General features: G+C 50.3%; 1 protein-coding gene and 1 pseudogene across 10 annotated transcripts; both read right to left on the reverse strand.

The window, feature by feature from the left end:
* Positions 1 to 17,748: 17,748 nt before the first annotated feature.
* Positions 17,749 to 119,000, reverse strand: BCL11B (BCL11 transcription factor B). Of its 10 annotated transcripts, none has more exons than XM_054240342.2 (5): positions 117,942 to 119,000; positions 106,479 to 106,610; positions 104,384 to 104,749; positions 78,954 to 79,166; positions 17,749 to 24,675 (listed from the first exon to the last, which is right to left on the reverse strand). In XM_054240342.2, the coding sequence occupies exons 3-5, from the start codon at positions 104,670 to 104,672 to the stop codon at positions 22,631 to 22,633; spliced, it is 2,547 nt and encodes an 848-aa protein (XP_054096317.1). In that variant the 5' UTR covers positions 104,673 to 104,749; positions 106,479 to 106,610; positions 117,942 to 119,000; the 3' UTR covers positions 17,749 to 22,630. The 10 variants fall into 10 exon arrangements, with proteins under 10 accessions (XP_054096317.1, XP_054096316.1, XP_035117313.1 ...); XM_054240341.2 differs by having other exon boundaries at positions 104,384 to 104,752; XM_035261422.3 differs by lacking the exon at positions 106,479 to 106,610.
* Positions 54,475 to 54,593, reverse strand: LOC118145280 (5S ribosomal RNA; annotated as a pseudogene).
* Positions 119,001 to 143,603: the final 24,603 nt, after the last annotated feature.

A 143,603-nucleotide genomic window follows, 5' to 3' on the forward strand; every position in this document is an offset into this window, starting at 1 on the left:
ATTGAAATGAGTAAATAGGCCGAAAGCATTCATCCTTATCCTCAGACACAGCTTCGTAAAAAGTATTTATGAATTAATAATGTTGTGGTATAGAAACTTGTTGGTATCCTATAGTGGAGTCACATGCCTGGCTACGGAAAGTGTTTCTGATCCCTATCATGGGAACAAAGAGAATCTGTAGTTCCCTGTGAGCCACAAGGAACCCCATGGCATCCAGTTAGGGGTCCTTCTCCAAAAATAGACTTGAGATCCCCTGGAGGGGGAGAAGACCAAGGCCCACTTGGCCCAGGTGTGTCAGGATTCTGTGCGTAAGGCGATGGATCTAGAGATGATCTCATTTCCAAGGCTGTGTCCAGTAAAATGGTTGTGGCTGCAGGAACCAACGGAGAAGGATTTCCAGGTAACACCTGGCTTCTGAGGAAAGGGCAGGGCTGATTCGAGAGTCTGCCGTGGCTCTGGTTCAAAGTCCTCACACTCAGCACTTAAAACGTTCATGATAGTAATTCTTTAAGATCATTAAAATTGCCTGGAAACTGGCTGAGTGGCAGACTTCTCCCAGTTCCGCTTCTTTCCTGCTCTCCTGGGAACATCTGAAATTCAGGGTAGGCATTAATTCTCTTTTTTCAACCAGCTTCAGCGGATTTAGTCTATAGACCACAAAGTTCACCAATTGTAAGTGTACAATTTGGTAAGTTTTGGCAGATGTATGTGGTCCTGTAACCACCACTATATTCATCACATAGAACATTCCCATCACCCACAAGGGTTCCCTTAGGTCCTTTTGAGGCAGTTCCTTCCAGCCACCCTCCCATCCACTAGTCTGCCCTCTATCACTGCGGTTTTGCCTTTCCCAGGATTTTACATAAGTGAAATAATAAATATAGAGTCTTGAGTTCTTTCATTTAACAAAATGCATTTTGGATGCACCCATGTTCTTGCATGTGTGAATAGTTCCTTACTTTTTATTGCTGGCTAGTCATCCGTTTTGTTCGTCTATTCAACCACTGACTAACTTTTGTGGTGTTCCAGGTTTTTGGCTACTATGAGTAAAGTCAGGGAAAAGCCCTGCGTGGGCCTGTGTTTTTATTTTTCTTGGGCAAATGTCTAGGATTACAATTGCTAGGTCATATGGTAAGGGTATGTTTAACTTCATAAGAAACTGCCAAAGTGTTTTCCGAATCTGCGCACTATTTTGCCTTCTCACGGTGATATATGAGCGTTCCGGTTGCTTCGTATCCTTTTCAGCACTTGTTATTGTCAGGTTTTTTTGTTTGTCTTTTTGTTTTTGAGTTGGTCTCACTCTGTTCCCCAGGCTGGAGTGCAGGGGTATAAGCACGGCTCACTGCAACCTTGACTTCCCTGGGCTCAGGTAATTCTTTCACCTCAGCCACCTGAGTAGCTGAGACTACAGTGCACATGTCACCATGCCCAGCCAATTTTTGTATAGAAATGGAGTTTCACCATATTGCCTAGGCTGGTCTGGTACTCTGGGGCTCAAGTGATCAGCCCACCTTGGCCTCCAAAATGCTGGGATTACAGGCGCGAGACACTGCACCCCGCCATCAGTCTTTATTTTAATGTTAGAAATTATACTTGGTGTATAGTGGCTTCCCTTTCTGTTTTTAATGTACATTTTTCTAACGACTATGCTATCGAGCATCTTCCCATGTGTTTGACATTCACGTATTTTATTTGGCATTATTGTTCAGATCTTATGTGTTTTAAATGTTAGCGTTTGTCTTTTATTCAGTTTGAAGAGTTGATTCTTTAGTATTCTGGACGCCAGCTCTTCATTAGACACATGCTTTGCAAATACTCCCTCCTAACCTGTGCTCTCCTCCTCATTTTCTCAGTGGGGTTGTTTGAAAAGCAGGTATTTTACATTTGAAATCCACTGATCTATTCTATTTTCTAGTTCACGTATTTTGTGTTTTATTGTATAAATCTTTGCCTAACACTAGGTCATGACATTTTTTTACACTTTCTTTAGGAGGTTTATCATCTGAGCTCTCACATTTAAGCCTGCAATTCATTCTGAGTTAACCTTCTGACCGGTTAATTTTCCAGGGTTAGGGTTAGGGTTAGGGTTAGGGTCAGGGTCAGGGTTAGGGTCAGGGTCAGGGTCAGGGTTAGGGTCAGGGTTAGGGTCAGGGTCAGGGTCAGGGTTAGGGTTAGGGTCAGGGTCAGCGTTAGGGTTAGGGTTAGGGTTAGGGTCAGGGTCAGGGTTAGGGTCAGGGTCAGGATCAGGGTTAGGGTCAGGGTCAGGGTCAGGGTTAGGGTTAGGGTTAGGGTCAGCATCAGGGTCAGGGTCAGGATCAGGGTTAGGGTCAGGGTCAGGGTCAGGGTTAGGGTTAGGGTCAGGGTCAGCGTTAGGGTTAGGGTTAGGGTTAGGGTCAGCATCAGGGTCAGGGTCAGGGTCAGGGTTAGGGTCAGGGTCAGCGTTAGGGTTAGGGTTAGGGTTAGGGTCAGCATCAGGGTCAGGGTCAGGGTCAGGGTTAGGGTCAGGGTCGGGGTCAGGGTCAGGATCAGGGTTAGGGTCAGGGTCAGCGTTAGGGTTAGGGTTAGGGTTAGGGTCAGCATCAGGGTCAGGGTCAGGGTCAGCGTTAGGGTTAGGGTTAGGGTCAGCATCAGGGTCAGGGTCAGGGTCAGGGTCAGCATCAGGGTCAGGGTCAGGGTTAGGGTCAGGGTCAGGGTTAGGGTCAGGGTTAACGTGTTTTTTTTTTTTTATTTCTTGCATACAGATACTCACTTATTTGTTAAATTGACTTGGGACCTTAGTCAAAAATCAAGTGGACATATATGTGTGTCTCTATTTCTGAGTCTAGATCATACTCCACTGATCTATAAATCTACCTGTATGCCAATACCAACAGTCTTGATTATTATAAGTTTACAGTAAGTTTGAAATCAAGTCATATGAGTATTCCAATTAGGCTATTCTAGGTCCTTAGTATTTCTATGTAGATTTTAGAATCAACTTTTCAATTTCTATTTTTTAAAATCCTGCTGAGACTTCAGTGATAATTGCTTTGAATATATAGTTAAATGCAAGGAGACTAGATACTGAGTCTTGTAACCCATGAACATAGTGTGTATTTTTATTTATTTGGATCTGCTTTGTCTCACTAGCAGTTTGTAGTGTTCGCTGCACAAACATGCATTTTTGATAAATTCATTTCTTTAAATGTATCTTTTATATGATTGTAAATGATATTGTTTTTAAATTTTTCAAATGACAATTATTCATTGATATTTTGTAGAAATTCGGTTGACTTTTCTATATTGACCTGGTATCCTGTACCCTTACTAAACTCACTTATCAGTTCTAGTTGCTCGTTTGTATATTCTTTGGTATTCGGCAAAAGATAATGCTATCTGTGAAGCATTATCTTCACAGATAGCAAAACTTTATTTCTTTTTTTCTAATTAGTGTGCCTTTTATTACCCCTTTTATTTTCCTTACGGCATTATCTAGGATCTCACATATAACAATGATACAAATGCAGATATCATTGTCTTGTTCCTAATCTCGGGAAAAGTATTCATTCTCTCACCATTAACTATGATGTTCTCTGTAAGTTTGCGTAGATTTAGCAATTCTTTGTGTAACTAGCTTGCTAAGAGTTTTCAACCATTGCTCAGTATTGATTTTTGTCAAATATGTTTTCTGCACACACTGAGATGACCATATACCTACCTTTTTTAGTCTGCTAAGGTGATGAATTACATTAATTGATTCCTTTTAATTCCTGAGATAAAACCCAACTGGTCCTGATGCATTCTCATTCTATATATTACTAGGTTTAACTGGCTAAAATTTTGTGAAGGACTTATGCCCAAGAGAGGTATTCTCTGCAGTCTTGTTTTCTTGTAACACCTCTGAATGATTTGAGTTAGATTATTTCTTTCTCTTCTATTTTCGGGAAGAGTTGGTATACAATCAATATTCTTTCTTTCTTAAATGGCTGATAGAATTCACCAGTGAAGACAGCTGAGCCTTGAGGGTTTTTCGTTTGTTTGATAGTTTGTGAATACGTTTTTAACTACAAATTTAATTGCCTTAATATATATAGACATTCTGGCTGTCTGTTTCTTCCTGGGTGAGCTTTGATAATTTGTGTGTTTCAAGAAACTTGTTCATTCATCTAAATTGTGGAGTTCATAGGCTGAAAGGTATTCATAGTATTCTTTTCTTATTTCAAAAATCTATAGGATACGTAGTGGTGTCTTTTTTTTTTTTTTCATTCTTGATATTGGCAATCTGTGCCCTTTTTTCCTGATCAGTCCAGCTAGAGACTTATCAAATGTATATAATATTATAATAAACCAGATTTGGGTTTTAATTTTCTCCATTAATTTTCTGTTTTCTATTTCAATGTCTTTTTCTCCTATATTTATTATTTCTTCTTTCTGGTTATTTTTTTGTTTAGTTTGCTCTATTTTTTTCTGGCTTTTTGAAATAGAATGTTGGATCACTGAGTGGAGACCTTCTTTTCTAATACAAGCATTTGATCCTATAAATTTCTCCTTAAGTACTAATTCAGTTGTATCTCACAAATTTTTATGTCTTGTTTACATTTTCATTCAGTTCAAAATATTTTTTAATTTACTTGTGATTTATTCTGTCCCATTAGTTATTGAGATATATGATACTTCTAAATATTTTGAGAATTTTTCAGATATCTTTTTGTTACCGACTTGTAGTTTAATTCTATTATAGTCAGAAAACTTATTTGTATGACTTTTAGACCCTTAATTTTATTAAGATTTGTTTTGTAGCCCAGAATGTATCTGCCTTGGTGAACGTTTCTTGCATTCTTTAAAAGAATGTGCCTTTTGCTTTTGTTGATTGAAGTGTTATGTAAATGTCAAGTAGGTCAACGAGTTGATAGTGTCAGTAGCAAATGATGTCTTCTACACTTTCATTCATTTTCTATTTGTTTCATTGTGCGTCAAGAGAGGAATATTGAAATCTCCAACTGCAATTGTAGATTTCGTTTTCTTTTGAATTTTCTCAGTTTTGCTGCATGTAGTTTAAAATAAAGCTCTGTTTCCAGGTGCACACACAGGTAGGATAACTATATTCTCTTCCTGAACTACATGGCTGTAGGTATGCTGTTGAGGCTTACTGGGGTTCCTTTTATCGATAATTCTCAGCTCCTTTGTCTGATGTCTGCTTGGGTGGAGCAAATTATCTCGCAGTTCATTACCCTACCCATGTCCATTTTCCAAAGCAATTATCAAGAAAAAAAGATGAACAAAATTAAAACCTAAAAGCTATTCTACTGCTATGTCTGTGAATATAATACTAGAAACTATTAAAAACCACATGAATTCAAGACCACATCAATAGTTCAGTTAAAAACAAAGTCCTCAAAATTAAAGAAATTTGAGCTCTTTGCCTATGCCCTTGGCTAAGAGTTTTTTTGGCCAAGAATGTTGCCAGGGATTTTGCAGTATTACCAGGAAGTCAGACTTCCTGACAGAACGCCAAAGGAGAGTTCTTAGTGAACTCTAGTAATGCGCTAACTAACTTATGAGAACTGTGTTTGGGTAACCTTCAGTAACTCAGTGAATCACTACTAAGTAGACGGGGGTCATGCGTAACAACAAAAATGAATAAGATTTTGCATCATTCATTGTTACTAAGAACTGGACTCTGAATGTGCATTTTAATCAGTTCGTGACTGTCCAGAAGCCTCTCATCTACCAGTGGGCCGTGAACCACGCATTGAGAAACAGTTCCATGTGAGGACCCGTAGGAGAAACTGCTTCCGGATTAAAGTGCCAGGAAACACTTTGCTCCCCTGAAGAACTACCGTGGTTCTTTCCACACTGATGACGACACTCATTATTTCTCTTTTCCCATTGACAGCTGGGATGCTCTGAGCCAAACTTGCAAATCAAACTTTAGAACCCCATGCCTTCGGAGTTTTCTTTTTACTTCTTCTCTTCAAATTGCCATTTGCCCTAGTCTAATTATTCATATTGTTCTAATTTATTGAACACATTTCCTATTAACCATCTCTCTTTTTCTCCTTCTGTGTGTGTGTGTGTGTGTGTGTGTGTGTGTGTGTGTGTGTAACAAGAAGCTGGCATGAATAAATAAATAAATGGAGATCTCTGTCTAAGGGTCACTTTAGCTATTTCTACAATTCACGTATGCTAAATTCCGACCACGGCTGTGCAATTGTTAGTCCACTCCAACCTTTTCCAAGCGGCTACAAATACCGCTGCATATTTGCAAGCCTAACCCTTTTAACTTAGAGGAGAAACAAAGGCAGCTTCCTGAAGCCTTACCAGCAGAATAACACCAGGGGATTACAGATGCAGCCAGGGCCTAGTGAGCACGAGGTGACTGAGGAATGAGAAGCCATCCTGACTGCGCCGCATCTCCGGGAACCCGGCTGCCAGGGATGTTTTGTGCATTCTACTAGAGCAGTTACCAGGGTCTGAAGTCCCGGTGAACATGACATTGTAATCTCGGTTATGTTTTATTTATGGAGAGTGGTGCCGCAGCTAGGGTGTGTTAACAAACAAAGATGATTGCTTCTGAGCCACTCTCCCGTCCTAAGGTAATTAACACAAAGTAATGTGCCAGTTGGGGGATTCAAAGAGTCGACAACCTTTTCCATAGGAAAGTGATCTGCAACACCCAGGCCAAAAGAAGAATGGAGAGAAGCAAAGACGTGTTTTATCTTTGGTTAAAGGTGCATCATTAAAGGCACTGGCATAATTATTCTTCCTGTTGTTGTTTTTTTTTTAATCCATATAACACTAAGAAAAGTACAAAGTATAAAATGTCAGGGGCAGACATGTGTGGATTTGCGGCTGTTAGCAAAGTGGGCCAGGGGCTCCCTGTGTATCTTGAAAGGCATAAATTAGAAATATTGACTGCAACCAGAATAGCATTCGCAATCAGCTGAATGTTGCAATGTGTTATACAGACCATTTGCTTTTTAAAAAATTAAAATATGAATCAAACTTGGATGACAAAGAAGTTCAGCTTCTCGAGAAAAATCAAATACATCATCAAAAGGTCACAATTCGTAGACAAAATGCTGTTAAAATTTATTACTTGTTTGCAAAATGTACTGTTGATCATTGGTAACTGCTAAATGCTTGGGCGCCTCTGACAAATACATAAACAAATAAAGCACTCTGCATTCGGAAAGAAATGCGAAAAAGCACCTGGAATGCTAAAACCCAGCCCGGGGAGGACAGGGGACCAGGGAAGCCAGACTGGGTGAGGAGAAGAGGCAGCACCCAGGGTGGAGCTCAGAATGAAAAAGGAGAGAGAAACAAGCAGGGGCCCAGCAGACTCATGCTTACTCCTTTCGGAAAATCTGAGATGACCAATAGTCTCAAAAGCACAAAAGTCAGAGCATCTAAATACAAACTGTCAGGGTTCATGAGGCCCACGGGATGGTGCCTGGAGATCCCCAGCCATTCAGCTCACAGTCCCCAGCACCCACAGCCTGCCTCCGACCCTCACATGTACCCGGTGCTGGTACCTGCTCGTTTACAGGTGGAATTTGCTACAGGGCTCTGAACTCCCTGGCAGCAGAGACCATCCCAAGGACAGACTTGCACCTCCAGGGCCCAGCAGAGCACCAGGCACAGGCCGGGTACTGTTGGGTCCCAGTGGCTGGCTCCCCGGCATCTCCTACAGCCTTCTCCCATGGGTGGCAGCAGAGCCAACTGGCCCAGGGTATTCTTCTGGCTGCGGAATTGTTCAGGAACGGCCCTGGGGCTCACTTCAGGCCAATGAGATGTGAGGGGAAGTTGGCTGAACATTCTAGAAAGGAGTCTTCTGAGGGGTTTCACAGTACACCGATGGCCAGCACTCTCTTTCCTTCACCCGCATGGGGGGGTGAGGCTGTAAAGATGGACCGGCGTTGGGAAATGGACAGAAGAAGGTGAAACTGAACAGATGCGTTGGATCCGGTTGTGAAGGGTTTGAGTGCCATGCTGGAGCCCTCTGATTCCACTGGGGTCGGGGTAATTCAGTGCTTTCTGGCCAAGTAGACAGGGCAGGAGCGATACCACTCCCCGGCCTGGCCCATGAGAGGCCCTGCATGAGACTCACATGCCTTCCACTGTGAATGGACGGAGCAGAGACCCCCAGGGAGACTCTCAATAGCACTCACCCATGGAGCTTCATGCAAGGATGGAAGATTCTGCCTGCGTGTCCAGTCTGATAGCCACAAGCCACACGTGGCTACTGCGCACTGAAAACATGGAGACTGCAGCTGAGGAATTGACTTTTTAATTATACTAATTTTTAATTACTTTAAATTTAAATAGTTGTTGGCAGCTACCATACTGGACAGCACAGCTCTAGAAGATGGCAGCAAAACAAGACAGAAGGAGCTGGAGTCCCTGACACCAATGATAGCCCATGGAGAGCTGTCCACCACTGTATGGGACTGTAATACTAGTAAGAAACCTTTGTGATGTCAGGTCATTGGAGCTTGGAGACATAGCCAGGTGCCTCCTGGGTCCACTGTTCTCGGCACTTGGCATGCCGTATTTTATTTAATCATCTCAACAACGGCAGGAAGGAGGTTCTGTTATCCACAGTTTACAGTTGAGAAAACTGAGGCACAGAATGGAAACTGAGGCACAGACAGGAAAAGGCTGAAAGGCATTCTGGACCAGGTCAGTCTGGCTTCAGAGCCTCTCTGAGGCTAAAAACCAAGGGATTCTTGAGGGAAGCTCTTGTAGGAGCCCAGAATGGAGGCAGTGGGCAGACTGGGGAGGGACCCAAAGGTTTCTGCAATCCTTTGTGGCAATCCAAAGAGGCCTGGCAAGGAAGGTCACATGGCAAAAGCAAGCCCAGCCTCCCTTACAGCTCACAGAGCAAATCCCTGGCTGGCTCTTGTTTCCTGGCATTATACCCCTTTTGCCATGCTGCTCTAATCGTGCCTGTGAGGAAGAGAATGGGGGATTCTCTAGGGTTCTGGACACCCCGCAGGTGAGTATGCCCCCACCTAGCACAGCAGGACACCACCTCCTTCTCCCCCACTAAGCTCTCCAGACCTGTCATGCCTAAAGCCACAGGGCCCGGGGCCAGGGCAGATGTGCCCAAAGGTTAGAAAGCAGCTTGCAGTCTGGGATGTGTGAGTCCAGGAGACGGGCAGAGGGGACCTGGGACCACATGTACCACTGGGCCTGGGTGGGAAGGGGAGAGTGCAAAAAAAGGCGAAGTCTAGAGAGAAGCTGCCAGTGCTCCGGGGACAGTGGGCTCAGCTGAGGGGCGCTTTGTGGCAGATGAAGTGGCTGGGAATGGCCATCGTTGGGTTTTTTTTTTTTTTTTTTAGTTGTTTTTGTAACACATTCGTCATTTTCGGATACATGTCTAGAAACGTAAGCTCTTCAGAGCCCTTCCTTGCTCATTATCTCATCGCTCCTCTCAAAGAGGCTGTGGAAATCACTCGTCTGCCTCAACTTGCAGAGAAAGAGACAGGAAGTTATGAGACCTGTCATCTGGGGGACTGCGGGCAGAGCTGGGATTCGACACAGGGCTGAAGATCCCCAGTCCAACTCTCACGCACCACACCACCACCACCTGTGGCCTGAGCCCTAAGTCTGCAGGGTCTTCCTGCCCTTCAGTCTGTCCCCTGTCAGCCTCGCTGGGATTGAAGCCTCAGGAAGAGCTGTAGACAGGGAGCCAGGAGGCCGCAGCTGCCCGTACACAAGCAGAGAAGGAGCCCTGGAGATGAATGTCCATTGGACCCCCACAGAGCTCCCCACATGTGGTCCAAAAAAACCCTGAATCAGAGCTCTCAGGAGTTGTGTTGAAAATACACATTCTAGCCAAGTGCATTGGCTCATACTTGTAATTACAGCACTTAGGGAGGCCAAGGTGGGCGGATTGCTTGAGGTCAGGAGTTTGAGACCAGCCTGGCCAACATGGTGAAACCCCATCTCTATTAAAAATATATAAAATTAGCTGGGTGTGCTGGCATGCGCCTGTAGTCCTAGCTACTCAGGAGGCTGAGGCAGAAGAATCAAAAAAAAAAAAAGAGAGAGAGAGAAAAAAATAAAGAAAATGCACATTCCAGGCCCCACCCTCAACCTATGGACCCAGAGTCTCCGAGTAGTGCAAACCAGGAATGTGCATTTTAACTAGCACTTCTAATAAGGATTCTTCTAGTGAAAGTGTGAGAAAGACCAGACTAATAAGGTTTTCTGGCTCCACGTCTTCCGGGAACCTGTGGGGCCTTCTCCAAGAGGCAGCCAGGCCTCTGGACAGGGTCTCCACCTTTCCAAGAGCCTTGGGAATGAGCCAGGGTGGGGCGCTGGGCAGGGAGGAGCAGGGTCTCCACCCAGAGAAGTGCCCATGGGGTGTGCACAGGAGGCAGGAGACAGAGGCAGGAAAGGTGAGGACAGGCGAGAGCATAAGGAGAGACTAGAAAAGTGACCACGCTTCAGAGACCACGCTGAAGATGGAGGGAGACTCTGGGAGAGGCAGTCAGGCTGGGTGAGAACTCAGGACAGAGAGGTGAGCGAGCGTGAGAGAGAAGCAGGAAAATGTCGCTCCCAGTGGCCAGGTCTTCCAGCCCCCTTCTGGAGAGTGAAGGGGAGGCGGGGGGGGAGGGCAGTAGACCACCTCTGGAGCTGGCCCCCTCCTCACATGCCAGCCACCCCCTGCCCAGCTGCCAGGCTCTCAGGGCTGTGCCAAGTGGATGTCACCATGACAACACCAGGCAAATCTCCCCTGAGGCACACACATGGGGGAGAGGACACGGAGTGAGCCTTCACCAACAGCTCTCAGTTCACTACAAAGTGTGGGGCTGGGGACGGGGTGGGAGGCAGGGAGCAAAGAGGCTGGAGGGGCATGGGGTGAGGGCAGGGACTTTCTAGGAACCTGGGAATCACCAGGCGGGAAGGAAAGGGAAGGCAGTGGAATTTTGCACCTGCCATGTACCAGGTGCTTGTTCGCATTTCTTGCTTGATACCCTCACAAGAGCTCTGTAGCATAAAAACCCTTGTCGCTGTTTTACAGATAAGGAAACTGAGGCTGAGAGATTACAGACTCCCGGTAAGAGGCAGAGCTGAGATTCCCACTCAGCCTCAGGTGTGTCCAAAGGAGTATTCCAGGTTCCTTCCCCTGCACTAAACTTTCAACGCTCATGAGAAAACAAACAATACACAAGATGCTTTGGAGCAGTGCAACCTCACAGAGCAGAGCAGCCATGAGGCGTCTGTGACTGACCATAGCCCGGGAGGTTCCGACATAGCATGAGCAGTATACGGGCGTGGCTTCGTGGGGTGGAGGGAGTTATCTCTTTATTTATTAATAATTCTCTACCTTAGCATCTTCTAAGACAGACTCGGAAGGTTACAATAAGATTACATATACAATATGGCTGTCACAATGGTAAATCAGGAATAACATAGATGGGAGAAATTCCTTTAAAAAAAAGTCTCAAACGAATACAGTGGCTATGATTGACCATTAAGTTGAACACTGAGCTCCCTAGCAGTCTCAGCAAAAAAGGAAAATGCAACAAGTTACGTGGCTCAAATACAAAAAGAAATGTACTGACTTACCAAGGCAGATATTTCTTTTCCATTGCTAAGTCCTAGAAATCAGTGACAAGACTTCTAGAAGAAAAAAGTATCAGAAACACTTGCTATCTCACTTTATAGCTACACACATGCACACACATAAAACAATATATATGTGTGTGTATATTAATAAATATGTGTACATATATTTAAGCACGAAAGAAAGAGAATCTCCGAAAGCTGGAGAAGTCAAAGCCAGGGTAAGAACTGGCTTCAGAGTTCATGGGTTTCAGACCCACAAATGAAACTGGAGATGAGATCCCCAGTGTCCATATGGGCACAGGTCCATGTGTGGCTGGGCACCTAGAATGGAGCCCCCTGCGTAGGCCTGGATTTTAAAGTAAAAACAGGATGAGAAAAGCTACATTCATCAGGAAGTGGTGAATCAAGAGGGCTGCCCACCTGAGCCATGGGATGGGGAAAAGGTACTGGGGCCAGAATGTGTGCGATCCAGATATCCACTCCCTTTCCAGAACAACTGGAGGCCCTCAGCTCCAATAGAAGCAGCCATGAAGGTGTGCTGAAGGATATTTTCTTAAACCAGGACACATCAGACACACCCAAGGGAAACCCACAAAGATGAGCTCACAATCTGAAATCACAAACCACTAAGGAATCAGATCCATGAGAGTCCTTAGTGGAGAAAACACAAGCAAACTTGGACTAATGGAATGGGCTAAGCAAGACTATGAAACGACTGTGTTCAGTGTATGTCAGCAACACAATGGAGGCCAGGCGTGGCAGCTCACATCTGTAATCCCAGCACTTTGGGAGGCCATTGAGGTCAGGAGTTTGAGACCAGCCTGGCCAACACAGTGAAACCCTATTGCTACCAAAAATACAAAAATTGGCCAGGTATGGCAGCGTGCACCTTTACAGGTGCTCCCAGCTACTCAGGAGGCTGAGGCAGGAGAATTGCTTGAACCCGGGAGGAGGAGGTTGTAGTGAACTGAGATCACACCACTGCATTCCAGCCTGGGTGACAGGGAAAGATCCTAACACACACACACACACACACACACACACACACAGGAAAGCATCTTTAACAACTTTACTGTTTATTTTCATCAACCACAGTAGAGCAAATTGTTAGGTAACAGTAATTTTTCTTGTAGCCAGTTTCAGAAAGAGCCATCAATGGCAGATGAAAATATAACAGACGTTATGGCCAACCTTGTTCTGAATGTGAATGTGAGAGGAGCAAGGCTAACACACCCCTCCAGTGCAGCCTTGTGATACCCTACCTAGAAATAAGGGTTAGAACTTGAAATTCAGAAAGAACCGCATAGTCCCACAGGCTGTCTTTACTGATAAACATGGGCAAACCCTGGTGAGAACCTGAGCCCTGGTTCTTCGTAAGAAAGGGGAAAGGTACAGGTGTCCAGAATTTCCAGGTGTTTGGTTCACGGCATACTCAGGCACATCTACAAATAGTAATTAACTGAATCCTCATCATATCCCTATAAGGAAGGTGTAATTATTGCCCCATTTTTTACTGATGAGGAAACTGAGGCAAGACCAGGTTACATGATTGGACCAAGATCCCTCAGCTTGTAAGTGGCAGAGCCAAGTAAAAACCCCAGGCAGTCTACACCCAGCATGCCTATTAGTGACTACACTGCGCTGTTGCTTTGCAGTCCCGTATGTATGTATGTATGTATGTATGTATGTATGTACGTATGTATGTATGTATGTATTTTGAGACAAAGCCTTGCTCTGCCTCCGAGGCTGGAGTGCAGTGGGGTGATCTCGGCTCACTGCAACCTCTGCTTCCCAGGTTCAAGCGATTCTCCTGCCTCAGCCTCCCAAGTAGCTGAGTTTACAGGTGCCCACCACCACATCCTGCTAAATTTTACTGTATTTTTAGTAAAGATGGGGTTTAACCATGTTGGCCAGGCTGGTCTTGAACTCCTAACCTTAAGAATTCCACTTTCTTCAGCCTCCCAAAGTGCTGGGATTACCAGATGGAGCCACCGTGCCTGGCCTGGTCTTAATTTCTGAATTGTCTCAATGACCTGGTGAGACAGGCATTGTTCGCATTTAGCTAGTTGTCTCTAGACTCCTGTGCCAGCGAGAACTCTTGCTTCCCTTTCCCCTTTCCCACCTGCTCACACATCTCTAGTCTTCCACCAGGTTGGTAAACTGCCATTCATCCTCTTGCTCAGCCGAAAAACTTATGATCACCCCTGATGCCTCTCTGCCCTTCATATCCGTACTTAATCCATCAGCAAATCCTGTCAGCTCTTCTTTGCACCCACAATAGATACTGGATCAGAGATATTCTTACCACCTCCTACTTACCTTTTTCGATTTAAGTCCAAGCCACCATCTTCTTTCTGTGGACAACCCCTACTTTCCCTCCCAGCATGACAGTCCCTCTTCATGCAGCCTGAGGGGTCCTACTACGATGTAATCCACAAACAGCCACCATCATCCCTCCCCTGCATTTCCTGCCCACACTTCTGTTTGATTCATTGCATCTTCGTCAGATCACCGGGAGATAACTAACCCCCTAATGTGTCCATCATGAACACCTCTCCAATGCCGTGTATGTTATTCTGACAGCAGTATTTTTGATAACTGCCTAATGCTCCATTGCATTGACATCCTATCCCTTGCTTATCTAATCCCAAGTTACTGGGCATTTTCTTTATTTCCAGTTTTTGCTATCGTAAATATAGACACAGTGAACATCTTTGGAGCTAAATCTTTGGCTGTATCATAGCTTCCTTAGGATGATTTTCTAGAAAAGGAATTATTTTAGAGATTAATTAAAAAAAAAAAAAGATGGCTTGTGTTGTGCTTAGTGTTGGTCGTGCAGAGAGCAAAGCTTTTCCACATCATCCAGGGGTGATGCGTGCAGACCTTTATGGTCCTCAGAAAGTCATCATTAGCCAAGCAAATGGCTCCCAGAGACGGAAGATCCTGGTGAGACATCTGTGGGAGTGTGTCCAGCACACATTCATTTGAATATTTTCAGTTGCAAAGGCTACAGGACTAACTTCCTGAAAATTTGGACAAGGTAGGAGAAATACCTTCCCAAAGAGCCTTTCCTCCCAAGCATCTGCATCTGATGCACATCATGTCCACACATACCTTTAGCTAGATCACTTAGACTCATAGCAGATGAACATTTGCTCTTGTTTTAAAAGTTAACATTATCTCATACATAGTTCTGTTGCTTCAACACAGAAGCATTGTCGACCCCCGCATTGTCTTCGACCCCCGCATTGTCGGTGTGTGGAATACTCCGTAACGAAGGAGCTCTTCTTCACCCATTCACTCCTTTACTGTTGAACAGGAGGCAGCTTCCAAAATTTTGCTATCATGCGTGTCACTCCCTGACATACTTGGTCTGCATGAATCATAAGCAGTGTGTCTACATTTCTTTTTTTCCCTTTGGCTAAAAAGAAGTTTAAACTCAAGTTTATGATTTAAGTATAGCAGCGTATGGCCTTCTTCTCTAGGCAGTATTTTTACATAGGTGTAGACCTCTTACTAGAGCTTTTCATCTCTCTGGTTCTGATGTTTTGCTGCTTATCTATGCTTTGTCACATTTCCTATCGGCCTGCTCACAATCTTGAGGAATGAGGAAGGTTGCAAGCTATTCACAGAGTATTTAACGAGATGCTGAAATGGCCATCTATAGGCGCAGAGCTTTTCCTCTCTCTAGGAATCACTAATTAGTATTCTTAGTATGTTTCCAAGAACGACATCACCAGATCAAATAGTCAGAAGATCGTTTGGGTTCTTGATACACACCACCCCAGAGCTTTGCAAAGGGAAGAGGGAAATGTGGTTGAAACATGATACAGGTAACAAAACCAAACCCTCAATTATGTCTCCAAATGCAGGCAAGAGGGCTGGGTCTTGCCAAGTGCCAAAGGTAGTCAGGGGTCTCAGGTGTTACCTGCGATCTGCCCCTTCATTTTTCTCTTTCGTTTACCAACCCCTCGGCGCTGCACAGTTGCTTCCCCACTGCACCATAGGACAAGGAGCAGGTGCTTAGTAAGATCTTGCTGATGGAAAGGAGTCGGACTAGGAAAAGAGACAGAGGCACTCTCCCTATCCTCGGTAGCTCCTTGTTTTGCTGGGAGGCCGGCCTAGCCCTTACAAACTGCAGCCTACGGTGCATTTTCAGCCAAAAAAAAATAAAGTCCTTATGGGACCTGGCCCGTGAGCGAATGCCTCAGCATCGCTTTCTTGTTTTGAGACTTGGACAGGTGGGGAACCACCCACGTCCCCTAGACAGTACCCCTGGACTCACAGCCTGGGATGCATCCTAAACTGGGCATTACATATTGTAAAAATTTTTAATTATAAAAAAATCACAGAAACACAATTCCATTTTCATTATGATTGATGAGCAATAAACCACAGTAAAGGGTGACAGTGTGGGCTGTGGCCAGGCACAATGGGACGAGTGCTGGTTTTCCTCTGTAATGAAGGGCATGAACATTTCCTCCAGCCTCCTGGTAGACCCTATGCTCCTGCCCAACAGACTGAGCATTGATTGTCTGTTCACTGCCTCCCCAGCTAACCAGGAGTTCTTCCAGGGCAGGTACTGCAGCCCCTGGCCTAGGAGGGTGGGGCACGCTGTAGGAACTCCAGGAGAGTTAAGAGAATGAATGGCTGAGCAGGTAGATGGATGTCCCATTCTGCCCACTGAAGAGCAAACTCTGGGAAGGCAGCAGGGAGTTGTACTGAAACCCGTTTTCCCAGTCGGGTCTGTGACGCTGCAGAAATGTTTACTTGAACAAGTACCACTGTACTCCAGCCTGGGCAACAGAGCAAGACCCTGTCTCAAAAAACAAAAAAAAGAAAGAAAAGCCTCAAATATCTGTTTTAAAGCCCACTGGGGAAGACTTGGGGCCCAGGACCCATGGAAAAGGGAATTTTCTCTCTGGGAATTCTTATTCCTCAAGCCCCAAGAAAGCAAGGTGAGTGTCCTGAATGACCAGCAGCTCTGTTTCTGGTGCTGGAGTTCAAACCCCACTGCTTGTGCAGTGGCCTCGGGAGAAAACAATGTCCTGTGTGGCGTGAAGACAGGACATAGAGGGACATGCTGCCCTTGTTTTTGTTGTCATTTCTGTGAACAGAGCCCACAAATCACCTTGGCTAGCATAGCTTGGTGTTCTCATTCTTGTAAAGTCTCTCTGTGAAGATTCTTGGGCAGTCTGAATTCTTGGTACCTGGTTCACGTCAGTGGCCAGTGACAGTCTGCAGAAGTGGTGTGAGCAGATTGTCCTTTGACCCTTTAAGAACAGAAGGCAGAGAAAACGAATGGTCAAAAACCCACTGGGCCCTGGTTCCCTCATGCTCAGGGGTGAGCTCTGCCTCTCTCTTGCTCAGATGGAGAAAACCAGAAATGGCTTCGTGCCTCAGTGTGACTGGGACACAGCGCTGCCTCCTTCTACCCCATCTTGTTGGCTGCTCCAGGCCCAGCACTGGGAAATGCTGAGTAAGCTCCTTCAATCCTCAAGGTCTGACTGATCATCCCCAGTGAAACTTTCCTCAAATCTGTTAACAGCCAGCACATGGGGAAGAAGGAAGTGTTCTGGTGTGATTTTGTCAATCCTCATGGATGAGTTTTCACAAAGTTCATCAACCTCATTTCACAAATGGGAAAATCAAGGGGACCTGCCCAAGGGCACAGAGTCGTTTAGCGCCTTGGGGCAGGGTCTCCTTCTCCCAGGATTTTCATCCCTCCGGGGCTCACAGCAACTCTCTCTAGGTATTGAGGAAATGGGAACTGAATTAGGCTCCATTTGAATCTAATCATTCCTAGCCAAGTGCTTTTTCTTTCCAACTACTTGTTCACAAGCTCAGTTGGATTGGAGAATCACGTGGATCATTTTCCACGATCCATGGAAAATTTTCAAAAATGCTGATACTGGGACCCGCCTCCAGAGATTCTAAAAGAATTGGTCTGGGATGTCTCCTGGACCCTGAGATTTTCAAAAGCTCCCAACTGAGCCAAGAACCACTGCTCCTGATCATACTGCTGCGCAGGGGTTAAGAGAACTGTAGATCTCTCGTGCCGTGATTTCCCGTCATCCTGTCTATGGGCTTAAAGATTTGGGTCAGGAAGAAAATGGAGAAAGACCTTCAATTCGCCCTTGGAATAAGCTGTCCGTCCCCCACCTTTCACAGACACAGAAAAGGACAAAGTTTGGAGATCAACTTAAATGTCCAATTTATTTTTATAACTTGAAACCAGAACAAACTTGGTTTTGAACAAGCGTACAAATGAAATGGCAGACACATGCTGAACTCAACATTGTGACATTAAGGAAAAAAAGAGGCCCAAAATCTTGTACAGAGAATAAAGGAACAATAAATATTTTACTAAGCCATATTGAAATGACCTCCTGTCATCTCAACATTTTATCCATAATAAAAAAAAGTGCCTGTCTCTTAAACAGAGCACAAATACCAAGCAATAATAAATAGTTCCAAACTTGTAGTAAAAGACAAAACCTCCAAGTAAACAACAAAAGCTCATACAATAAGTAATAGAAAAGGTAATAAAAATATTTCGCCTTGCCAGTACAAATGCAAACAACTTAAATCAATGGGACTTTGCTTTGCAGGGCTGAGTTACAAGGAGCACCAAAATCACGAGTTTGCCTGTGTTCCACAAGACCTTCGGCTGACGGTTACTTAGGACCGGGATGAAAGGCTGATTTCCTTACTTCTCACATTTTCCTTAGAGTAATTCAGTCTCCTCCTCTCCCCATGAAAGACCCTCTAATGGCAAGTGGCGGGTTCCGATTGGGGGCAACTTTGAACAAAGTTGTGGCAGTGTGGAAACCGGCCTGAGGTCGGCTGGGTCACCCACGCTAGAGGCCTCTCTCTCTGGATCACCTGCTTCCGTGTTGGTTTTTTAAACATGAAACAGAAGCAAGATTCTCTCTTCTCTGCAGTCAACAGAGACACACAATGCTTGTGCTTTGGGATGGCTTAGTCCTGGCATTCTGGTAAGCTGGTGAGCACTGGCTGTTTGACTACAGGAGGACCGCCCTGGAGGCGCTCCAGGACCTCAACGGGGCATCCAAAGGCAACAGCAGCCCCCAAACTGCAGGTAGGAAACTGCAGTAGGAAGCTGAAATCTCAGCTTTCTCTCCCATTCCCTCCCCTTTTCTTTAACTTTGCAAAGGTAAATGGCAAGGAGGAAAGAGTGCATCAAACAGAAAAGCTTCTGTATTTGGTAAGGAATTGCCCTAAAGGATGCTTGGTTATACTTTGATAACCTGAAATAATGGTTTCTTACATTTCCTGAAATAAAAAATGGCTTCCTGATATAGGTATTTTATTTAAAAATGCATTATTCCCTCATCCAAAAGACCACCACTTTATCTTAAAGCTACTTGGCTTTACAAAAAAAAAAAAAAAAAAATTCAAAGGGAGGGTTAGGAGAGGGACAGATAGGAAGAAAGAAAAATAAATAAATAAAAATGTTTCTAAAGTGAGTAAAAGACCAATGGAGGATGAAGGATGGAGAGGAAACGCAGGGGAAGGAGAGAGAACAAGATATGGAAAGGCACCGAATTCATCCCAGGCCCTGGCATTCGGAAACTGACGGAATGTAGGTTTCAGAGAGCAAAGCAGCAAAGCAGGGAAGAAAGACAAGAGGCCAGCACTCTCCATGGCACGGAAGGTCCTGGCTGCGATGGGGTCTCCTTCCTGAAATCCAATTTGTGCCGGTCTCTACAGCAGGTCACTTCACCTGGACCCAGCTGAATCACCAGCTCCTTCTATGACATTTGCGTTTGTTTCACAATTTCTCAAGTACTGAAGAAGCACAGTGGGCGTTGCTTTCTGCCGGTAAGGGCGGGAGACGTGGTGGCGGTGACCGCCACGGAAGTGATGGCAGAGGAAGATGTTCTCTCGCTCTCTCTCCTCCACATCTTTCCTCTTACAGGTGGCCTCTTAGAGAAAGGGAGGACGATGTGGAATGTTACTGACATCTTTACAAAAACTGATTTTTTTCCACTCAACACAAATAAAGAATTTCCCATCCGGTCTGCTGTGGCCACACCAAGGAGCCTTGATGCAAGGTTCGGGGCATTCAGAGAGAAGCCCAACACGAACGGTTCTCTGTGTAGGCCACCTCCGACAAAAAATATATACAACTAATGATCTGTGAACCAAAGCATTTAACTACTTCCTTCTGTTTCTTTTTCTCAAAGGTTGTCAAACAACCCTTTTCCTCCTGTACAATAGGACTTAACATACAAATGTGTTTTTTGCAATATTTTATCCTGCCAAACTAAAAATATATTATGGCAGCCTGTTTGTTTTTGTTCTTTTTTCTTTTTATTTCCAAATTCACTAACAAAAAGGTACATTAAATCCCTTTAAAAGGACAAGCTTACAGTTAAAAAATTACGAGCTCCAGTAAAAATACAGCAAGTGCCTACATCATATGAACCAACCAATATATCCATTCCAGAGAGAGGCGGGAAGAGAAAAATAAGTACAGGTCAGAAATGTGATTTTTTTTTTCCGCAAAGCAATAACAATATTAAGCACTTTTTTTCTACATACTTTTTCTACATGGTGTAGCAATCCCCTTTGAATCCCCAAATACAAGTTTCTATACATTTTTTTAAATAAAAATTCAACACCCAAGGCAGAAAAAAATTTACTAAAACTCCGACTTTACAGTTACTGTGACAAGAACAAATTTATAGACCCACCATTTAAATTTTACTGCAACATTTTCAAGGAAAGGAAAAGGTACTTTTTTTTCTTGTTTTGTAAAATGCCCAGGCATTCTCGATTATTACAAATACTGGTCCACTTGTACAGTAATCAAGAAATTTTAATATATATAATATATACTAAAACCCCGTCACCAAAAGAAAACAATATACACGCGGCCACTGCGGCATTTTTGTATAACCTATTAAGCAAACTTTGAAAGAAAAATGATCGCTCCAACACACATACACACAATTTTTTTTACCCTTGTATGTACCCAATACTGTAAACGTATTTTTAAGACAGAGTGCACTAAATTTAACTTTAGAAAAAATTAGCCGTTGTTCCTGAATTGTTTTTGTTTTGCTTTTCTTTCAACGATATCAACTTGTAACATGTGTCACTTGAGTTTTAATCCAGCAGTAAATCACCTCCACTCCATATCTAAGCAGCGTTGTCCCAAAAACAAAAGGGGCTGAGGAGAATTCAGCTCATGGATGTCCAAGGTTGTGCTGGGTTTATTTCTTCATTTGATTGGGTCTTATGGCATTTCATATCCTCTATCTTCAACCAGAATTTTTTTTTTTTTTTTACTTAAAGTAAATGTGGCTTTGTTAGTTTCTAAAGAACCTACTTTTCTTGTTTTACTTTTTTAAAAAGTCTTTTCATTTCAAAAAAAAAGTTTTGCATTTGTCTCAAGAGACTCAAATAGGAAGATCAGTTTTCAAGGCACTCACATCAAATTGAATGGCAGCAGAAAAACTGTCCTAGGAATTCTTATTTTATTTTGTTCTTTATAGTGCCAGCATTGTGAATGCCACGCTTAGCAATACTGACACTCAATCTCAGCTGTCCCTTACAGTTTAACCCACCTCTGGGCCAAAGAGAAGAATATGCTGCAATTTCTTGTTTAGAAGCCATTTAATTTAAATGCAAACAAAAGCTTTAAAGTGCGGGTCAACGGAATTCAAATGTCTAATCTGAACAGTTCAATGTTTAGTACCTTCCAACCTAATGAGATAGACAACAAAACGAAACAAAACAACCTGGGCAGTAGCGCTGGGCACCTTCTCATGGAACTCCTCCCCGGCTTTTTCAGTAAAAGGGAATAGAAATTTGCAAGATCCCCACCCCACCCATCCCTACAGTATCATCAGTGTGCATTAAATGAGAGAACACTAACTTCAATTCATTAGGGCATTCGTCTGCTTGGGAAATGATCAACGACCACTTGCTGCCATACAGGATTTGAGATTTATGTGGTGGGGTGATTTTAAAAAGAGAGACAGAGAAGCCATCAAGCCAGAAAAAAGCCTAAAAGAACACCACTGGTTTCTTCCTTTCTGTGTCACTGCAGGCCACCCCATCTCCCCAAAAAGGTACCCTCAGCCCGTTTTATTTAGCCTAATCTACAGCGAATAGCAGCCATGGCACCCCAGGGCACACCAGCACTCCAAGAAAGGGTCATGCACAAACTCAGAATGCTGTCAGGCCATTTCCCAGAGGAGCCCTCCAAAACCCTATTTCTGGTGGTGCTGAGTCTGTGGGGTGCCTCCCCCAGCACCACCACGGAAGGTTTCCCTTATGTACTATGAAAGCTGAAATCAACGCAGAAAAGGCCGCTTTACTTGGGACATCATGAGTGCTACATCTCCATTCCAATTCTGAAACAAAGTGCTACGACTTTAAAGATTGTTATCCGCTGTACATCCACACCCCCCCACCCCAAAAACAAAAAATCAACAAAAAAAATTAAACAAAACAAAACAAAACTGCATGCCACTTTTTATTTCAGGACAAAAAAAAGAGGAAGGAATAAAAAGGTAAACAACTTTAAAAGTCATTTGAATGTTGGCTTCTTCACAAGAAATTACACATGCTTAGCTTAAATTTCAAAAAAGCAGCACCACCCCTCCCCCCAAATTATAATTTAAAAGATATGCTTCCCCTCTAACGTTGCTTGTGAGTCATTGCTCAGGCTACTACCGGGTTTAAAAAAGAAGAAGAAGAAGAAGAAGGGATGGACACCCAAAAAAATCTCTCAAAGGAAGTCAAACAGAAAGAATAATAATAAAAAGTACCTGCACATGCCAAAAAAATTACAAAACCCAATAAATACAGAAATTATTGCACAGTTAAAAGGCTCCACAATTTGTACTGCCTTAATCAACCCTCGGGTTTCCATAGGACTTCGCAGACACAGGTTAGGTTGGAGTGCCGCCTCCCCCGGGCCCCGGGGACACGCGGGGTGCGGGGTGGCGGTGACAAGGAGGCAAGTCAGGTCAGCATTCTCTCGGTTGGCAACGGTTCCACTGTACAGGTGCGCGGCGGCCGGGGCCCCGCGCGCTTAGCTCCTCTCGGCCTGCTCGATTTTGACGTCGTTAGTCAGCAAGTGCTCGCCGTGCCACTTTTTCATGTGTTTCTCCAGGGTGCTGTAGACGCTGAAGGGCATCTGGCAGATGTCGCAGCGGTACACCTCCTTGCCGATCTGCCCGTGCGTCTTCATGTGGCGCGTGAGCTTGCTGCTCTGCGCACACGCGTAGTTGCACAGCTCGCACTTGTAAGGCCGCTCGCCGGTGTGGCTCCGCCGGTGCACCGTCAGGTTGCTGCAGTTCTTGAACACCTTGCCGCAGTACTCGCAGGTGTCGCTGCGGCGGCCCTCCTTGGAGCTGGGCCGCCCGGGCCCGGGCCCGCCCAGGTGCGGAGTGCTGCCTCCGCTGGCCGTGCCGCTGCGGCCCGAGAGGCCGCCGTCCAGCAGGTCCCCGGGCGGCGTGGAGAAGCGCAGGCTGCCGTTCTCGGACGAGTGCTCGGACGACGTGGCGAAGGGCGACTGGCGCGCGTCCGTGAAGCCCAGGAAGGGGTCCTTCATGAAGTGCCGCGACGCGGCGTAGCCCACCAGCCACTGCGAGTACACGTTCTCGGACGGGATGAGCGCGGCGGGCGGCAGCTCCAGGTCCTTCTCCACCTTGATGCGCTTGGCGGCGCTGTTGAGCCCGGGGCTGGGCAGAGGCGCGGGCTTGCGCGGGAAGAGCCCGGGGAAGGGCTCGGCGCCCGGCGCGAAGCCGCCCCCGCGCCCGTTGACCGCGCCGCCCGCGCCCGCGTCCCCGCAGCCGCCCGCGTCGTCGTCGTCGCCCGCGTCCCCGCCGCCCGCCGCGCGCTTCAGGAAGGCGCCGCGCTTCTGCTTGTCCGCCAGGAGCTCGCCGTACTGCGGCAGCGCGCCCAGGCCCACGTTCTCCATGACCTTGCCCAGCACCAGCGCCTTCTCATCCGCCAGCGCCTTGGCCGCGCCGCCCCCCGCGCCCGGCACCCCGGCCACCCCGCCGCCGCCGTTCTCGCGGTTGCGGCTCAGCTCCGAGTCCATGCTGAAGCTCGACTCGGGCCGGCTCTCGTTCTCCAGCAGCAGCTCCTCCTCCTCCTCTTCCTCCTCCTCGTCCTCCTCCTCCGGCTCGTGGCCCAGCGACGGGTCGCTCTCGTGGTGGCGGAAGTCGCCGTCGGCGGCCTTGAGGCCCTCGCCCGCCAGCTCGCTGGTGCCGGGCTCGGGGGAGCTGGCGGCCGAGAGCCCGTCGTCGGAGCGGCCGGCCAGCGAACCGGCCTTGTGCATGTGCGTCTTCATGTGGCGCTTGAGCTTGCTGGCCTGCGAGCACGCGTGGTCGCACAGCTGGCACTTGTAGGGCTTCTCGCCCGTGTGGCTGCGCCGGTGCACGATGAGATTGCTCTGGAACTTGAAGGTCTTCCCGCAGAACTCGCACGACTTGCTCTTGGCCGGCGGCTGCGGGGGCGGCGTGCCGCCGGGGGGCATGGGCGGCAGCGGCGGCGTGCTCAGGAACGGGGACTTGGGGCTGGGCTGGAAGGGGTTCAGGAGCCGGTGCATAGGGTTGCCGCGGCCCGGGGACACGGGCGGCGGCGTGGAGCTGTTGCCCGCCAGCTCGCGGAGCCGCCGCGAGAAGTCCATGGCAGGCGAGTCGATGGCCATGGGGTTCAGGCGCATGACTCGGTCGAAGGCACTGGGGTGCTGGGCGACGAGCCCCATCTCCTCGGCACTGAGGCGGTGCGGGTCCAGGTGGTGGCGCGGCGGGGGGCTGAAGAGCGGCGGCGTTCCCGGCAGGCGGCCCTCGCCGAAGCCCGGGTGGTCCCGCAGGATCGGGCCCGTCATGCGCAGCAGGTTGAAGGGGTTGCTGTCGCCCAGGAAATTCATGAGCGGGGACTGCGCCACGGCCTCTGGCCCGAGCGGCGGCGGGATGGTGAGCCGCGGCGTGAGCGAGCTGCTGGCCGGCCCGGGCTCCAGGTAGATGCGGAAGCCGTGCGTGTTCTGCGCGTGCTGCAGCAGGAACCACGCGCTGTTGAAGGGCTGCTTGCATGTTGTGCAAATGTAGCTGGAAGGCTCATCTTTACCTGGGGAGACACATGGACAGAAAGGCAGAGACAGCGTGAGAAGCGGTAGCGCGGCGTGGGCACCGCGGGGCCACCGGCCAGGAGTATGCGGATGGGCCAGATCCTGGATCCCCGTGCCCTGCCTGACAGGGGCCGCAGGGCCGCTTGCAAGCAGACCCGGCCTTGTCTCCACCCGGCTGGGGTGCCGAAGAGGCAGGGTCTGTGGGCAGGCGGCCCTCGCACCTGGACGTCCGCCAGTTATTTCAATTCTGTAAGGCCCGCCTTGCTCCCCCAAAGGAAAGGGGTTCTTATCTCCATTACCTCCGAGGCCTCGGAGATCGTGTTTGTGAGAATATGATCCAGTAGCAGGAATTCTGTCAAGGTTGGACTGTGTAAAGGTCCCGGTAAATCCCAACCCTCCAGCCCGCCCCGCACCCGAAACCACCTAGACCAGGGTTTCTCAGTCAAGGCACCACTGACATTTACATCCTAGTTCTTTGAGCGGTGGGGACTGTGGTGCGCATTGCAAGATGTTTAGCAGTGTCCTCTGCCTGCACCCACCTCCCGCAGTCGTGAGGACCAAATGCCTGCAGATCTTGCCAAATCTTCCCAGGGAGGGGGGCAAGATCACCGCCCCACCCCCTTTGAGAACCGATTCTGATAATATTTGATTCCAGAAAGTTGTACAAAAACACAAATCAAACTGTACTATCCTGAAAACTTTTTTTTTTTTTTTAATCAGAGTCTCCCTCTGTCCCCCAGGCTGGAGTTCAGTGGTGCAATCTCAGCTCACTGCAGCCTCTGCCTCAGCCTCCTAAGTAGCTGGGACTACAGGCAGGCAGCACCATGACTGGCTAATTTTTGTATTTTTAGTAGAGACGGGGTTTCACCATGTTAGCCAGTATGTTTTCCATCTTCTGACCTTGTGATCTGCCCTCCTTGGCCAACTTTTTTTTTTTTTTTTTTTTTAAGAGAAATAGTTGCAATATCTCAGCAACATTTGGGATTTTTAGCTATAGGAGATTCTCGTGTTTCCCACACCACCGTCTGTGCAGAAAGCACTGTACAACTGAACATGGATTCATAGGAACAGAAGAAGTTTAACCTGCTGTGAAGACCCGCTACTACTGTGACAGCTGCCCCCACCTCATGTTCTCCCACACACACCCAAACACCACTTGGAATTCCACCTCCAGACCCCCAGGGAGGGCAGGGCACACTGGCCTAAATGAGTATTTCAGAGTCCTCTGCCGGAATACCAAGTAATGAAAGAACATTGTCACATCTGACAGGGCAGTCGGGATGAAGAGTGGCAAATGCCGACGTGTCGGCAACTGGCTCTGGTGACACGGGCAGCAAATTGTAGCGGACACTAGTGGCACAGAGTCAAAACCTCACGGTCTTTGTCTGTCACTGAGACAGTCACAAAATGGAGACTGCACATTTCCTCCAGAACCCGTCCTGCGGGCGTCCTCCCGCACCTGTGGGTGAAGCTTGCTGCACTTCCAGCAGGTACCTCTCCTAATGCTCTGCATAAAAGAGATGGTGCAGACATGGCTGGCTTCTCTCGCGCACTCACTAGCTGGGGAAGCAAGCGGAACAGGAATCCCAGCTCAAACCCAGCAGAAGACATGGCATACGAGATCTTGAAAGACCCCTTTTGCTTTTTCAAATTTTCTTCCACCTGGAAGATTTGAACGCAGATGCTGAAGCACAGGAGCCACAGTCTCTGGTGAAGCCAAACGTGCATGAATGACCATACCCAATATTGGTAAGGTGCGGTGGGAAGTGGAGAAAACACTCCCCATCTAAGCCTCTCCACCAATCCATGACAGGACTTCGGAAATCCTAGGCAGACAGCGTTTTTGTCTTCCACCCACTAATTATGTTTCTGGAAGGCTGCACACTTAGCAGTGTTTATAGGCACATAAACCTTCATTTGGAAACCATCTTTTAAAAACCAAGTGACTTGAGGACCAAGTACCCTGAATTCCTTCCAGGGGCTTCAGTCTTGAATGTGGCCCTTGCCTCTGTCTGAAACTGGGGGGGCCAGAGTCTGTGAGGCCAGGACCTCCCTGAGACACCCCAGGCCTGCAACGTCACAGAAGGCTTTGTGCCTTCTGTGTCTTCTGTCTGAGGGGCAGGGTGGAGATTCCCCCACGACCTCAGAACCAGTTGGCCCAGGACACTTAACACTAGAAACCGAGCCATGCTTTACAATTTTGGCATTACATAGGGATTCTTTCACTCTCCTCTCCTATTCTGTCTGTGTGGCTGGTGATGAGAAGACAGTGATAGGGAGGACAGAAATGAACAAGGAATTCTGAAGTTTGGCTTCATCTCTCTTTTAAAAACTGCTCAAGGAGAACCTCTGAGGTTCTCTTCCTTCTCCGGCATGTCTCTTGTATTTTTAGTAGAGACAGGGTTTCACCATGTTGGCCGGGATTGTCTTGATCTCCTGACCTTGACCTTGTGATCTGCCCATCTTGGCCAACTCTTTTTTTTTTTTTTTTTTTAATGTCTGGATGTCTGGGTCATTTCCCTCTCTCAGTCTTCCAGGTAATTCAGTTCCCCCAAGAAGGAGCCCCTGAGGGGAAACCTCCCAGCTTGGATAGGGCAGGGACGCCTTCCCGAGGCCCTGGGTGGCCGTGATTCTCCCTGTGAGGCCACGCCAACACCAGAGCCCTCCCCTTCTGCGCACCCTCAGCTAACAGAGGAAGCGCCTGGCTTCTCTGGGCAGCACTTCTGTCCTCAGTTTATTAGTGAATGTAGCTGGGGAACATCACGCCTTAGCTCAGACAGCCTCGCAGGAGAGCTGGCCAGAAGCCATATTTAGACGACTCCTCACACCCTTTTTGGGAATTAGACAGAATAAATAAGTAATAAAAAAGAAGAGAGATAAACGTCCCTTTCTGACACAGGAGCTAATAACGCAAATGAAGTGTCCCTTCCTCCAAGATCATAGATCTTTAAATTAAAGAGCAGTCCTGCACCCTGCACCGCCCTTCAGCCACTCTGATTAATCGATACACTGCTCTCCGTGGCTCTGGTTCTTCATGTTTTGAAGTGGGGCCCCTCCCTTCCCCCAATCTGCTTTTCATCATCTCTGTTTCCCTGGGAAGTACTCCAAAACACTTCCTGTTTCTTGATTTAGGTGGCCACAGATTTTCTGAAAAGTTCTGTGGCTGGTGAGGGAGGAATGTGGCTATCAGAGGAAAATGCAGAGCTCCTAGGCAGGCCAGAAATGAAGGTGGCTCTACAACTGAAATGGCCACGTCACAAGGTTTTCGACTCAAAATGGCAGCTACTGGAAGTCAGGTAGCTACAGGTGCTAAACAGCTCAAGTGTTTCCACTTCTTGTTTAAATACAAAATGCTTCTGGCTGGGCACCGTGGCTCACGCCTGAAATCCCGGTACTTTGAGAGACTGAGGTGGGCAGATCACTGGAGGTCAGGAGTTCAAGGCCAACATGGTGAAACCCCGTCTCTACTAAAAATACAAAAATTAACCAGGTGTGGTGGCCGATGCCTGTAATCCCAGCTACTCGGGAGGCTGAGGCCAGAGAATCACTTGAACCCAGGAGGCAGAGGTTGCAGTGAACTAAGATGGCACCACTGTACTCCAGCCTGAGCGACAGAGCAAGATCTCAAAAAAACAAACAAAAAAAATAAGAAAAACCTTCTAAAACGAACTTGGAGCAGCACAGGGAGGAAGTTCCTGTCCCTAATTCACCATCAGGTGAAGAGTGATGTGATCATCAGGCTGGATTTCAGGGCCACCTGTCCTGCCCGGGAAGCTCGTACTGGACCCGTGTCTGTGAACCACTTTGGTTCCAAGACTTCCCTCTACACAATGGCAAGATTTCACTGCCGGCGACGGCCTCCCCAGAATCTGACGCCTTCCAATATCCTAAACCTCGCCCAGCCCTCAAAGGCCCACCCTAGACAACTCTCTTTCCAATCCCTCCCCCTTCATTTTTTAATAAAATGTTCGTTTCCTTATTATTGCTCCAGGGTTATCTCTTGCCCAGAAGAGCATGGGCCTTGCTAACTTTTAGGAAGTGAACATTGTCAGAAAGTCTTTGAAGAGCCACACAGAACATTTTTCTATTTGAAAACCCACTAAATATTTTAAAGAAGTGGCACGCAGTCTTGAATGGCTTTCTAAGTGCAGCAGAAGACTACTGGTGAGCAGGCTGCTTCTGACCGGGGGCTGGCCCACTCACCTTCCTGGGACCAGATGTTTCCTGGCTGTCACCCGCCTCCTGGAACTGAGGACCACCTGCCCACAGGTGAACTGGAGGCTGCACTGTGGAGAGGGGTGACGACTTCATACAAGCAGCCCAGACAGGCTGCTGAGAGTCCCACTGATAGGTCAAGGTCTAGATTGTTTAGAAGCGATGTAACCGGCAACATCAAACCCGGCCTACAGACCTAGAAACGTCAGCTGCATTTTGCTCACTAAGTCACGCTTGGCGACTCAGACCCAGCGCCTCGTCCTCCCTTGCTTCCTTCTGTCCTTCCTTTCTCAGACGTTTTTTGTATCCATTGACAGAAACCCACACTGGATTTTCTTTGCTCTGCTGGCTCTAGACAGGGACCCTGGACATCTTTCTCAAATGTAAAACCCTCCCCGAGATCTCTGGGTCACGAGAGCCCTGGACAGCAGCAATGCGTCCATACCCCTCACCTTGGTGTTCCCAGAAGGGGGAATTCAGTCGAGTCATTTAACCTCTCTGAGGCTTGATTTCCTCATCAATAGAACGGGAACAATATACCTGGCTCCAGAGAGGGCAGGGGAGGCCGAATGAGCTTCTGTGTGGGCACAGCCTATAAATCGCACACAGCTGTGCAGACGTCACGAGGGGTTTTGCACGTTTTGTTTTTTATGATCCATCCTTGTACCTGGCCGAGGAGTTTCAGGGATGACTTTCAGTCTAAATCCAGCAATAATGAAACCCTGGAGGACATTTAATGCAGCCTGCCTCATGCATTAGAGGTTCTAGGGAAGCAGAAAACTTGCAAACATTGAGGAAACATCGTTTTTTATTATGATGCTTGGGAACCGATGTGTAACTGGACTCCCTTAATGAAATGTGACTCTCCCTCCGCCATTAGGCTTTTTTTATGAGCATTTGAATAATTGTTCCTCCTTATTAAGCTGGCTGCTCTGATAATACCAATAAAGGTATCAGAGATGTTCAATTAAAAAACACACCTTTAATTGAAATTATTGTTCAGTGAAAAGGCCGTAATTGATAGTGGTCCTCCTAAGGCCAAGTGATACCGAAGGGAAGGGCATTCCTGCCTGGGTGAGATTTAGGGGCCCACTGCTATTCGAGAAGCCATAAGGAGACACCCCCTCAACTCAAGCAGGGACCAGGGTGATCTCCTGAAGCTGGGGAGCTAGAGTAAGAACTGGGTCCTGGCTTCACAGGCCCCTTTACAGTTGGCAAAACATTTTACCCCAGACATGGCATTTCCCATGCGTTCACTCACACCATCCTCGCTCGCTGAGGCCTTGAGGGTGCGCCAGGCGAAAACTGTGTCCCAACTGGCAGGGGAGCAAACTGACGCTCAGAGAAGCAAAGTGGCACAGCCAGAAAGGGGCAGACAATGCCCCTCCGCAGGCCTCCCAACCCTGAGCAGGGCTGCAGCCCCACCTCGGCACACAGCATCACCCAGAGGATTTATTGTCCTCTATACTTGTCAGGGCCTGTTCCACAACGGAAATGGCCAGGAAGGAGAACCCACCACACTATGAGTGCCCTCCAAGTGGGACGCACTGATGGTGTCCAGATGGAACCCCGCCAGGTCCACCACAAGCCCTGACCCTAGAAAGGAGAAGTGGACACGTTTCACAGAGTGAGCAAGAGAGCCTGCTGCGTGTGACACGTCACTGGGGACCCGGTGAGGCAGACGCCAGACACCGAGGTGGCCAAATCCAGGGACGGGGAGCCAGATCCCAGGGCCCCCTGTGGCAAGTCCCTTCCCTGCTCTGGACTTCAGGGTGCCCAGTACCCAAGGAGAAGGCTGGTTTCACCGGTCAGCCACTCAGTCCGCCTCCAGAATCTGTCTGCTAAAGATGCCATCTCCACAGCTCCAAAATGGTCGTAATTATCAGTGTTATCCCTCAGATGTGTGGATTCCTTATTCATTTAGAAGGATTCCTTATCCTCTTTGGTGATGTTAGAAAGGAGATGTCAACTGGGCACCTCAGGGGTCTATATAAGTTTGGTGTCTATATCATTCCTGAGCACTGCCATCTGTAGAATTGATAACCATCCCTGCCTGTTCCAAATGCACTCCGTGAAACCTCAGCTCTCTCCAAGACAAAGGCGTAACTGGGGAAAGAATATGGTGGTAACAAGAAGGCTTTGTGAAACCCTCACCACCTGCCAGGCCCTGAGCTAAGCACACCAAGGACCTCACATGCTGCTTTAGCCATCCCTTCAGTACCTACCATCATCACCACCATTTTACAGATGAAGAAACTGAGGACAGGAAGAGAGAAGGGGATCTGCGGCCCGTAGTTACACCTCTGCTCTTGTTACCTGTTCTGTTAAACGCTGGGTCAGAAGAGCAGCAGACACACTCTGGCCGGGGGGGGGGCTAGCTACCTGGGCTTCCGTATTTTACCTTTCATTCCAGCCCACGTACTAACAAAAATCTCAAGATGTGTTGCCTTTGGCTGGCATTGCAGTAACTCCGTGAAATCATGCTGATTATCTCATGGGAAAATAATAGATGCCGTTCAGAAGAGAAAAGCCTTTCAAAGCAGGCGGCCCACAGACGGGTGTAAATGGTGATGGTGGCAGCGGTGGAACTATGACCATGGTCTCCTCTCAAGGTAAAGTGCTGAGCCAGCCTCTAGCTAAGAAAGCCACTGCCCCGACACCCAAGGCCTGTGGCAGACATGACCAATCCATCCCCGCACTCTCCCTCCAGGCCTTGGAATCCTCTTTAACCCCAGGCTCCAGGCAGTCATTGCCAAACAAAGCGTGCCTGTGCCTATTTGCTGTCCCTGGATCCTGGTACATGAGAACCCAGTAAATGCAGAATCTGAATCGATGGGGCTGAATAAACTTGGTAGCACTGTGTGTCCTGCTGAGCTCTATGTCTACATCTGACTTTCATTCATTCACTGAACAAACAAGATCTGGGCGCCCTTCCTCTGTGAGGTACTATGCTGGTAGCTAAGGGTGCAGCTCACACGCCAGGGGTAGACAGGGAGCCCCCATAACTCACTCCATTAGTTAATGCAAATTATGAGTGGTGCCAGGAGGAGTTGAGGGTGCTAGGAAAGAGAAGAATTCAAGCGCTTGACTCAACTTGGGGGTTCAGAACCCACATGAGGCCAGACCTCATACCTACATCACCTCATTTAGACCTCACATAACTGTACACACAGTAACCATTGACAGAAGAAACGAAGCGCAAGCATGGTGGCCCATGCCTGTAATCCCAGCTACTGGGGAGGCTGAGGCAGGCCAGTCGCTTAAACCCAGGCAGTAGAGGTGGCTGTGAGCGGAGATCACGCCACCTCACTCCAGCCTGGTGACAGAGCAAGACTCTTCAAAAAAAAAAAAAAAAAGCCCAGAGAACTGGGGTAAGTTGCTCAAGGAGAAATTATTGGCCTTAGATTTTTTATTTACAATTAATCTTCTGGACGCCAAGCTCCCTGAGGACAGTGGCTACGTTGTCCTGTGGGCTGCTTGGACACCGGCCTGCAACATGGTGACTAACGCAGTTGCATTTCAGAACTGCCAGTGGCCGATTCATCCCACAGACCAGGAGTCTTCTCAGCCTTCTGCCAGCATAAGCCATGTTCCTTCCAGACCCACTTCAGAGCCCAAAGACTTCAGCCAAGTTGCTGGACATCCCGGGGCTTCAGGGTCCTCATCCCTACAGTGAAAACAATACCTGCCTTCCTGTGTCATTCGTGGTAGGAAGAGGGCTCATCGTAGTAAATACCCAAAATGGGGACTCACGTGCAGCAGGGAACAGACCGAGACTTCCCCTGTGTTTTCTCACCATCCGCCTTCCTGAAGTTACTTCCACCAAGACCAGGACTAGACTGGGGAGAACGCTCCAGCTCCACAGTCCGCACGCCGCCCTCCACACTGGGCCCCTCCAGAGAGCAGGGCTCCGCTCAGCAGCCTCCAAAAAGGGTCTTGCTTCCCGGACAGAGGACACACCCAGCACTGCCCCCACCCGAAGCCGGCTGCATCCCAACCACCAAAGCCAGCCAGAATCCCAGGCGACTCCACGCAGAACCAAGACAGTATGCCACTGCCCGCCCCAGAATGAGGGATGGATCTTCCCAAATCAGAGCTGTCAGGGCCTCCCCAATACCCAGGACGAGGTACCAGGCACCCCAGCTTTCGGGTTCTGGCCCAACTGGCTGCCCTGCACACCCGCCCTCTCGGTGTCTCCCTTTGGACTATGCGTTTTTGCCCCTCCATGCCCTTGCCGGTGCTGTTCCTGTGTCCTGGAATGCCTGCCTTTCATTCTCTCACCATAAAGCATCTTGTCCAGTCCAGCCCGGGTCTAACCCTCAGCATTCCACAGCATCGCATTCAGCTCTGCATTATACCGATCACCACACTGGACTGTCACCTTTTGTCCTTGACCTTGGTGTCTTCAATATGGCTACAGCTCATACCTGCCAACGTTGGCCTTTTGCCCCCAGGTGGATGCTCACAGCCACTTTGGAAAGTGGGTTTTAATCCAGATTCTCTAGAAAAAAGAAACTAAGTCTCATCACAGTCGAGTGAGGGGCCCCAGGTCACAGGGCTGGTAAGTGGCAGGGCCAGGATGCACACCTGGGTCTGTCTGACCCCAGAGCCCGTGCTGGGTCCAGACTCACAGCTGGCTCCCTTCACACAGGGATGGCAAACCCTGCTGTCACCGGCCCTGAGAAGGAGCCCGGACCAGCCCCTTCCAGTCATTCCACCTGCACCTGTCATCACCAGCAAGCTGGCCTGGGAGGCCAAGCTGCAGGTCTTCGAGGGCAGGAAATGGCCCAGAAGAAAGAGGCCACACACAGACAGAAAACCTCGCTCATCCCACAGTGTTGGGTGACCATCCACTTACCCTCATGGGACCCCTGCCGCAGAGGTGAGCATGCGGCTTCATCTGCCTGGACTTAATTCAGGCTTGGAGAAAAATCCTAGGAAGCTGGGCCTACAGCCTTCAAACAAAGGGCTGCGGCACTGCCCTTGACAGCCAGGTTTACACGAAAATGCCAGCGAGTGTTGCTTCCCTCCCCTCAAGAGGTCATAGATGGGGGTCGGGGAGTGGGAGTGGGTTAAGCTGTAGACATAGAGAATTGTCAGGCAGAGCAGAAACCTCGAGTGACTTCTGAGCACCTGGGGAGGAGGCGGGCGGACAAACTACATGATGAGGCCGGGCGCGGTGTCTCACGCCTGTAATCCCAGCACTTTGGGAGGCCGAGGCGGACGGATCATGTGAGGTCAGGTTTTGGAGACCAGCCTGGCCAACATGGTGAAACCCTGTCTCTACTAAAAATACAAAAATTGGTCAGGCGTGGTGGCACATGCCTGTCATCCAGCTACTTGGGAGGCTGAGGAAGGAGAATTGCTTGAACCTGGGAGGCGGAGGTTGCAGTGAGCTAAGATGGCACCACTGCACTCCAGTCTGGGAGACAGAGACGCCATCTCAAAAAAAAACTATATGACAAGTGATGTTCAAACCCACATCCAGGCCAAGGAGGGAAAGGTCTGAGGGTAGGGAGCTGCGTGAGCATCCTCAGGTGCGCGGCGCCAGCCATGCCACAGAGAAAGCAGCTCTGTTTGCTGTGGAGTGAGGCACGTGGGGGGAAATGGTAAATCCAACTGGAGAAGCAAATATTTACCCAGGAGCATTCCACAAAGGGGGTCTCCATCCAGTGAGGCCTGGCTCATTCTACAGGGCTGTTCTCACTCTGGCACACTCACCCTCCTGACCCAGGGTAGGCACTAGATGTGCAGAAGACACCTTGCTCCCAAGGTGCTTTCCAAGGGATGCCCCAGAAGAGTATCAGGATGACCCAAACCTCACCGCATCTGGGAACGCAGAAGTGGTAGAGCTACAGCCAGAAGTGAGAGCGTGGCTTCACCATCAACTTCTCAACAGCATTTATTCACTTGCTCCTTCCTCGCTTCCTTCCTTTACAGATGCATGATATGTCCACTCTGTGCCAGGCCCGACGGCAAGAGGAGGGACACAGAAATGAAGGCCTATCCTCATGGAGCCCAAAGTCTAGAGCAAGAGCCAGTGACTCCAGGAACATCTATGCAGGGTTCAAGCCACTTAGTGACTAGTGAGGACTGTGCCAAGCAGTGGAGAACCTAGAGGAGGGAGAGGCTGACATCGTGGGGGGACCAGGAAAGATTCCCTGAGGAGGAGTCCCTGGTGTTAGTTCAGAAGGGAGATAAAAGTGTGTCATTCACAGTGGCTCATGCCTGTAACCCCAGCACTTTGGGAAGCTGAAGCAGGTGGATCAACTGAGGTCAGGAGTTCTAGACCAGCCTGGCCAACGTGGTGGAACCCCATCTCTATTAAAAATACAAAAATTAGCTGAGTGTGTTGGCAGGCGCCTGTAATCCCAGCTACCGGGGAGGCTGAGGCAGGAGAATTGCTTGAACCTGGGAGGCGCCACTGCACTCTAGCCTGGGCAACAGAGCAAGACTCTGTCTCAAAAAAAAGAATTTGTCATGCAGAGAAGGGAGGGCAAAGGCATGCCTGGCAGAGGGAACTGCATGCCCAAAGGCATGGGGGGGGGAACTCAGCTTCAAAGAAAGGAGGAACTGAAGGAGGAATTGAAACTGGAGAGGCTCTGAAAACACACAAGAAACGTTGCTGGATGTGGAGCAAATTCCCAGAGAATGGGAAAGAGAAGCACAGAGCAAACTTTCCTATTTTGTCAATGAGAAATCTGAAGCCCACTTTCAAGGCCTACTCAAGTCAAGAACTGTTCAGTGGAAGAGAAAGTCTCAATATAACAAAAAGGTGCAGGTGACTCTTCAGAGAACCACCGTTTCCAAACTGTGAAACCGTATAGTATAAAGGAATGAAACTTAAGATCCGGTCTATGAAGATCACTGGCAAGGAAGATGGCTTCCATGTTACCCTATCCAGCGGGGGTTCAATCCTTCCGGCAAGCCTCACAGCTGAACACCCAGGCCTGTGAGTCCACCGTCAGGAACAAGAAAATCCAGGCTGTCGGTGGAACAGGGAAGTATTAAAACTGAACTAGGGCGGCAGGCACCACGCGCCCACGATTCCCAAAACAGTCTCTATTTCAACCGCTCAATTCTTTGGTCAGACCAGGTGTGTGGTTTCAGGCTCGGGAAACAGCCACCCAACCCCAAAATAAAGCACAATTGCCAGCCGCAGGGGCATCCCAGCACAGGGTGAAAACAGTGGTGTTTGTCAGCAAGATGGAAGAGCTGGGGCAGAACGCACAGAGCAATTTTCCATGTGGCAGCTCAGCTGTGGCATTTGTGAAAAACTACAGCACATTCCTTGAGGCTGTCTATAGAGGTCCCGCCTTCGGATAAGGCACTCAGATCCACTGGAAATCGTACAGAATGTGTTCTCAGAGTCCCTTGAACTCTGCTTTCTGTGAACTTCCCTGAAAAGGGCCTGCGCTGCTCTGGTGGGTTTCAGTGGACTGAGAGCTGAAGTCACTTTGATGGTGACATTCCCCCATGCCACCCAACGGGGGAGTTTTCTGAAAGGATTCAAGAACTCGGGGGACAGGAATTTTGCAGAGAATGGGAAAGAGAAGCACAGAGCAAACCATCCTTATCATTTTAATGGACAAATAAAAAGGGAATTAGGAGATAAACGGGCAAAAAAAAAGCCAGGAGTGGCTGCAGGTGTGTGAGTGGGGGTGAGTATACAGCCGTTTCTCATTCACACTCAGGACGCAGTCTCCCCAGAAGCACCCCATGCTGCCCTTCCTCCTCCTCCTCCTCCTCCTCCTCAAGACAGGAAGTCTCCCCTCTCCATAATTCACAACAGGCAAGCCTCCATCCTTCCTTTCCTTAAATCCACACACAAAAAAAAATCCCTAGATTCCACCCCAAGAAGTATGGCAGAGCAGTAAATCTCATTTTAATGGAGTGTACGTTTAGCTCCAAGGAGATAATTGACGTTATGGAGAGCCTCGACACCGAGTTATATAGGTTAGCTAATGCAGAGGGGACTCATTACCGACACACTACAAACAAGTAGTAATATATGTATATTGTTCTGAGTGGCGTTAGAGCAAAAGTGTTCCGGTCCGCGGGGATTGATAAAGCACAGGAAAACAGCAGATATGCACTTGTAAATTTGTCTCATTTGTCTCTGAAGTTAAAGGTTATTCCCTTGTTCTGAATTTGTAATAAAAACATGCTAGCCCAGGGTTTGTGGAGAATGTTTGAATATTTAAATTGTGTATAATGATGGCAATTACAGGGTAAAAAACTGGACCTTATGAATGGGGGGAAACACCGTTTGGATCACCAAGTGTTTTCTTTTATCTTTAATGCATTTTGCAAGTAATTTTCCCCCCAGTGGGGTTCAGAGACCATTACCCAGTCCCACAGCCACTAACCAGTAACTAACCAAGCTTGGGTTTATCCAAGGATGGGTTCTTTTTCTTCTTTTTTCTTTTCCTTTCTTTTGTTAGTTTTGCTTCCTTCGATATGCAGAGTACATCTCTCCAACCAAGGGCTGACCTGGGGCTGGGGCTGAAACCTTGGCTCCTCTGTCCCCAGCAGGTCAGTTCGTCCTTCTCCAGACGAGGCTGGCCATAGGGAGAAGCCTGCAGGGTAGGGTGTGAATTTCCTCTGCCCCCCAGTGGGTTCCCTTCTCTCCAACCCTCTCCTGGGAGGAGGGCTGGGGGCTGGCGTGGAGCCCCAGCTGTGCCACCAGCTTGGGGCGGGGGTGGGGGGGCGGGTGGCGCTGTGGCTCCTGTGGCTGGAGCCCAGGTGCCCACCTGGCTGAGTCCGCTGTCAGCCAGGTTAACCAACTGCAGTGCTAGAGTAACTCCAGCCAGCTTGTCACCGAGCACAAAAGTCATCAGCCAGTGAATGTTCTTTTCTGCACCACAATTAAGACGAATCAATACTACGTGCCACAAATGGTATTTTACTCTCAATAAGAACTCGAGCTGAGTTTATTCAGAATATTTTAGCGCTTCCCCGGGGGATTTTGGGCCGACGCAGATGGCAAATAAAGTACTCAGCCTAAGGCTACAGCACATTATGGTAATTCTAATGTCAGATGTACTTTAATATACAGCTCTATTTAATCACCCCATTATTTCACATTTCCATATGAAAAACCTGCGGCACTTCTGCGGCGCTTTGCCTCTGCCCTGGTGCCAAGCTTTCTCCAGCCGCTGCTGGCTGCCGGGACAGGGTCATCTCGCCAGGCACAGCCTGACAGTGCCGAAGTTTCCGGGTGCCCGGGTGCGCAGCGGAGCTGCCTGGTGCCGCTAGAACATCAGAGGGCTCCAAGATGCACCAAACGCCACCGTGGGAGGTTGTGGAAGAGAAAAGCTGAGCGCACACTACACACAGACACACATACACAGGGTCACAAGAACATGCAGGGGGCGTGTGTGTCCACAAGGGCACCCACAAACACATCACACAGCGCGCAGGAGAGGAACTAATGTCAACAAGGAGTTACACCTACGCTCCTAGCAGGGTCCTCTCCAGACACCAGCATCCCAGCATGGTGGCTCTGGCTGAGCAGCTAGGTCCAATTGCACCGCTCATTCCAGCCTGTGGCCTCCAGCAGCTGTGCCTGTTGCTTCTCCCAGCACTGCCCCCCACCCCATGAGGGCAGGAAAAGGCATCATCCACACCAAGAGGCTGGTGACAAAGCCGGGAGGGAGTGCTTGAGGTAGAGAGGGGGATGAGAAGGGCCGGGGAAATGCAGCCCACACTGTGTGACCTGAAGCAAGGAGGCCTCCACTATGGCCCTTCTTGGGGACTATGGGCACTAGGGAACCTGAAGCCTAAAGGCCCAGGCCCAGGGGAGGTGAAGTTCTGTGAATTCCAGTGTCAGGAGCACCTCGAGGCTGGCTGGGCTGGCCGGCAGAAGCAGGGGTGTGGGCCCAGCCCAGGAACTCACTCTCAAGGCACTCGAAGGAAGCCCAGCACAGCATCTGCTGACAATCCAATTCTATATTTCCCAAAGACAGGTTTTGCTGATGGATGCAGTGAAACCTGGCACCTGACCCTACTGGATGCCCCAGTAATGAGCCTACATTTAAAGCCATATAACATGATTCATGGAAACGGTTACAGCATATGTCTTTTAAACAAGGCATTGCCTGTGATCCAGCTAGGTCCCATTCCTAACAATGGGGGGAAAAATCTCTAAGGGATAGAGGGAAGAGGAAGGAAGGAAAGGAGGGAGGAAGATAAGTGAAACAGGAAGCTCCAACACCCACTGCTAAAACCACAGGCACCTTTCTCCAAAGTATCCATTCGCCTAGAAGGCCATCCATAAACTCATTTTAGAAAGAAGAATTGTCCTAAAGCACGGTCTGGGAAGTATTTCCAAGAAAAACCGCTTGAGTGTTTGAAGGTACAGACGTCTGACCTACCTGGCCATTCTAACCCCTCAGGTGCGACTGTGACAGACAGCTCACCACCCCACTCCCACTGTCCGCTTAGGCCACACAGGGGTCACCCTCATATCAGGGTCATCTGTTGCTTCTTTTTAAAATATGCTTTGGGGGTTAAATCTAACAATGGGAATTCAGTCTCAATTTTCAAGACCTTTGATTCCACCCTTTTGTTATTGGTTCTTCTAAATATATGTTGATATTTCCCAGGCCTTTTTCGGGTTGTTGTCAGTTCCAAAAAAATAGGCGAGAACAGTGGTTCTCAACCTGAGGGCTGTTTCGCCCCTCTAGGGGACCTGTGGCAATGTTTGGAGACATTTGTGATTGTCAAGATTGAGGGGGCTTGAGTTGGGGTGCTACTGGCATCTAGTGGGGAGAGGCCAGGGATGCCGCTGCACGTCTGCTATGCACGGGACATCTCCCCAAAGAAGGGTGCGCCAGCCCAGGTACAACTGTCCCAAGAGTGGGCAGGCCTGGGCCACACCCGTCAACGTAGACATTGGCTTTCTTGTGGGTACTGCCCCTAAATGTTTAAAAAAAAAAAAAAAGACTAAAAGAGAAAGCAGGGACTGGGGAGTCAGGAAGAGTGGGAAAGGGGGGACAAAGAGGTGGAGAGAATCGAAAAGACAGAGAGAAGAGGAGGGGCCCACACCATCTACTTCTGGCAATAAAGGAACTGTGGAATCCCAGTCAGTTTCATCATTGTAGAAATGCTTTGAATTCCAGAGTTGCCTGGAGCTGAAAATCCGGAGCTCCTAGGGAGCTCCGAGCCTTGTGAAGGGGAAAGGCAGCCTGAAATGGCAGAGGGGGCAGGGGGACTGCATTTATCAGCAACCTCCTGCCCACAGCCCTCCACCAAAAAAAAAAAAAAAAAAAAAAATGCTCCGAGTGACTTCCCTCCAGAGCTGGGCTGGGCCACTGAGGCAGGGATGTCAGGGGCTGCCCTAGATTTGGTGGCTCAGCCCTGCAACAGCGGCTGCAGGAGATGAAAAACAAATATACTTCCTGAAGTCAAAGAGATAAAAATACCATTTCTGCTGCGTATGCCACTCTTTCACGCGGCAGCAATACTTACGTGGGGTGAGTCGGGGGGGAGGAGGATGACCACGCAAGCTTCAGTGATTTTTTTTTTTAAACACGATCCAGAGAGATTACATAAAAAGTACAATTAAGGGACGCTCAGAATCCCGAGGCCTTCAAGAACGTGCTGCCTCCGGAATATTTTTAGAACAATCACTGGAGTGATTCTTCTTAGTTGTAGAAACACTCCAAATCAGAAAGTCAATTTTTCCTCTATCTGCAGAAGTGAGCTGGCTCCACTGGACGGAATGCGCGTGTTTCCCTTGGCGGCTGTTCATAACACTGTCTTGGCAGCGCTTCCTTGGAGCGCACGCGGTGAACCTGGCTCTCACATACAGTAGCACTTTCATTTTAAGCGCCCCAGCCACGCTTCCCTAATAACAGCCTGGGAACTGCAAACCCCTGTAAGCCCAGCCCTTTAAATGGGGAACAGAGCAGGGCTTTCGGGGCCCCGCTCGCCACAATAGGGACTGTAAACTGGGGCTGGTGCTTTCAATCAAGAAACGTGGCTCTTGTTAGAAGGCGGAAAATAAAACAATGCCGGCACGCTCTGGGGACCACAGCAAGCTACCTCTCACCTCGTCCTCGCCACACACACACAGGCCCGGCCGCAGCTGGCTCCTCTACCCTCCTGCTGGCCTGCCAGGTACCAGGTGTGTCCAGACCCGCTGAAGTTTGGATGGGAACCCACAGTGGGGCTGGGGCTGTGGGCCAGAAAGATCTGATTCTCCTGCTTCCCAGCCTTGGCTGAACATGAGTGAGTGAGCTCAACTCTGAGCTCCAGGCTCCTTATCCATAAATGCAAACGACACCCATATTGAGGATGGTGGGAAGATTCCAGAGCATGCATGGAAAGAGTCCTGCCCCGTTGGTGCTCAATGGAGAATGTTATTTAGTGATCAAAATGTAAATGAGTGAGAGTGAATGAACGAATGAGTGAATGAGTGACTAGATAAAAGAGTGAAGGAATGAGTGAGTGAATGAATGAGTGAATAAATGAGTGTAAGATGGCAGGATGGGGCTAAAAGGGGCTAAGAGGAGGATGGCAGGGCCAGGAAGAGAGCTGCAGGCACTGACCAGCCACCGTTGTGAGCCATTGCCATCAAGGAGTTGTCACTCAAAAGGGGCTTTCCAGGTACAATTTCAGCCCCTCCCTGCATCAAGAAATGTAGTTATTTCGGCCTCTTAGAACCGGCTCATCACCACCGTCTCTGTTCACACACTCCTCTTTCTTTCTCTCTGTGTTGTTTACAAAGGTTTCATTATGTTTTCAACTAATCAGAAAGGCCCCGCTAATACACAATTAACATGTGATTATAAAAAAAATTAAAATAGCTTCCAGAAGAAGGAAATGTAATTACGTAGAGAATGCTTTTCAATAAGTGCTTGCTTTAACCCATTGTCAGAACACAGTCTACGTTCGTCTACAATGCCTGGAACAGATGCCAAGGGCAGAATGTTAAAAGGAAGTTTAAAAAAAAGGGACACTCTTTTCTGGGGGAATAATAGCCATCAACTTGGCACAACATGCTGGAGAACTCAGATTCCGGCTGCAGAGGGAGCACCTCCCCCCAATCCTCTTACCTCTCTTTTCTGAAAAAAAAATAAAATAAAATTTCCCTTCTAAAACAATAAAATAATTGATTAAAGCCAAAAAGATAACAAGAAAACATGTAACTAAACAGAGAAACCATCAGCCAACAAACTAACACGTAACGAACTCCACTGTTAACAGAAGTTCTGGTCCAGCCCAGGAAGAGGGTTTAATCAAGTCTGTGATAATTTTGTTTCAAATGATTTCTGGCCAAATTTCAGAAGGGATCTCTCTTTTAAACACCCCAAATCTAACATGCATTGGTAGACTCCCATTTAAGAAGCAGGCTGACAAGTTTCAAGGATTTCGTGATTTTTCCCCCTTCTCTGCAGCCATCCAGAAGTGGGGCTCCAGCCAATGAGATCCAGCCATTCTGTTGGCCCCAGTGCCTGTCAGTGTGAAGAGGGGCACTGGGGTTTCGATGGTTTCTGCCAGCCAGTATGGCCCCAAAGCAAACGGCAAATTCGATTATTTTCTAAAGAATGGGAATGTTGAGAGAAATGTGAATTATCTCAAACATGATGGAGAAGACAAAATATCTGGAAGCTCGGGGCAGGTGACAGGGCGATCACCTGGACACCTGTCCTCCCTCCTCACAGTCCCAGCACAGAGCAAGTGCTGCTGGCCCCAGCCTGTCCCCCAACAGCGGAAGTCACAGTCAGTGAACCGCCAAAGGCCTCCCTGGACTGCACTGGCTTACAGAACACACCCAGATCTGGTAAGATGGGCCTGCCAAGGAGCCGGGGCTCCTGGACAACATCACCAGGGTGGCAGGGCCAGGAAGAGACCTGTAGGCATGGTCAGAGCTCTGTCAGAGGGCTTCTGCCCTCTGAGCCACACAGAACCCCATCCCGTGTTGCCCATGCACCTTGAGCAAAAGACTGAACACTGTGGGCTTCTAGTCCAAACCAGCCGTGACTCGGCAGTTATTAGCTGGGCAACCCTGAGAAAGGTGCTTAACTTCTCTGAATCTGTCTTTTGGTGTGAAATGCCTTGTCTGCAAAATGGTCCCCAGAGGAAGCTAGTATTTTCCCTGGCACTCGGGGAGAAAGGTGAGATTCAACAGGGTTGCGTGGCTGATCCTACAGGAAGTGAAGGAGCCGGGACCCAAGCCTGGACGACATGGAGCAGACAGCCTTCGATGATAACAACTCCCAAGGATGTGGACAGGCCCCCGCCACTGGCACCCGACCAGGAGGACCTTGGTCAGTCCTTACCGAAATTCCATCTTCCCTCAGCTTCTAAGTGCAGAAGCCGAGGCTCAAGAGTAAAGGGTGCGTACCCGAGGCCATCCAGGCAGCAAGGCGGGTCCGGCCATTCAGCCTGTCCTTGCTCCTTCCACCAGTAAGTCACCTTAGCCCAGAGCCATCTCCAGCGGGTGCACAGATGGGAAAACGACGGCTGCCCAGCATGCAGAAAGGGCTTTCCGGGGTCCCACAGCCAAGGACAAGGCTGGCACACGAACTTAAGCCTTCGGACCCCTCTTCTGCCCAGATGATCAGAGGACTGAAAAGTACCTAAATTGAGGCGAGATGCCTTCTCGGGAAATGTGAGAGAACCACCTGGCTTCCTGACCTGTGTTTTTGAATCCCACTGCCAAATCCACCACTGACACCAACACTGGTCCGCTCTGACCCAGGGCTCCTCTGGAAGAAAAGGAAGGGAAGCTTCCCAGGGCTCTCCAGTGTTCCCTACACCTCCTGTGTGGGGCTCCCCCAGCATCTCCATTTCACAGGTGAGGCCAGAATGCTGAAGGCAAATGGTACACGAAGCACCCTGTCCTTGCCCACCCCACTGCACCCCACAGGCCCCCCAGCCAGGATACTGCACTGGGCTTTGCACCCCCAAAACAGTGGCTGCCCCTTGTTAAGTACTTAATGAGTTCCTCGGTGTATCTTCATGAACCCCCACAAGGTTCATATGCCTTGGATTCCGGATGGAGGATCCAAGCTGACAGAGGTAAAGCAACCCACCCGAGGACACACCGCTCACATCCATCCCAGGGCCTGGGGCATGGGAAGTGCTCAAAATAAAACGTAAGTTTGTTTCCTTGAGTTAGCACCCCACCCCCCAGGACGGCAGGCCTTGAGTTAGCACCCCACCCCCCGGGATGGCAGGCCTTGAGCCAGCATCCCACCCCCTGGAATGGCAGGCCCCTATAGAGCTGGAGCCTCCTTCCAGTCATTCCTGTCGCCCTTCACCACCCAACACCATCTGACACATAGTAGGTGCTCAGCCAACACCTGCTAGACTAAGCTGACACAGTCCTCCCGCCTGCTGCCCAGAAGAGCCCTTAAAATTCTGCAGTCAGCACCCACCCCTTGCGTCCGTGCGGCACAGCGAGAACTGACAATTCTTCCTAGATAAATATCTGGAAAGAAGTCGGGGAACAATTAAAACTAGAAGCTAATAAATGATGAAGAAGCCCATGAGCCAAGTCCTGGCCCACTTCCCAGTCTTCATTCATGCATCAAAAAAACCCCAGCGGTCCGAGGCTTCGAGAGGGCAGCTGGGCGGTGAGGCGGTCCAGCCCAATATAAATGGGAACTAGATAGGATCGAAGGTGCTCGCTGCATTTCCAACAGCAAACAGCATCTCTCAGTGCTGCCCCCGATAGGATCGAAGGGGCTCGCTGCATTTCCAACAGCAAACAGCATCTCTCAGTGCTGCCCCCAGGCCCACATCTCCCCAGCCAAGCCCCCTTCTCGGGGAACACATGACAGATGATCTTGTAACCAGGCAACCAGGGGAGGAAGGCTTCCAAAGTTCCTCCACACGAGCGAGGCCAGCGGCGTTCTGATAATGGGCGACAGGGGCACAGCACCGTGATACCTTCTGTGGACCTGAGAAAAACAGGGCTGGCTGTGCACTGGCCGCCCCTCCAATGTGAAGACAATGTCCCAGTGTTCTCCCCTCCCCTTCCCGACCCAGGCCGGCCAGTCCATCTTTCAGGGAGATAGCTCCATGTCCCCAACAATCCTGGTCAAAGCTGTTCCCAGCGGGTTTGAAACCTAAGGTCCTAAGCCACAGCCCTTCCACAGCGGGGACTCAGGTGCCCTGACCATCCCCTCTCCGCAGCTATCTTGACAGATGCCCCCAAGATTCCAGGGAGCAGAAGCCTCAGAAGTTCCACCGGCCTGCTGCACACTGGGTGAATGTTTGCCCACCATCAGAGGGGATACCTGTGTCCATCAGAGAGGGGACCTTGTAAAAAACACACCTACTCAAAAAATCACATGCTTGCCAACGCCAAGTGATACACCTCGCATGCCCAGCTCATTCACTCGAGCACCTCCTAAGCCAGCTGTTTTCTCAATCAAGGCTGTGGATCCCTAACTGGGATCCTCACCAGTTAGGTGGGTCTTAGGATTATCACATGGTGATGTTGAGGCTCAGGGCTAGAAAGAGGGAAGGGAACATTGACCAAGAACCTTCCATGTTCCCATTCCTTCCATGTTGGGAACCTAGCCCAAAGGTTTCACACACATAAGCTCAGGGAGTTTATTCTGAAAGCATACCCATTTTGTTACAGGTGAAGGAACTGAGGCCCAGCACCAGACCAGAAGCCAAATGCATGCCTTTCCCCCGCCCCAGCCTGCACCCTTCTCAGGCTACACAACAGAGCCCTCTGCTAACATCATCTCACTTTAGGGCACTGTCTAGGGATACCGTTGGTGGCAGTGGGTCAGAATCAATGAGCAGAGGAGTGAGAAGAGGACCCCAGGGCAGAAGGGCACACCTACGGGGACCCAGTGTGGGCCAGGTACCTCCCTAGGGCCCGAAGACACCCCCAGCCCCTCTCTTGCCAGTCAGCTGAAGTCAGTATGCAAAGCAGGGTCCCCCCCACTCTGGATTCAGGGCAGAGCTGTCATTTTCTTTCTTTCTGATATTCATAGCACCCTTAATAAAGAAAATGAGCAAAGTTGGAAAATTGAAGATTGGAAAGAGAATCTTTTTTTCACGAGGCGAGCCTCTCGTTCATTCCTTTGGGTTCAGAGGGTGGTGAGGGGCACTCCAGGGAGGAAATGAAGGCTTGCTGTGGGGAGGAGGATTTGCCTCACATCTAATAAGGTTCTTCTGACAACGCCACGATCCACACCCCACACGCACTCTTCCTTGCTACATGAATAGAATATGATTATTTCTAATGTCTCTATCTGAAAGGAAATGACCACGGCCAGAAATGAGGCAGACGGATGGCTGGAGCGGAGACTCAGACACGGAGGCCATCAACTGGACAGCCAGGTGCGAGGGAGACATCCTCACCAAGTGTCCCCCTTTCTAGGTCATGCACCCCCAGCCCCAAAAGAGGACAGCAGACGCTGCCATACAGGCCCCTGACTTCCAATATAAAGCCACAAGCAAGGTATGGAAATCAGAGCAATAGAGAGCCGACGCCTCCCAAATGCACAGGACGCTGGCTGCATCGGGAAGCCATCCATCACAGCCGGCTGACACCCGTGGGCTTAGCGTGCATCCCCCGATTCATCGAAGGGCTGGATGGTTTTCCGGGAAGTGGGAGGAGGAGCTATTGAAACCACAAGCTTGGCAGAGGCTGCCGACGCAGGGTGCCCAGCTGAAAACTTTTCTTTCCACTGAGCAAAAGTCACTACAACTTTTGAGATCCATGTCACTGTACTGTCTGATTTTCAAGGAACATTTTATTCCTGTAAAAACCTTTACAGGTAGAGACAAGGATATGGAAGAAACTATAACCCACCACACTAACTTCTCTTACAATGTCGATGTTTCCTCTCGGTCCCTTTTCTATGGATTCAGATAGACAGGAACGCACAGACATCAAACAGCTGAGCTCTTGCTAGATACAGTTGTGATTTGTGCTTGACATTTTCCCACATCACTAGAAACACCTTGACATCCTTATTTTCAATTGCTGTGTAATGTTCCACCCTATGGCTGGGACATGTTTATTTCACCATTCTCCTCCTCGTGGAATCTACTTGCTTCCAATTTTCCACGATTACAGGGACGCTGCAGGTGTGTGCGTATGAGCCTATGCGTGTCCCTGGTTAGTCTTCAGGCTGTGGTCCTGGAATTCCCCGATCAAATGGTGTGAAAGGTCTTGAGACATGTTCTCTCAAGCCATACCCCCAGCCTTCCAGACAGACTGCACCTTGCAAAGTGCACTGCTCCACACTCAACCCCAACAGCCCCGTCTGTGCTAATCCCAACTCAGAACAGAGAATACCTGTTCCACCCCACCCCGGTAAGCACAGCAAAAATCTTCCCACTTAATCAATCGTTTTAGGAAACCGTTCGGTGGTTGGGGCTGGCAGGCTTCTGACTCTTTGCGTTCTGCATTCCTCCCAGGCTGACTAGTTCAGCCGTCCCCAAGTGCACCCCAACCCAGTAACACACCAGGGCCTCTTGCGCAGGCTCCCCTGACACCACTCACTCACTGCGGAAGGACGCTTTGAGTGGGGCCATTGTCCACAAACAATCATTTTTTAAAAAAACAAACAGAAGGAAGCATCGCTGATACTTCTGCGATACTTGTTCGCTTCCTGAAAATGTGAGATAATGAATAAAAATGTTCATTACTGAATTATTCGCTTTTCCTCCCTGATCCACGTCCTGGTAATTACCGTGACCAGCCTAATAAAAACTGCTACAAACCGAAGGTCAACTGGCAGTTAGAAGTGTTCATTTTCATTTCAATGTATTCATCTCTGGCTCCTAATGGCCTCATTTTCTCCCATGCTCCTTAATAAATACCACTGAATTACAGGTTAAATAGCTAAATTAAATTATTGCAATTACAGCGTGCAGAGCCCTGAATCTGGGTTTACCTTTCCCAGTTCAATTAGAGGCGAAGTTTCAACAGCCGAGGAATTCTGATTGCTGTCAATATTCTCAATGGCTGAGAATCTGCACAGACGCCCAGATATTTGGTGAGAGGGTTCTTTCCCCCCTTCTTGTTTCTGAGGGGCTGATTGGAGCGCTCTCGACTGAAACAAAATCACACAATCAAAAGTGGTTTTTGGAAAGCGACCACAAGGCATAATTGATTCTTTTTGACTGAAAAGGGAGAAGACTTAGCAGGGTTCTGGCTAAATGCTCCGTGTGTGTATGTGCGTGTTTGTGAGTGCCTGTGTGTGTACACAAAAGAAAAATCCCTGTCCTCTAAAGGGGAAAAGTACATTTCAATAAATACAGACCCTCTGTTTTTCATGCCACCGGCCCACAATTGTTTGATGGGTCCACATTAAAGAACTTCCTCATTATTTAAATATATTCGAACGCTTGTTGCTATTGCCTCGCCGCAGGATTAATTATCCGGCATCCCTTATAAGACAGAGTGTCTTAATAATACAGCGTGCCTGAGAAAAAAAATCCTTGCCAGTTCTGTTTCCCCAAATCCCAAGATATGAGAGTCTATTTCTTGTGAAAGAGCTCCCCCTGACTTCTCCATCCCTCGGCTTCGAAAGGCACCACATTCCGCCACAGACGGGGACTCCTGTCTTTTTTTTAAACAGTCTTATTAACACACATCACGGGTGCACAGTGAAACCCCACGAGGCCCACTATGAGCGTTTGGGAATCCAGGACGCTGCAGGGGTCTGCAGCTAGAAGAGCCTGCTGTCCTGGCGCGGGAGCACAGGTGCTGGTCAGCCTCGAGGGAGCTCAGATTCTACCCAGCATGGGCAGAGGAGGGGAATTGGGCTGACGCTCCATTCAGAGCTCTGTCATTCGAATTCAGAAAGCCCAGGGCCACGCCAGGCCAAATGCTAAGAAGCCAGTACTGATGGCTGAAGCCAAGAGACATGGGCAGTGCAAGGCGTCTGCGGACATCTGGAAGCCCTCCAACTGCGACAGGCCTCCTCTGGGGACCTGGGCCTCTGCCCCTCAGAGAGATGAGAAAGTCTCTGCCTGGGCCCAGGATGCCACTCTGCCCTTGAGAGAGGGAGGCAGAGCATCTCTCTTCATGCCACATGGCCTACCCATCTGGACCCCCTGCCAATGCCAGCTCCAGGGCTGGGTCACAGTCCCCCATAGCCACATGTCCCTGGCATGGGGCAAGAGGCTGGCATGGCCACTGCTGGAGCTAACCCAGGATGGAATGAGAACCGGCAAGCTCTGGACAAGAAGCTTCCAGAGGGTAGAGCCTGCATGTGGCTCCCCTCCTGGCCAAGGGCCCTCCCCTGAGGGCTGGCACGGAGCGGCCCCTGGTCAGTATCGAACTGCATGGAAAGTGGCCCCCCAGAGGTCCACAGACTGGCCAGCCTCCCTATCTTTTATCCTCCCAGACCAGATGTTGCTGGCTTCAGGAAGTGATACAGCCAGACCCGGCATGGGGAGAGAAGCCAGGGCACCGAAGCAGTCAGACAGTGGACACACAGCACCCCCACCAGGCCCCCAGCATTTTCCTAAGGGCGGGATCGAAGCCGCAGAGCACCCACTTCTCCGAGGGAAGTGGCCTGCTGCCTGTGCAAATCCTTTCTACCAAGGAAAACACAACCCTCGCCAGGGATTTCTCAACCTGGAAGCAAAACCAAAGCTCATTGTAAAGAACGCCTGAAAAGCAAATTGACCCTCACCGGCTGAAGAGCAGCCAGTAGTTAAAAAGTTGTCACACACAATTAACAGTCCAAATACTGTTTTAAGAGAGGGTGGGACACAAATGGTGACCGGCTAATGCTCTCCCTCTCATCTAGAGGCTGATGAAAGCCTGTGACAACCTGAATCACTGCCATCATCATCATCATCCCACAGGAGGCTTCCTCCCTGCTTAGAGATGAGAAAGCAGAGGCTCAGAGAGGTGGAGTGACTTGTCCAATGTCACACAGCCAGAGGCCCCCACCTCCCATGACAAGGCTGCTCCCTAGGGCAACAGACCTGACCCCAGTCCCTGCCCTGGCCCTGAGTTCTCTCTGCTCTGCTGCCAGGAGCCACTCGGCTGTCTCTGCACCCTGTCCCAGGTCCTGGTGCGGTCCTGGCACATCCCAGAAGTGTCTCCTCGCCCATATCCAGCACGGGCATCTCCTCTGGGTTGCACAGCCACCCCTCCACCATGCCCACCTGGGAACGTCTTTGCCTCCTTCACGTCTGGGCTCAGACTCCCTTGCAGAGCTCCTGGCCTCCCTTTCACCATCCCTCGGTGGCCTCACACTGCTCCCGGGCTCTATGCTGGGTGCTCCCAAGGGACTGCACCCTTCCTCTCTATTTCTGGTGCCTAGAGCAATGCCAGGTTCCAAGGAGGTCCTTGAGCACACACCAGGCAGGAAGAAATTGGGGCATCAGCCAGAAACACTAGCTTCCTTTTTCTGGCTCACTCTATTGCCCAGGCTGGAAAGCAGTGACTCGATTACCACTCACTGCAGCCTCAACCTCCTGGGCTCAAGCAATCCTCCCCACCTCCGCCTTCCAAGTAGCTAAGATTATAGGCACACACCACCACACTCAGCTGATAATTTACTTGCTTGTTTGTTTTGTGTACAGACAGGTCTCACTATATTGCCCAGGCTGGTCTCAAACTCCTGGACTCAAGCCATCCTCCCACCTCAGCCTCCCAAAGTGCTGAGGTTACAGGCACGAGCCACCGCACACCCAGCCATTGGCCTCTTAAAAGCACCAGAGTTACTTGTTTCTGGTGAAATCTTTACACATGGTAGGAGCCTCTACGGGTTCTTTTTTCCTGCTTTTTCTTTTAATAGTTCCATTCTTGGAGGAGGACACTTGCCCCTCCCAGCTTGCCAGCTCACCGCACTTCCTTCGGAGAAGGTGCTGGGTAGCAATTTTGTGATCAGCTGAAAATGTACCTTGAAATGGAAGAGGACAGCCCAGCCCTGGGCCACAAATGACAAAGAAGACAGCTCCCTCCTGAAGCCATGCCGCATTGCAAGGAGTGCCGCTGAGGACTCCTGGGGATGGGAGGGAGAGAGAAGCAGGGCACACAGAGCCCTGGGGAGAAGGAGAGGCCACCAAAGGCCGCTGGAGCCCAAGGCTAACAGTCCTCGTGGCTGCAGGGCGGTCTGACCTCTGTGGCCCCAGCCTCATTCAGCCTCGCCCATGGCAGGGAAGAGGGAGGCCACCTGCAGCCAGCAGAACAAGGCTGGGGTCTCCTGCAGCGCTGCCCTTGCTGAGTGACCCAGAAGTGTCCCTTCTCCTCTCCGGGTTTGGGTCTCTGGTCAGGAAGGGAGTCAAGCCAGGAAAATCCAATTCAAACCTCCACCCAGAATCCAGGGGCTCATAGCCCAAGTGCCCTGGGGTCGGACGGCAGGTGAAAAGCTGTTTTCACTAAGAAATATGCAGAGTCCCCTCAACCCTGCTCTCAGCTGCTCACTGTCCACATCACACTGTGGCAAGAAGCTGGGCCTTTCCACACCCTACCTCAACTCCCACCTCCCTGAAGACAAACTGAGGTGGTGGCTTTCCTCAGCCACCGAACTGGAAGGCAAGAGCCACTCCACTGCCCCATGTTGCCCCGTTCTCGTCCCCCATGGCTCCAGTGAGCAGAACAGGCCTAGGCTGCCACATGACCTGGCACCAAACGGAAGGGGCCACCAGGCTCAGATCTGCTCCTGCAAATCCCATCATCAAGGAGGGAAACGGCATGCGCAGCCCCAGGACAGAGAGAGACGTCCCAGATCCAGATGAAAAGCTCTCACCTGACATGCTGGCATGCATGTCTGGGACCAGCAGGACACCGACACTGAATCCAGAACTTTATGGCAGGTTCAAAGAGGCTAATGAAAGAAAAGGTGCGCCGAGATCCGTCTGAAGATGAAGGAGAAGAGGCTTTGGAATGTTCACTGGCCGAACCGCATTCCTTAAGCATCTACTATGTGCTAGGCAGTGACAGGGTCCTGGGAAGGTCCCTACCCAAAAGGAGTTCATTCATTCACTCATTCATTCAGGGAGTCATTCTTTACTTTGTCATTGTACAAATAGGCCTGGAAGGTGTGTCCCCCTGGGCCAAGCTCCGTGCTGGACAAGAGAAGACATGGCTATGATGCCGGACACTGGAGGCAGCATTACAGCCCAGCACAGTGGGGCCTTAACTCAGATTGGGAGGGAGGGCTGGCAGGGCACAGAAGGCAGCAGCCATCTCCCTCTCAGGGCCTAGTTAATTTCATTGCAGCACCCTACACGGCCCCCCTCCGAGCCCCCACTTCTGAGCCAAGGAATGTCATAAGAAGGTCAGCAGTGCCCGGGACGCCATCAGCCCAGAGGTCCCCCAGGTCCCCCAGGCCTTTGAAACAGAAAGTCTTCCTCCCCGTGGTCTCCCAGCCACCACCCCCCACTCCCAGCCTTCCAGGCTCTACTCAGTGCCCAAAGCATGGACATTCTCCCTGCTCTGTTGGAGCCTGGCCTCAGAGTGGAAAAGCCTGCCTTGGGGATGGTGACCAGCCAACCTAAAGGGCTCACTAAGGAGCCAACCTGTGACCCATCACTGGGCAGGTTGCTGTAGACGGGATCCAGGCACCAGCTGCCTGGTGAGCCTCTGGTGAAGTCTGTGGACTCGTCTTTCCAGGGGGTCTGGAATGAAGGCCTCTCTCTCCCTGGGGTTAGTGCAGAGAGGCTAAGACACCACGTAACAACCGCCCAAAACCCCACACCCACTGGCCTGCGCCTGAGCACCAAGCTCCGTCTGCAGTGACCAAAGGCATTTTCACTGCCCAGCAGCCTTGGGGTAGAGAATAGGGAGGCAGGCAGGGGGACTCAGAACCTTGCTCTCCCAGCCCCATCCGTCACCCCAACGGTCCACAGGGAGGCAGGAGGGGGGACTCACCAACACCCCCTCCACCCCACACTGACCCTTACTTAATGGAAACAGCTCTTTCACATTAGTAGGAAGAGGGGATTTAAATAAAACAGGCCCTTGAAGGAACTGTAGGGCCCTCCTGGGCTGGCAAGAGAGAATTCTACAGCTGGTCATGATGATGGTTCCATCCTACCAGGCCATTTCTTCATGGAGGTGTGGCCACAGGCTCTCAGATCCTGAAAATAAGCATCCAGAGACAGTCCCTAACTGAGATGGCCCAGACGGGCGGGGCCTGTGAAGGATGCGCATTCACCCTAGGTGCTCCACAGGTTTGATAATTTGGGAAAATTCGAGGACTGTCCCAAAGCCTGTATCTCCCACTTCTACAATGATGAGTTAAACGCGTCCAAGGACCGGGCACTGGCTATGCCAGTGTGCCGGTGTGAGGACCTCCCGTGTGCCACCCTGTCCTGGGCGCTCTATGAACTGTGTGATGCCTGAGATGAGCTCCCTTTTACAGAGGAGGAAAAAGAAGCCCAAATCTGACAGGATCTTTGAAGCATCCCCCCAAACTCCCAGCTTTGTGGAATGAGGTCAGGAATATGCAAATAAACAAAGTACCTGGTAAGGAGCAGAATTCCCGGAAAGTTCTATTCCCACATTTTACCTCCAAAATTAAAAGAAAATACCAGCACACATACCAGTTCCTGGGACCTGTATGATTCTTAACCATGGTGGACCAAATCCAGACAGTCGTAAGTCACTTCCACCAAGGTCTTTCTGCAAAGATCTCTCCTTGCAGAATCAAGTTGTTGAAGGAAGGTTAGCTCCAAAGAGGCAGCCCTTTGTAGCCATGGGGTGGGAGGGAAGTCTTGTGGGAAGGGAGCCTGAAGGACCCCGGATACCCTCAACAGAGGACCAGTGCTTTGTGGAGGGAACACCCGAGCCAGTGAGGTTCATCCAGTAGAGGCCAGGACCAGAGGCTTCTGGACCAGACTCTCTCTCTCTCCATGAGCAGAGGCAGAGGTCAGTCCAGGGATGCAGAACAAGATCTCAGCTTCCGCCAGAGTCAACATGGGATGGTGTCACAGTCATCCCTCAAGGTAATACTCACTCTCTCTTATGTCTGGGGCCCACAACTACGGTCCTTGGATGTATGCTTGTTTCTATAAATAAAGTTTTATTGAAACAACAGCCACAACCTGTTCATTAATTGTCCACGGGTACTCTTGCACTACAATGGCGAACTTGAATACAGTAGTTCCCTGTTACCCGTAGTTTCACTTTCTGGGGTTTCAGTTACGTGAGGTCAACCAGGGTCCAAAAATAAATAAATGGAAAAGTCCAGAAATAAATGGTTCATCAGTTTTAAACTTCCAGCCACTCTGAGTAGTATGATGAGATCTCGCACCATCCCACTCTGTCTCCCACCAGGACCTGAATCTTCCCCTTGTCCAGTATATCCCAGCTGTAGACGCTGCCTGCCCCTTGGTCACTAGCAGCCATCTCGTGCATCAAATCAACCACAGCAATGTCACAGTGCTTGTATTCAAGTCACTCTTATTTAACCTAGTAATGGCCCCAGAGCACAAGGGCAATGATGCTGGCATGTTGTTACAATTATTCTATTTCATTATTAATTATTGTTGTTAATCTTTCGCTCTTTATGAAAGAACGATTACTGTTTCTTTCATAAGTGAATCAGAAATCACAATGTTTCCATTTTGCCAAGGCCCAAGAAGCTCAGAGGTCAACTCCAGGGTTTTTTTTGTTTTTGTTTTTTTAAAGCCTACAGCATCCGGTATTCCCAGGCAGTCTCCCATCCACTTACTAACCAGGCCCAACCCTGCTTAGCTTCTGAGATCACATGGGATCAGGCGCGTTCAGGGTGGTGTGGCCGTAGACCAACTCTAGGTTTTTATGTAATGCGGGTTACTAGGACTACCTTTTCTGTCCCTGGATTGTATGATTCTCATTATTTCATCACCATTTTAATGCTTCTATTACTGGTTTACTTCAAGCAAGAGTCTTCAGATTCCTTTTATTATGACAAAAATGATAAAGAAAGAAAAAATACATGAGGACCCAACAGCCGCTCCAGTTCAGGGGGGCTCTGTACCTTGATGAGCCTTTGCAGGCCTCAAACTCAGAACTCACCTGGCCAAGGACGCCTTATCCCTTCCTTTCCAATCTAAACTCCCTCTAGCTGAGCCCTTGGGAATAGAAAATCCCCACGAGGCTGGGGAGCTTTAGGCACTCACCTCAGTCACTTCTAGTGTGCTTCCTGCTTCTGGGGGGCAAGAGGGCTCCAAAAACACCCCCTATTCACTCAGACCCTGACTGACCTACTGGGCACCCTGGGTGCTGGGACCAGAACTAGAGGCATCAGGCACAATCCATGCCCTGGAAGTCCTCACATTCCACACACAGGATGCGACGTGATCTGATTAGGCGCAGGTGCAGGTGCTGCCTGGGGAGGCCAAGGCTTGCTGGGCAGAGTCCAGCCAGGCCAAAGGGCAGAGGCACCGAGGGCCCAGCAAGGACCCCAATGGAGCAGAGCTCAGCTGCCAACAATGGCAGCCCTAAAGGGGCTCTGGCAGATCCTGTCCCCAGATCCCCTTGGAACTGAGCTCCCACCAGCTCGGTGGCCCTGGGCAAGTAAGAGGCCCCTGAGTCTGCATCTCCACACACCAGCAGAGCAGCGTTACTGGAAGGACTGGAGCGAGCAGGTGCACCACGCCCAGCATGGAGTGGGTGCTTTGTAAATAGGCCAGGCTGGGTGGCAGATGCAGGGCCCTGGGAGATGAGTCCACTAAGTCCCAGGGCCATGCATGTCACAATGAGGAGTCTACTTTCCCATGGGGATGCCTGAGAGCCCGGATGTGTTTTTTTGTTGTTATTGTTTTGTTTAGATGGAGTCCTGCTCTGTTGCCCAGGCTGGTGTGCAGTGGTACGATCCAGCTCATTGCAACCTCCACCTCCTGAGTTCAAGTGATTCTCCTGCCTCAGCCTCCCAAGCAGCTGGGACTACAGGTACACGCCACCACACCCAGCTAATTTTTGTATTTTTAGTAGACATGGGGTTTCGCCATATTGCCCAGGCTGGTGTTGAACTCCTGGCCTGGTGATCCACCCACTTCGGCCTCCCAAAGTGCTGGGATTACAGGTGTGAGCCACTGCGCTCGGCTGAGCCCAGATGTTTTAAAGCAAGAGGCGAGGGATCCCGTCCCTCATCCTTTTGAGAGGCACAGTTTGCACAAAGACGGGCCCGCTCAGGCGTGGCATCCCTTCCTAGAAAAGCCTGGTGTGGTCACCTGGGCCACAGCCACAGGGCCCTCGGACCTCCCTGAGCCCGAATCCCAGGCATGGACAAGGACCCTTCCTCCCTCCAGAGAGCACAGCATTCAGGGCTGCAATCCCTGCTAATCACCACGTTATTTACTCGGAGTTTATTAGGCAGTTGCCGCCACTGGCTGTTGGCAGGCTCTGATATTTACACCTAGCTTTCCTGAGGTCTCCTGAAGCGCTGAAGTCATAAAAGGGCCATTCCTTCTAGCTGCAGACAGGGAAACTAACCCAAGCAAGACCGAGCGTGGGGCTGCGTTTAACAAGAGGAAAGGGGGCTTCATGTTCCCTTTGGCTTCAGACTTGATTCTAGCTAACAACGCTGCCTTCCTCCCATCGAGGCAGGCTCAGGGCAGGGCCCCTTCCCCGAATCCGCTGGATCCCTTGTTTGAGGCATTCCTGACCCAAGACAGCAGGCAGGTCTGCGCAAAGGAGTGCTCGCTGCAAGAACTGCTTTGGTTATGCTTTCACCCACCCAGCAGTCGTCAGTCTCCCCAGGGTTGGACGCAACGCTGATACCAGGACACAGAAGTCATGAGGCTCGTCCCTGCCCTCAGCTCCAACAGCCACATACCCTGCAGCCGGGACAAGACCAACGTGGACATGGGAACTTCGAGCCCCCAAGAAGTGGGATAGAGGGGCTCTGGGCAAGAGCCAGGATACCTCCAGGGAAGCAGAGTGCGGTGAGAGCAGAGGAGGCTGAGATGGGCTACGCAGCGGGGAGGAGCTTTACCTAACTGTGTCTAGGATAGAGAGGGGCTACGGTCTGAGACCTGGTCACAACGCCCTCTCCACCACTCCAGAGCCATGAGGTCCCACAAGAGGCCCTGGACTCCTAGGAGATTCAGTTTCCTCATTTGCAAGACAGGAGCTGCCATGCTGCCACAGAGTCACGACGAGGACTCCTGAGACAAAGGGTGAAAGACAGGCCATGGGCTAGGGAGGGGGTTCCATCCCTCTCTCAGCTCAGATTCCTACTGGACCCCAGAACTCCGCTTCTTGTTTATGAAAACACACAGCCTCACTGACATCCGTGGGGGACTCCTGGGCAAGCAGAGAGCAGGGCACAGCCCTGGGGTGGAATCCACAGAGACCACGGAGGCCACGTGATGGAACAAGCCTGGTTGCAGGCTGGAATGAGGTCAGTGCCAGGGCCAGCCCAGAGCTGAGAGCAACAACAGCTGCCAGGGACACTGGGACAACTGGGGGAGAGAATCAACCACCAGCAAACATCAGCAAGGTGCCACAGGGATGCAGACCTCGGCCCCTGGGGAGCTGGCCCCAGGCAGGGGAGAACCTCAGTCTCAGCCTGGGCCAGGGCCACGGCTGCAGGAAGCCAAGAGAGCCTGGAGGCTGAGGGTAGGGGGAGAAACCTGAGGAGCACAGCGTGGGTGAGAGGCGAGTACCCTAGAGTGGAACAGCCAGGCCAGCTGTCCTCTCTGCCTTTAAATCTGTGACCTCGGATCAAAGCCTTGCCCCCTGTGCACCTTGACTATAAAACCACTGCAAAAATGCAGTGCTCAGGACGGCCTGGCACCCACTAGCCCTCAGCAGGGCAGCCACCATCTCCAGAGCTGCAATGCTTAAGCCAAGACCTCTAGCCAAGTCCCCTAAATGGTCCAATGACCAGGAAGACCTCTGAGCCGCCCCCAAGACTTTCATCAAGGGCTGAAGAAATGGCGTGAGGTGGTGCACACTCTCACCATTTCCTCGGAGAAAAGTCATGCCAGGACAGGAATTAAGTTTCAATTCCTGGACCAGCACAATCGATTAGCAGAGGCTGTTGTGCCTCTCGGCTTGAAGCATCCAGGTCAGGACCCAGGGAAAGGAGACGCTGTGATCGACAGATCGACAAGTGATGTCTGCCACAGTAGAGGAGGGAGCAACGGAGGCACATGTGCTACGGACAAGCCCAGTGCCAATGCACCTCTGGACAACCGCATCCTATTCCTTGCAGAAGAAACCAATGAAACGGAACAAGCACTGGAGAAAACGGAAAGGTTGGGAGAGCAGGTTCCAAAGAATGGCCAAAACCAGAGACAGGGAGGAAGAAGAGTTGCCGGCAACTGCCCTGCATCCCTGAGCTTTCTCAGCCCACAGCAAACAGGAGGCGCAGGTTTTCCACCCCATCTTGCCTGCAGTAGTGTTTACTGCAAAGGTTTTCTCTGGGGAGAAATCACCAAGAAGTGCTCTCTCTCCTCAGCCAGACACCTCCCTGTTCTAGTCCTGTGTTCTGGGTCTGGAACAGGCTCGCATAGGAGCTCAAGCAGCTCGTGCCCCAGGACCAAGACACCAACTTCCCAGCTTTGGGTCCATGGCAAGGCTCTTCTTGCTCAGGTGTGGAAGAGAGAGACTGACGGCAGGGCTTCCCACTGGGGGATAAGGATGTCCCCCAAAGCCAGATCCAGGCAAGCACTGCGGCCCAGAGTTGGTCTAGCAGGGATGACTTTGACACTGATATGCAGAGGAGCTCAGGCTTCACCATCACATCCTCCTGACTTAGCTGCACTTGGGGCCACAGACCCCCATATCATCATGGAGAAGACACCTTCCCCTCTACCAACAATGACAATGATCATCAGATCATAACAGCTCCCCTCACAGAGGCCTGCAGATGCGGGCCCTGTCCTGAGCCGCCCACACATGTGTACCGAGCTAACACTGTGATCTCCTTTTAGCAAGTGAGAAAACAGAGGCTGGAAGATGGAAGTGGAGGCTGAGGTCATCCAGTGAAGACAGCAGAGCCAGGTCAGAGCCAGGCCTGTCTGGCTCCCTGTCAGGCTTTCTGCCTCAGAAAGCGCCGTGGGAGCAGCAGAGGTTCCAGTCTCCAGCCCAAGCCCACGTGTAGCCAGGGGAGTAAAGGGGTTCCCATGAGAGCCTGCAGCTGGACAGCCTCTGGACCCAGAGCAGAGTCATGTACTCGGGTATTGTCAGGGCCCCTCACTCCCTCCTGGCCTGTGTCTTTTGCTGCTCTGTCCTCCTCCTCACGGCAGCTGGACACAGAGCCTGGTCTCAGGGTACAGTGTAGCGATCCCCACTCATGCACACATGGACACACACATGCACATTCACACGCGTGCACTCGTGTGCACAGACATAAATGCATGCATGCATATATATGTGCACATTCATTCACATGTACACAACGCACTCATGCAAAAACACACGTGCACACACACATGCACGCACACCCCTCTCCACCCGGTCCCTGGAGTCCATCGCCCTTGTGTCTGCACCTGACCTCTTTCACACGAATGCATGACTCTGACCTGCTGCTGCATTTCCCACCCAGAGGTTCACGCCAAACTCCGCCCTGCCCTCTGGAGTACCCCCCACAGCTGGCTCCTTAGTGCTAAACTGTTGTTCATTTTATGGAAAATTTAATGAGTAAACAAACTCTGCTTTTCCAGCCTGTGTTTCCCATCATCTACATGGGCTTTTGCTTCTTACTTATAAAAAGAGGAAACGTCAACTAAATACAAGTAAATGAACTTGAACCCCCACCCATCCCCACTCCCTGACACACATCCCAGCAGAGGAGCTGGTTCCAAACTCAGAAACCACATGTTGGATCTTATTCCAAGCCCAAAGCTTCTCCCATCCTAGCCACCGACTTCCACTCATTCTCATCCTCCCTACACTTCATCTTTCTTTCCAAGAGCTGCCATCAACCCAAGAAACTGCTCCTTCCACCCAGGGATCCACCTGAGCACTGGGGCTGGAGCCTCTTGCTGAATAAAGATGCAAAAGCAAAATGGATGCCCCCCAAAATTTCCAAAAATCAATTGGTGCACCCAAAGCCAGACAGGCAGCCTCCAGATCGGTCTGACAGCTGTAGCGCGTGCAGCTCGAGCCCCATGGTGTCCAAGTATGCAAACCTGCAGGCTCCCCTGGGCCTGAGTGGGCAGCCGACACTGCAGGAAACTGAGGCTCTGAATGCACCTGCCTGGGTCTCTGGCCACGTGGGGACTCTGCTCAGTCAGCTTCATTTCACTTGATTTCACTTCATTCACAAGCGCTCACAGACAGCCTCATGGGGGCCAGGTGGGGACAAACAGGGCCCAGGCTAGCCCACATCCTGGTGTCCCAAGATGGCCAGGGAGACAGGAAAGGAGACCCGCCCCATGATAAGTGTCTCCATGGGGAAGTACAGGGGCCCATCGGGGTTGGGGGGGCACAGGTGATACCAACCTAGGCCCCAAGCTCAGCAGAGAGTTCCCAGAGAACAACCCCTCCACGCCCCACCCCGGGAGCTTTATCTGGAAGCAAGTGTCCACTTGCCTGTGACCCAGGCCCTGACGGAGCCCAGGGCAAGACATATGAAAGACTGCACTGCAGAGGGCTGGTCCAAGAGCCACGATGCTCTCCAGTCTCCTCTGCCTACTTGGCTCCCTTTCCCCAACACGGGATGTGCTGTCTCTAGTCTAGAGAAGTCTCTGGGTCTGTCCCCAAACCCAGTGACACCTCCTGCTTTGGTTCCAGTCTTAGTCATTGGTGGCTTTTGGGAGGATAAAATAACATCACTGAGAGGACAAAACCAAGCCAGTCTCCACCTTCACCTAAGCAGGACGCCCTCCAGGGAGAGCAGGACACCTCTAGACCCGGTGCCATCTGCCTAACACGCACATGAAGCACGGTACAGTGGCTTACGCCTGTAATCCCAGCACTTTGGGAGGCCGAGGCGGGCAGATCACGAGATCAGGAGATCGAGACCATCCTGGCTCACACAGTGAAACCCTGTCTCTACTAAAAATACAAAAATTAGCCAAATGTGGTGGTGCACACCTGTAATCCCAGCTACTCGGGAGGCTGAGGCAGGAGAATAGCTTGAACCTGGGAGGTGGAGGTTGCACTGCACTCCAGCCTGGGCAACAGAGCTGAGAGGACTCCATCTCAAAAAAAAAAAAAAAAAAAAAACCAAAAACCTCAAATGAGCAGACAGACAGGGAACCTTTTCATCTCGGCAGGAATCATTTGCAAGAATCAGATGCTGAGACCATGTCAAGGCTCCCAATGAGCCCCTGGGATGAAAAAGGGAGCCCTGGAGACTCGGCCAACCTGGGTGTGCGAGCTGCTCCCTCTCAAGTGCGGCAGACACAGCCTCAACTAATCAGACAGCAGAGGGTGCCACCCAGAATGCCCAGCGCGTTATTCAGCAATGAGGTGTAATTGAACGGATTCAGAGGAATGCAACATTTCCCCTCCAAAAATCCGAGGAACGCCGAAATGACTCTCATCTGGGCTGATGTGACTCACCTTTTTAATAGAAGAACTTAATTTTCACTTCTGAGAAATCTGGGCTCAGGGAAATATTGTCTAAGAAACACTCTTTTTACTCCACAGGCAACGCAAAGTCCCACCAGCCCGAAAGTACACGTGAAGAACCCTAGCCTGTGCCTGTCTCCCACGCTCCCACAGGCTGCAGAGTCTGTGAGCTTGCACAGAGCACAAGGATCTAGGGGAAGGTAGAGTCCAACGTCAGCCACATGTGTCCTAGCTCAGCACAGTTTCCTGGGGCACGTCCCATCCCCTCTCTGGGGTACTGCTTGGAGAGCACCTGGCAACAGGCACAGGGGCCCCTGGGAAGGGCCCCCGAGGAGCTGCCCAGCACGCCCAGGCAGAAGGGTACTGCTGGGGCCAGCATCTTGCTCCTGACGCTGGAAGGCTCAAGGTGACACATCCCAACCCTGCAGTGCTCCTCCTCCCAGGAGGGCCAGCTGGAGAGAAAGCAGGTCCCGAGAGGCTGGGCCCAGGGCACTAACTCCTCCTTCTCCCCAGACCTGGTCCTTGGACCACACAAAGGGCAGGCAGAACCTGGGCTCAAGTGTTGGAACAACCTGTTGCCACTTATCAGCTGCCTGATTAGTGGAGAGGACATTACTGACCCCCTTGGTGACACAGCAGAGAAGCTCCCTTCCCTCCTGACACAGTCAGCGTCCCCCCTCCACCACCGCCCCGTCCACAGCCCCGCCTATTCCTAGCTTCAGTTCCTGTGGAGCCCCTGCCTCCCAGGGCCGGCCCAGCCTACTGTCCTCCACTCCAGATTCCAATGAGTGGCAACTTCTACATAAAATCTGAACCCAGGTGTGGCCAGGTATGGTGGCTCATATCTGTAATCCCAATGTTTTAGGAGGCTGAGAGAAAGGATCACTTGAGGCCAAGAGTTTGAGACCAGTCTGGGAAACATAGCAAGACCCTGTCTCTGTAAAAAATTTTTGAAAAAGGTTTTCATGGTGGTACCCACCCATAATCCCAGCTTACGTGGGAGGCTCAGACGGGAGGATCACTTGAGCCCAGAAGCTTGAGACTGCTGTGAGCTATGATCCTGCCACTGTACTTCAGCCTGGGTGACACGGTGAGACCCTACCTTAAAGGAAAAAAAAGTGCAGCAAACCACCATGGCACACGTTTACCTATGTAACCAACCCGCACATGAATCCCAAAACTTAACATAAAATAAAATTAAATATTAGGAAAAAAATTAGGATGAGCAACAGGGATGCAGCCTTCTTGGGAGCATGAGGACCTGATGGGACAGTGCTGTTCTGCCTCTTTGCCTTCCCAGCAGCATCTTATTCCCATGGCCCCAGCAGGTCAGTGTGCTTCTAGCTGAAGGAGGGGAGGGATCACAGGGGCCAGAAAGTAGGTGGTGGCTTGAGGCTGCGGCACCCAGGTACAGCGGTCTCTCAGCTGAAGAACACTACAGGTGAGTTGATCAAGCACACGGGGGTAGGGAAAGGCTCCCACACCACCATTCCTCCTGACGGCACTGTCACCTGGACAGCCACAGCGGAATGTCCCTTCTGAGTGCTGCTGACCTCTCACCAAGAGTTCCATTAGCTGCCTCCCTGCCCAGAACGACTCCCACCTCCCCCAGCCCCCACCCTGCAATTAAGAACAGATATCCACATTCTCCCTCCCCAGCTCTGCCCCACCTCTGCTCCGGCCAAGGAAGAGGCACTAATTTATAAGTTGCAGATAATGTCACCCACCATTCATCCAAATGTGTCACTAACATCCCATTAGACTGTAATTATTTTTTAATTAAAACTAAGAAAACTGGCATGCCTGAGCCGACTTTATGCATCTGTTATGGGTTAAAATAGCTTTTAAAAAATGTTTCAGAGACCGCAGTCTATTGTGGCCGCGGCCCCTGCCAAAGAAAACGCAAGCTTGCTTATTTTCTCCATGGGGCGCAACAGTGCCTATGTGTGCCGGCACAGAATCGGCTGGCCGTGAAAAGAATTCTAAATAAAACACAAACATGGAATTTGGCAACACCACAGAAGCAAGCTTAAGACTAATTCCAGCATGCGGACGGCTCTCACATAGTAAGTCTGGCTCCAGCATAAATGAAACCAGGCACTGTAAAATACCAAGGCACGTTGGAGTTTCAACTTAAAGGGACAGAACACTGATTCCAGGTATAAAAGCTTATTAAGCCGGCTCGCGCTGCCTCCATAAATCCACAGGTTATTAGCTGTTTGCTTTCAGCGGATCCCTTCTTAAAGAGATGTATATTATGAGAGAGAGAAAGAGAGAGAACAAATGAAAACCATCACTTTGCACTTGACTTTTAGTGCAGAGATTCTGGAACCACTGTTCATTATCTCAATTAGAGGAGAAAGAGACTCAAATTCACACAAACACAAAATGGAGGAGAGAAGCCGGGGAGTCGGGGCTGAGAGGCGAGAGGAGGAATGTGGCCCCCAGAAACAGAGGACAGTGCCGGGAACAGAGGAGAACCCCAGGGACCCCGGAATGCCTCCACCCAGGGAAGCGGCAGTGATAGTGATGGCGATAATAATAACCACAGTTACAACAACAACAAAAATATAACATTAATACCTGCTAGTACGCAGCACCTTTCCCAGGCCAACTGCTGCTTAAGACAGCACAATGTAACAAGGAACGGCTCTAAGGAAGAATAAAGCAGTAAAGCGTTCTGAAATCGGACTGCCTCCATTTCCTCATCTGTAAAATGGGGATGTGAAAAGTACCTTCCTCACAGAATTGGGGTGAGGGATGTTGAAGACGAAGCCTGAGATGAACGCTTAGCACAGCGCCCCATTTTCACTGCTAGCCGCCCACTCTCCGTGGTAGGATGGTGCTATTCTCATTCCACAGGTAGGGAACCGGTTGTGCCCAAAGGCTGGGCGGCCCCCGCAAGGCCACAGCTCAGAGACATTTGAATCAGGATTTGAACCCAGCTATCCACCTCCACAGCCCTTGTTCTTCCTGCACTCGCTCCTGGTGGGTCACACACTGGACTGGCCACATTTCCCAGCACTGTGGACTGGGGGCTCCCTCCAAGGTTGCAGATGGGGGTCAGTCTCCCCTAGAAGGTACTGAGAAGGTGAATTCAGCTCCAAAGAGCTGCACGCCCTCAAAGGCCTCTGCAGGCCTTAGGATGGACACACACCACAATCCAGGAAGAATCAGAACGTTCAGGGAAGAAAAATAATCACAAGTGCCCTCACCATAAACACAGAGCATGGGGGGCTGGGAGGGGCTGGTTCTGTGCCGATAGTTCTCCCTGGAACCCCCACACACACACACTCAACACACACAAATGCACATACATACATGCTCACAAGCAAATATATATACACACACACATACATACACACATATGCACATATACATTCAGACATATACACGTGTACTCACATGTGCACATACAAATATCTACATGCATGCACACATGCACAAATACGTGTGTACACATGTATGCACATGTGTGTGCATATGCTCTCACATGTACACACATGCATGCACATACATACACTCAGACATGTACACACACCTACTCACACACACACACACTGACATATTCACAAATACCCACATACATACACACATACACATATGTGCACACACAAATGCATGTGTGTATGTGCACACATATATACAAATATGCATAGATACACTCAGGTTCACACATATGCATGCACATATATACATTCAGACATGTACACACATGCACACCCACACATACACATATGCTGACATGCACAAATACCCACATACACACACTCACAAATACCTACACTGACATATACACATGCGAACACACATACATGCACACATATGCACATATACACCCTCACACGTACACACATACAGACACACACACACAGGGTCTTTTATTACAGCGTCTGTGCCAGGCCCAAGGACCCTGGCAGAGGCAATGGGAAAAAGCAGGGAGAAAATTACATGAGGCAATGTTTGGCTCCAAATGAAAAAGCCATGGAATGTTTTCCCTCAAGTCTTGGGTATTTCTCGCAGGTCTGCTCAGACCCCGTCAGGTCCACCTCACCCAGGGGGAACCCCCACCCCTTGGCTTCTGAGCTGAACCAGCTGCTGTTCTCTCGATGCTACCAGCTTCCAGACCGGGGGTATCCAGGACATCCCAGGCTCCAGCACCCACAGAAGCCACGGCAGGCTCGTGGAACACCTCTCATCAAATACATGCTCAGGAAAATGGTACTCAGAACTGGGCTCCTTAACCTCTGACCCCGCCTCCTGCCACCACCCATCCCCACAGGCCCCAGGTGGACTCTGACTTGGTGACATCATGACATGCCAGAGGGCTCCGAGCTGCTCTCTTTGAAAACATGCACCATGTCTTAAAATGTAGACTAAGAAGAATCACTTGAACCCGGGAGGCAGAGGCTGCAGTGTGAGCTGAGATCACACCATTGCACTCCAGCCTGGGCAGCAGCGTGAGCCTCCGTTTCAAAAAAAATAAAAAAAAGAAGATGTAGATTAAAAATACTCCTGGCTTCTCAGAGCCAGTTTACAAAAATAATTATATTTTCTTTTAAAAAATGGATTATAGGCAAGTGTGTGTCCAGTTATTTTTAGCTCCTATTCAACTCTGTTAATTCTCATAATAATCATTGCAGATTTTTTTTAAATCATGCTCCCCGCCCCATTGTTAATAGTTGTGTTCTGACTCAGCGTGGGGGCAGGGCTGGGGGCCACATGTGACCACACTGCCTTCCGTAAACATGGAAATCTGAGCTCTGGCCAAAGGGCCAGACATTTCAGAATCACCACACTCCTGAGAAAAAATGAACATGTGTCCATCTTGTCAAAAACCAGCTCCAGGTTCAACACAGGAGACATTTGGGGAATGCCCTGGAAGAGCCTGAGCCCATCCCAGACAGTTCACCAAGAAGACCTCCCCAGGCTCAAGGGATCCTCCTGCCTCAGCCTCCCCAGTAGCTGGGATTACAGGTGTATGCTACCCTGCTTGGCTAATTTTTTTAGAGACTGGGTTTCCCTGTGTTGCCCAGGCTGGTCTTGAACTCCTGGGCTCAAGAGATCCACCCACCTCAGCCTCCCAAAGTTCTGAGATTACTCGCATGAGCCACTGCACCCGACCAGGGAATCAATTTCTTATTGTCTTAAGCCACCCAGTCTGTGCCCATTTGCTATGGCAGCCCGGGAATGCTAATACAGGACAATAGAGAGAAAACACAACCACTAATAAAAATCATGACAATTACCATCCCCAATATACAAAGGACCCAAAGCCACTCACTTGAGATCCCCTGTCCCCAGTCCCTCCCAACCCAGCCAAGGAAGCAAAACCAGTGTGATGATTCCCATCAGGTGAGGAGACCGCACAAAGCTCAGAGAGCGCCACGGCATGCACAGAACATGGAGTGAGCTCTACCTCCCTCCTGGGGGCTCTGATTCCAAATGCGGGCTCCCTCTGCTTAGTCACACGAAAATCACACCCTGAAGATACAACAGAAAGAACAATGAAAATTATCCATTTGTAGAAGTTTCTTCCCCAAACTATCAGGTAGCTAAATGTTTAGCTGACTTTGTTATAAAATAAAAATAAAAAGAAGCTGTTCTGAGAGACAGAAGTGAGAACTAAGAACCGTGTCGTGGGGAACCATTTCTAAGAGAACCGAATTTGAGACCCTCCAGTAAAATATACTGAAGGTGGTAGCCCCGGTCAGTCCACCGGTGACTGTAGGCACCACCCCTGGGCCGGCTGAGGCTGGACTGAAATCACCTTCAGGTTTATTACCCACCTAACCTGGACCAGGTGTTGTCACATCCCTGAGAAGCGGGTTCTTTGGCTGTCAACAGTCCAAAAAGCACTAACATTACCCAACATTCAGATTAAGGATGCGGAGAAATTAGAACCTTTGTGCACTGTCAGTGAGGACGTAAAACGGTGCAGACACTATGGAAAACGGGTCAGCAATTCCTCAGAAAACTTAATAGAGGATTACCCTTTGATGCAGCAACTCCGCTTCCGGGTATAAACCCAAAAGAACTGAGAGCAAGGATTCAGACAGATGATTGCCCACCACGGTCTCAGCTGCGATTCACAATCGCAGCACAAACGTCCACCGATGGATGGATGGATGGATGGATGGATGGATGGATGGACAAAATGTGGTCTCCCCACACGACAGAATATTACTCAGCCTTAAGAAGGAAGGAGATTCTAACATGTGCTACAACATGGATGGAGCTTGAAGACACTGCTAAGTGAAATGAGCCAGAAGAAAAGGACAAGCACTGTGTGATTCCACTCCCAGGAGGAACCCGGAATCGTGACATTCACAGAGACAGAAGGGGACTGGCGGGCGGGCAGAGAGGAGAGGGGAAATGGGAAGTTAGTGTTGAATGGGGCCAGAGTTCTGTTGGGGATGACGGAAAGGCTCTGAAGACGGATGGTGGTGTGGTTACATAACAATCTCAATGTGCTTATTAGCACCGAACTGGGCACTTAAAAATGGTTAAAATGGCAAATCTAATGTTTACAATACCACAGTTTCAAAAACTCACAATCAAAGCATTGTGAGAATCACTAGAGATACAGAGAAAGCCCATGGCACACAGTGGACCCTCAATCAATGATGTTTGTTTTTTTTTTTTTTGAGACGGAGTCCTGCTCTGTTGCCAGGCCAGAGTGCAGTGGCATGATCCCAGCTCACCTCAACCTCTGCCTCCCAGGTTCAAGCAACTCTCCTGCCTCACTCTCCTGAGCAGTTGGGACTATAGGCGCTTGCCGTTACACCCGGCTAATTTTTGCATTTTTATTAGAGATAGGGTTTCACCATGTTGGCCAGGATGGTCTCTATCTCTACCTCTATCCAACCGCCTCGGCCTCCCAAAGTGCTGGGATTACAGGCATGAGCCACCACCCCCGACCCTATCAATGGTATTTTTTAAGATTAAAATGCTAATAACTGAGCTGGCTAAGAAAACACATGGGAATTCATGCAAAAGAACTTGAGTCAGAAAGGACTGGTTAAATACAGCACCAAGAGCAGACTCATGCTGCGAGCGGGCCTCGCCCCACCAGCTATTCCTCACTTCTTAACAAAGGCAATAATTAGAAATGTCCGGTTTTATGAGAAGATTCCACCAGCCCCTGTTTCTGCAGGTAGTGACTCCATTTCTGCATTCGCCTCCCTGGAGAAGTCCTGAGCCCTCTGATCCGTTCCTCAGGAATCATAAAGTACTGGTATTCTAATTCCCCGGGGTTCAGGCTGACCCAGCAGCAGCTCCGTAATTCACCAGCTCATTCCTCTTGCTTGGCTGCTCCTACTCATACCTGCCAGGTACAAAGCCAGGCGGGAAGGGCAGCCAGGAGCCAGACGCAAGGACAGGAGCAGGACGTCCACGTGGGCCCCCAGGCCCAAGGAGGCCTGGATTCAAATCCCACCTGTGCCATCCACCAGATGTGTAAGGAGAACAATTTCACATCTAGGAAGACCAGCAGGTCCTGTCACCTCTCACCTGTGAACTACAAGAGGAGCTGCCTGGAAAGCCCAAATCCAGAGCTGGGAGAGAAGCTCCCCCCGCGGGGGGCACCCCCACTGCAGCGAGTTCCTCTAGGGCAAGCACCCTGTCATGCCCATTTCTGGATCCGTCAAATCTAGCCCAGGGTCTGGCACAGGTTTGACCAGCGCATGAAGGAAGACCTTGGGGACCCTCCCAGGGACGTTATCTGAGTCTGATCTGGTTTCCCCGGCATAAATCGGGGCCCACAGAGGAAACCCCGCCCACCGAGGACTCCGTCCCACTGTTTTTTGGATTAAAACTGGCCAGCCTTGATTATGTCTGAATAAACTATATCTATTTGGGTTTAATTGTGAAATACACACAGAACACAGCCCCTCTACCCCGACCCTGCGCTCAGGTTTGAAAAGTCAAGTACATTTTGCTCCCCGGCACCATAAAAACAAAGAACACGTCGAGCTTTCTTAAGAGCAATGAAAGCGCGAATCCATTTCTTTCGATTCCCAGTGGGGAAAAAAAATGGATTCCACCGCCCTGTGCACAAAAGTGAGGAGCACGGTCGTAAGAGAATGTGGCTGGTAGGGTTTTCTGTGTTTCCTCTGCTTTTTCTCGTGGGTGCAGACATTGCCTTTTCTGGGTCTGCATTGTCCCCCAGCATCTCTTGGGCACCTGCTGGGGCTCAGTCCTGCCCCAGGCACTGGAGAGACAGAGATGAGCCTGGCGGAGGAAATCAACTTGCTCAAGGCTGGTGTGGGACCACATGCCAAGTCCCTGACTCCCATCAGACCCCCAAAACCTAATTTGAGAAGATTGGATGAGAAAATCTTGCCCATGCTCTAGCCCTCTTCTTCAAGATCAAAACTGCCTTCTGTGGACTGAGGGTCAGTGACTTTGTTTCCCCCTGTGTCCAGGGCTGGAGGAAGCTTGTCGTCAGCAGGCCCCTTCCCGGAAGACACCACATCCACACCTGTCACTGCCCACAGTGGACTGGACCCTCGGCCTCACGTTCCCCAGTGGTAAACCCCAGTAGATCTCCCAATCCTCCCAGCTCCTGTGGAGCCCTTTCCTTTCTCTCCCTACCTTCCTTCCTTTCTTCCTTTCTTCCTCCCTCCCTCCCTTCTTTCCTTCCTTCCTTCCTTCCTTCCTTTCTTTCTTCTACAAGTAAACCTTATTTGATGTAATGTAATATTAATTTCACAATAAGCATTTGATTTAAATAATCATTTAAGTTAGGAATATATGTATGTTCGGTCACTTGAGAAATTCTACAGTTCAGAGCTTGGTACAAGCTTTGTCTAAAAGTTTTTTTTCCCCTTTTGGAAAAAGCAGCCCTTCCCTGTGCCTGGTAAGAAGCACTGCCAATGGGAGCTGGAAGAAGTTCATAACCCAGCTTGTGATTCCAGTTGGTCTGTGAGAGGACGCTTTCTGTACTCCAGAAAACAGCATTCTCCTTGTGCATTCATTCTTCCCTGTGGGAGACACTGGCACTCTCCTCGTCGACTGTCTTTCTGTCTCCTTAGCTGCTGCTTATTACATAGGACCTTTTAAAAAATACTGTAATACCTGCAAAGAGACCTCTTCTGTTCCCTTACCTGCCCCTGATGTCCACCATTTTGTGGGGAGGATAGGGTGGTGGGAGCCAGGGGACACTTTTGCTTAGGCACGCATTTGATTTCAGGTACAGAGAACACAAAAATAAATTCTCTGGAAGGAACACCATGGAAGTCTGGAGCATTTTCCAAGAGAAGTCCAGGTGCCCTTCAATTCACACGATTCCGTTTGATACGGCGCTGCTCCATGAGAATGAACGTGTGTATGCCCCGTTTCCAGAAGCAGCACCGCCTTTCACAGAAAACCCATTACTCTCTCACTTCTTCCATATAACATGTAGTTACGGAGTAGCCGTGGGCCCACTACACCCTTGGATACAATGAGAGCCAAAAACATGCCGATAATCACGAGAATTCCAATGCAGCCAGACACCACTTGCGCTTCATTCAGGTAAAAGTCCTCACAGAAGGTACCCCCCACCTCTCAGCAGGGTGAGCACAAGGACAAGCTGTCCTGAGGCGGGACACCTCTCCATACTGCGATCTGCTCCTGAGCTGTACCCGGCAATAAGTGAGAGAGCCCCCGGGCGGCAGCCAACTTATTCATTTTTTTCAAATAGAGAAAGGCGCCATGGAGACACGCATTTCACATCCACTGAGTGAGAAGGCCCTCCAAGGGGCACCCCCACCATGGTGAGTTCCTCTGGGGCAAGGACCCTGTCATGCCCATTTCTGGATCCCTCAGTCTAGCCCAGGGTCTGGCACAATCATGACCAGTGCATGAAGGAAGACCTTGGGGACCCTCCCAGGTCCCATATAGGAGTTTGATCTGGTTTTCTACTAGCAACTCCATCTCTGTTGTCCGCTACAGTCCAAAGGGAAGCCAGAGGGGAGAGCTCTGAGCATAGCTGAGAGGCTGGCCAGACCTGAGTCTGAATCTCTATTTTGAGACTCTCTGTCAAGTTCTGCTATTTGTGTGCTGTGTGACCCCTGATTGTGTGGCCTCTCTGAGCCCCACTATCCTCACAAGCAAAAGGGTGGGGGAGTGCCTCTTCTTGGGAGTGTTATGACAATAGGATGTCTTGCCTAGAACTGAGCCAGCCCTTTAGCAAACAGTGTCAAGCCCCAGGAACACTGATGATATTGACCCTTCCCCCACCTTCATTCACACTAACTCTCCCAGGTAAGTGGCTTTCCAACAGCTAAGTCATCACTGGGATGTTGGGTACCCGAGGCCGCAGTCTCAAAAGGCTTTCCAGCAGCTCAGCTTTCTCCCTCCTTCCCCTCCCGATGGCCTTTACCCTCTGATTCCCCCAGGTGCCGGTCATGGGTTGTGGCCACACCCAGATGGTGGTTGTTCATGGGACCTGCCAATGGAGGGATGGTGAGAAAGTACTTCAGTGTCCCCATTTGACAGGTGGGGAAACTGAAGCTTGGAGAGGGGAAGTCAGTGGCTAGCCTGGGATCACAATTCACACCCTTTCACTGCTATGGAAGGACCGAGGATGGCCCCATCTCTAGAGCTTCCCACAATGCCTGCAGTCTAATACGGGTTCACAATGACATTGAACTTCAAACGTGCATCCATGTCACAGAGCCCCACGAGGACGGGGCAGCCAGCTGTCAAAGCACAAGCCCAGAGTCTCAAACTCAGGGTGTGCCTGGAGTGCTCCCAGTGCAGATAGCAAAACCCAAAGCCCAAGGTGCCCAACATGGGGCTCCTCAACACCAGGGAGGAACTCTACCTGGTGCCCAGTCTCATTGCAGGTTTCACACTGAGCCTCACGGTCAGGCAGAAATCAATCCGTAAGTGGCTTCCACCAGGTGACAAATTTCCTTTTCTGGTTTTCAATAAAAACTCAAGAAGGGCAGTATGGCCTAGTGGGCAGACCCAGGTCTAAGTCAGCTCTGCCACCCATGTATCATGGCTTCATCCCCACTCTCTGCCTTGATTTCCCCATTTCTATAAGGAAAGGGTTAGAGGAGATGATCTCTTCGGATCCCTGGTCCTGGATTGTTAAACACTGACTTGACCTCAGGTCACCCGAGAAGAACCCATTTCTGGGCCAGTCCACTCCACACAGAGGGTCATGCCAGCCTCCTCTGCCACTTTCTGATTCCCCTTAAGGGAGAACGGGGCTGCCTTGCTCTGAGGTCTCTGATATCTGTGGCCAGTGCTCTTCTTCACATCCACTAACTGCTTGAAAGCGCTGCACCCAGCACTGCATTAAAAATTAATTACACATGCTATCTTATTGCCAGTGCATAATGTAATGAGCACCAGCTGTGCTAAACAGCCAAACTCCTTTTTAAGACAGCTATAAAAAAAAAAAAAAGGAAAAGAAAGAAAGAAAGAAACTGCACTTCCAAATGCCTCTCCTGTCAGAGCAGAAAAACAGCAACATCTTGTATGGATTTGAACAGAATTCTTTGATTTAGCTCTGCCTTCAGAACGTCTCTGAAGGGCCAGCTAGGAGAGTGAAATGGAATCTAGCAAGGCTGCAGCAATCTCTGCACAGGGATTTGCTGGGCCTCTTTCATCTAAGGACAGCCGTGCTGGTAGGTGCTCCAACCCTGACAGAGCCACCGTGGAGCCCGTCTGTTCCCCCAACTCTCCAGCTCCTCTGGCCCCCACTGGTACTGTAGGAAATGTCACTTTCCAGCTACATGGGACAGGGGACTTTCTGGCATCCACCAAGCCCTGCCACCCTTGGCCACCTCCAGCAATCTGAGAATCAGCTTCCCCAAGCCTGGGGGCCTTGCAGCTCTCCATGGCTTCTCCTGGCACTTCCTTGGGTCGCAGAAAGAGGCGTCTGGGTTCTCAAGGCAGGTGGGCATGGACAGCCTCTGCAGCAGTATGACCTCAAGAAGCAGGCAGATGCCAGGGAAGAATCCACGGAGCTTGCACGCAGGAGTAGCAGCAGTGCTGTACATGCTGGGTTGAGGCCCTTGGGCGAGGTAGACATTGCAAGCCATACAGATGACTCTAAATTTTTAATGACTCCCCTGAAAGTCCTTTTCCTACATCAAGCCAACCCCCATCAACACTGGGTCCTGGCCTGGTCAGCCCAGAAGCATCCTAAAACAAACATTGTTACTTTGCAAAGGGAATCCCATGAGCACGTTTTCCAACCTTCTCACAATGGAGCTCTGCTGTCCTCACACGCTCACTCACACGGCTCCTTTTGTCTTCATCACCATACTCACCCCTCCCTCCAGAGTCTCAATGGCTGATCTAACGCCCTCCTGGAGTGCCTCTGGCACCCCCTGCACCAGAATCAAGGCAGCGCATCCACAGGGGCCTGGTGAGGTTGCCATCGCTGCCCGCATCACTGCGTGGCTTCCCATGGATCCTCCGGTGTTAATCAAACCCAGTCCAGAATGAAACTACAGCTTGCTCCTTGTTCTGGTATGAAATGTGCAAAGCACAGACCATATCATTAACATAAAACTTCCACAAATAAGGCCACTTTCCAGACAGACTGTATTAATTGCATCAGGCTTCCACAGCTAGGGTGGTCTAATCCACGGCGCCCCATTGGATGGCTCTGGTTATAAAACCAACACAAAATGAACACTGGATATAATTGAAGGAGGAGAAAAGGACGGATTCTACGGTTAAACCCTACTATTTACTTACAGGTATTCTTTTATCTTTATTGTCCCTTTAACCCATGCCAAGAAACCCCAGACTAGTTAAATAACACAGCAAGCACAATTTCAGTAGAAAAGTAAATTGAATTTAACTTTACAAGATTGCCCTGTGATTTCAGCATCTACTAATGACTGCAACTGACTCCCTCTATTAAAGCCAAACACTTCCACCTCCCTGAGCTGGGATCCTGTGTGTTCTTGCATGAGACCTTGAACTTCACCAAGTGCACATATTAATCACTGCGGCTGATGACCATTTGCAGCTTTTAAATATGTAATGAAGTGTCTCCATTCCTATTCCACCTCCCAAAGCTGATACATGATCTGAGCCAGCCAAGAGGCTAAATACTTTTAAGAATGGAAACTGAGGATCCAGCTTGAAGTGAGACCTGACAGGGTGTCAATGTCGTGAAACCCATTCTGCTTGTCCACAGACCCTAACTTCTACAGGGCTCACCCAGTACGGGGCGTTGTTCTCAGCATCTGGCCCGTAGGATCTCACGGGATGCCCAGAACGACCCTTCAGAGTGTGTCCTATCCTTAGCTCCATTTCATATGGGGAAACTGAGGAATGGGGAGAGGAAATGACTACATGGAGCAGAACAGCCTTCACCCCCAAGCAGTCTCATGCACTTGACGACCACTTTCCAATCATGGAAGCTTGAGAACAGGGAAGGGTACCAGGATGGGGGGCACAAAGCCCAAGAGTGTCCAAACCGTTCTCTGAAAGCCCAAAACCCTGCCCTGGGAGCCCAGCTAGCCCCACGCTCACTCCATTCACAGCAGCTCCACGTCGATCTGCCTCAGAGAATAACAGGAGCCTCCTCTTCAAATGTTACATACATACACTTGTACATACACACATGTATAAGTACAGAAGGGGAAACTGAGCAGTGACTTCTTTTAGGCCCCTGGCCAGTTGAAGCAAAGACCAGGACCACAGTCTGAGGCCCTTGACCCCACAGCCACTGTGCCAAATCCGCTATGTGGGATTTCTCAGGGAAGAAATTTCAGTTCCCAGGAATGCCTAGACCCAAAGCCCTACATTCCTTCAGCAGAGTCAAAAAGAGTCCCTTCTCCCCGCTGTGACCATTGGAAGGAGTCTAGGGTTGGGGTCCTGGAAGGCAGGGCCACCTGGGATGCTGCCAGCCCAGGGTGTGCACAAGCACATACACCTGTACGGTTTTCTCTCCCGTAAAATCACATCCTTCTATAAATAACTGCAGATTCTGTAACAGGCATGCAATTAACCTGTGTGGAACACATTTACACTGGGGTTCTTCATATTAATTTGAAGAGATGGTTCAATGCATCCTGATCCAAAAAGGGACAAAACCAAGTGAGGACGGCAGACCTGTTCCATCTTTACAAAGGCCTGCTTCTTCCTAACGGGTTACTAGGAACTTAATGACTCCATTCCAACTACTCATTAAACAGGCACTAAAAACACTTAAGCAAACAGCCCCATGCCAGGGACACAAACCACAAAGGGATGAGAACCACCAGAATAGGATAGTTTCAGGTATTGAAATTGATCGGGAACATGACGGTGCAAGCTGGTGTGGGCCAATGAACTGGGACCGAATGAAAAGAGAGAACTCTACTGGACATGGTGGCAGAGGGCTGGAGGTAATAGCAGGCCTCTTAGAAGGGTGTCCTGGAGCGGTCCTAGGGGCTCAGCCTCCTGTAGTCCTAACCCCAGGAACAGGACACTGCCCTTCCTCACGCCCCTCCCAGAGCACTGCAGCCAAGCACGGGTTGCTCACAGGCTCTGAGTCCTGGCAGCTCTAAAATCCAAAAAGGCCTCCAATGCCAGAAGAAGAGCCAAAGCCAAAGATGTGGCGGGTGCTGGATGAGAAGCCTGGCATCAAATCCCACCTCTGCCACTCCCTCCTCCCTGCTCCTCCTTCTCGTTACGCAGGTCCCCACTCCCTGTCCTCCCCACCACTACACAAGCTGCAGGAGGGCAGGGACCTGCCTGCTGACTCTTCCTATGTGTGCACAGTGCTACAAACTAGGTGCTCTCCAAATGGCTTCAAGCTAAAGAATTAATGAATCGATAGATAAATGGATGGATGGATGGATGGATGGATGGATGGATGGATGGATGGACAGATGAACAAAGGCTGTATGGATGGATGGATGGATGGATGGACAGATAGACGGACGGACGGATGGATGGATGGATGGATGGATGGATGGATGGATGGATAGACGGACGGACAGATGAACAAAGGCTGGATGGATGGATGGATGGATGAATGGATGGATGGACAGATGGAAAGACAGATGAATGGATGGGTGGGTGGATGGATGGATGGATGGGTAGATGGACGGATCGATGAATGGATGGGTGGGTGGATGGATGGACAAATGGATGGATGGACAGATGGAAAGACAGATGAATGGATGAGTGGATGGATGGATGGACGGATGGACGGATGGACGGACGGATGGATGGATGAATGGATGGGTGGGTGGATGGATGGATGGATGGGTAGATGGACGGATCGATGAATGGATGGGTGGGTGGATGGATGGACAGATGGATGAATGGATGGATGGACGGATGGATGGATGAATGGATGGGTGGGTGGATGGATGGATGGATGGGTAGATGGACGGATCGATGAATGGATGGGTGGGTGGATGGATGGACAGATGGATGAATGGATGGATGGACGGATGGATGGACGGATGGATGAATGGATGGGTGGGTGGGTGGGTGGGTGGGTGGATGGATGGATGGATGGATGGACGGATGGATGGACAGATGGATGGATGTGAGCTGTGAGACCTCAACATTTCCAAGCATTATTTTCTCATCTGTAAAATGAGGAGAGTAAAGCATTAGGTTGCTGTGAGGATTAAATTCCAGAAAGCACACAAATGCCCAGCACCGTACAGCACATAGAAGGCCCTCCACACACAGTCCTCATGAGGATCCCAGTGGCACGTATGAGGACTTGCTGTTGGCAGAGTCCACCAGAGCCAAGGCAGTGGAAAGTTCATTTGACCTCCCATGGATGTGGGCAGAGGCAGCATGGTTCCATGGAAAGAGGGGTGGCCTTTCAGAAGGCACCCAAGGACAAATCCCAGCTCTGCCACCCTGGCAAGCCACTCTCCCTCCCCAAGGCCTTGCTTCTCCATCTGCAGAATGGGGATGATAACAGCTCCTGCTCAGCACCATACAAAGATGCAAAGTGGGCCTGGCCACTTGAGGGAGGGGCTCAGTCCTCTAGCTGAGTCTCATCTACTTCGGCAGCATCTCAGCAGGGCCAGCAGAGGGTTAAGCAAAGCCCTGGGTAAGCCTCTGATGAGATCAGATTTCTGTGCTGCCGCAGAACTTGACCAAGTCCAGTAATAAACACTCAGGTTGATCTTTGATAGCACGGCCCCCCCAGTGGCTGCGGAGGCTGCAACACTAATGACAGGAAGCCGTGAGAACAGGGCAACCACCCAGAAGAAGCAGGCACCCCTTGCTCAGCAAGCAGGGCCTTCTGCAGACTCAGAACAGATTTACTGAGCCAGGACGGGAGGCCTGAGCACCTGGGGACCAGCACAGCCTAGAACGGGGAGACGGCGTCTTTGCAAGTGGTTCTGATTCCTTCCCTGGAGATTTTGGGTTTTGCTTTGTGCATTTAAGGCACAAGCCCAGTAAGAAGCCAGAACTCCCTCTTGGAAGCCAGATCCTATAATGTCACCACCTGTCACAGCAGGGAGGGTATACTAAAGGCTCCAGGCCACCCTACTAGGGAGCTCTGGCGCCCAGGGAGCTCTGGACCCTGGAGCAGGGGCTGCCTGCGGCCTTCTGCAGAGCTATGGCTCCAACAGGGACTGTCCCTGGGGACAGCTTCAATTCAAAGCAAAAGCTGCCCAATAAAAATAGTTTTCCTTTCACAACTCAAGTCAAGAGAAAGCCTGCACCATGCCTGGTGACAAAGCAGGGACCAATCAAATCTGCCCCAGCTCTGCACCCACCCTCTCTCCTTTCCTGCCCCTGCCACAGCAACCAGGCCACAGCCGATTGCCACGTGTGTCTGTGTCAGCATCCTGGCTTGTGTGGCCACAGCACTTTCACACCAGGCCCTGCTGAGACGCTGTGGAGACAGACTTGTGAGAGGGCCCTTTGCCTCTGACTTCCCAGGGACCCCAAGAATTCCCAGAGACCCCTAGGTGGAGCAAGATCTTGGGTTCCACCTGGGGAGAGGCAGAGCACATAGAGGAGGACAGTGTTGTGTCGCCAACCTGCCCTGTCTGCCCATCTGTAGAATAGGCAGTGACACCGCCCTCCCAGGAAAGCAGGACGAGTAGGCACAAACACAGCTGTGTCTGAATCTGGCCCAGAGCTGGACGCACAGCAGGAACTCAGCCCCCACCCCTGCCCCTCACACACCCCACAGGGTTTCACTCCCTCTCGTGGCCGCAGCTTTGTAGGAGGCTCCTTTTGAGCCACTTTCTTTTTCAAAGTTAATGGGCAACACATTCTCCCAAAGAGAAACTCAGCATTTTGGATGGCTCCAGCAATGTACACAGACAAGCAAGGAATCCTCCCCTAGCCTTGTCTTGGCAGGGCAGGGGGTTGTCTGGGGTGGGGGAAGGGGTGGCAGTGGCAAGGGCAGAAGAAAACCTCAGATGTTAAGTGTTATACGATTAAGTGTTATCCAACCCAAAGAACGGGATTGGGAGGCTAGGGATGCATTCTGGGAACAAGACTCTCAGAACGGGTGGGGGCACGGTGGGGACTCTTGCCATGGGGCACTGGGCACTGGCTCGTAGTTCAGTGAACATTCTTCACCACTTCCCCTGGCACCCCAAAAAGCCTTCTGGGTGGGAGCTGCCCTTCCTCCCTGGGCCCCCACCTTGCTCCAGCACTGCCCACGGCACACCCCGCCATCCCCGGGGGCCCACCCCCCACCACCGCGTCGTCTGTTACCTGACAACTGACACTGGCATCCAAAGGGAGCCTCCGTCTGACCCTCACCCTGAGTCCCGTCACCCGAGACCGGGCGCGCGCTGCAGCACGGCAGGGGGAGGCAGGGCGGGAGAGCGCCCAGGGCCCGCAGAGGTGAAGTGATCACGGATGAGTGAGGGTGGGAGGAGGCGGTTATGGGGGCCACCGCTGGCAGCTGGGCAGGCCTGCACGGCCCTGGAGAAAAAACAATAGAAAAGACTGGTCAGTCGGGCCCTGGACCAAGTGAGGGGCACGGGGTGGGACGGGGCCCGGGGCGCGGGGCTCGGCTCAGGCCACCCTTCAGGGGTGGGAGGCCCCAGGGGTGCCAGGCACTGCAGGGAAAGCAATCGGGACACAGGCAGGGGAATGGGCATGGGGAGGTGGACAGGGGGCTCTGGGAAGGGCCCTGTTTCCACAGCTGCCAGGCTGGGCTGTTGAGGAGGCAGGACCCCATCTCTGGGGGCCTTGTGCAGGGGGCTGGGTGAATGGGGGCTGTGAGGGCCCCGCTCTCAGGAAGGACCCCTGACGTGGGGGCTTCTGGAGCAATCAAGCAGGTTCCATTTGGGGATCTGTTTCCAAAACTTCGGGCTACCCCTCCCTGGAAGAGCTGGGTAGCTCAGCACCTCCCCTGTGTTGCTGATGGGTTGCAGGATGGGTTGCTCGTACAGGCCAGGGACAGCTCGGCCTGCCTCCAGGTGTCTGAGCACTAAGAGTCTCCCGGCTTGCAGACTACCTGCAGGGGCTCTCTTCAGCCCCAAGCACCAAGCATGTGCACCCCAGCCCCAAAGCCCTTCAGAAGGCTTTTTCACCCCCACAACACCCCAAGAAAACCCTGGCGCTGCTCAGCCACTCCTAACATCTCAGCCTGGCTTGGGAGGCCTCCCGCCATGTGACAGAGCGAGGACGCAGGGCCAGGGTCGGCCCCGCCTCTGCCCAACCCCACAGCTCGCTCAGCTCCCTGGCAAGGCCTGCGTTTGATTTAGCCGTTTATCTTAAATGGCTAAGAGACCACCAGGGCAAAACATTTGTGTGAAGCCCTTGCCAAAACCACAAGTGAAGAAGCCCAAATTCCCTGGGCAAATAATTGAACAGGAAAGCATCAGAGAGACAGAAAGGAAACATCAACAAGAGGACGGGCAGCTGGGCCCAGCCAGCTCCGGCAGGGAGGCCCAGCACAGGTCTGCACGGCTGGGGGTCTGCCCACTCCAGGGCCCCCACATGGATCCCCCCAGCCCAAGGAGAGCCACAGGGGCCTGTGAGCCACCGTGAGCCAGGAGCCTGTCAGTCTTCATTGAACTGAACTTCCTAACACACTCACGGGGGGTGGGGCTTAGGATACCCATTGCACAGGCTGGCGTGACTGCAGAAAACTGCAGACATCAGCAGCTCATCCAAACCCCAGCTGTCTGGCCCCAGAACCAGGGCTCTTTCTCTGTACCCTGGTTTCTCTGAAACATGGGTTATCCAGGATTGAGGCACTGGGGCATTGAACAAGACCCCCTGCTTAGGGACTGCCAACTGCCAGTGTCCCGTCAAGAGGTCAAAGCTAACGCCAACACTGCTCGGACCCCTCTGGGCTACCGAAGACCCCATATTAGGTTAGGCCTAGGGCCCAGGGTGTTTCTGAGCTAGGGTTAGCCCTTGGAGGACATGGCTGAGGAACCTGTAAACCGTTTCAGTCTCAGATGCTGATGGGAAGGCCATGTCCTAGATTTAGTGCCGTTCCTCAAGGAAGGTCAGCACCTGCCCCCTCCTGGAAGCCTGCCCTGACCTGAACCTCCCTGGCCTGCACGCTGCCTGTGCTCCTGTCCACTGGTGGTCTCAAATCCCTATGTGGGCCTTCCCTGCAGACCACTGAGGACATCCATCATCATGACAGCCACTTCGCTCAGCAAACATCCACATTCTGTGGTGGGGAAACTGAGGCTCGGGGATATCTGAGACTGGAACCCAGCTGTGTCTCCAGAGCCCGCAATGCTCTGCTTCCCTCTAGGGCTGCAGTGAATGGAGTGAAGGGACCAGGGCTCGTAGGATCTATAGTCAGGGGAGGAGGACTGAGATCCTGGGCTCAATCCCGCCATTGGTAGCTGCAAAGGCCAAACCCAAGCTCCGGTTCCTGGGTTCTGTGTGAGGCCATGACACAGCCAGCACCATTTATCATGATGGAGAAACCGGCAGAAGCACCTCGAGGCCTGGTAAGGTTGTCCCAGGTGCTAAGGAGCTGACTCTGTGTCCGTGGCGGGAGGAACAGTTGGAGAGCAGCTAGAAAACAGGCAACTGGCCACACCCTTCTCATGGAAAGGTCCAAGGTGGGGCTCAAGCCAGGGTCTGTAAAGGCGATGTCACACACCACGAGATGCGCCCTGCATAGGGGTCGGGGGCTGGGCCGCCCTGGACAGGTTCCCCAGGGCCTCATTAGGAATTCTGACCTTCCTGAAGTCGACCTGCTCCAGGGGCCAGCTCAACTGAGGCTGAGGGGAGGGGGGCAACCTGGAGAGGGGCTTCAAATCCCAAGCTCTTCGGGGCTTCTCTGGGGCTCTCAGAGCACCTTCTACCCTGGGAGAGGTTTCCCCATGGGGCAGCTTAAACCCAGAGCCCTGCCCAAAGGTGGAACTCAAGAAATCTGAAACTATTGCAAAAGCCAAAGTGATGAAAGGACCCACATACTGCATGATTCCACAGATATGAAATGTTCAGAAGCCGCCAATCCATGGACACAGAAAGTAGCGGTTGCCAGGGGCTAGGGAGCCAGGAGGGGCAAGAAGGGAGGCTAGTGGGTACAGAGTCTCTTTGGGGGGTGATGAAAATTCTCGGGACTTAGGAGTGACAGCTGCATGACATTGTGAGTGTACAATTTAAAATGGTCAACTTTACATCACGTGACTCTTAACTTGGAAAAACAGCCTCAGTACCTGTCCCAGCCTACCTCCTAGCCCCCATCCTTCCTCAGAGGAGGGGTATCTGCCTTTAAAAGTGCAGCTGGGAAATCCAGAAAGCACTTAAGGAGCGCTTGAGGCCTGGGGACAGGGTGTGCAGCCACACGTGCACAGAGGAAGCCACCAGAGCTCCCACGCCATACAGCCTTCAGGACCGAGAGGCCTGGATTCGAATTCCTCCTCAGCCGTCTCCTGGCCTCCTGGTTGAAGGTGAGTCACTTTCTCAGAGCCTCAGCTCCCTCAGCTTTAAAGGAAGGGTCAGAGCCAGGGACAGAGGAAGCACGCAGCAAAGGGTCACCATCCTTCTCTCACTTTCCATTCCGATACCTGCCCCACTCCCTATGGTCCTTTCCAAGGCACCAGCACTGCCCAGCAAAGAAAGCAAGAGGGTGTGCTCTGAACACAGCAAAGCCCACTACAAAGACCTGCAAGACACTCCAAAAAGAACGCTTTCTTTGGAGGTCTACGCACACACAAAAAAAGTTTAAAAACAAGGCCCCTAAAATGCTTCTTTGGCTCCAAAACAGGGCAATGATACAGAAGCTCATTCTTGATGCCTTCTTGGGTTTAAGCATTCCACAGGGGTCTGTCACCCTTCTCTCTTCTAGAGGGACTTTGCAGATGCTCCTGCTCCGTTCCTCACACATGCGCACTCACCCAGCGAACACGCCCACCGCCCAGGAGTGTGGAGACACAAAAACGCCTGGAAAAGCCCCAGCCCGGTTTGGGGGGGATTTCAAGCCTTCCCCACCCCCTGAAGCCTCTGGAGCATCCCCTCCCAAATGGGAGGATTACAGATTCCACGTTCCGAGCTAGAGAGAGGTGGTCAGGAATACACTGTGCAGGAGACATGTGTTTTTCTCCCTACTGGTGCCTTTCAATTGCTACATTTTTTTAAGCAGAGAACTCCTACCGATAGTGCAGAAATGAGTCATAGATCAAGGGAGGAGACAGCCAGGGAGGCAGGCGCATGAGTGAGGGACACTGGCAAGGGAACCTGACAGTCCCTGCGCCCCCTCCCCCCATGCCAAGACATTAATTCTCACAAGTCGGAGAAAATTACTATGCATGAATGCAAAAAGCATGATCAGGAGTAATTAACATGGCTTCATATGCAAATTTTATTAATGCAGAAGTACAAAGTCATTATGCAAATGAAACTTACGTCAACTCTCTTGACAAATATTCATCTCTGAGGCTCAAGTTTCTCCCTTTTTATTTATTTATTTAATTTTCTCTCCCCCCTTCTCTTTTATCTGGGCTTTTTTTTTTTTTTTGGTGGGGGAAAGGATAGAGTGGGGGGGAGAGGTGGTGCCTGTGGATGCTACAGGGGCGGCGGCAGCAAGCCACAAGGTCTGTTTGACAAGTTTGCAAAGTTGTTTTCCAACCAGAGAAATTTATTCTTGCATTGTTGATTTTTTTTTTTTTTTTTTTTTTTGGTTGTTGGCAGGTACAAGACAGCTCATAGGAGAAGGGGGAAAAAAATTTTTTTTAATAAAAAAAAAAAAGCTCTGGGCAGCAGGCAGCCAATCAAAACGCCAGAGCCTGTAATGAGGGCGATTGATGGCTGTTTGGCTTTTACTGCAGGGTAATGAACTAGAATCCAGTCTGAGGAGGGGGAAAAATATGAATATTCATGAGACTGTGCTCCTGCCTTTGATGATTAAAGAAATTTTTAATATTCAAATAAGCGCTTGCCAAGTGATTAACAAAGAACAAGCACGCAGAAATATGGAAATGGAAGCCGGGAAAGATTTGAGAGGCGAGCGTACTGTGCAGGAAAGGCAGCACCACATTTCATAAACAAGATAGGCAGATAACCCAATTCTAACGCGAGCAAATAGAAATATTTCTTTCTGATCACTTAAATATTTTGCCAGCTACTTTGTCTTAAGGATGATAAAAAAAAAATGCTATGTATTAAGAGGGCAAGGGGGAAGACATCACGTGAAGTCAAATGCCTTGCTCACATTTAGAAATCATTATCCTGATCCAAGCTCATCTCTTCCCACCCCAACGGGAAATTGGAATTCTTTTTCCGGTTTGCTACAGAGGGAAGATGGAGGAGAAGCCAGCAGAGACTTTAAACCCCAACGCCTGAAATTCAGGCCTGCCGGTTCTGGGCAGGCACCGCCATGGATTGTGGTCATCTGATGCTTCTAGGCTGGTCCAAAGGGAACAGTGATGTCTAGCGGGGAGGGGGCATAATGCTGGTGCCTGGAGTCTATAGAGCTCAGGCCTCCTGGAGGCTCAGGTCCTGCTGTAAACACAAGGAAAAGGTGATCTTCGGGAGAGCAGGGTGGTGGGGGGCTCTTGAGAGGCTGAAGGGACCCTGACCTTCAGCACAGGGCCTGGCCCAGCGGTCTTCAGGGCCATGAGGAAAAGCATCCTCCACCCATCCCACCAACTCCAAGACCTGTCTGCTAAGACTGCAGGCTCATATTTGAACAGCTCCACCATGGGTTCACATTGAAGCATGTTATAATAATAACAGTATTAGCTGGTAATACATCTGATTAGCGGCCCATGACATCCATTTTGGCAATTTCCTATTTGAAAGAAATGGAGTGCTACCTTACATGAATCAGGCACTGGGTGTTCACCCGACAAGACCGGCCTTCTCATCATTCGTCTTTTCTCAATCCCTTTTTTTGGGGGGGCTGTGGGGGGTGTAGAGGGGGAGTAGCTGAGACAATAGGAAGAGAGAACAATTCTAGGGAGCCTTCTTCATTGCTCAATTTCAGAGCTACACAGGTCTCTGGAGTGGGAGGGGGCTCAAAAAATAAATTCCTTCACTCCACAGGTATTATTTCATTTCTTTTTTTTTTTTTTTAGCTTTTAATTACCAAGGTCTAGGAATCAGCAATGACTAAAACTTGTTTTCCATTTCCTTGAAAGATATTCAACAACAATCATAATAATAATAAAGTAGAAAGGGAAAGCCAAGCGTTGACATAAGCACATAGGTTACCACGAAAATCTGCAAGTCTAGGGCGGGTCCCCAAGTCAGGACCAGAGGGGGAGTGGGTGTGCCACGCGGTGCAGCTCACTGCCTTGGAGCATTCGGGGGACCTAGAAATGCCATGCCGGGCAACGGGGCTCCCCAAGTCCCACCTCCCACTCCTGGATTCTCGTTCTCATGAGACGCCACTGTTCCGTCTGGTCACCCAATGGCCACTACAGGTCCCCAGTCCCTTGCTGCCATGGGTTTTGGTTTAGGGGTGAATATGTAGGTGTCTTTGAAAAGAATAGCAATGAAAATGGAAAATGAGGTCTCACAAGGTTCTGCACAGCTGTGTTTAAAGAGTTCCTTCAGGGTCATTACACAGGAGACATAAAAATAGTTCAAATCTACGTGTGGCTTCTACAAGGGCAGCCAGCTGAAAGCCAGCAGTCACTGCAAGTGGCTGGGAGAGGAAGAATCCAGATGCAGGTGAAAGAGCTTCTCCAGCATCCCTCATCAACCATCTAGGCCCTAATGGACCCAGAGAGGGTCGCTGAGGGGTGCCAGGCTGCAGGAAGGGAGGTGGGCTTGCCGGGGCCCTCCAGGAACATGTGTAACTGCTCATCTTTGTCCTTGAGATCATTTCTACCATCACTTCCATAAATGACCATCCAGAGATCCCCACAGGCCACCCACAGGCCCCCCACAATCCCACGTGGCCACCAAGGTATCTCCCTGCACCCACAGCGAGAAGGCTTGGCCATGAGGGAGACTAGAAGCACACCTCGGGGAGCTCCCTGAGCCAGGCTGCCCTCCTCTAAGCTCCTCCTCTCAGGGCACTTCCAAAATCTGTCCTGGTGAATCACCATTCACGCTATTTTCACTCTCCAACACGCTGTCCATCTAACACATCCCAGAAAATGGAGAGGCAGAGCAAAGGAATGACCGTGTCCCCAACAACATTACCAAAACCTTTCTCCTCCTCCCACCAGAGATTAGAAAGGAAAAATGCCCCCTAGCAGCTGTGTCTTGCCATTTAGAAGGGCACACTTGGGCACACCCGTTCCCCAGGTCCAAAAACACCTGTTTCATTGACTGCCAACTCCAATTTCCTCCAGATGCAGGCCACTGAAATATCCAGGGCTGCACCCTGAGCCAACGACTGGTGAGGTTCTATCACAAATTCCAACACCAAGGCCCCTGTGAGGGAGCAGAGGACATTTCAGATGTTGCTGAGAAGGAAGGGCATCCCTCAGCCATCTTCTGTGAATCACAGAGGTGGAGGGGGCTGGCCGTTCCAGCCCCTAAGTGGGTATCTGCTGGGGTTAGGAGGGACAGTGGGGGACACAAAGCTTGGAGTCTTCTTTTGCTTGTCTCTGGGGAAAACCCTGGAGTGCTCTGAACTACTGGAATGCAGACAAAGCACTTCCACTTGTCCTCCAGCCGGGACATTGGTCATTCCTTGGCTCCTACACATCATGCCTCGGGACACATATAGAAAAATGAATATAACTCCTCTGGGGTGACCTCAGGCAGGCAGGATCCACCAAACTGGGACCCACAATCCTGGAAGAGGCAGGCCTGAGGACAACAGAAGGTGAAGCCCTATGTCACGCTGCTTAGAAAATGTGTGCATGCACATCAATTACCTATAAGAGAGCTTCTAAACACACACATATGCACATACACACACAAACTCTCATCTATCAGCAACGTGGGCATGTTCAGATGTCCTGGGTGCGTCCAACCAGAGTCCACAGAGGCCATGGAGAAATCGCAGCTGAGAGATTCTCTAAATCTCACCAGCAAAACCAGTCAGTCAATACCTGGCAGAGGAATTGCCCCTTTTCCTCCTGATTCAGGTTTTTTGATCTGAGGTGCAGTCGCCACTTCAACCTTCAGCAGTCTCTGCTCTCTAAGACAATCTAATCCAAGATCCTTCAGGAATTTTATCTCCAGTTGCGTACAGAGCCACAAACAGTACATTCCGTGTCATCTGCATGAAGCATAACTTGATGAAGAATGAAGGCGGGCTACAAGCCGAAGTGAGGTGTTAGATAGGTCATTTGGATTCCAAGCATAGAGTGTAGAACTTGGGGTTGGGACCCGTAGCCTTTCCCAGATGGAACTAAGGGACCGGATTCCAATGACAAGCTTGGCCAGACATCCCTTAGATATGTTCCTATGTCTTCATTAATTTAGAGCTGAGGGTGGGGGTGAGGGTGGAAACACACCATTAAGATAGAAGTCACGTGTCACACAAGGCCAAACCCAGGAAACTCATCTTCAGATCGGGTGCCTACAGGGAGTTTTAAACTAAGGATACCTTCTTCTAACCCCTCAGCACCCACCGTCCCTGACCTTGGAAGAATGTCCTGGAAACACTGAATCCTGATGCATGTTAAAAATCCGGCCCTGTATAAAACATGTTTAAAAACTGGTGAGTTCAGGAAGTTGTGGTTCCAAGGTCCCACAGGCTCCAACAGGGGCTTCTGCTCAGCAGCCATGCTCAGACAGCGCAGTGGAATAAACAGAAGGAGGAAGGCTGAGCTGTGAGAATCCCGGAGAATTAAGAATGAAAATACACGGCACAGCCAATAAAAAGAACGTAAAGAAAACAGAGTGCCCAGCAAGGAGGTTATTGGGATGACTCAAGCCCAAAGCAGCCAGAAAAGGGGACGGAAATTTCAGGTGCAGACGGAGTCATGGATGTGAGCAATGTAAGCACCATCGACCTTTTTAAGACCAGACCGTAAAACTCTACCTGAGCAATCAGGCAGCAGACAACCACCAGGCAGGCAGCGTTTCTCGTTTCAGATGGAACAGAAATAAACCTGGTTAGTAGAAGGTTAAAAAAAGAAAAAGAAAAGAAATCAAATTGTAAAAAGGAGGACCCTGCTATAGTTTAAATGCACATGTTGTTTTGCGTTGTATTTAATAGAATTATAGGCAATTGATTTCTACTATTGTCATAAAAAATATCCAGCTCTCCCCTGGATTTTGTTGATGATTAAATCTCTTTTTTCCCTTTCATTTCTTTTTTCCTTTTTCTAATGGACTTATTTCAGTGCTTTGCATTACATAAGAACAAAATCTTTCTATGGCCTCTTTATGTCCCTAAGCCAAGTCTGAAATGTCACTGACTAAGAGTTGAACAGGCCTGTAATTACTTTCAACAAAGTAGTTCCTTGAACTGAGTTTTCTGTATGTAGATGGCATTTAATATACATATTGTAAGCCTTCTTTTCAGCACAGGTAACGTTTGATGGCAAAAATCACAGATTTTCTTCTAAGGGAACAATGTAACAGCTACCTTCGTATTTTTTGACGTGAAATCCACTTTCATCTCCTCACACACTAGCAGTGGTGTGCACAACAAAATTTGTAAAAATTAACACTTCGCAGGATTAATTTAATAAAGATTGTTAGCACATTAACACTAGTAGCATTGCTCCTTGCGATTCATCTAGCCACGCTCGAGACGCCGCTCTAACAGAGCTTTACGTTCAGCTGAGGTTTATACCGTGATTTAATGTAATTAAAGAAGCCGGCAGCGCAGTCCTCAATGGAAATATCATTTCTATTGCAGAGTATTCCCATTAGAAACTGGGGGAAATCATAGCACGCTGACTTTGATTTTGTTGTAATTTTTTTTTCCTCGGCTATCTTTGAAACAGAGCTGATGTGCTGGACCTCAGAATTTACTGCAGACGCTGCAAAGATTCCACGATAAGACAAGCCTCTGCTCCCTACAGGAGTGCCCAGTATTTACACGCCACCTACTTATTTGAAACTGTTTATTTTTTAATTTTTTTAAATCTACAGCCTCTGTTTGACTGTAATTACTCAGGAAGTTCTCTGCCCAGCACCCCATCATGAAAATGACTTTTCAGATACCCCAAAACAACATCGTAGATAAGAGCTCAGAGGTGGGCAGGCCTCTGGGGCCACTCTTACACACATAAACAATAATCCTGTAGCTAGGATCCCAACAAGTTCCACTTACAGATTGGGGCGAGAATCTAGCTGTAATCTCAGGGAAAGAAAGCAGCATCATTCAGGAGGCCTCTCAGAGACTAAACAGACAGAAAACCCAAAAGAAAAAGAAAAAAAAAAATCTTTGCACCACATAACCAAAATGGCAGAGAAAATTAAGTCTTGGGGCTGAGACGAAGGGAACCTGACTCAGCTCCTCCGCCTCTGACAGCTGCCTCCTGCCCTTGGAGCGGCCAAGTGCAAACAAAAATGAGACCTTTCTTCTCTAAAACTGCTTGCTACATGTCCCGTGCTGTAAGGGTGACCAAGCGCTTTTCCCCCTCCGTAAGTGCATTTGAATACCCTTATTCTACATCCTAATTTCTCTGAAAAAAACATCAGTGTCACTAAAAAAACGTCACTCTGTTTTGCAAAATCCAGCAGCTTCCTTGGCAGCGAGAAAGGCTGGCTGGCATTATCCCCTCATTTGACAAAACTACTATTTCTGGGCATGTGCTCAAAAGCAGGTAGGAAGCAAATGCTGAGAAATAAGGAAGTAAAAACAGCCAACAGATTTTTCACTACCGAGAACGCCAAGCGTAAACACGATTTATTTAGCTGTGTTTAATGTGTCTGTCCTCCACTCCGTTACAAGCCCACTTGGGTTTAAGGAAAGGGTGGGTAGAAGGGGACAGGAAAAGAGGAGCTGGGAGGACAATCAGGGAGAGGGAGCGGGGCAGGCGGCACTGAAGGGAGATCTGAACGGCTCGGTTCAGAGTTTTAGGAGAACAAGAATCTTCTACCCCAAAATACACGAATATGTCAAAAGAAGGCAGCACTAATCTGCTAGTTAATTAATGAGCTGCCACTAACAAAAGATGGAAGAGCTCGTTCATACAGACAATATTTACATGGGCGTTGTGTGATCTTGTCCCCCAGCTTCCCTACCTTTTCTCGCAAACCAAGTGGGCTGGGTACAGCAACAGGCGGAGGAGAGGCCCGTCAGGTTGGGAGGGTTACAAGTACAACCGTGGAGAGGGGAATATCACTGTCTTCCTTGTCCAGCCTTGCATGCCCACGTGGAATTTACTTAGATCTGTATTCAATTAGGAAGCACCAGACAGCTCCTGGCTCTCAGCCTGCACCAACGCAGACTCCGGGTATCTGCCGTCCCCCATTCCAGCCCCGAAGCCAGTGAACAGGGGCTCGCTCAAGGCCCCCGTGGGGAAAGGAGAGGGCCACACTCTCCCACTCCTACCCCACAACTCCAGCCCCAAGTCTTGGCCCAGCCAGGATGAACAAACCCAATATATAAAGAAAGCTTCTGTATTTCTGAACTAACAAGACTAATCCAGAGGTTTTGGGCCCTGCCAGAGGTTATTTTATTAAAAATCTATTTCAAGTCATCCAGCTTTTGCTGGAAAAAAGAAACCAAGCCACTTCCAAAGAAAAGCAACAACCAAAAAGTAAAATGGAGCCCCAACAGGACACTTAGGGCCTCGGGTTTCCCCAGCGAAGGTACCATTTCACAGCAGCCAGCTGTGTGCTCCGTGGGAATAAGTGCCAATTTTTGTTAGCTCTGACAGGCGACGAGAATTTCCTCACCAGTCCGCTTGAGTTCCTTCCTCACCCGCACCTAGCAAGACTGTGCATTTAAAGACTGCCTGCTGTATGCATTCCTCACCAATCCAAGTCCATATGGCCTCTGTCCAGCTCCTCTCCTTCTGGAGCCTGAGACCAAATATCAGGAAAAATACCTTTTCTGGGGTATTCAGGTCAAGGGCTACAGTGACATTATGCAGTGTCAAGATTTTGAATCATGTGACAATCCCAACAATAAGGAGCCAGGGTGGGGGAACAGTCCTCTAAAATGCATAGGGAGGGGGGCTGTCTCCTATTGGTATCAGGTTACTAAATCGAAAACCCAAGTCCCCTCCCCACATAAACCTCCTCCCAAAGCCCCTAATTCTTCCCCCTTGCAGTAAAAAATTACACCCTCTACAAGCAGCTATTTGATTCCTTTCCCTTTTGCAAATTAGCCACCCTGCCCCCACGCACTGAACAATAACAGTTCTCCATTTTTATGATGTCTTTGAAATCAGCAATTGCTTCACTCCTACCAAGGGGTTGTTTTCATATCTGGACAGTGATGGGAAAGTAAATAATTGGCTAGCCCCATTTTATAGATGAAGAAACTAACAGATGAACTGGTTTGCCCTGGGCTGTTTAGAAAGGAGATGCATCTGAGACTACCCCATGTCTCTCTAACAATGAGACGGCCCCTGAGGCTCCAGCAAAGAATAGTATTGGACCTCTAAGCAGAACTCAGGTGCCACTCTGGAAGCCACCCTCGTAGGAAATCCTATACAACAATCTAGATCTCTCAAAGCAATAAAATGGAAGATGCTGAACACAGCACCGCTGAAGGACGCTGCCAATTGCACTGGTATTTCAACATGATCCAGCTGCGAGAATCCCCCAGTTCCAGGCAAATCTCCCACACACTGCTCCTTAAAAAAAAAGCAAAGCAAGTGCCCTGAAGACACTTGCCAGGGCTCAGAACCACACACGGCAGGGCAGCCCACCCTGCCACTCAGGCGCAGAAAGTGTATGCCCTCAAAGACGACAGAACACGCTGGGGGCTTCCAGTTATCCTTAAGGAAGATTCTGAACAAGAATCTTTTACCACATTGTCCAAGCCTTAACCTAAACCTAAAGGGAGAAATCACCCATAATTCTGATCACTGTTGAGCCGTCAAAATAAAGAAAATGAAAATGAAAAGTCAGCCTCCCCCTCAGTGTACCAGCCAATACTTCAGCAACCACAGGTTACCTATCTTTCAAGCAAAACATGAAAAATTACCCCCCCAACACACCCCTTGTCTCCAAAAATCCTAAAATGTACATCACTTTAAATGAACTGCAGAGACCTATGATGGGGCCCCTCAAACACACACACATAATTAGCGTTTCATCTTTCTTTCTGTAAAGGAATCCGGTAACATAAATATTAATCAAACACGAGAATCTGCCAGTTCGTTTTGGACCATTATGAGTGCCGGGTTGTGATCTTTACCCGTATTTACAGATATTCAAAGGCAGATTCTGTCTTGTTAGAACTGTTATAAATGGACGTCTGAGAAATCAGTGAGCAAGTTCAGGCAGATATGAAAACCTTCCTGTCCAGGACTGGCAGTAGTTTTGAGTTCCCAAGTGTTGAATTTGTTACCTTTTCCGAAGGCCTTTCAAAAAATAAATTGACAAATGCCTTCAGATTCCTCGACCAGAAGAGCTGGCTGCTCAAAGTTCAGGTTAACTAAATCTGAGATTTTAAAATCAACTCTTACTCAAAACGCCATGAAGGTGCCGTTTACAAAATAATTTAGCCCTGAGAGCACAGAAAGTGTAATATACTGTTTCTGACCCAAATCATAAATACATATGTATATGCATATTTTTTAAACTACCTTGACTCTTGTTATAGCAAATCTATTCTGTCTGGTTCAGATTTATTTCTGAAAAAAAAAAAAAAGGAAAATAGAGATATGGCTCCAATCCTAGCCTGGAAAAGCTGTCACCGTGAAGGTAAACTTTTAATCAGCTACAGGCAAACAGCATACACTTTTATTTCCAGAGTAACAGCTTTGGGGAAATGTTGGAACGTTTTCTTAAGAACTTCGTGGTGGATACGCTGGGAGTCCAACCACTGCTTTTCCGGGTCTTTAAGGGCCTGTTGAAGTATTTTAAACAACTGGAGGCCAATTCTTAAAGCACAAAACTAGAGAGTCCTAGCAAGGTGACGATTTGCATACAAATTCTTCTTGGAAGGGGTTATCCTAAGAGAAGCCAGGCTGGAAGGAGGCCTGCCATGAATCCCCTGTAATTCCAGGAGCCTTCGGTGTCCCACTGTAGTGGAGAGTTCCATTCCCACACAATTGGGAATCCCAGCTCCAGGATTCCATCTAGAAAAGCGGGCTTACTCTCCTCCTCGGGAAAAAAATAAGGTCCCCACGAAATCCCCACTTTGAGCTGGGGCTACTGCCCCTGGATGACCAAAAAAAGTACAAGGGAACTCTCGGAGGCTCCTTCCGTCCCGGCCCCACCTGGATCCCGGGAACCGCCCGCTCTGTCCCACCAATGTGGGCTGAGGAAGACGGCGCCACTCTTCAGGGCAATGGCGGCGGGCGGAAGAGGGATCCCCGTGCGCCCCCAGCACCCGGGACCAATGCCACCCCAGCGAGGCGACCTGACCCCGCGCGCGGCAGTTTCGGGGAGGAGGCCACTACCACATTCCCCATGCCCGGGAAGATCACCCACCCGGGAGGCCGCCCGAAGGCCGGAGAGGGGGTGACTGGTGGAGGAGGGGCGGCCCCGGGCGCACAAAGGGGCCCGGGGCCGGCGGGCTCCCCGCCCTTGACCTTGGGTCCCCGCCTCCATCCATCTCCGCCGGCTGCCAGGGAAGGGGGCTGGCCCGGGGCCAGGGGCGTGCTCGCTAGGCGGCTGCTGGGCTGGGGACGCACAGGGGGCCGCCAGGGGGCGGGGAGGAAAGGGGCCGGGAAAAAAGACCAGAGCTGCAGAGTGCTCCGAGGAAACCTGTATTCCAACTCCTTCGGGAGCCGGTCCCGAGGCGGCTCCGATTCACTCCACGCCCCAGCCCCCCAAAGCAAAAGTTGCACGGACGCACGAGGGAAACCCCCTCCCCACAGCTGGCCCTTCGGCTCGCCCACCCCCCGCCTTCCTCGGACCCGAGCCGAGTGGGGGAGGGGAGCGACAGGGAAGGAAGAAAGGAGCTCGCCTTCCAGGCGAGGCCAGACGCGGGCTGGGTCAGCTGCGCCTCCGCCCGCCCCTCGCCGCCCGGCTGGGGCAGCTGGTCCATTAAGCCCCCGAATTATGCATGGACCTTGAGCCCTCTCGGCCTCCCGCCCCCACCAAGGCACAATCATCGTGCGCAGCGGGCCCAGGTCCGAGAGAGAGAGAGAGAGAAGGAGGTGGAGAGAAGGAGAAGGACGCGAGGCCGTGGGCGAATCAGAGGCCGGCAGCCAGGCGCGGGCCAGGCGCGCTCGAAGGCCTCGGAGCAGTGCTGAGTAGCCTCCCGACCCGGCCAGGGCCAGCGGGACAGGGCCCCGCTCGCAGGGGAGTCCCCCGCTCAGTTTTGAAGTTGCCAAAGTGTCCGCGCCGTGCCGGTTGCTGGGTCCGGGAGATGCGGCAGCTCTGCAGAGCTCAGCGCCCCTGGCCGCGGGGAAAGCCATTGTGTTCTCCTGTGTGGCAATGCTGGGGGCTATGGACCGCAACCACTGAGGCCCCCGGAGGGAGGGGCCTGGAGTCCCTCGCGGACAGGGCAGGGGGAGGCGGTCTCGTGGGCGGCGGAGGGGATGGGGATGATTTGCTGGGGATAGGCACCCTCGGGGGGAGGGGAGGAGGCCAAGCTTGATGAGGGGCAGCTGGAGCTAGAAGGAGGCGAGAGGAGACTTGCAAGTTGCAATCCCCCGGGAAACCGGAAAATCGCAGTAGTGGGGAGGCAGGTGGCGCCCAGAGGTTCAGAAGCAGAGTTGGGAGGACTTCGATGTCCACCCCTCAGAGAGTGACCCCGGCAGGCCCCAGATTGCTCCGCAGCCTGGAGCCTCGAGCCCCGCCTCCCCGCACCACGCTGTTTTCGGCGTTCCAGACCACCGCGCTGCAGTCTACGCTGCCCTGACGCTGCAGTGTGGACCTTGGTTTGCTTCTCGACCCGTCTGTTTCTGGAAATGACTTCTTTCTGTCTTTCCCCCTCTCCCCAAAGCAAAGGCCAGGTCAGGAAAATTACATACTTCGTTTTCCCGACAAATAAAGTCGCCTAGTTTGCAGGGAAAGTTTTACAAGCCAATGATGCAGAGAGAAGACCACACTGTTTAGCTTTCTTAATTGGCTGGCTTTGAACTTGAGGTGGGAGGAGAAAAGAACCCGCTCCAGCCCCAGGAAAACTTCGTTTTGCCAACAGTTTTTAGTAGTAAAAACTCCAACAGTTTTTAGCCTGCTGCTGGAGTGGGAAGGAGTCATTGAAGGTTTGTCCCATTTTCTCCTGAACAGAGAAGAATCCAGACAGTTGCTGTCTCTCTGAGCCCAGGACAGACAGTCTCTGCCTCCTAACCCCAGGGAAGGAGCCTGGAATCCCTGGTTGGCTGGCTACACTCTCCGGAAGGTGTGCTCTGCTCTGAAAAGACTTGAAATAAAGACTCTCTACTTCTTTCCAGGATGCCTTTGGCACCTGCACTCATCAGGAGGTAGATGCATGTTTTTTGCACACTCTTGGGAACTGGAAGGATAGCTTGTCTGTGCCATAACACTCGAAGCACAGTCCAGGCATGGGGCTGCCAGCCCCTAGGGCTCTGTGCCTCTGGATTCATCTTGGGTAGATGCTGACCCACACACCTGTTTGCCTGTACCTTTGAGGTTGTGTCCACAACTGCAACCTGAAGCCTCTGGAAGCTGCCCAGGCACTCGGCCCCCAGGGCAGGGGAGCGGGGAAAACAGCCCTGATCAAACATCACCTTGGCTTAGAGACTGGGCAGGTGGTCCTGTGCTGGGGGACTCACCCTGCCCTTGGCTGGTGCATCTGAAAAGCTGCCTTCTCTCCACACCAGGAGTGGGGCAGTCTAACTTCTCACCTCCAACAAAAAGGCTATTTTGTCACTATTTTTCTGCCCAGAGGAGCCTGTGGTCCCAGTTTCCCAGCTGTCTGAGCAGCCAGGGGCAGATGCTTTCCCAGACCTGCAGCTCACCAAGGGGTCCCACCTCCCTGCCTTCCTGCCCTCCTCTCCCAAGCCTCAGCACAGACTCCTTCAGACCAAAACCAACAGACCAGCAAGAAGACATCAATAAAACTTAAAAACAAAATAAAATGAAGCCTAGGGTGCCCTGCCTTCTCCAGCAAGGCCTCCTCCTCCCTGGGTCCAGCTCGAGGCCGGAAAGTCCTGACCACACCCTGCCCTCAGGAGGCACCCACTCAGTATGCCCAGAGGTCACTGGTCACCCCCAGCAGGCTCTGGGCCAGGGTGGGTCCAGATCTTGTGGACCCAGGTGTATACAATTCAGGGTACACTCATTACAAAGAGAAGAATGCCAAACCACACGGGGACATTCGGGACAGGGCCTGGCCACAGGAGGGGCTCTGAGCTTCAACTGTCAACCTCACAGTGAGTGCACCAAATTCTCCCAGAAAGATCTTCACAGCCTGGAGCAGAAAGACCTAAGCTTTTAATCTAACTGTTTTCATTTTCACCACCAATTTCAGAGAAAACTGCCTTCTAAGCCTAATTAAGGTAAAAAATGAGGAAAGTTGGGGGGACTACTAGGTGTGAGAGGAATCGAGGTGGGAAATCCGAGACCCCCCGCCTGGCTCTTGCAGCTGCTAGAAACCACTGGCGGCTCCATCTCATATTTCAGCCCAGGAGGCTCAGCCCCAGAGAGGGGGAAGGTCCGTCTGCTCAAGGTCACACAGCCTGCCAGCCGCTGCAGTAGGATGCTCCCCTGTGCCTGCCTCTCTCCACTCTGGATTCAACAGGGCCACTTGCCTGTTACTCATGACGAGGGGGCCAGCTCCTCCCAAAATGCAGTCAACATGCCACCACAGATGTGTCCAGGACAGGTAGGTGCCCACTGTCTTGGTCCTTTCACCCCACTCTGGAACCCAAGTCCCATCACCAAGATTTGACCTCAGAGTGGAAATCACTCATTACTGAGCCAGGGGCAGAAAGGGCCTGCACCAGCCACAGTTAAAGAACACACAGTCCCACGAGGACTGGGGCCCCGGGAAATGACCCAGTGCAGACCCAGTGCTGCCCTGGGAAGAAGTCAGGAGCCTGTCTTCTTTTTTTTATTATTTTAATTTTAATTTCTGGGGTACATGTGCAGGACATGTAGGTTTGTTACATAGGCAAAATGTGCCATGGTGGTTTGCTGCACCTATCAGCCCATCACCTAGGTATTGAGCCCAGCATGCATTAGCTATTTTTCCTAATGTTCTCCCTCCCAGCAGCCTGCTTACTAGGCACAGCTGATGACTCGCGAGACAACTGTGCAAGGTACCTCTCTATCACTCAGTTGCCTCATGTGCAAAATGAAACTAATATCTGATTTCCCACCCTCGTGGGGCAGAGACAGTGGATGGGAACACAGGAGGAAATATGACCACAGTGAAGAACATAACTGCAGGAGTTGACACCCTGGGACCCTACTCACCGCTGTGTGACCTTGGGTAAATAACATCTCTGGGCTTCAGTTTCCTCTTCTATAAAGTGGGGCTGATATTCGCATATCATAAGGTCATAGGGAGGATTATACCAGTTAGTATCTGCAGAGTCTTTAGACTAGGGAAGCACTTTGGAAGGCCAAGGCAGGCGGATCACCTGAAGCCAGGAGTTCGAGACCAGCCTGGCCAACGTGGCAAAACCCCATCTCTACTAAAAAATACAAAAACTAGCCAGGAGGGTGCCATAGTCCCAATTACTCAGGAGGCTGAGGTAGGAGAATCAATTGAACCTGGGAGGCAGAGGTTGCAGTGAGCTGAGATCGCACCACTGCACTCCAGCCTGGGTGACAGAATGAGACTGTGTCTCAAAATTTATTTTCGTCTAAAATAAATTTTACATGAAATTATGAAAAACTCAATCTCTTTGTTTCCTCAGTGAAAAGATGACCCCAAAGCACGGGGTGACAGCCAACCAGCCTTATTTCTATAGATTATCAGCAGAGCCCACTCCTAACAGATTCTAGACCTGGTGGTTAATGCATTAGCCACGCGCGAAAATAAACAACAACTATCAAAAAAAAGCTGTCAAATGCCTGATTAAAAAACTTTAGTTAATTACTATTTATGGTCAAAAAATCTAAGAATGATAATATTAACTCAGGCTGAATGTTGGTTAAGTTCGTCCCTTGGGAGCCCAACTGCCTTTCTCTCTGTTTCTTACCTTATCTCTCTCCCGTGTCCTGAATTACTGCTAATATGGAACCGTGTGTATAAATCAGTAAATAAGGCCTCAAACCTTAAAAGTAGAAAAAAAACACCCATTTATTTGACCAGCATTGTCCTTTTTCTTTAATGCAATAAAACTTTCACCTACAATCGGTGCTGATGTCACCTAGTTTAGCTGCACACACTCTTGGCTCCAGTTTGCACAGTTTACGCGGCAGGTGGGTCCGTCACCTCCAGGGCTCACCCCCTTTCTCAGCCAAGGAAACTGGGACTCCACCAGGGGAGATGGCCTCAAGCTACAGGGCTGGGCAGCCTGGGATGGCAAAAAGTTACCCATCCTGACTCCAGATAACTGGGGTCTGGACTCAGCTCTGCCAGTAACTAGTTACGTAAGTGCAGGTAAGTCACTGAGCAGGTGAGAAGGAAGAGTTGTCAGCAAGTTCCTTCCAGGAGGCTCAGAAGCCAGACCTTTCCCCTGGATCCACCAGCAGAATCTCCATTATCAACAGCTAAAACCCCAAGGGCCTGTTCTATGTATGCCTGGTCTGAATCAAACCTCGTAACAAGCCCAAAAGACGAGGGAGAATATCTCCAGTTAAAGGGATGGAGACGTGGGGAGGCGAACGGTTGGCTTGACAGTCACACAGCAAGTCCTGGGAAAAACCACAATTCCTCAAAATAAAAAACTAATTTGTACTTTTGGGGGACAAAACTATGCAACAATGAATACAAAATACTAGAAATAATTGTATATGTGGAAAATATCTAAAATTCTGGCCCAGGTGCACCTGAATTGACATCGCACTGTGTTCTTCGTCACCACCCATCTCTCCAATATCTTCATCAGGAAGTACAGGACAGTATATGCGGATGTCACAGACTGCAGCCACGGTCCCTGGGGGTCTGGGGAGTCCTGGCTGTATCCACAGGGTCATATCTGGGATAAGCTTCAAAGGCCATCTTGGATGGGGTCAGAGGTAGTGCCTGCCATCAAGGCCCCACCAGCCAGACAGACAGAGTTAGAATACTCCTCCCCAAATCCTCTACACCCCTTGCTATTCAGCGAAACCAGGCAGACCCAGGTCTGACTGCTCTGCTGTGTGACCTTCAGCAAGTCCCTTAACTGTTCTGAGCCCCAATTCAAGGTGAGATCCAGAATATCTATTTCCAGTTTGAAGAATTAAGTGAGATAACCCAAGGAAAGCGTTTGACACGGTGAGGGATCCCAGGCAGTGCCCCTCTTCCCCACCACCCAGCCCCAACTCTACCCTGCTCAGCCATCCCGACACCCAGACCCCACCCTGAGCCCAAGGCCACGTCCCTCAGACAGAACACTGCACTATTCCTCAGTGCAGACAGAACTAATAATTAGCTGTCACGATTTAATAATAAAAAAGATAATCCATGCCGCAACACACATGGATTTAACTCCTCTTAATTTGAAGGGAAAATAACAACTCTAAATAGATCAAATGCAAGTTTTTAAGGCAACCTGCAAGTGGGGTTTATCTCCAGCTTCCAGCACAAGCAAGTTATTTAGTTTCTCCCCCTGGCTGAGCTAATATTTTTTTTCACGTTTATTTTATTTATTTTTAAAAGTCTGGAGCGAACATTCTCGAGGCAGCATGTAAATCCTTGGGCCCGTCAGAAGTCCTTTTCTCTCACATGTTTTGTTTAGCAATGGGTCACTGGGACCCTAAACCAAACCCATATCTGTGCCCCCACCTGCTGCAAGAATCTCCCAGGTACATCCCGGGTCCTCCCTGGGTTGCCGATGAAGACATATAAAGTGGGCAGGGGCATCGAAGCCAGGGCTGCCTGCCGCCTCCAAGCCCAGGGGCATGTGCCACCTCCTGTCACCTGCCGCCTGTCTCCGAACTTCTCCAGAAAACTGACATTTGGGACTTGGAGGGTTAGGGAAGCAGGCCGTTCAATTGATGGCTTATAGTTCATTCCACCCTCGGTAGCTTCCTTTGGTTATGGAAGGGCTGATAAGAGGCAAAACCGAATTCCTGGTGATGAAGCGTCTCCCTTCGATGACCACCAAGCGGTAATTACACAGAGGAACCTGTAGGAAATCACTATGAGAGCGAGCCCAGGTAAGTTTTCATGGTTTTGACCAAGAAAAGCAAGCACTCGGCCCGCTGCCGAGCAGGGCCCACACTTTCCTGTGCTTGGCTTTCTAGAAGCATCCACTTCTTGATCATCTGCCTCAGGCCCAACCTGTGCCAGGGAGGTGCTTCCTCATTTCATCCTCAGCATAACCCTGAAAAGGAGGTGTAGACGAGGAAACGGAGGCCCAGAAGTGAAGCGACTCATGGGTGGCCAGCAGTGAGTGACGGGGCTGGGATTCCACCCAGAGACGCGGAAGCCTGTGCTCCCTCACCTTGAAACCCCCAAGCCTGCCCCCACAGAGTGCACCGCCTGCAAAGAGATCCTCAAGGGACAGCTGCCTAACAAAAGACAGAATGTGGGGGAGAGCGTCTCCCCATGCTGACGCTGCCTGTCATGGTGGAGTTAGTCCCACACCTCAGTGGACACTTGTCCCAACCCTGACGGAGCCCGGTGCGGAGGAGACTGGTGCAAGCTGCTCTAACGCCCGAAATGCATCGGAGGAGGGAAAGCCGAGGGTCAGGAGAGGCTCCTGTTTGCAGCACACCTACCCCCACCATGTGCCAGGCGCTCATCCTAAATGTCACAATGACAGATGAGGAAACCGCAGCTCGGAAGGTTGAGTCTCTGCCCAACGCTGGCAGGGAGCACTGTGGGGCTCCGGCTGGGGCTGTATTGTTTCCCACACAGCAGCAGGCAGCCTTCAAACCCCAAACACCCTGAAAGCCCCTTTCTCCTCACCCCTCCTCAAAACACCCCTCCCAGAAGACGGCTTGACACCACCACGTGCTCTTTACAAACCCTGGAACACCTCTCAGCTTCCCCAATGGACAGGTCCTCTGCTCCCCTGAACCCTCACAGAGATAGGGAGGATTCCACAGGCAGGAACCTTAAGAAACATAAAGACTGTGAACCTACAGGCAGCGATGTATCAGAGGCACCGTAGCTGCCCTGAGTCAGATCAGCGGCCAAAGACCCCGCCTCTGACCAACTCCGCCCCATCCCCAGACAGGCCTGAAACAAGCTGCCCACAGGAGTGCTCAGCAGGGAGCCAGGCCCTAGACCCAGAATGCACCCAAGAGCAGGTCTGCTGCCAGCTCACACTCTGCCCATTATCCCCATGTCGACACCCACTCCCTCCCCTTGGGGCTCTTCACCTGGGGAGCCAGGTGGGGACACCCAGGGTGGAAGAAGGGCCCCAGGTGCTCAGTTGCTGAATGAATGAATGAATAAATGCCCTCCAGAAAACAAAGCTTCAGAAACTTTCTCCCACTACCTTCCTATTTCTCTATCATTTACCAAAATAAAATTGTAATTAATCTCCAGAATGACTGTCCCAAGGAAATGGCTGACATGGGGTCCACATGTAGTGTGAGGACTGACAGAAGCCCCCATGCAGTTCTCACCCTGCGGTCTCCCTTAAGGGTGAGAGGAACCCCCTTCGGGTCTGTCTCTGGAGTCCCCACTTCTACGAGCACCTGGTACCAAGGAAGGGTGGGGACCTGCCTGGGCATTGGGAAGATTGCCGGCCCTGGGAAAGGCAGGACCCTCATGGCCACCAGGACCCTCGAGGCCCCCTCACCCTGTACTCCTCTGAGCCTAGACAGCCAAAGCCAGAGGCAGAGTCCAGGAATTAGCAGCCACCCTCTCACCAGCTACTGGCCAGGGCCAGCGAGGCCCTGGGGACAACAGCAGGGCATGGAGGGGCTGGAATTCTGCTTCGAGCCCTGGCCGGGAGGCAGGAGCATGGGGGGGTCAGCCGGCCCTGGGGGCCAGGAGCGTGGGCAGCAGCTGGACAGGATTCCGGAAGCCCGGGCGGAGAAGTGCCCGTGATGCCTAGTCCCTCTCTTAAAATATAAAGACTCAATTATCTCCGAGCAGCTTGCTTTACACATGAATTGACACATTTATTTTACAATAAATAACTGAAAGTTATCTGTGTTTCCTTTACTGTTAATCTACACAGAGAAATAATAAACAGGGCTTGTCTACAAAAATGCAACTACTGCAGTCCTCAGAATTCAATTAAGCCAAAATAATTAATGCTCCCACCATATTAAATTACTTCATACATTTGAGCCACTGAAGTTTTATTCTTTAATCTTTCCTTTTTATTAAATAAAAAAAGAAAAGAAAAGTTGGTGCCCAAGTAGGCAGGGGAAATGGGAAAAATGGGAACTAGAAAGGCAGGCACATGACGTGCTGTTAAAATAGGATGGTCGTCTTCAGCTGACACAGCATGTACACTGTTTTGTGCCTTTGATTAAAATAACATTTTGAATGCTTTGAACAAACATATCTCTTTAGACTTCTAAGGGATTATTTTACATATTTCTTCCAGAATGAAGAAATCCATTCGTCCTGTTGCTGAACAGAAAGGCCAAGAATATCTTTCGTCACACATAAAGTAAAAATACTGTAGGCTGCTGCAGTATCACAACCCGGAAAAACAGAACAGGGGGGCCAGGGGGCAGAAGGATGGGGACAACGCTGCCTTGGAGATTAACTTTGCCTTTTATGAAATCACATTCAGTCACTTTCCTAAACAAACCTGCCACAGTGCTCCGCAGCCTCTCATTGGGAAATGCCTTCAATGTGAAATGAGGATTTGGATGTTTCCGGCAAAAGCCACAAGTCTTTCCATTGAAACGTACATAGGGGGCCCGAGTCTCCCTGGCAAGGTTACCCCTGAAAGGTCTAGGTGCACCAAGGCCAGGCGTTATATATACTACAAGTGAAAGTATCCCTGGAGTGTCGGCCGACACAGACAAAAGGGACCCAGCCCCTCTCTCGCCTGATGGCTCAGCCTGGTGAAGAGACGCTGCTACGGTGTGCACAGCACTCTGAGAAGCCAGTGTTTACATGCCTGCGGCCTGGACATGTCAGAGATTTTTCTCAAAGCCCCTTGCATCTTGGAAGGCGTCTGAGAGACTTCGCGCTGAGGCACCCATCAGAAGGCAAGGCCCAGAGGCCAAACCGGTCCACTGGGGTCTCCCCAGTGCCTGACACGAGACTGCAGGAATCTGTATACCACCACAGTCTCCCTATAAGAAAGAGGGCTCACTCAGCCCCTTGTACAGGCAGGCAAAGTGAGGCTGAGCCCCACAAAGCTTTGGAGATGTAGGGGAGACAGGCTGTGGCATCTGACTGCATCCAGAGTGATGGGTGTTGACAAGTGCCCACGCCCATCCGTCTCGCCCTCCTAGAAGCATCCAAAGCCTGAGTCCCTCCAGAGCCCATGCTGGCCTCCATGATGGAAGTACAGTCGTGACCAACGCCCTCGTTTCCCCAGCCAGCCACCTACTCAGATGCCACAAAACCAGGAGACCCCGGAGAAAGAAGGGCCACTGACAAAAAAACAGAGCCCCTGCTCATCGAATCCTCACATCAGGCCTGCTGGTATTATCCACGTTCTGTTGACAGATGGGGAAACTGAGGCCCAGACCCATGAAGTGGCTAAGCCAAAGTCAACTGTCACAGTTGGAAGACTCGTCTGCATAAACTCTGATGTCCGTCTTACTCCAGGACGGGCTGCTGCTTTTGAGGGAACCCAGGCTGGCCAGGCCCTCCTTTCTCCCCCAGGCCTCCTGAGCTCAGAAGTATAATCCAGAAACAAACACACCGGTTTGCACAGAAAGCAGTGGCTCCCTGGAGGGAGTCCCAGCATGCCATGGTGCTGGCCAAGGGGGAGGGACTTCATGCTAACTCCCTGCGGTGAGCAGAGCCATGCCTGGGGACAGAGGGGCCCTAGACCTGTTCTCAAGGTGGTAAAACCAGCTGTCCCAGTGGTCAAATGAGTGAGCATGTCAAAGGGCATGGCCAACCTCCTCCAACGGGCACAGTGCTCCAACAAGTTCCCACACCCCCGCCTGGGACCGGCCCCTAGGGTCGGGTAACATCAGAAGCAGTCTCTGAGATCGGGGGCCTAACTCCTCTTTCCACACATGGGAAACTGAGTCCAGAGAGAGAAGAGAGTGGAGAAAACGAACACCCCCATTCGTAAGTCCCTACACGGTCATGCTACATGCAACGAACGGCTCACTGATCCTCACAGCAGCCATAATGAGGTGGGTTTCCTTAGCTCCATTTCATAGATGGGCAAACTGACATGTCCAAGTTGTGAAGACAAATTCTAACCCAAGACTAGCTGCAAAATCACAGACTAAGCTGAGATCAGTAGCAAAGAGAGGACCAATCAGACTTCCGAATTTCCATTCTGTGCTTCTGACCACCTCTGGATCAGCCCCCGAGACAGAGTCCCCTCACCAAAGGCAAGCAGCCATCAGCTATTTGGACCTCTCCAAGCCCCAGGCCTGTCTCCTCCTGAGGGTCACCTGGATGGTGGACCCTCAGAAAGGGGGAGTCCTGGCTGACGGCCCAGAGGCCATCCTGGAAGCCCCTGGGCCTTCCCCCTGCACCAGCACACTCAAGCAAAGGGCGTGGGACCCGGGAGGTGGCTTCTGCAGCAACCAGCAAGCGCAGCGTCCCATACCTGCAATGTTCTCCTGCTTGGGACAGATGCCTTTCGTGGGCGAGAGCAGGTGGTCATCTTCGTCGGGGGTGACCTGGATCCCGATCTCCACCGGCTCGGACACTTTCCTGAGCTCGGAGCGTGAGGAGGGCGGCGGGCTGTCCTTGTCCAGGGCCTTGTCATAGCAGGCACCCAAGCTGCCGCCACACTGCTTCCTTTTGTGCTCTATAAAAACCAGGATGTCCCCCAAGGGGAAGTTCATTTGACACTGGCCACAGGTGAGCAGGTCAGGGTCGGGGCCACCCACCATCAGCCCCAGGCCACTTGGCTCCTCTATCTCCAGACCCTCGTCTTCTTCGAGGATGGCGGCCTCCACATGGTCAGCCTCTGCTGGAGACAGAAAGAAGAAAGGGAAGGGGCAGAGAAGATAGAGATGGGCTTAGGAGGTCACAGCACCCGAAGTCCGGTCCACCCCTTCCCCACCGAGAAGCAGCCCCCTCCGCTGCCAGCTGCCAGAGCTCACCAGGTCCTCCCCGGGGCTGGGGAGAGGTAAGCATCCCCCATGGGACAGATGGCCACACCGAGGCTCTAGCAGCAACATCAGGCTCCCTGGACATTGTCGTGTAATTGGTGCTGATCTTACTGCACTCTAGTTTATTTTCTGCCAATTTCTTCCCAACATAGTATAAGAATACACCCGGACAGGCGCGCATAGGCACACACCCTGGCTGCTGACAGCATCAGGTCGTGATGAGTCTCTCAAAGTTTTCAGTATCTGAGAATCACCTGGAGGCTTTGAAAAACCCCAAGGCCCAGGCAGCATCCCTGAACAATTACACTGGGAACCAAACGTCGGAATATTCTTTCCGACTCCCCAGGTGGTTCCAATGGGCATCCAGGGCTGAGAACAGGGAGCTGGAGCCCTTTTCCCCTGCTGGGCTGGAGCACTACCCCTCCTGTCCCTGACCCTTCATTCATGTCCTCCCCATTCATGCAAGTCCCACTCACATTCCTCTACCTGGGAACTGGCCACACACCAAACTAGAAAACAGAAACCCAGATGGGCGTCAGAGGGCCAGTCCTTAGGAGGAAAGGAAGCCCACATGCTCAGAAAGCAACAAGTGAGTGTCAGGTTCCAAAAAAATATCAAAGGAGAAAGCAGTGCAGCAGAAGGGAGGCTGGAACCGGCTTGCGGAGTTGGGAAGCGGGCTCTCCTGCCAAGCACCAGGGGCCCGGTCAGACTTCCATTTCTCTGCCGATTTCCCCACACTCATCCACTCCCCACTGTCCTTTTTTGTTGGCTGCTTTGATTTTCGCTCCCAGAAAAACGAAAGAAAGAAAATTCTCCAGACTCCGAAAGCATTCTTGGAAGATATCAAACCACACTTTCAACGGACTGTGTTTTTACATTTCTTTAGCAGCCGATAGATTTCTCTTGAGGTTTTTTTTTTTTTTTTTTTTTTTTTTTTGGTGGGGGTGGGTTGCTGGAGGGGTAGGGGGTCTAGGACCCAAATATTTGGAAGCTAATAAATGCCTCAAAAAGCAGCAACCTCCTCAAGGGAACACTGGAAGACTCGGCAGCCGAAAGTGTCATAAATAAAGAGCAGTGGACACTGTGGAGGTTTCATGTTCCCCTCGGGGTCTGAGCAAATTCAGGCTGGAATTTTTCGAGAGCAAATGTCAGTAGTTGCAGAGAAGGCACGAGTGGCAGGGTCCTCAGAGAAGCCAGAGGGCAGCCAAAGGTCTGAAACCCGAGGAGGCAGGTACATTTTGAGTTGTATGGTATTTAGGAAAGGATAATGAAAACCACAGAGGAACGGCGAGAAGGAACGGGAGGGAGGAAAATGCATTCCGTGGCAGTGAAGTTATTGAAGTGCCAGAGCCAAAGAACAGATAATTTCAGGAAAAAATTCTGTGGCATCTCCCATCCTACACATAAATCACTGTTCTCTATTTTCTGAACACGAGCTGATGCAGGGCCTATGAGAGTCCATGTGTGAAACTGAATACGAAATATACGGCGATACGTGACGTACAACGCACGCCTGTGAACTCTGCGTGGATAGGTAGCGACGTAGGTAGTGCTGAGGAGGGAAACTACAATCTGAGATCCCACCTGTGGTTACAGAAGAGCAGACAGAGCCCTCGGCGAATTAAACGTAGAATACATCAGAAATGTGGCAGTACAGAAACGCCCCGCAGACGAGGAAATCCTAAATCTGTTGTCTGCATCTCTGACAGAAAGAACCTACAAGGTAAGGCAACAGTCCTCACAAAGCCAGTCCCAGAAACCATTAATTACTCTTTAAAAAGAAATCGGAGTTTACTTAAAAAGGGGTTTGAAGACAATGCCACGTAATTAATTTACCAATTTATTTTATGAAAAGATGCTTTGCTACGGTTAAAACGTAATCACAACCTTCCCTCCGAACAGAGGTTCCAGGAGACACTGGATTCCTGTGAACGGTTTGTCAGAATGGAAAAGGTAATTATTCGGTGCCTCTTTTTCCCTTTAATGATCTAACGTTGAGCAATACTGTTTATATTGAAAAGCTCGCACCTTTAATTACCAATTACATATACATAATTTCAGAGCCAAAGGGGAGAGCTGTAGGAACAGTTCTTTAGAAATATAAGGACGTATTGTGCGCCATTTTTACAGAAGGAGCTCTAATAAATGGGGGGAGGATGTCAAAATATTGTTTAGTTAAAAAATAGAGAGAGAGGCACAAAAGAAATGGGCTGAAAAGCAAAAAAAAAAAAAAAAGGACATAATGAAATTGAGAATTCAAAGGAAGCGAGCAAGGTGCAGTACCTGGCACTATTTTAAATGCCACCCTGGGCAGACCTGGCAAACTGCTGCAGATAGAAGACCTGATTAAAGCAAACAACACCAAATCCACATGGCCAGCTCAGTCGTCCTTTCTGAGGCCGAAGAGGTGTTCTTGGTTTTTTAAAATTTAATCTTTGGTTTACTTTTTTGTTTGTTTTTTTGTTAACTTTTTCAGCCTCGTCTGCCCTGCCGGATAGGAGAGCTAGCAAGCCTGAATATCTCCTCTCTGCTAGGAGATTTTCAGCCACATAATTTCAAATTCACTTTCTAATTCAAAAGAAACGCCGACGAATTTAAAAATCAGCAGAGGTCACACATGCCTGTTCACAAGCACCCCTCCTTCCCAGCTCCCTCTTTTGCCAAGACTATGTACCAGCACTTTTTCCTTTCTCTCCCTTTTTTTTTTTATTTTTTTATTTTTGGTAACGTCTGGTATTCTTTCCTCCTTTTGGCAGTCTCTGCCTTCTCCCTTTCCTCATGCAGCAGCTCTGCAAGCCCCGTAATTGAGTTTGAAGGTGTCCAAAGCCGTTTGCTGTACTGCAGCTCTGATTTCTGCGTCAAGTCCTAGCAGCCAAGCAACCTGGGAGCCAGGCCCTGCTGGCGTCCCCGAGACAGCCCCCGGATTCTCCAGGGCTCCAGGGCTCAGCCCTGAGCTGGGTTCTCCACCTCCCAGACCAGCCGTGCAACTCACTGCCTCTAAGGCAGTCTGGGAAGAAAAGAAACAAACAGAAAAAAATCTCCTTCCCTTCCCACTTCCAGCGTTGAAAGTCAGAGCCCCTGACGTGACAGGGTGTTCACCCGACTCCAGAGAATGGGGTTTCCTCTCCCCACCACCCAGGCCGTGGGGCTGCGCCTTGGCCTGCTATATGCAAGGCTTCCCAGGAAGGCAGCAAGGTCGCTCCAGCATCAGGCAGCAAGCAGAGTCACCCCAAGCCCCAGATTCCTGGGTCAGAGCAAGTAGACCAAGGCAGCTCACTAGGCCTGAAAGCTCGTGTTCAAGGCCTTCATAGACACCCCCAAAGACTGTGGTTTCACTTCCGCTACCAAGCTGGGCGTGTAGGGTGCCTGTGTATGTGTGTGTGTGTCCCTTCTTAGAACTGTAATGGAAGAATTAAAGGGAGAAAAAACATTTGTCCAAGCCCTGTCAAGGGCAAAGTGACACCCCTCTTTCTCTGCCTTATGGACACCTGAGTCTCCCAGCTCTGCACAGCCACCGAGAACCAGGCCTCTGTTCTTACAGGCAGAGGGGTCCAACCTGCCACCCAGAGACGAAGAAGCACAGGAAAAAGACCCATGAAAACAGCCTTTCAAATTCCCAGACCCTACAAACCAGCCCCTCGGGCAGCCTTGTCCAGCACACTCCGGCCTTACAAAAATAAAGCCAAGATGAAGTTCTCCTCTGAGATGATTTCTGCTTTCATGAAAAGCTCCCCAAGTGTCAGGCAGGCCTGCAAAATATTGCTGCTCTCAATATATTATGAGCCGAATAAAGTAGAGCAATTGCTAAAATGTTTGACTCATGTAGAGGAAAAATGAATGGATGCAGCAGGCAACGTCTTCGAATGTCAGATATCAGAGGGCTGGGGTGTATTCCAAAATGCTAAATCCTAAAGTGCAGGGACAAATCTGTATTCACACACACACACACACACACACACACACAAGTTAGATTTTCTTTTACAACAAAACCACATTTTATTTACAAGGCCAGGCCTCTTCCCAGCTGGTAAATGCATTTAGAAGCAATGAAATCAGGCTTGACAAATAATAATGGACATCGTTGTTAAGTGAAGGGGGAAGCACTTGATCCCAAGACAAACTTCCCCATGGCTCAGCTTCTCTGGGAAGGAATTTGGGGCAGAAGACAGAAATGGAAAGACATCGTGAACACGGGCCCCGCCGAGCAGCTGCAAGCTTTCAGCAGGGCCTTACCTGGCTGGTGACTCCCCATCACACAGGGCACCAAGGGCTCCACCCGCCCTGGTCCATCTGTAACAACTGCCCATGCACCTGCCCTTAGGGGAACTCCAGCAAGAGGTCTGCTGCCTGCTGTCCCCAGAGCACGGGGTATGTGCATGGCTGCCTGCACACACACATGTGCATTGCTACATACACAGCACATGGACTGGTGCTCCTCCTCACCCTGCACTAATTCAGATCAACTCTCTTATCTCTAACGGCTAAGCTACAGTCCAGAAGAAATATACACAGAATTGTTGTTTCAGTGACGACGGGGGTGGGAAGGGGAAGGATGTGGGGGGAGGGGTGCCAGCCTCTTAAAATCGTGTGCCACCAACGTCACAACCGCCATCATGATGTGTACACATGTTTACAAGAAATATTCAGTATCCACCCTCCCGAGCTCTGCATCCGACTGGAGACTTTACACCTGCTTCCTACGAAGAGGGAGCTCCTGACAGCAAGCCCAGGCTTACCCATAATCTACGAAGAGATCTTTTCATCTCCTCTCCGGGAACATTTGGGGAGGGGCTGGGACTCCAGGCGACACCCAAACGCCACCACATGCACACTCAATGGAGCACAACACTTTCCGAGCTGCCATCCATTTCTAATTTATTGGATCCAAGAGAAAATAACAACCATAGGGGTGGGGAGGAGAAGGGTGGAGGGGGAGAGAGCAGGAATCAATTCTTGGTGGAGAAAATAATCTATGACTAGATGACGCTTAAAGGCATGACAAGAGATTCTATGAAGTTTCCCTAACGGAGGGAATAATGAAGTGCCCAGCAGAGAAGGAAATGGAGATAAGAGGGATACGGGTGTCAGGAGGATGTCCACGAGGGGTGTTGAAGGGCTTTTAGGACACAAGGTGCGGGTGGGGACCCTGGGAGGGCACAGCCAGGTGGAGTCTGGGCAAGAAGCATGGCCCAGATCACCCCATCTCTGCCCTGACCCTCTGCCCTCTCAGTAGATAGTCAGAGGAGTCCAGCCTGCTCCAGGTCAGCTCTGCACCCCTCTGACAGCCTCCAAAGGCTGCCTCCCTGAAGGGATGGGTGCATACCACAGCCACTGCCCCACGAGGTCCTGTCTGCTCCTCCTCAGCCAAGGCACACACACCTCGATCGCCATCGCTGATGTGTGGGAGGGAGAGCAAGGGAAGGCGGCCAATGCAAAACACGGTCCCCAGGAAAATGACCAAGATACCACCAGCTCCGCCAGCATCAGCGGGGAAAGTTCGGGCCTGGCCTGCAGGCCAGGAGGTGGGAATTCCAGATCCATGAAGAGGTTGAGATACAGGAAGAGCCTCGCGCCCGTACCTCTAGTCTGTAGACCCCGGGCAGGAAAGTCAATGTCTTGGGGAGGGCTTCCCTCCGTACAGACTGTCTGCAGGACTCCAGCCTAATTTCAGGACGCTGAAGCGGTTGCCTGAAAAATATCCTCGGTTGCTCTACGGAGCCCAATTGCCTTCTCTCCCCAACTGCACACATCTCTCCAGAACCCCAAAAACTGAACCCAGGAGTCTGGGTCTCCGCAACACAAGAGCAGAAAAAAGGAACCAGTGAATAAGGAAAACAGCACTCACGTATTTATTCACAGATCCCGGCCATTACTAAAAGGTTAGGAATAAAAGGCTTGACAAATAAAACAGGTGCTTGAAAGGAAAAGATTTACCACACTAGCAATCCTTCTCAACACATTTAGCAGGTTCTATAAAACTGCAAATGCCTTGAATCTTCAGAGCCACCACGGGCTCCTAATGATGTGATATAAAAGCACTCTTTGTGGCCAAATGAAGAGATTTGTTTTAATTTAATTCGATGCTTTTTTCAAAGGTGTGGAAGAAAAGGCCTCCACACAGGACACCGGACCTCAAGGCTTTAGCTGGAGAGTTTGGATTCTCTGAGGCTGAGGGCAGGAGTGCTTTCAACATCTCCTTTCCCAGGTGGGAATTTATACATGACTCCCCCACACATGCTTTTTTCATTCTTAGCATCCATTTCTGAGGCGCACGTTAATCACCACAATATTGGCATTCAACTTTTCTTGAGTCATTTCTGCGCTTGGTTTTAGTAGAAAACTCATTAGAACATTTCACAAATGTATTTGTATTTCGGCAGTTCCATGGAAGGGGGTCATAAGAAAGAAGTTATGTAAAAGAGAGGATTTTTTTTCTTTTTTTACTTTGAATGAACTTAATTTTGTGTGGTCTGAGATTTCATTACAGTAAAATCACTCCGGCTGGCTAATTCAACACCCAAGCAAAGTATCAGCTGCCACAAGGAAAAGAAAAAAGAATGAATTTCTTGAATTCCAGCAACTGCATATGTCAAAATGCTGGACCAAAGTCCCGTGAATGTGGCACCCTTCATCAAACCTCCAGCTAGTGCCACTCTTGCCAGTTAAAAACGAGACTGCTCTGCTCACCCTCCTCACTGGCTGCTGCAGAAGACGCAAGAAATATGCGCTTCTGTTTCCACGAGTCTCCAAATAGCCTGCTCTTGGCACTTTTTACCCACGTCCTGGGAAACCTACCGCTCCAGGGAGGCAGTCAGCACACCGCACTTCTTGGGGAGGGATGGAGAAACAGGGGATACCACGCCTGAGCACATCTCCCTGACATTTGGCTCCCTGGGACCCGAAGGAAACTGAGTGGGATCAGGGCACAGGGACGGGACTGAGACCACAGGACCTCAGGCCGAATGGCGTGAGTCAGAAGAGTGCTGCAAACTGACAAAGCATACTCGCGGCAGCCGGATGACACGACATTCATTCCTGGTGTTCTTCTGTGCCCCTCCCCATTAATAAACACGGTGTGTCTGCAGCTAACACCATCTTCAGGGAAGGATGCTCAGCCGGTATCAGTAACTCGACCATGGGGGTGCAGGGTACAATCCCCAAAGAGCATTTGTTTTCTCCTTGTCCTCCCCAGATGTGAAGCCAGCATTCACCTAGAGCCCAAAGTCCTTGGAGAGTTTCAGCTAAAGGTGGGGCCTAACCAGGCAGCCAGAGGGTCTGTCCTTAAGCCATGGGAGATGAAGGAGAGGCAAGAAGCTGGCCCCCCCATTCCCTCCCCCCATATGTTTTTTTCTTGCATTGTGTTATCTGTGATCTGTGTTTACTTACAGCTTTCGAAACTCCCCTGAGTTCTAAGGTTAAGGATTGCAGATTACTAAACTGATTTTTTTAACGGTTTTCTGCAGCCCAGAGGCCACTGTGCGGCCCAAGACTTTGAGGTGACTGTGCTCTTCATCTCTGAGTGGTCCAGTGAGCTGGCTACCACTACATGCTTACAACTGGCTCGATTCAAACATTAAATGAAGTAGAGAAATCATCAGATAAATTGCTGGCCCTCTGTACCGGAGAGTGAAGGCTCTTTCTCCAGCTGACGACAGCTCTGGGCTTTTGTCTGACCTAATTTATTTCTCTTTCAGGTTAGAATAAAGCACTCTTTCCTGTCGCAGGGTAACCTCTTCTGCTCACATATTGAACTCTAGCATAAGATTCAGGGTGCAGTCTGCAGATTTCTTGAACTTGGAAAAGAAGACATTATAAATCTGGAAATCCTGTGATCAAAAGTACATATATTCCCCAGCACTAAATTACATGTTTAGGGAAGAATCGTCTCATTAAAAGCCATCCATAAAAAACAACTGTTTGGGGTGAAAGATATGACCAGCACAGGCTCTGGCAATCACATCCTCTTTACAAACAAAGTTTTACATGTTATTTGAGTTGGCATTTTAAATCTTTGGGGAACGGTGCTATTTCCCTAGTACGGTGGGAACATTACCTAATAAATGGAATTGAGAATCCAAGTGTTATAAAATCTGAGCTAAGAGGATTTCCATTCATCAAGCTGTTTTAGGTACATGACTCCCAAAAGCAGCGATTCTCGACTGTTCCCTGGATCTGTGACATGTAAGACAGAAATGAGCAGTGCGCCTTACCCAAAAGGATGTGCGCTCTTCCCAGACCCCCCACCACCCGATCACCAGCGCCTCAACAACGCAACAGAATTTTCAGAACGTCAAGACCACAGAAGAATCAGGGAAAACACACCTATTCAAAACTCACAATTTTAATTGTTATAAAAAAGAAAGAAAATCAAAGAAACAGAAAATCCACCTCCCCCCCTCATCTGCCAAGTGAGGGCTTGTAAATCAATGGCGATTGCTTGAAAATAGATTTCTCAAACTTATATTCTCATTTTGTCCTGCACGAATCTGTGCAGGAAAATCAATATTACAACTTCACACTTAAGACATTTTGCAGCAACGTGAACTGCCACCGTAGCTGATGGAAGCCGGTTCCTAGCCCATCGCAGCGGAGGCGCCAAGCATGACACGGGCACCGAGCTCCCCCTAGCGCCCAGTGGCGCCAGGCGCGGCTCGGCGTTTCAGCTTGCCATCAACCAAGAGCCAATTCAACTGAAAGTTTATTTTGGAAAGTATTTTATCACAACAAGCAACAGAGAATGCAAAGCAATCGAGATAGGAGATGAAAGGGGGATAAGTAGAGGCTGGTGCAAGCCATATTCTAAGCTACAAGACAGAGCCAAGGACTCCCTTCTGAGAAGGCGCTAGAAACTGATGCACTGCACAGCTGGAAACTGGTATCTGTGATCGACTGTGTTCTGTGCTCCCATCTCACCTGAGACATCATTCTAATTATTCTCAAACACGCCCAAAGTTGGCCTTCCCTTGGGTTGAGTAGGACCCCTTTAGTCATGTGCACTGGTCATTGACACGGCACACCCAACCAGCCGACCCCAGCCTAGATGTGTCTAAGGCCGGCTTCACGAAAGCAACTGCATTCACCCCAGCACTTAAGAAATGACTCGTTTTCTGTTACAAAATATTTCACAGGCCAGACAAAAAATTCACCAAGGCCAAGGCACAGGCAGATAGCAACTTCCCCATCAAAATAAAAGAAAGAAGGAAAAGAAAGAAATATGCCTATGTACATGATATCATTCAGGTAGGGGAAAAAAGACCCTTTAAAAATATTAGGGGTTGTTAAAATATGCTCACGGCTGTTTTCTCTCAGGTGTGAATTACAAATGAATAAAATCAGCCTGGCATAACACCTTTGATGAACACATTTTTATTCTCCCGTTGAATCAGAGCAGCTGACTTATATCACACTTCTAATGATATGGGGTTCCCTTCTGTGCAGAAGGGAGAGGAACTTCACTCCCCCCACCAACTAACCAAAAAAAAAAAAAGAGAGAGAGAGAGAGAAAGAGAGAGGGCTTATGTCTTATGAAATTTATCGGAGGCCCAATTTTGAAAGACATGTGGACCACTGGAGATACAATGTACCCTGGGGAGTTAAGATAATTGTGAGCACCCCCACATTCAAAACGTACAGCTACGGCAAAACCTAATTTAAAAGGCAACCATGGAATTAACACAGCCCAACTTTTGCATTAAATCTTGGGTCTGTGGTTGTTCTACAAAATCGTGAAGTCATACAGAAAATTACTCATCTTCCTAGGAAATCTGTTGGTGAGTTGTTGAGAAAATCACCTTGATTGCGGTGCTGTAAGTTACTGTGGACATCTTATTTTCCTTGGTGTCTTCAGAAAGCACCAAGCTCCTTCTAGGATTTAAGTACGCTTCCCTTCTCCCTGGCCCTGTCTGGCACAGCAGGCTCTGGCCTTTCCTTCTGCCTGGTCAGTGGATCCCCCATAACCTCCCCTCGGCACCATTGAAACTCTGTTGTTTTGTATTTGTTTTTTTATTAATAACTGTGTCTGTCCTCTGCTTTTAAAAGCCATATCCATCTGGGTCTAACATTTTGAAGCAAACCAGAAGCCCAGGTTTCCATCACCAGCTGTCTCTCACTCTTTTTTACCTCGCTCCTCTTGTCCCTGGCCCTGTCTGTAAATTTAACTAGCTCATTATGGAGCCCTTCTCAGACTCTCCCTCCTCCCCCGCCTCCCCCCCCAACAAAGACCATGCGTGCTATTTGTGTGCCCTCCTTGTTTCCCAGGCCATCAGTTATTCACAGTTGCATCATCCCTGAAGGACCTCAGGCTGCTGCCCCGAAGGCCTGGGAGCTGCCACCCAACTGATAAAGATGCCCCATGTTTTAAGGAGTATCTTTTGCATTCAAAATCTAAAATGTGGACCCCAAGTGGAAATTGTGACAGCACCCGCTTTGCCAGTCAGGTCTCCAAAGCACCCTGAGTCCAGGACTCCTGCGTCCTTTGTGGAGAGGCACTTCCAGAGGCCACACAGGCTAAAGTACACCCGACTCCTGCCTTTCCCCTGCTTGCTCGCCCACCTCCCTCCCGGGTGACACTGGACAGATGAAAAGCCAGCTGCTTTTGGATAATAAATAGCCTTGTCTGAAAACTGGTTGGACCACTCTCCCAGCTTAAACCCTTACACATAGCCTGGGCTCCGTGCGCCCCTGGAAGGCAGGCGGGCTTTGCTTTGCCTTGCCTCTAGTCTCCTTCCCCTTTTTCTCCCCACCTCTCTACTCCTTTGCCTCTCTCTTTCCCCCCCGCCACTGCTCCAGTGTCAGCAGGCTATTCCCAGCAAGGCTCTGAGCAACGCTGAGAGAGACAGGGAACAAATGAAGGATGGGAAAGTGCTGCACCAGGCACCCCTCACCCCCACGCCCAGCTGCCACCAGTCCTCTGGCCAGGGCTCTCGCCTGATGTCCCAGGAATGCCAGGAGAGGGAGAGCCAAAGCAAAGCAAACCTACCTGCTTCTTCCCCTCACACACAACTGCAACCACTCCTGGCTCGCCGCTGCTGCCAGCTTGGCAGTGCACCCCCATCCACTCCCCCTTCCCCGACCCCCCCAATTCCCCCTCCTCAAAAACAACCCTTGCAATTATACAGCGGCTACGTGGGGCAAATTGCCTCCTGGAGAAATTAAGCCTCTGCAAGTACAGACGTTTTAACAACCACCCCATCTAAAGGGGGAAGGGTATAGGAGAAGCTATTGCTGTGGCTTGGTAAAGGATCGAAATGTCAACTGGCAAAAAAGACCTTGATCAAGCTCAAATCTGGCTGCAAAACATTTTGTTTTAAATGCAACCAGAGAGTCTTCTTTGATGTTACAATGGCGAAAAATAAAAGAGAAGTCCTTTTCCCTCCCTCCAAAGAGGCATCCCTCTCCCAAGGCGAATCCCACTTTAATATCTATTCCCCCACAAAAATAATCAAAATAAATCCACAAATTCTTACTAATGTATCTGCTGTAACAAAGGAGAGATGGCAACAGCAATTGCTCCGAGCAGATGGCTCCTATGCTGGGTTTTCAGGGGAGGGGAGAACCCCTTTATATATTTATTTATTTATTTAAATTTTTTAAAATATAACATAAATATTCGGCTCTCGGCCGCCCCGCAGCCAGTCCTCGGCGGCAGCTGGGCGCGCAGCCCTCTCTAGCTCCGCGCGGGCAGTCCGGCCCCAGCCCCGCGAGGTGCGCTGCGGATTGCAGGCTTACAACCTGCCCGCGGTCTCGGTGGCGCCCAGAGGATGTTTTATTTCTATTGCAATTGAAAAAAAAAAAGAAAAAGGAACGGCGACCCGGGCACCGCGAGAGAAAGAACGCCGGGGAAATGTTCGCGCGCAGTGAGGAAGCGGCCCCGCGGGCTGCGGCGGGCGGGGAGCGCCGCGGAGCCACCTTCCCGGTGCAAGTGTGCGGGGACCCGGGGCGGGCTCCCCTGCAAACCCCGTACCTGGCCCGCTCGCGCTCGCTTTTTCCCTCGGCTAAATAAACCCAACAGGGACGGTGGAAGCTGCTGCTTCTCTTGCCCCGCCGCCTGACTTTGCCCGCCCCGCCACATGCTTGAAATCTACACGATTTCAGCGGGTGGATTTCCACTGCGACCTGCCTTGTTTATTTAGATAGGAAAGATGAAAGATACTGAGATAGAAAGATGGATATGAGATTGATGGGTCTCCTTTTTTTCTTCTTTTTTTTTTTCTTTTACTATTTTACAAGCGCATCACTGTCTTCCCACTCCTGACAACCTTTTTTTTTTTTTCTCGTGGAGGGATTTTTCACCAACCCCAATCCCCCCACCTTTTTTGGAGTGGGAGAAAGAAGACAAGATCATCCCAGGAGACAGACGGAGGTGGGGAAATGGGGGGTAGGGAGGGGGCTTGAGCCCGGCAAACAGCCGCGCAGCTGGATTATTTTGCAAATAGCAGGAGGAGGGGAGAGAAAGGCGGCGGCGGAATCCTAGGACCGGCGTGGCCGGCGCCTTGCTGGGCCGGGCGCGGCGACCGGGGACCCGGAGCCAGCGGCCGCCCCTTGCCCTCCAGCTCCCCCAGCCCGGAGCGCACCCCGCTCTCCTCCGCCCGCGCCATCAGCGCGGACCCACGCGCTCGCCAACTTTTCCCCACTTCCCGGCTCCCCCCTCCCCCTCGGCTCCCCCAACCCCCTCCCCCTCCTCTCCAAACCCCGCCACCAGCGCCGCCGCCGCCACACACGCCGCTCGGAGGGGCGAGCGTCCAGCCGGGCTCGGCGCGCACACACACTCCTCCAGCCTGCACGCCCCCTCCCCGGCCCGGAGCCGGCTCCGCAGGCCCGCAAGCCCGAGAAGCGTCCGGCTGCTCAGCGCCCCAACTCCCCGAGCTGCAAAGAAACTTTCCTTTGGCCCCCGCCCCCGCCATGCTCCAGGCCGACGTCGTGGCCTCTGCCAGCCCGCAGGCGGCCCCGGCGCCTGGCCCTACTCGGCTGCTCCGGGCTCCGTGTCCCCAGCCCTAGGCGCCCGGAGCCCCATCTCCGGCCCCTTGCGCGCACGCCGCAGACACTTACGGGTGATGAGCTCCCTCTGGGACAAGTGCTGCGGGTTGCCCTGTTTGCGGCGGGACATTGCCCCGGCATCTATTCTGGCATCGCCCGGAGAGCTGCACTGATGGGGGGAGCCGGGGGAGGGGGTCCGAGCCGCCGCCGCTGCCGCCGCGCCGCTGCTGCCGCCGCCGCCGCGCCTCCTCCTCTGCCCGGGTTGGTGTTTTTTTTCCCTTCCTCTCTTGCCCTCTCTTCCTCCTCTTCTTCTTTATTTTGCTCTTTCTTCTATGCTGTTTTTTGTTTTGTTTGCAAAAAGAAAAAAGAGGAGGAAAAGCAAGAAAAACCTCTCAATCTAAAATAAGAGAAAGAGGCAAAAAAAAAAAAAAAAAAACTGCTGTGGCTTTCCGCGGACTGGCTGGTTTCTTTAAAAATATATTCTTTCGAAGGAAAAAGAAATCTCTCACACTTCTTCCAACTGCTTGGCCTCTTGCACTTGCAAATGTCTTCTTGAACTTAAACTGGATTTTGCACCGGCTCCTGACACTTTCTTTCAGGTCTGGTAGGTGGAAAGCGCACTTCTACCAGGAGGGGAAAAGAAAAAATTCAAACAAATAAAATAAAAATAAAAAGAAGAAGAAGAAGAAGAAAAAGCAAAGAAAAAAAAAGCAAAGAAAACTTGGGGACTTGTCTCGTACCCCCTCACCCCGCCCCCTCAAAAAACCCAAAGCAATGTAAAACTGCCCCGGTTCGGTTGTTTCTGGGTTTTCTGCGGGCTGCCTGCCTTTTTTCTTTCTTTCTTTCTTTTTTTTTTTTTCTCGGAGACTGACCCTTCCGAGGCTCTGGGGGGACACCAAGAGCGGCTCCTTCCCAGTTCACCTGGCAGGCTGGCGCCGGCCGGAGGGGCTGCCGAGTCCCCGCGAGCGCTCCCCAGCGCTCCCCTGGCGCCGCGGGCCCGGGGGGAGCGGGGCGGAGGGGCGGCTCGCCCAGTGCGCCTGGGTCGGTGCGGGCGCGGACTGGGAGCTATAGATTGCAACGTGAAGATGGCGGAGTCCGGGTTCTCTGGGAGCTCTCGGTCTCTCTATGGCTGGGGCTGCCTCTGTACAATGGGATAAAATTCAAGTTCAAGTGCGGACGTGACGTTTAATCTGCACTAGAGACAAAAAGACCCAGAGAGTCGGAGCACTGGGGGCGACTAGCGGTGGCTTTTTAACATTGTACCCTGTAAGAGAACAAGAAAGCACAGAGACACACGCGCGCGCGCACACACTCACACATGTACACACACACACTCGCCGGTGCGCACACCCGCAGCCCAGGCAGGCCACACGTGCAAACCGCGTTTTTGTGCGTTCCTCATCTCCCCCGATCCCCGGCTGCGCTAAAGGGGGAGGGGGCGGGGGCCACTGGGCACCATATTTTTAAAGACAAGAAAAATCGTCCTTATATCCCCTCCCTCCTGGGAGCAGGACCCCCTGAGAAGAGGGGGAGGGCAGGGTGCCGTGTGAGTGAACTACATTGAATCAGTGCAAGTCTCCACCCAAAAGCTCTTTCGGACTTGGACTTTGGGGGTGGGGGTGTGGACTGCGGAAAAGGGTTGGGGTCGTCATGGCGGTGGGGGACATGAAGAATTGCTTCGTTTCCCTGGAAAAGTCGCTTGGTAGTTTTTACTTTTATTTTACGGTTGCGGGGGGCGGGTGGATGCTGAAGTTCAACTTCCAAAAAGTGTCTCCATGTAAATCCTGGTATTACAGACTCTGGGAGGGTGAGGAAGACAAACGACACCAAGAGGACAGAATCAACAGCACGTGAGGGGGGTGGGTGAGAAGTGTCTGAGACCTTGTTTGAGTCCCATTTGGAAAAGGATTTGCACCCGAATTTTTGCCCCCTCCCCTCCCCTCACCCTCATTGACTCCTACGGGCCCCACCTCCTATACCCGGTCTATGGCCAGCGAGAGGGTAAAGGGACCGCGGCGCCCCACGTGGGAGAGGGACTAGGACTTGCGGGCTCAGGAGTAGGTGTGGCCAGATCTCCGCAGATACTCGAGTGGGTGACTCCAGGAGGCGCCCCTGACAATCACAGTAACCTGGAAGTCGCACCCCGCCTCCCGCGCTCCTCGGCCCAGGGTAGGACTTGGAAATGCCTGTCAGACTGGGAAGGACGCAGCTGCCTTGTCAGCCGTTTGATCTCCAGCCGGCGAGGACAGGAGTTGTGGGGCCTGTCCGTGGCCCGCGGACAAGGCCACACCACGGCCCCCGTGGAGACTTCCCCCACCCCCCATTCCCCAGGCTGAAGCCAACTTCGTCCATTTGATGACTTGGCCTCCAGGGCTGGGCGCGCCACGCGGCTGGCCTCCTCTCCCTTCTCAGGGTTTCTCCGGAGGCGGCCAGAGCGGGTCGGGGCCTGGCTCCGGCTGGGCTCCCCGGGCGAGTCCAGCTGCACCCACCCCACTCCGCCCCCAGGCCTGGCTCCCGCGGTTTCACCCGGGCGCGTAGCGAGGCCGTGACGCCTCAGGGAGCGCCGCCTCCCTGGGCGTTTTTTTCCTCGGGGGGCACACGGGGTTTTTGTTTTCGCCCCGAAGGTCTTGGGTGGGGCGATGGCACCAACAATATAACAGCGTCCAGCGTCTGTGAGCGCAAGCGGTCACAGACAGTCCCGTACCCTAAAAAATAATAACAATAAAATGTGCCCTGGCTTGCAGTTCTGTAAACTGTGGGCTCCAGGGTCCGCGGACGCGAGGCCAAGCGGATGGAGATCGGGGGCGGGGCGCGGGCTTGCACCTCCTTGCCCTGGCGGGGCAGACTGCACCCGATTGTCCACCCACAACGCCCCACCTCCACGTGGTCCAAAGTCCAGAAGGGCCTCCCTCTTCTGCCATCCCTTCTCACCGCGAAAATCTTTCCAGGAAAGTGGCTTAAGTAAGAAAAATATGCCCACACGCACGTTTAATAAACTTCTCGAGACATTCATAAGCTGGTCATCCCTACTCGCCCAGACTCTAAATTTGAAAGATCAATTTCGCGCTCTCTTTCTGTGACCTGGCGATGTGAAGCCCAGAGAGGGTGAGCACTTTGCCCTAGGACACACAGCGCATCAGGGACAGGTCTGGACCCAAAATGCCGCGGCGTGCCTGCAGCCTAGCGCCGCCAGCGGTTCGGGACTCGAAATCCCGACATTCGACTCTCACCTTCCGCGGGTTGCTTACAAGGAAGGGAGACCCCGCCAGTGGCGAGGAGGCGCGGGGAGGACCCCTCAGGAAAAGGGGGCCCCTCCTCGGGCAGCTCACGGGCGCTCGGGGTCCCAGCTGCAGCCGCCACCCCGCGTACGGTCAGGGGCCGGGCTTGGGGAGGGGGCACCCCCTCCCCACCCCCAGCAGGAAGTAGCGGGCTTGGGGCGGCGCGGGTCCCGCCGACCCGAGGAGCACTTCCTTATTGGCCCCGCGCTGCCCCGACGGCGGGAAGAGGGACGCGCGGGCGGGCGGGCGCAGGGCCGGACATGCCGCCGCCCGCCGGCGCGCTCCACCTCGCGGCAGCCGGGGAGAGGCTGCCCTGCCCCTGCCCAGCCCTGCGCTGGCCCCTTCGCCCTACTCCTCCCCCGCTTCCTCCGCATCTTCCTCCCCTCCTCCTCCTCTCTCTCCTCCTCCTCCTCTTCTCCCGCGAGGCGGCCGGGCGCAGTCAGGGAGCGATCCCAGCTGCCACTCCAGTCTCCTCTTTTTCCCTCTGCCCGTCTGGCACGGGCCTCATCAGCGCGGAAAGCTGTTAATGTCTGGTCTCACAGCTCCCCCTTTAGTCTTGCTGCGCTCCCTGTCTCGCGTTCCAAGCCGGATCAATAGCCGCCTCTCGGCCGACCTTGACCTCCCCCGCGACCCTGCCTAGCTTCCGAAGCTGGCCCCGCACTAATGTTTCCCCATTCTCTAGATGCCCAGACAGAAGGCGGGGCGGAAGGCGGGTGGCCGACCTCGGCCCACAGCCTGATCCGCACTCCTGCCTCAGCACTCCAGGCAGGAGAGAGGGGAATCCAGGAGGCTCCTGAGAAGGTCACTGCACCACCCCACCCCACCTCTTCCTCACCAAGCTTTTGTTTAAAATAAAAGTCAGTCCTGCTCCCGCCCCACCCCCAAAAACAGGGTACAGGTGGCTCACATATGAAAATGTAAAAGGAAAAAGTGTGGGTCCAAATGTGGTCCTCAACTAGCATCATAAAACCAGATGCATTCCTCCAGCACCTGCTGCAGACCTACTGTGTGCTGGGCCCAAGGCCGGGGCTTTGTGCATGCTGGAATCAGATGGAAATAAATGCCACCTTTTCTGCACTATCTTTACACACACACACAGCAGATGTCAAAAAGCTTTTAGAACTCGCAAATATTTCCCTGCTATTCTTTTTCTAGCTTCACAGTGCATTCCAGCAGATAATCCTCCATATTCTCACTTTAAATTTCTTTATAGAGGAATAGTTCAGAAATCAGAAATCATTTCATCAAGTCAGAGTGCATTTTTATTAACCTTATGTGGGGCTTTAATTCCCTGTGTGTGCTGCATGTAACACGCCATTCAGTGGGGGCAGATTAAACAGACACGTGACCCCCAAGCCAGACTTTTTGTTTAAAATTCTTTGAACGATTCTCAATACTTAACTCAGCTGAGGTTGGACTCTATTCGAGATTCCACAATGTTATCTTTGCCTTCTGAGCTGTTATATTTTATCTTATGTCTTTACAAAAATTTGGAAAGAATCAAGATAAGAAGTGTCAGTAGCAATGGGAACTCCTAATGCTTCTGCGGAAAGAAAACTGACATTTCATTTGTTTTTGTTGTTTTCTTTTTAACACAGATCCACCCTCTGAAACGCAGTCAACTTTGTAGCAATACACAGCACATCTTCCCAAATCACTTTGGGCTTCATTTCTGGTGCTTCAAAACAAAGAAGAAATCCACGCAAAGAGAAGGTACACCGCTTCATATTCTCAGGTATAGGGCAGACTCGGAAGCAACCTCTGACTGTTAATTTCTCTTCCTCCGGATCTATAAGTGTTATTGACTGTGAAGATGAGCATGGATACGATGCTCCGATCTGATCAGTGGATTGACTTATTCTAACTTGTGAGGAAACTGCAGTGGAGGAAGCAAGCGAGTCATATTTATGTACATATTAATAAGGCTCCCAAGGTGGTCCTTATCTCTTTCCTTACAGTTCTAGAATCCTTAGTAGCTATCAAATCCAGAGGCATAAAAAGACAAAAGAGGCCTTTTGGGCTTCCTGCCATATCTTCTAGAATTATTTTATGTCATTTCTGAAAATTACAGCAAATTTCTGAGCACCATAAGCACTCAATTAAAGCTTTGCTGGATTTGGAGGAGTTCTTCAGGTTGTCACCCGAGAGCGGAGTCAGGACCACAAAGCTTGCCTTCCAACAGTTATTTGGCTGATTCTTTTGGTGTACTGAATTTAACAACATTGCTTTTGTTAAAACATGACATCATTCGCACCTTATTTTTTTTCTGCCAGTAATACCTGGCCTTGATACAGGAGTACATTTCCGACTTGTGTGACTGCATGCGACATAGGTAGGCTATAGGACACAGGCATCGTCGCCTGCTGCCTTTATATCTGCAGCCTCCCAGGGGTTAAATCAAATTCACTGTTCCTGATTCATGTATTATTTTCCTTAAAAAATACTTACCCAGCTCCCCGTATATGAAAAGGACTCACACCCACATTGAATGTTCCTAGCTCTGTCCCTGTCATCAGAAATGATATTGAATGGCTCAGTACTAGGGGATCTGGAACTATTTCTACAGCTTTCTCACCTCATTTGGAATTTTCTTGTCTTGCTAATTTTAATTCTTTAGTTGAGTCATCAATTCAAATTTGGTAGGGACTGGCATCACCCAGTTGGTCGACGGGGAAACATTGTTCATGAAGATGATCAGAATGCACCAAATTCCACCCCCACCCCTCACATATACAGAGATCGAGCGGCTGTGGTGTAAGTGCGTGTGTGAGAGTGTGTGTGTGTGTGCATGTGTGTGTTATGCAAAAGGGTCTCTCTGCTGCTTTCTCTTTTGTCACTGAGTCTTCAAATTGTGTAACTGAAACTGCAAGGAAGACCATTTTCCTGAAGATGCTGGGAGCTCTGTTTTGAAGACCCACACACACCCATGAGTTGGAATTCAGTGGTCTAGTGAGCATCCATCTGCCCTGTGTAAAGCACAGACAAGGAGAAAAAGAGAGAGAGTTAAAGTGGTTCAAACGAGGGATTCAGGAGGGAATTTTCAGTTCTGAATCTGGCTGTCAGCCTCTGTCGTTGAGAGCTAGCAACGATGAAGTATCTGGTGGTAGGAAATGCGGAAGACTGGGGATGGATGCAGTAATGATCACCTTCCTAACAAGGGCTTTATGAGGCTGTGAGGATTAATTAGTTTGTATCCTTAAGCACTTTGAGAAAGATGAAGTTTCAGTAAATGCTAAGCTGAAGTTGTAGACATCTGACTCAGTAGAGAGGTCTCCCCCACCCCCAAGCCCAGGCTCTGAAAACTCCTATCTGTGCTGTGATGCACCACAAAGGAAGTGAGGGGGAAGCACCCACTTATGGAAGAACAGAGAAGGAGAGAGAGACAGGAGTCAGGCTAGCATCCCTCCGACAGGCTCAGCTAATGAGGATGCTGCAATGGGGGCGTGCACCAAAAAACAAAAATAAAAACCAGCCAACACCTTGTTTCAGATATGCCTTCCAGAGCTGGGAAAACAAGAGAACTCTGGGAGACCTCATCTGTTGTTTTGTCGTTTTAGAAACAGCCACGGACGCTTTCGAGTGAATTCAACAAAGGTAGTTTGTATCCTAGAAAACACGTAAGTGGTTTCTCTCTATTTAATAGAGAAGGGTAAAGGTTGCAAGCTAACAAACAAGGCTCTACACCACAAAGTTTTAACTGCAAGCACGTTATTGAAGATGAAATCATATTTCTATAGTATGTGGAAGTTATGAAAGTTGTTCCATTATGTACATATTAAAACATTGCCTCTGCTTGAAGGTGCATTTCAGCTCAATTTACAAGGCAGACAATTTGCTACAACAAAAGATAATTAATGCTACCCAGGGAAAACTGAGACACTGAATTGCTGTGCATTCTGGTATTAGTTTAATCTGGATCCTTTTATAAAACTGATTTCACTGTGATTTCAAGCCTTTGGAATCACTGAAACAAGAATGGCTTCTATAATATGGATGTGGCAATAACATTTCCCATTTGAACTTGTGACAAAGCCCCTCTGCGCCTGCCTCACTCTCTCTCCCCCGCCTGCCCCATCACACACACACACACACACACACCATGAAATGAACATTAACAGGAGCAAAAAAAAAAACCATCTCTGACCTGTTCCCAGACCACACTGATGATCTGGATTCTAAATAAGGCAGATTTACGGTCAATTATTTTAAATCTGTATTTGGACCTCCGGATTCAAACGGGTAGATTCATCAGCTGTTGGGATTTAGCACAGGCATCTGCAGTTTCATTATTTGTATCTGCTTAACAGGAACAATTAGAGACTGAAGAGTGAGGACGCCTGTTTGGGGACCGGTTCGGTATTGTACCCAGACCACACATTCCGGCGGGGAAGGAGCACAGTAATGTATAAAGCATTAGTGGATTTAACGCTCCGCGTTGCGCTCGGGGAATCGAATTGTTGATGTTTCTGGCAAGAACTCATACTCCAACTGAAATCTATCAAACACCTTAATTAGCTCCGGGTACCTAAATGTACCCAACCCAGAGGCAAGTTGGAAAGCAGCAGAAGGAAAGGGCAGGGGCTGGCACAGAGGTGGCACGGGCCTCCCTGGGTACCCCCAGCACCCTGTGGCCCCACTTTCCAGAGCAGAATACATGGGCCTTGGTGGAAAGGCAGACGAGTTGCAGCTCTCACCGCAGCAGCCACGGGTATGTGATTGAAGGTGTTTGGATGGTCTGACCGGTGTTGGCTAAGGGGATGAGAAGAGGCCACAGTGACACAAAGCTGTTGCCGATAATAACTGGAGCCTTTTTCTGAGCCAACCGTTCCACCTGGACCTCAGTACAAATTATTGTTTTCAATTACCACCTGTGTATTCCTTCCCATGCAACTTATTGATGTAAAATTACAGCCACGCCGGTATAAATAAGTTATGCTGCGGTTGTAAAATGGAAGAAATTTTGTTGTAGCAATTATGTTCAGCAAGATGACAAAATAAATTTCCAGAGCTGTGCCTGCAGTAACCTGGGGAATTTAAACCTCATAATTTCCATTCATTTCAGATAATTTGGAGTAATTTCTATATGTAATAACTTTGTAATGAAAAACACAGCGGTACTGAAGTGATTTCGCTCCGTTTTTTTCTCCTATGGTATACATGGCACAAAATAAATGATAAAAATAATATTTCCTTTTTATATGTGTGTGTGTTGAGTAATTCCTTCAGTAAAAATCATAAACTAATACCCAGACTAAATCTCTGTCCACAAAATGAAAAATAAATTGAGTTAAAGAAAGAGGAAAGTATGAAGGGCTTTGGATGCTTTATTGTGACTTTATTGAATTGTTTTGTTCCCATGCTGCAACCCATCCCGAAGGGTTACACTTTCCAATTAAGGGGCAAATGCAGGGGAGCCCCTGATGGCCCAGAGGAGGTGGCAGGGGGACCCCCAAAGGCCAGGAAACCCTCAGCAGACGGTGATTTCTCCCCAGAAGCTCGTTCTCCTCGTGAGATGAGCATCTTTAACGGCTGCTTTTGCTGTGGTGGGAAAGGACCTGGCAGGCTGGACAGTGGTCATGTCAGTTCTGACATATTTCCTCTTTTAATTAAAGACAAGGCAAGGTGGAGCACCAGTGCCCTGCCCGACCCCTGACAGTGACACCTGCCACGGATGTACACAGCCCCCGAACGCCACGAGTTATTCATCGAAAGCTCCCACTGAGCTGCGAGAAGGTGACAGGAATTACAGCCGTGGCATTAGCTCCCAGATCCGTGCGATTGCCTCTGCCACTGCCACAGCACACATCAAGGGTTTCCTCTAAGTGAAAAATGGAGGTGTCATTCCCTAAAACCTGCCTGCTACTGGGAGTAATGGCCAGGGACTGTCAGTCCCCTCCCCACCAGCCATGAGGGCTGCCTGCTGCCTTGAACTAGAACGGCTCCCCTGCCCTGCAAACCCCGGCCTGCTACATGCTGCCAGGGGTGCCCATCTGGAGGCTCAGGCTTTGGTTGAGTCGGCTGGGGAAAGGGCATTCATTTCTCAGGCTCCGTGTTCTCCCTGTCAGATGGGCTTCAGCGCTTTGTGTAAGCGGTGATGAGTGGATCTTAGCAAAGCACCTGGCCTGGTCTGCCACCATGCTGCCGTCTCATCATAACCATGGCCGTGATTTGTTCCCTCAACAACACACACGGATGGGACACCTGCTGTATGCCAAGCACACCACGGGATACAGACAGGCCCAAAGACGGCAATGTTGTGAGGTGGTGCTCCTGAGGTTCCAGGTTCAGACAAACCTGAATCTGACACACCACCCAAGCTCCAAAGAACAGAGCAAGGTGAAACAAAAGTTGATGACACCGCTCTGCTGTTAGACTAGTAACAGCACAGCCCATCACATGGACTCATGGCCGTGTGTCCCGAGTGCCACCGGAGCAAAGCAGCAGGGCTCAGGGGTCCTGAGCACAGATCGCAAAATTCTTCCAAGACCGTCAAGGCCTGCTCATTCAAAAAGAATTCTGTCTAATTACATTGTTAGGCCATTTATCTTACCTAATCCTGGGAAGAGAAGGACTTATCCCCCTTAGACAGGAAGCCTGAAGTCAGCCACCATGAGGTGGAGCGCGAATCGCCCCAGGTCTGTCTCTGTGTATAACCAGTACACTGTCCTATGCCCAGGTTTGATTTCCAACCGTCCTGCAAGCTGATAACAGACGGCTGGAAACACCAGATGTGGAACTAGAACAGCAAAGACAAAGTCAATGCCAGCTAGACACGGAGGAAGGAAGAGAATTACAGAGAGACAGCTTTGCAATGAGGAAACGGTATACCCGCTTAGTAGGAGAGAGTTTGTGTGTGTGTTTGTTTGTTTGTGTTAGACAGCAACGTCCAACAAGACATAACCTGGTTACGAAAGCAGATAATTGAGGCAGCAAGAAATGGATGGAGAGAGTGGGGTAAGACAGAGTTTCTGCTGGTGAAATTTGAAACAAACAAACAACTCATGTTGGGACAGCGTTTTGGTGTACACAGCCCTTTTGCTTCTCTGACTTGAGTGTGTCCTCCCAGCAGCCTGTGGGAAAAGCAGGACGGGGCACGCACAGCTTTGATGTACGCCTCCGAAACCACCAGGGTCAAGGTGCACCCGCTGCCAGCTCCAAGCCTTCATGCGGTTTCTCTTCTCGGCATCCCAGGTCCTCCTCTATTACATCCAAGGCCTCTGTGAGGATCTCAGCAAACGAGCTCTCAGAAAGCCCCCAGCACAGGCCTGGCACAGAGGAGGCACTGAATAAATGATAGCTATTATTATGGAGGCCTTATGCTCATGAAACAGGAGATTCACATTCAACTCAATCAACAGTACACACGTCGACATTTTGGGAATGAGATGGGAAATCTGCCCCAGATTTCACTGGTGTACATAATCAAATCATACTGATGAAGCACCTTGTCTCGGTTCTGCCATAACAAAATATCTGAGACTGGGTAATGTATGAAGAATAAACATTGCCGGTGCAGTGACTCACACCTGAAATCCCAGCACTTCGGGAGGCCAAGGCAGGTGGATCACCTGAGATCGGGAGTTCAACACCAGCCCAACCAACACAGTGAAACCCCATCTCTACAAAAATACAAAAATTAGCCAGGCATGATGGTGGGTGCCTGTAATCCCAACCACTTGGGAGGCTGAGGCAGGAGAATCACTTGAACCCAGGAGGTGGAGGTTGCGGTGAGCCGAGATCACACCACTGCACTCCAGCCTGAGCAACAGAGCAAGACTCTGTCTGAAAAAAAAATAGACATTGATTTCTCACATTTCTGGAGGTTGGCAAATGGAAGATCAAGATGTCAGAAGGTTCGGTGTCTGGTGAGGGCCCCAGACTTTGCTGCCAAGATGGTGACTTGTTGCCACATACTCCCAAGGGCACAAACACTGTATCCTCACATGGCGGAGGAGCAAACAGGCCTAAGCTAGTTCCCTCCAGCCCTTTCTTCCTAATCCACTCATGAGGGCAGAGCACCCATGACTCAATCACCTCCCCAAAGGCCCCACCTCTATCACCACAATGGGGATTGAGTTTCAATGTGAATTTTGGAGGGGACACATTTAAATCATAGCACACCTACTTTGTGCCAGGGACCAGGCTAACCTTTGCCAGTTCCCAGAGGAAAACATCATAGTTGTTGCCTGCTAATGGCAGGTCGCTGGGCTCTAAGCTTCTTCAAGCAGACAGTCCAGATCCTACCTTGTCTCCTGTGCCTGTGACAGGCACATAGGAGGGTATCAGTGACTGAACCAGCTGGCCTCAGTACAAGACCTAACACAGGCAAACTAGAAAATCCATGGCCAGCCAGGCGCAGTGGCTCACACCTGTAATCCCAGCACTTTGGGAGGCTGAAGTGGGTGGATCGCCTGAGGCCAGGAGTTCGATACCAGCCTGGCCAACATGGTGAAACCCCGTCTCTACTAAAAATACAAAAATGAGCTGAGCATGGTGGTGGGCAGCTTGCTCATCAGCCACTCAGGAGGCTGAGGCAGGAGAACACTTGAACCCAGGAGGTAGAGGTTGCAGTGAGCTGAGATCTTGTCACTGAGCTCTAGCCTAGGCGACAAGAGCAAAACTCCATCTCAAAAAAATAAAGAAATTAAAAATTAAAGGTTGTAGCAACTGAACCTTGTGGCTAATTATTCAGGGGGAAATAATAGATTACATATGGAAAAAAGACTGGAAGGAGATTCAGAAATAACAGCAGCTATTGTGTGAGAATTATGGGACTGGGGGGCTTTTAAAATAACTTTGTTTCCCAAACTTCCTAGAATGTCATTAAAGATTTGCCGTACATTTGTTACGTTTTGTTTTTTAGATGGAGTCTCACTCTGTCACGCAGGCTGGAATGCAGTGGCAGTATCTCAGCTCCCTGCAACCTCCACCTCCCGGGTTCAAGTGATTCTCCTGCCTCAGCCTCCCAAGTAGCTGAAACTACAGGTGCCTGCCACCACGCCTGGCTAATTTTTGTATTTTAAGTAGAGACGAGATTTTACCATGTTCATTAGGCTGTTCTCGAACTCCTGACCTCAAGCAATCCTCCTGCCTCGGCCTCCCAAAGTGCCAGGATTACAGGCATGAGCCACCGTGCCCAGCCTCGTACATTGTAATAAATAGTTTTGTAAAACTATTCTTTGTGAAAGAATCAAGGAGGTGATTGTCACGCTATGGTGTGAGACTATCCTGGGTGCAGCGAGGTACATGGGACGTGGTTGGATGAGACCTACTTTAAGAAGCTGCCATGCTTTTTCCTTCCTTTCCTTCTGTCTGTGGGCCTCCATCATTGGGTCTGCATGCTAAGGCAAGGCTCTCTCACAGCAGCCAAACCGGCTGATCTTAAAGCCATCTCTGCTCACCCTGCTGGGGCTGGCTACCCAGCCTACCAGCTAAACAGAACCTGCTGAAACTTGGCCCTCCGTGGGCTCGGGAAGCAGCCTGGTTAGGCTCTCTGCTGGGTGCTCGCAGAGCGTGGAGCACTTTCTGACACTCACGGTGAAGAATGTCCTCTGGAAGCCTCCCCGCTCCCCACCTTCTGTCATGGGGAGATAATTCATTTATGCAGCTTTCACAGAAGACTGACATTTTCGACTTTTTTAGCAGAATAAATTTATAAGGTAAATTAGGGGGTGGGAGCCCTAGTGTCCTAGGCAGATTCAAACTGGTAATTACAGAGGGCCTAATTATGTATTCACCACGGAGCCTTCTGGAACAGCAAAGGCTGCAGGATGGCTCTTATTCTTCCTGAGAGGACCCTTTTCCCTGGAAGCTTCACAACCGGCCTTTAGGAGCTTGTGCTTCCAGCTCTGGGCCACGGCAGCAAAGCACCCTTGTCACCGGCACCTACGCCCTGATATCTGCAGAGAACATCCTAACCCCGGGCAGGGAGCCCCAATGCCCCCCAGTCGTCATGACGTCAAATATTCTTCAGACCAGGAGCCCTGACTTGGATAAAATAAACGTCAAAAATTCAAGACAGGGTTTTGTTTTTGTCTTTCGTTTTTCGTTTTGAGACAGAGTCTCGCTCGGTCACCCAGGCCGGGGTGCAGTGGCACGGTCTCGGCTCACTGCAGCCTCCACTTCCTGGGTTCAAGTGTTTCTCCTGCTTCAGCCTCCCGAGTAGCTGGGATTACAGGTGGCCACCACCACGCCTGGCTAAGGACAGGGTTTTTAAAATCTGGCTCTGCCCCATTTTCCCCCAATCCCCCCAGAGTTCTAGACGACCTCTGCAGCTGTGGTACCAGAACGATCATTTCCACAGCCTTCTCTCCTGCTTGGCTGGGGGCTCCCTGGGGGCAGGAACTCTGTGCTTTGCCTCTGCACCTCATCAGAACTCAGCTTGGGATCTGGCCTCTGTGCGGTTGCTGAATAAAGGGAAAGAATCGACAGTCAACAAAAATGCACAGTGGCCCTAGGAAGAGAGAGACCCTGTGCTTCGGCAAAGCCAAACTGACTGACTGTGCCTTTCTCGCCCGACGCAGTGCCACGCAATGTTTGAACACACAGACACGTTTTAGATGAAAGCCCTCCTTTCTGCGGCCCGCTCACCCTCGTTTTCCAGTGCCCTCCCTGCTCCCAAAGCACCTCGTGGTTCACTTGGTAACTATGCACTGCACTCTGCTGTGAGTCGAATCCTGTCCCCCACTATAATATGCTGGAGTCCTAAGCCCTGTACCTATGAATGTGCCTCGGGGTCTTTGCGAATGTAATCAGTTAAGATGAGGTCATCCTGGGTGAGGGTGGGCCTTCCAAGCAATGACTGGTGCCCTCCTATAAATACAGCCATGTGAACACAGAAACACACAAGGAAGACATCCGGTGACAGTGGAGGCAGACACTGGACCCAGACAGCTGCCAGGAACACCAAAGAATGCTGGCAACCACCAGAAGCTAGGAAGAGGCAAGGAAGGGTCTTCCCCAAGAGCCTGGAGGAGGAGTGTGGCCCTGAGACAGGGTGACTTCAGACTTCAAGCCTCCCCACTTGTCAGACAATAAGCACCTCTTATTTGAAGTCACCCAGTTAGCAATACTATGTTATGCCAACCCCAGGAAGTGAATGGGAGCTTCTGCTCTGTGCTAGACAATGAGCCAGGCCCAGGTGAGCAGAGCCAAGCTACCCAGACACAGACCCTGCCCTGGGGGCTCAGGGGCCACAGGCCTTTTCTACAGTCATAAAACATGGTGGGAATTACCCCCCAGGCCAGGCGCAGTTTCTCACACCTGCAATCCCCGCACTTTAGGGGACTGAGGCAGGAGAACTTCCTGAGGCCAGGAGTTCAAGACCAGCCTGGGCAACATGTAAGATCCCATCTGTATAAAAATTTGAAAAGAAAATTAGCCAAGTATACTGGTACAGGCCTGTAGTCTCAGCTACTTGGGAGGCTGAGGCAGGAGGATTACTTGAGCCTATGAGTTCCAGGCTGCAGTGAGCTATGATTGTACCATTGCACTCAAGCCTGGGTGACAGACCCTGTCTTTAAAAATTAATAAATAAGGATTTCCCTGCATTTAATATCTGCAAAGAGAATGTTGACATGAACTGGCGACCCTCCTTGTCAGCCTCGGAAAAGAGCAATAATGACTGGACTGCGAATATCTTGAGGCCCAGACCACGGCTGGTGGAGCCTGAACTCCCACTCACAGGGCCCCTGCCACCTATGTCCTAGCTTGGGACTTTGAAACTCTTCAGCCCCTGAAGTGCTAGCTTGGTGTGTAGCTGCATTTCATTTTCATTTTTGTGTTTAATAAATAAACACAGAATTAAAAACAAAAGAAACAATGAACTCACTCGCAGTACTAAATTACCGCACAAGGAAAAGGGAATTAGATAAAAGACACATCTCTCTGGTGCTTACAGAAAACCCTCCCAGACACACTAGGGTGAAGAGGCCCTGTTTTCGCTCCTCCCCAAGCGCCCCACTAAATAAAATTATCTAGGCATCAGATCCGCCCCTGCTCCTGCGAGTTTTAGATGAGGAAGAAACTACTTTACCTTTCTGCCCCATGCAGCCTCTTAAGAAAGCTCAGGCCTGGGGCAGGACGGGTTCCTGCTCGGCTCTGCTGCCTTCGTTCCTGTGTGTGTGGTGTGAGGGAGGTAAATTAAGAGTTCACACTTCTGCAAAGTGCTGGGTTCACGCCCAACCACAGGCTTCTGCAACTTTGACCAAAGGCACATATGGCAGGGTGGATGTGACCTCGCTGTTCACGGAATGGTCACCCCAGGTGACTGAGCCTTCAGTCGGAGTGAAGTCACAGGGCAGGGCTCACAGAGAGCTGACCCAGACCCAAACTGTGACCCTCTTATGCGCCAGGCTGGACATTCGGCATCCACTCTTCCTCATCCCCGCCCGCTGCCCCCCACCACTGCCTGAGTTACACATCGGCATCTCATTTTACAGGAGGGAAACCAAGCTATGCAACCAGCTCCAGCTCACAGGCAGTCACAGCAGAGCCAGGGTTCAAAGTCGGGTTTTCCAGTGACGCGGGTATTGTTGTGTCCACCTCCTCATGTCAGGGTAACCCAGGCTGGGCTGCTGCACAACTTAATCTCTTTAAGAAGTTTACAAGGCTCACATGTCCTCTTTTGCTGTAGGCTGTTGGTGGCCTACCTGTCCCTCTAGCCACCCCTTGTGGCCTCCAGCGCCTCCATGGCAGGGAAGAGGAAGCCAGGGGAGTCCCACCGGCTATAACTGCCTCGGCCCAGAAGTGACACACATCACCTCTAGTCACAGCCATTGGCCAGAGCCAGTCACATGAGTCCCCCCACCTCCAGAGAAGCTGGGAAATGTAGGCCAGCAGCCAAGTGTGGTTGGCCAGCCCATTGACACCATGTCCAGAAAGAGCGTGTGTACAGGTACTCCGTGTTGACTGAAGGAGCCGTCACTAGAAATTTCTTCGCCAGTCAATTTGGGAAGCAGGACCGTGGCTCAACGGAAGTGCCCACACACCTGGGTTTGTTACATAACCATGCGCAGGATCTTATTCTGAGCTGACTGGGGTGTTTTTCCTCCATCCTCTGAAGTTCACTGCTGCCACTATTCCTTTATCCATCACTCACCGTGCTTGCTCCCATCACACTGAAGAAGCATGGGGCTTTCAAGGTGATACAGAGGTAATGATCTGGGAGACTTTATTCCTCGTTGTGCAGCGTGCCCTCAGGAGCAAACAAACCTGCAGGAATTGGAAGTGAGCAGCTAGCTCCTCGGAAACAGAGGCTCACAGTCGGGGCCCCTCCAGTCCAGAAATGTGTCCACTTGACATGCCAATCAAAAGAGGCGTTGGAACTTTGGAAGGTGTGAGGTAGGTGTGTGGGATAAGGTAAAAACACCCAGGCTTCACTTCAAAGCCCTCAAAATAGGGTTTGATGGATGGATTTAGAACATAGAATTTTTAAGCTGGAGGGAACCAAGAGATAATGCAGTCCACCTACCTCAGGAGGGAGTCTGAAGCCAGGGGGAGGCGGGAGAGGCGCAGGCCGGGGGTAGTGCCTGATGCCCCTGACTCCCAGGCCTGGGACTGCTGCCTCAATTCATTCCCCCAAATCCTTTTACCATCTGTCAACCAACGAAAGAGAAACAAGCATTGGGAAACCATAGAACTTTGTCTCCAGCAGGCCTGACAAAGGCTTAGAAAAAGGCTCACCAATCCCAGTCATTTAGGAGAGACCCTGGGTCACAAGAAAAGGGTGGGAATCTTCACTGATCAGAGAAGGGAAGCAGAGTACTTCAGGGCTTCTCCGCTTCTGTGTCAGCCAGGCCGGCTGTAACACAGCACCATCAACTGAGTGGCTCAAACAACAGACATGTATTTCTCAGTTCTGGAGGTTGGGAAGTCCACGTTCGATATGCAGGCAGAGCCTGTGTCTGGCTTGGGCTCTCTTCCGGGTTTGCAAACTGCCTCCTTGCTGTGTCCTCACATACTGGAGAGAGTGGTCACCTTCCTGGAGTGCCTTTTCACATGGGCACTGACCCCATCTAAGAGGTGTCCAACCCCCCCACCCCCTGTGACCTAATCAACTCCCAAAGGCCCACCTAATACCGTCACACTGGAGGCTAGGATTTTAACTTTTAGGATTATAAATTGCGGGGGGGGGCACACACAGACATTCATACCGGGCCAGGCACAGTGGCTCATGCCTGTAATCCCAGCACTTTGGGATGCCAAGGTGGGTGGATCACGAAGTCAAGAGATCGAGACCATCCTGGTCAACATGGTGAAACCCCGTCTCTACTAAGAATACAACAAATTAGCTGGGCACAATGGCATGTGCCTGTAATCCCAGCTACTCAGGAGGCTGAGGCAGGAGAATTGCCTGCACCCGGGAGGCGGAGGTTGCAGTGAGCTGAGATCGCGCCATTGCACTCCAGCCTGGGTAACAAGAGCGAAACTCCGTCTCAAAAAAAAAAAACATTCCCACTTTCTGTGCCCTGGAACAGGCTGGAGAGGCTTGAGAGGTTGGCCCTCAACCCAAACAAGGTTTCTCCCAACTGGGAGGCCACTGCACTCCTAAGGAAACCTGGGCTCATCCATGAGAAAGAGGGTGTCCAGGCTGTCCAGAGGGCCGTGCCATTCTACAAGAGCACTGCACTGAGATGTCTCAGGACCCACATCGGGAGAGAGGCCTCCCAACAAGCACCTGCTGCGGCAGGCCTGACACCATGCCAACCTCTCTCATTCTTAGTGTGGGAAAACCAAAATGCTGCAAACTGCCAGGGACCCAGGAACTGTTTCTTTCTCTCTCTCTCTCTCTCTCTCTGTCATCCTTTTTTTTTTTTTTTTTTTTTTTTGAGGCAGGGAGTCTTGCTCTGTCACCCAGACTGGAGTGCAATGGCACGGTCTTGGCTTACTGCAACCTCCACCTCCTGGGTTCAAGCGATTCTCCTGCCTCACCCTCCTGAGTAGCTGGGACTACAGGTGCATGCCACCATATCTGGCTAATCTCACCACGTTAGCCAGGATGGTCTCGATCTCCTGACCTTATGATCCACTCGCCTTGACCTCCTGGAATTGTACCTAAGGAAGCTCACTGTCAAAGGGGTCAGGATGGATGTGATTCCAGCATGCACTTCTAGAGTCCAGGTCATCCTGAGGCTTGTCAGGTTGCAATGGAGAAACTGTGTCCAGGGAGGACATAGGGCCACCAATCTTCCTGTGCCACCCCCTCTGTAAGGCACCCTGTGTTCCCCACTGCCTCAATTCAGAGTCTTGGGCAGGAGGGGAGCCCTTGGTGTGTGCCTCTGGCTTCTTAGCCTCATCCCCAGCTGGGCCACCCTCTGGTCCCTGCAAACCAAGTGTGCTCACTTTGATCACTGGAGTATTTCCCTCCACCTGAGGGGCTCTGGCCGGGCTCTGGCAGCAAGTAAAAAACTGTAACTGATTGTTCAGAGCCCAGACAGCCGAGGGTTGCCTCCTCCAGGAAGTCCACCATCCTCACAGCCTCCTTTCCAGCAGATACTCGCTGTCTGCTCAGCTCACATATCACTTAATCCTGCTCCTACTCCAGCTCCACAGCAACCACTGGGTCCCAGGTTTTGCTGGGCTTTCTTTCTGTCCCTCCCCTGCACCTTGAGTAACTTCGGGCAGAGACCACAGCTTATTCACCCGTGTGTCCCCAGCTCCCACCCCAAGAAGACTCCCAGGAAATGTGGATGAATCCATGGACCCTCAACTCAACGGATACGTGGATGAGGGATGAACAGGGAGCAATGTGCGAATGGCCGAGGGAACGCCGCAGTGTGAAGGCCTGAGCGGCTGCCTGCCTGCCACCTCCCCACCAGGAGAGATCAGCAGAACACAAAACCCGACCAAAAAAAAAGAAATGAGTCAAAGAAGCAAAAAGATTTGGCAGGGTGACGTGGGGACTTCAGCGACATCTGTAAGTGTCCGCTCCTAAAGTGAGTCGAGGGTGCATGCTGTTCATTATATGGCTATCTGCCTTTGCTGGAAACCTGAAATGTTTCGGGGGTTTTTTTGACGCGTTTTTGTTGTTTTTTTTTTGAGACGGAGTTTCACTCTTGTTACCCAGGCTGGAGTGCAATGGCGCGATCTTGGCTCACCGCAACCTCCGCCTCCTGGGTTCAGGCAATTTTCCTGCCTCAGCCTCCTGAGTAGCTGGGATTACAGGCACGCGCCACCATGCCCAGCTAATTTTTTGTATTTTTAGTAGAGATGGGGTTTCACCATGTTGACCAGGATGGTCTCGATCTCTCGACCTCGTGATCCACCGGCCTCGGCCTCCCAAAGTGCTGGGATTACAGGCTTGAGCCACCGCGCCCGGCCTTTTTGACGCGTTTTTTAAGAGCAGTTTTAGGTTCACACCAAAACTGAGAGGACGGTGCAATGTATACTCATATTGTTCCCCCACACGCAATTAGTGCACCAGGGTGGTGCCTTCATGACAACTGAGGAGCCGGCGCTGATATGTTGATGTCACTGGAACCGCCGTGCGCATCAGGGGCTCGCTCTTGATTTCCACATTCTCTGGATTTAGACAAATGCATAATCACATGTATCCACCACTAAGTGTAATACACAGTAATTTCATTAATTTTTTGATAGTTTTTAATTTTTTCATAAATGGGAAAGTAAAAGACAGGGAGGAAAAGAGAAAGAAAGAAGAAAGGGAGGGAAGAAAGGGGAAAAGACAGGAAGAAGGAAAGAAAAAAGAACGCCAAAGAAGGTGGAAGGGAGAAGAGAAGGGGTGGAGGGAGGGAGGACGGGCAGCCGAAGCAGGTTTGCTAGGCTGGTGTCATTGGACTTGATGCCGAGGTGAGACTCGGTAGGACTCAGATCAGGAAGGCCCCTCTGGAGTCAGCCTGTAGACACTGTTAGAGGATGGGGTGAAAGGCCAGCAAGGGGCCATGCCTTCATCTAGACATAAGAGGTGAGGCCCACCTGAACCAAGGCGGGCCCAGAGTGGCAGAAGGGCTTGGATGGGACTTCCCCTCTACCTCCAGCCTCCCTTATTCCAGAGCAAAGCCAGGGCTCCCAAGCTCACCCGGAAGCCCAGGGACCCAGTGTAAGCCACACCAAAGCTCCCTTGAAGCAGGTCTCGAGGATGAGTGAAGGGGGCGCTCAGTCTGCCTCTGAGCTGGGTCTTTGGAGTCAGCCAGGAGACCTTCTCCTCCTCTGGCCTCTGCAAGATCAAACCTCCCTTCATGTTAGCGTCATTTCAAAAAACATTTTCTGAGCCCCTGCTGTGTGCTAAGGCCACTGGATAGGGATCAAACAGAATTCAAATTGAGCTCCAGGACAGGCAAGGCCCTTCAGCTCCCCAGAGCCTCAGTTTTCTCCCCTATGAGGAGGGAATCCTGGTGGGACCTCCCTCACAGCGCAGTTCCAGGGAGGAATGAGAACACTCAGGTGAAAGTACCAAGCTCAGCATCCGGGCGTGGAAGGTGCTTCACCTGTGTGAATGCAATCCCCATGAATAGCCCATACCGAGAGGAACGCAGCGAGTTCTGTGGAGACAAAGATGAAGGGTGTTGTGCAAGTACATCAAGGAAGGCTTCCTGGGGGAGGAGGCCTCTTCACCTCCGTTTCAGTGATGTCAGCCAGACATCACTTCCTCCAGGAAGCCTTCCCTCTGCAGGCTCCCACCAGGCTCTGGGCCTCATCCATCACAGCACATGAGCCCTTGGGCTGTAACTCTGCAGGCCCCGAGCTGCTACTGAACTCAATGGGTGCAGGAATGGCGTCTTCTTCAGCCCTGGGACCCCACAGTGCCCCAGGACTTCACACATAAAGAGCTCTCATTTTGCCAGCTATGACTGAAACATGCTGTCATTTCTCCACACCTCCCCCAGGTACCACCCAATTTCTCCAAGAAGACCACGTTTGTGGCCAGGCGCAGTGGCTCACGCCTGTAATCCCAGCATTTTGGAGGCAGGTGGATCACAAGGTCAGGAGATCAAGACCATCCTGGACGACATGGTGAAACCCCGTCTCTACTAAAATACAAAACAAATTAGCTGGGCATGGTGGTGCATGCCTGTAGTCCAGCTGCTTGGGAGGCTGAGGCAGCGAAATTGCTTGAACCTGGGAGGCAGAGGTTGCAGTGAGCCGAGATAGCACCATGGCACTCCAACCTGGCAACAGAGCAAGACTCCATCTCAAAAAAATAAAATAAAAGGAAGAGTACGTTTGTGAGGGGACTGTCTGCACTCACTCTATTGGGTCTGTCTTCCCAGTCCCTGTGGAAGCCACCCCATCTGCCTTGGCTCTCAGGGGCCACCCAGGGCCCCTGCCAAAGTCACTAGTGGCCTCTGTGTTGCTAAGTGCAACGTCACCGCTCAGTTCTCATCTCCCCAGACCCGTCTGCTACCTGTGGCATGGCAGGGCATTCCTCGTCTTCGCTGGGCTTCGAGGTGGCCACGTGCCCTGTTTTTCCCCCAACTCACCGGCCAGCAATCTCTTTCTTGTTCTCCCTCATCTCTCAACCTCTGGGCATAGTTCTGCCCCAGAGCTCATCCCTTGGACCTCGTCTCGACTTACACTCACTCCCTTGGCAATACCAACCCCTCATGTGGCTTCAACTGCCATCTACATGGCCGTGCATCCCAGCCCCAAACAACGCTTCCATGTATCCAGCCACCTGATGGACTTCCTCCCTCTGTGCCTAACAGGCCTCTCACTGTTAACCTCTCCAAGACTGACTTCAGAGCTCCATCCCCAAATCTGCTCTTCCCACAGTGTTCTCTAATTCAGAAAGTGGTCATTGCCCAGGCCCACGCCCTGAGAGTCAACCCCAACCTTTCTCTTACTCAGCCTCCCACACCCAACATCCAATCCCTCATCACAGCCTATTGGTCCTGCCTGTGAAGTCTCTTCGGAACACCGCGCTGCCACCTCCCAGCCAGGGCCTCCTGTCTGCTCGTTCCGTTTCCTTCTCCAGGCTGTTCGCCACAGGCAGTCTGGTGTTTTTCAGCATAAGCCAGATCACAACACTGCTCTGATGAAAACTTTCTGTTACTCAGAGTAAAAACCACAGACCCTATTATGGCCCAGAGGGTCCTGGGTCCCCGCCTCCTTTGCCATTTTGACCTTAACCCCGCCCCCCCAACTCTCTCCCTCGGTAACAACACTCTGGCTGGCCTCCCGGTTATTCTGCAACTCGTCAGCAGGCACATGCCTCAGGGCCTTTGCATCTCCCATTTCCTCTGCCTGAAATGCTCTCCCCAAGTCATGTCCTGCTTCCTCTCTTCCTTCCCTAAACCAGCTGATTTATCACTGAAACGCTGACAGCTTAGATAAAATGAACCAATCCCTTGAAAATACCACTTATCAAAACTTAAGGCATAATAGCTCACACCTATAATCCCAGCAATTTAGAACGCTGAGTTGGGAGAATCCCTTGAAGCCAGGGGTTCAAGACCAGCCTGGGCAACATATCAAGACCCCGTCTCTACAAAATACAAAAAAAAAATTAGCCAGGCATGGTGGTGCGGACCTGTAGTCTCAGCTACTTTGGAGGCTGAGGCTGGAGGATCACTTGAGCTCGAGGCTTCACTGTACCTCTGCACTGCAACCCAGGTGACAGAGTGAGAGCTTGTCTCAAACAGACAAACAAAAAACCACCATCAGAAGAAACAGAAAATTTTCAGAGTCATGTCTGTTAAAGATTGAATCTGTAATTTTAAACTTTCTTCCCCTCCTTCCTCTTTCTCTGCTTCCCCCAACCCCCACCAAAAAAAAAAAAAAAAAAAAAATAGGCCCAGATGACTTCACTGGTAAATTTTCCAAACATTTAAGGAAGAAAGACCAATTTTACACCAATCCTTCCAGAAAGCAGAGGGAAAAAAACACCTCCCAACTAATTTCATGAGGACACAGAACCCCAAAATCAAAACCTGACATGGACATTACAAGAGGCAAGTGGATCACTTGAGGTCAGGAGTTCAAGACCAGCCTGGCCAACATGGTGAAACCCCATCTCTATGAAAATTAACCAGGCGTGGTAGTGGGTGCCTGTAGTCCCAACTACCTGCAAGGCTGAGGTGGGAGAATTGCTTGAACCCAGGAGGTGGAAGCTGCAGTGAGCTGAAATCATGCCATTGCCTTCCAACCTGGGTGACAGAGTGAGACTCCTCAAAAAAAAAGAGAGAGAAAGAAAATTGCAGACCTTAATCTCTCATGACATAAATACAAAAATCTTAAACAAATTATTAGAAAGTTGAATACTGCAATGTATTAAAATGTAGTACATCATGACCAAGTGAGGTTTTTCCAGGAATGTATGGTTGACTTATTAAGCAACTGATGTGTTTATGTGGAGCAATTTCTAGAATATTGTATTAACTGAAAAGTGCAAGAGTATCTACAGTAGACTACATTTGGTATAAGAGAAAAGGAGACATATGAAAATATCCATGTATCTTTTCATATGAACAAAAAGAACCGGGAAAGATAAACCAAGGACCAGTGACGTTAGTTACTATATTTGTTTGCTCTGGCAGCCATAAAAAACAAAGTAGCCCAGGCTGCCCCTGGCAGGGATGTCCGTGGGGTCCGCCTGCGCAGATGTGCATGGGGCCACCTGTATGCTGTTTGAAGAACAGGTTTCCCTGCATTTAGAGGAGTATCAGAGGCTCAGCCGGCAGAGAGAGGAGAAGCAGCTGGGCGTCGGAGACTACAGCTGGGCATCAGAGAGAAGCGACTTGACTTCACAAATACAGTTTGACAGCATGGCTTTGGAGAGGAGTCCGGCTGGGATGGCCAGACTGCTGGGGGAAATTACCTTCCCGCTCACGTCCCCTTTTCTGCTCCCCTTCTTCCTGCTCCCCTTCTTTCTGCTGAGAGCCACTTTCACTGGCAATAAAATAACCCGCATTTACCATCTTCAAAAAAAAACTAGCACAGGCCGGTTGGCTTCAGCAACAGAAACATACTTCCTCACGGTTCTGGAGGCTGGAAGTCTGAGGTCAAGGGGTTGACAGCGTTGGTTCTTCCTGAGGCCCTTCTCCTGGGCTTGCAGCTGCCTTCTTCTGTGTCCTCTCATGCTCCTTCTGTCCTTGCTTATGTCCCATTTCTTCTTCTTATAAGAAAGACACCAATCAGCTTGGACTAGGGCCCACTCAGATGACCTCATTTTACCTTAATCATCTGTTTAAAGACCCTGTCTCCAAAAATAGTCATATTCTGGACCACTGGGGGTTAAGGATTCAACATATGAATTTGAGGGGGACGTAATTCAGGCCATAGCAGTCACACACAGGGCTTGGGTGAGAAGGGAGTGAAAGGTTCAAGATGATGGGGTCATAACAGAGAACACTCTCTGATTGTATTCGTGCTAAAGAAAAAGAAAATGAAATCAACCAGGAGAGAGGAAAGGATCTGAATTAGACACCAACAGACTTCAGAGCTATATTTCAAATAGGTAGCATAGACTGCTGCAAGGGAGAACTGGACACTGTTGAACATGGTATTTGGATATGCCTGCAGGCACTAGACAAAAAGAACTCTACACAAATATTGACCTCTCGTTCACAGGCTTCCTTTTTGCAGAGGAATGGGTTGGCAATTCAGATACTCTGTACATTCTAATATTGAAGAAATATGTGACTACGTTGTTGATCATGGAAGCCAGCCTTTTCATTGTTGAGAAGAAAGTTACAAATATGCAAAAGAAGAAAGATAGAGGTACTATGAGGTGTTTGGAATTGGAGACATGGGTGTGAACTTACAGGTTTTGATTGATTGATAGATAATAGATAGATAGCTGATAAATAAATAAATAGGTGATAGATGCTGATAGACCAATGATAGAGAGATAGATGAAAAATACATAGATAGATAGATGATAGTTTAGTAGATACATAGATAGATAGCTGATAGATGCTGATAGATTAATGATAGAAAGATAGATGGATGATAGATACATAGTTAAAAAGGTAAATAGATGATAGATACCTAGATAGATAGCTGATAGATTGATAGACACCTAGACAGATGATAGATTGATAGATACATAGATATATACATACATAAATGATAGATTGATAGATACATACATACAGATATGTGATGTATGTGTGTGTAAAATTTCCCAATTCTGTCTGTTAAGAGGGCCTAGCAACCATGAGCATATGTATAGACAAGATCTCAGTTTATAAATGTCATTTTCCACACAAAAAAATCTGATGGCTGATTCCAGCGCTGGAGCAAGGAAGTGTACAAGATGAGCTTGGAACATCTTGTGGCGAAATGTAAGGAAGTGCTCAAAAAAAGTCAGAGCTGTGTCAGAGGCACAAGAGCTGGACTAACCGGGCTTTCACTGGCCAAATGTTGGACAATCTAAGTGTCAAAATAAACAATGGCAGTAAGTGACTATAACCTATAGTATAAAGTAAGGATCTATGAATCATACTGAGATAAATAGGAAGAAAGATTCTTCCTTATACTAGAAAGCCAACTAATA

The sequence above is a fragment of the Callithrix jacchus genome, chromosome 8 (genome assembly GCF_049354715.1).
Source record: "Callithrix jacchus isolate 240 chromosome 8, calJac240_pri, whole genome shotgun sequence".
NCBI classification, from domain to species: Eukaryota; Metazoa; Chordata; class Mammalia; order Primates; family Cebidae; genus Callithrix; species Callithrix jacchus.

What these genes read in the sequence shown, in the direction of transcription:
- BCL11B (XM_035261421.3), bottom strand. Translation starts at nt 117,999, where the DNA reads ATGTCCCGCCGCAAACAGGGCAACCCGCAGCACTTGTCCCAGAGGGAG. An exon ending in CAAGCAGGAGAACATTGCAG is followed by an intron (nt 79,167 to 104,383) that starts GTATGGGACGCT and finishes TTTTTTCTCCAG; the next exon opens with GGCCGTGCAGGCCTGCCCAG. An exon ending in ATGCCAGTGTCAGTTGTCAG is followed by an intron (nt 24,676 to 78,953) that starts GTAACAGACGAC and finishes GTGTCTCCCCAG; the next exon opens with GTAAAGATGAGCCTTCCAGC.